Source organism: Pelobates fuscus, chromosome 7, assembly GCF_036172605.1.
Source record: "Pelobates fuscus isolate aPelFus1 chromosome 7, aPelFus1.pri, whole genome shotgun sequence".
Classification (NCBI taxonomy): domain Eukaryota; kingdom Metazoa; phylum Chordata; class Amphibia; order Anura; family Pelobatidae; genus Pelobates; species Pelobates fuscus.
Window position 1 is genome coordinate 32,310,676 of NC_086323.1, and position 139,520 is coordinate 32,450,195.

The following is a 139,520-nucleotide window of genomic DNA, read 5'->3' on the forward strand; positions in this document are numbered from 1 at the left end:
GTTGATTTGATCGGTGATGTCTTCTATGTCTTTTGCTTGAGCCTCAGTGGGGTGCAATATGTGGGCAGAGGTGGTGTCTCTTAGTTTTCGTAGGAGATCCAAGTGTTCCTTTTCACGTTTGCGTTTTAGATACGATGCTCGACTGATGAGATAGCCCCTTATGACCGTTTTATGGGCCTGCCATATGGAGAATATTGAGGTCTCCGAGTTGTCATTAGTCTCAAAGTAGTTTTCTAATTCAGACGCCATTGATGCTGTGAAGTCTTTGTCGAGGAGGAGGGACTCGTTGAGGCGCCATGGTGGTTTACCTCGGTGTAGGTAATTGGAGTTTAGTGTCATTGTCAGTGGGGCATGGTCAGACCACACTATGTTGCCTATAGAGCAGTCTTCTATACGGGGAAGCATGTTACCAGAGGTTAGTATATGATCTATTCTTGAGTATGTTTTGTGTACTTGTGAGAAGAATGTGTAGTTTCTGTCCGAGGGGTGTTTCGTTCTCCAGACGTCATACAAGCTATTTTCGTGGATGAGTTTTGCATATGCCTTATTGTTCGGGCCTAATTTAAGGTGTTTGTCTGAGGTGCTTGGGGTGGTTGAGTCCATACGGGTATCCATCGTATGATTATAGTCCCCACACAGGATTTTGGGATCGTTTGTGTTGTTTGGTAGTTTATTAAGGACCTTATGGAGAAAGTTGCGTTGGTGGTCGTTGGGGCTATACAAGCATGCTAGGATGTATGGGTGGTCATTGATTCTACAGTGTAAGATAATGTATCTTCCTTGAGTGTCCTTTTTGACTCGTAGGGTTTCTACCGTTAGGGAGTTGTGGAGTAGTATAGAAACTCCTCTGGATTTGGTGGTGTGAGTTGCATGGTATTGCGTAGGGTATTCTCTGCGGGCGAAGTTAGGGACCCTATTGGTTACGAAGTGCGTTTCTTGGACGCAGACCACGTCTGCTTTGATTCTTTTTATATCATCTAGTAGCATGCGTCGTTTATGTGGCGTGTTAAGGCCTTTGGTGTTATGTGAATAGATTATCATGTTCGGTGGTACTTGTTGTGGCGTGTGAGGGGTTTGTTTGTGAGTTCAGCAGTGTTGACTGGCTCTTTCGTGTGACTGTGGTGTCGGGGGAGTAGTGGTGGTAGTGTGAGTGGGGTTGGGGTGTTATAGTAACACGGGTGCTATGTACAGGGACCGTATGGTCTGGCGCGCTAGTCGCGCCGTGGGGTTGAGGAGCTAGAGCTTCCAAGTACGTGGCTAGCGGGCTCCAATTTGTGTTTTGATGCGGAGCTGAAACCATATGTCTTAAAGTGGTAAGATGAACCTAATAGTATAACATAACAACATTAGAATATAACAGTAAACAACTTTTGCAAAGAGGTAAGTGAGCAACAGAATGTTCTTCAACATTATAGATTAAGTTAAATCTTGTATGTCCTATTCTTTCGGGTATCCTGACCTCCCAAGCCTTAGTGTAAGCCTGCTGGCCCGCGACATCTCTGGTTATCATAGATTACAGTGGACTTATGGGACATTGATCTTCTCACGCCCAAGGGTTTAGCTTTGCAACTTAAGACGGGGTACGTGCCCTTAGCAGTGCATGGGCAGCCCCCATTTGGGATCACTTTACTGAGCTCCTGGCTCTCGTTATCGTTATTAAGCAACAATTACCTCGGGCCTAGGGAATGGTTTAGAGCGGGCGGCTCGATCTATCGCAGGTGTGTCGTCTAGTCAGCCCCCCTGCGGCAACAGTCCCAACCTAGGAGGGTCGGACGGGTTTAGGTGCTCGCAGGGGCGCTGGGGAGGCGGTAAATATATATTAGTAAGGAGGACATGCTATACACGTGGCATATAAACAGTATGCATATACATTTAAGTAGCAATCTATTTGCAGAGAACACATTTGTTTAGTCAATGATACTTGCGGTAAGCGCCTTCAGCGCTTCCAGAGAGGTATGTCAGTTCATGTTCGTTGGTCGGTGTAAACTGCGGTCGGTGGAGGAAGCATCTTCAGGGGGCTCCCTCAGTAGGCCCCATTTTTCCAGGCATTGCTGACCTTCCTCTGGGGATGATATAACAAACGTTTTCCCTTGTCTGGATAGAATCAGCTTCGTGGGGAAGCCCCACCTGTAACGTATGCCTTTGTTGCGGAGTGTAGTGGTGATAGGGTAGCCGATGAGATATCCGCCATGAGGCGCACCGATGGAAAGTCTTCGTGCGGGGCATCCCTACTGCGGTATGAGCGGAGGACCAGCTCCTTAATGTGGAAATAGTGAGCTCTGAGGAGGACGTCGCGTGGAATTGAGTCAGGTAGGTTTTTAGGCTTCGCCACCCTGTGGATCCTGTCTATCAGGAGCATGTCCGCAGGTATGTCCGGGGCATAGGCCTTCATGAGACCTCGTGCGTGCGCTTGCAGGTCGTCTTGGAGGATTGATTCCGGTACTCCTCGGAGTCGTAGATTGTTTCTTCGAGCTCTATCCTCGTGGTCCGCCATGCGTATTTCCATGATCTCCACTTTGCAGCTTAACGCCTGTAGGTGCTTTGAAACTGCGGATTGCGTGGAGGCTAGTTCTTGGCATTGATTTTCAACTGCAGAGGTTCTAGTTGTTAGGTCCCTCACCTCCTTCTTTATCTGGTCAGCCGTTGTCTGCCATGTGGAGATCAGTCTTGCTGCCATTGTTTCCATTGCCTGCTCGAAAGTGCTTTGAGTTAAATAGTCCATAGGTTTAGGAAACTCCTGCCTTGTTGGCGTCGGGCTTGGGGTGGTATCCTCCGCGCCCTCATGTTCCGCCGTCCGCATAGTCTCTGCTGTAGAGGAGTTTTTTTGGCCGAAAAAGTTCAATTTTTCTGCTTTGAGTGCAGCTTTCCTCGCTTTAGATGAAGCCATCAGGTTTTATGCAATATATAGGTTTCAGCTCATTGATTATCGCAATTCAGTGGAGCCCTCGTGCCGGAGCAGAGATTCAGACGTCCATCTTGCTCGGCGGTTAGCCACGCCCCTAAATTCCCTTAATTTAACCTCCAATATAATCAAAATATTCTATTTCAAACACAAGTTAAGAGAATCAATCCAACCTACACCCTCCAAAGAAATTGCCCTTACTTCAACATATAATTTTGTTTACTTACCCTGAGAGCATGTGATTGAAGATCTATGATGCGGCCTTGGGCTTGCTGACCATCCATGTGTTGTCTTGGTATGGTAAATATATTCAGTTATTGCTTTGAATCTTACAATAATAAATATGGAATTTTAAACCTACCAGAAAGACCTACCCATCGCGTTGTAGGGCTGTACTCCCTTTTTCTTTTTATACATTTGAAATTCCGCTGAGTCTATAAAAACACTCACCCAAAATGCCTGTCACCATTATTCACTAAATAGTGTCATAAACAACTCCAGACGTTGCTTTTTGGGTCCGTTTATTGGAGATATCCCAGTAATGGACTTTAGGTTTGGGTTCCTATCTTAGCTGGACCCAGAACAGCAAACATGCCAAAAACATCACTAAAGATACACTGGAGGATACAACATTTCATGCTAGCTCTTTTGTTTACAGCCATCACTGTAGGTGACAACTGCATAATGGTCTTTGGCCAAGCTAGCCATATAGTTTATTATTTAGACAAAAAAATAGCCACATATTCTGTAGCAGATGACTGAGAAATTTTACAGATAACTTTAAAGTTTCTCTGTCCTATGTTGGGAGCCAATTTGGGGGTAGTTGGTTCCATGGATAGAATGTTCACTTTGATCTAACAATCACTAACATAATTTAGTTTTGTCAATATGGGTATCGTCTGCAACTAATGACTCGCCTCAAGTCTGGACCCAGAACGTCTAAGAGACTGTTGGAAATGTAGATGCTGATATTCAGAACTGGTTGCTAGAAGATCTGGTGAACTAAAATGTATGTTTATTGAACATTGTTAGAGCAATGGCAATTCATAAAGAAAGGATAAGAAAAAATAAAAAGAGAGAAAAAATAACAACATATCTCCAAATGGATACAGCAGTCTCATGTTACTGTCATACCTCCAACCGTTACACTACATCTTTAGCCAACTGTTCTGATCTAGAACTTAGAAAACCCAGGACAGTGATTATAGTGGATATAGATAGTTGCATAGTTACATAGTTACGTAGCTGAAAAGAGACTTGCGTCCATCAAGTTCAGCCTTCCTCACATTTGTTTTTTGCTGTTGATCCAAAAGAAGGCAAACAACCCAGCTTAAAGCACAATTTTGCAACAAGCTAGGAAAAAATTCCATCTTGACCCCAGAATGGCAGTCAGATTTATCCTTGGATCAAGCAGTTATTACCCTACATTGAAAGATTATATCCTTAAATATTCTGTTTTTGCAAGTATGCATCTAGTAGCTGTTTGAACATCTGTATGGACTCTGATTAAACCACTTCTTCAGGCAGAGAATTCCACATCCTGATTGTTCTTACAGTAAAAAAAACCTTTCCTTTGCCTTAGACAAAATCTTCTTTCTTCCAGTCTAAATGCATGGCCTTGTGTCCTATGTGAAGTCTGGTTTGTGAATAGATTTCCACACAATGGTTTGTATTGGCCCCGAATAGATCCTCCATTGCTGGAAAAATAGTAAATACATCTGTGTAAACAAGGGTTACCCATATGTGAAAAGATTCCTGGCATAAAAGTCAATTCTGAGAATTTAGTGATACTTCTACAGGCAGTTCTCCTTTCCTCAATCACAGCAACTACATTGCACGCACTTTAAAACTAAGCACATTCATGTTTACTATAAACATGTAAGAACGGAGTGACTGATGGCCCTCCGTTCGGAAGCTGATGTGCCAAGAATAGTTTAGTAAGGAGGTGGGATCACAGGCAGGGACAGAGGGTAGGTATGTAATAACTACGTAAGTCGATCATGGTAACGTCATTATCGTCGTAGAGCAGATGAGTGTAAATTAATAAGCAATTAATATATGATTTATCACAGTGATAAATAATATACTGACTGTATCGGTAGATGTTACAACTTGCCATGACATTCAATTCAAGCCACTTCTTTGGTACAATTATAAAGAGACACGAATGAGCACATCAGATCAAACAGTACTCAAAGAATAAAAACATTTTGTTTAAGGGGGTTTAACAAGAGTGAATTTCATTATTTGATATTATTACCTGTTACGTGAAAAATAAAGGTCCCAAGAAAATGAGATACAAAACATTGACAGAATTGTATGTTTTTTAGTTAATATAGAGCATTTTCTTTTAAATCACAGCTCTATCAATTAAAATATTGACCCTCACACTGTCTTCCATTTAACTCACAGCATCTCTGCCATTGACAAAGAATACCAATATGAGGATCTGTTCTCTCCGATGGGAATTGGCATATCTCGTCTACACATTTATTATAGAACCCTGCGCAGGTAATGTGTTTCAGGATTAAATACAGTATATACGTTATAAACATTTCTTTCTCCGTCTTTGTGTGGAGGCTTCAGTTATGCTAGTATATTTACTTGTTTAGGTACCGAACATGTTAAATATATTTGGAAAACACTCAATAAAAACAATGTAAACCATATATGACACTGTTAAAATGTCGTGCTGTTGTTAGCATTTAAAAAACCATACTGGTAAATGTAATATATTTGCAGTAGCATAACTATTTTTTTGAGTTTGGGGGAAGAAAGTTACTGTAGCACACCTATTCCTGTAATGGAAAGTTGTCTGCCATCAGCTATGGGTATCGAGAGCACAGGGCAAGAGGAGAAGGTGCCCAATGTTTGGACTTTGCCTTTAATTTGATTTACCACGTTACAAAGGCTTATACATATTATGACTTTACCCTAAACGGACATTTCTTCTGTGGTCAGTGTATAGCTTATTTCATAATTGTCTCCCACATAGAACTATTAAATTAAATTTTTGTTATTAATAATAATATCACAACTTACACACATGGGTTTAGTGATTAATCCAAAATGTAGAGATAGGATTATATCCTAAGGTCTTTTTTATACATCCAAAACTGAACTGCCTAAGCAGGTAAAGATATAGTTGCATATCTACGAAAAGATGTATGGTATGTCTATTAATAAATATAAAATAATTACTACCGGGAAAAACAAACTGGGTCCATAACGTTATAAATGTAGATGTTTATTTGCTAAACTGTGACTTGTGATGAGCTGGAAACCAAATTTTAAATGTAGGACTGAATGACTAAAGGACCTTTGCCTATAGTTTTCTTGCTTGTTTGTTTTTATAGTACTTTGTCCTTTCTATATCCCTGTATTTCCTTTTGATATGTTCATGGTCAAAAAACAAAATATAAACAACTGTTTTTTTCTGTCTTCAATTATTCAGACTAGCAGCTCTTTGGCTGCTAGTCTGTCACGTCCTTTTGACATCTTTTTTTTTTTTTTTTTTAATTCTTTATTTTTGTAGTGCGTATAGTAGTCACAGGCATACATATGGTACCCCAATGGCATTCCATTTGCAGGTTTCAAGACATTAGTTACAGTAGGGGGTAATAGACAATGCACTTTTTTTTTTTGTTATTTGTAAAGACGAAATATGCATGAATAACAGGCGTATAAAACAGGCTTAGAAGACAGGCATATAAAACAGGCTTAGAAGACAGGCATATAAAACAGGCTTATAAATCAGGCATAGAAAACAGGCTTTTAAATCAGGCGTTTTTTAAATCAGGCGTTTTTTAAATCAGGCTTTTTTTAAATCAGGCTTTTTTTAAATCAGGCTTTTTTTTTAAATCAGGCTTTTTTTAAATCAGGCTTTTTTTAAATCAGGCTTTTTTTTTTAAATCAGGCTTTTTTTAAATCAGGCTTTTTTAAAATCAGGCTTTTTTAAATCAGGCATTTTTAAATCAGGCTTTTTAAAATCAGGTTTTTTAAATCAGGCATTTTTAAATCAGGCTTTTTTAAATCAGGTTTTTTAAATCAGGCTTTTTTTTTTTTTTTAAGTCAGGCTTTTATAGCAGGCTTATAGAATATCTGACTATGCTACATAACGATTTGTCACAGGTAAGACGTAGTTCAGCGCTACTTAAAGTGTAAAATAAAAGGGGGTGATGGTCCCATGGCACAGATTAGGTCAAAGTAGCTTAGCTAGAGTGTAAAGAACTTATAGAAACATAGAAACATAGAATGTGACGGCAGATAAGAACCATTCGGCCCATCCAGTTTTCTAAATACTTTCATTAGTCCCTGGCATTATCTTATAGTTAGGATAGCCTTATGCCTATCCCACGCATGCTTAAACTCCTTCACTGTGTTAACCTCTACCACTTCAGTTGGAAGGCTATTCCATGCATCCACTACCCTCTCAGTAAAGTAATACTTCCTGATATTATTTTTAAACCTTTGTCCCTCTAATTTAAGACTATGTCCTCTTGTTGTGGTAGTTTTTCTTCTTTTAAATATAGTCTCCTCCTTTACTGTGTTTATTCCCTTTATGTATTTAAATGTTTCTATCATATCCCCCCTGTCTCGTCTTTCCACCAAGCTATACATGTTAAGATCCTTTAACCTTTCCTGGTAAGTTTTATCCTGCAATCCATGGACCAGTTTAGCAGCCCTTCTTTGAACTCTCTCTAAGGTATCAATATCCTTCTGAAGATATGGTCTCCAGTACTGTGTACAGTACTCCAAGTGAGGTCTTACCAGTGTTCTGTACAATGGCATGAGCACTTCCCTCTTTCTACTGCTTATACCTCTCCCTATACAACCAAGCATTCTGCTAGCATTTCCTGCTGCTCTATTACATTGTCTGCCTACCTTTAAGTCCTCAGAAATAATCACCCCTAAATCCCTTTCCTCAGATGTTGAGGTTAGGACTCTATCAAATATTCTGTACTCTGCCCTTGGGTTTTTACGTCCAAGATGCATTATCTTGCACTTATCCACATTAAATGTCAGTTGCCACAACTCTGACCATTTTTCTAGTTTACCTAAATCATTTGCCATTTGGCTTATCCCTCCTGGAACATCAACCCTGTTACATATCTTAGTATCATCCGCAAAAAGACACACCTTACCATCAAGACCTTCTGCAATATCACTAATAAAAATATTAAAGAGAATGGGTCCAAGTACAGATCCCTGAGGTACCCCACTGGTGACAAGCCCAAGCTTCGAATATACTCCATTGACTACAACCCTCTGTTGCCTGTCACTCAGCCACTGCCTTACCCATTCAACAATATTGGAATCCAAACTCAAAGATTGCAGTTTATTGATAAGCCTTCTATGTGCAACAGTGTCAAAAGCCTTACTGAAATCTAGGTAAGCAATGTCTACTGCACCACCCTGATCTATAATTTTAGTTACCCAATCAGAAAAATCAATAAGATTAGTTTGGCATGATCTCCCTGAAGTAAACCCATGTTGTCTCTGATCTTGAAACCCATGTGTTTTTAGATGTTCAACAATCCTATCCTTTAACATGGTTTCCATCGCTTTCCCCACTACTGAAGTAAGGCTTACTGGCCTATAGTTGCCCGACTCCTCCCTATTACCTTTCTTGTGAATGGGCACAACATTCGCTAACTTCCAATCTTCTGGGACTACTCCTGTTAACAATGATTGGTTAAATAAATCTGTTAATGGTTTTGCTAGTACACCACTAAGCTCTATTAATAGCTTTGGGTGTATTCCATCAGGTCCCATTGACTTATTTGTCTTTACTTTTGACAGTTGAAATAGAACCTCTTCCTCTGTAAACTCCCAAGTTGGTGCCCCTTCTAGTTATAGGGTTTCAGTCCAGCATGGGCAGACTACCTGTAGTCCGGGCTTCAGCCGATACCCGTTGTCGGTCTACTCAGTGGGCCAGCGTATAGCATGCTGTGCTTCGTGGCGCCGTGTGTGGGAGGCAAACGACACCACCGTCTCCCGTGCTTGTCGATGCGTAGCTGAAACGAGCCATGAGCTCTGACGCTCCCTGGGGAGATCCCGCGGAGTCGTGGATGCAGGTCTATTCTTCTGCCCCGGAACTGTAGGAGAGCTGGTGCCCATTTACCACGAGCCCGGGTTCCTTTGTGGCCCAGGGTCGTCCCTCTTGGGATAGTGCGGCGGGTCTTAATCTTGAGTCATTGTGGCTTTCGTTTGACTGCCCTCCGTCAGTGTGGTCGGCACCTGTGGGGTGTTCCCCCTGTTGCTCTCTGCCCGGGAGGGCCAGTAGTGCTTGAATCCCGAGATCGGGTCAGTATTGTGCCCTGAAGAGAATTCTCCTGCCTCCTCTCACCACGGGCTTTGTCCCGTGCAGGTGGGGCTGAGATAGTTGTTGCTGGTTGTAGGTGCTCTAGCAGCCTTGCCCAGAAGTGGTCCAAAATATCGCCAATGGTGTCCTTGACGGCGGTGTTCATGTCTGCTAGGGCGGGCTGTTGCTGCCTTGAGCAGGGTCCAGTGCGTCCGGCATCTTGGAAGCTCCTGCGCCCACGTTTCTTGTGAGATTCGCTGGCCCCGTCGTGAGGTGTGGGGTATGAAGAACTTTGCCTGGCGGGGACCGGGATATCCCCCACCGGTCCAAAGGGGGGAGGGGAGGTGTTTTGTGCCCCCATGAGGTTGTCAGCGTTAGGCGGGAAAGCGGCCGTCTTTCCCCCTCGCCTCCTGCACCAGGCCTCAACTCGTTGCTGCGGTTTGCGGACATTCCGGGCTTCATGTGTGGTATCGCTGTGTTCATGCAGGCATCCCCCGTTCAGTCAGCTGGGTCTTGGGAGAGTTGTAGCTCTGTTGCCCGAGAAATCTGCTGATTTTGGGTCCAAGTAGCAGGAGCTCATGCAGGGCACGTCCTGTCTGCTCGCTAGTTAGGCTCCGCCCCCCTCCTTTTGAAATCTTAACTAGATTCTATTTTGGAATGTGGTGGAGATCCAGTCAGGGCAAAGCATTGATTCTCTACGAGAACTGTTACTCCTGTGCTAAGAGAAGCAATGTACAGAGCCAACGTCATCATTATTACCTACATTCTCTCTGAGTAGAAATAAGAGCCCAGTAAGAGTGGGACACATAAATAACTGCAGACACAGAGCTGTACGAAGTGTGGGTTCACTTTACTGAGGTGGACAGTTGATTACGGCTTTTGTCAAGAGGTACTCCCTAGGCAAAAATACAGGAGAGGTTTGGGAAGGCCAAGGTTTGTTGCGTAAAAGCGTGTTCACTGCACTGTGGGATTGGTAGCATCCATTGGTGGTATCCATAATGCCAATCAAAGAAAGAAATGACTGTCAATCAGTCTGTCATTTGTAATCACGCCTATCCTATTTTACAGGGATCCTCCGCATACACTACAGATTACACTGTGCTGTATACAGAGCAGACTACATTGCAGAGAGGCGAAAGGCGTTTTGCAGACTACTGTAGTGCACAGTCGGTACTAACCCTACTACCAACGGGAGCTGAAGTGCTGGGCATTATTATGAAAGGGGCACAGATCAGAGTTATGGGTATAATGTTGAAGGGTGCTCCTTTCATAATTATGACCAGCTTTTCGGTTTTCGGACGGTACTAGTGCAAACTGCAATCTATAGTAGCCAGTCACATTTGGATTGTAACTGAACAACTGGAGCCAGCATTTGTCCCCATCCGGACAAAAAAACTAGGGAAAAATGAAATAGTAATTTAGTCATCTAGGGTCTATGTAACTTGCCTGCAAAGCTAGCACTCCTCCCCAGCTGCTCAAAATGTCCACAATTTGTTTTCCCTGAGATCATTTTTCAAGAGTCTTTTTACTAAACAGGGATTTGCGCAACAAATAGGATGTCATCTATAACTTTGCTTTTATTCCTGTTTGGCTATTTTGGCTATTCTCCAATTCTCCAAAATATTTGGCTTATTTAATTTGATTCATCAATCAATGAGTCATTAGTGGCCTGAGGGTACGTCCTGCTTATATAAATCAATGGGTTTAGGGCTAGTACATATGCTTCTGTCAGCCTTTAGCTCTCTAGCGTTACATGACAAGGTATGAAAAGTGCAGACTATTTTATTTTTTTTGGAAATTCTTTATTTTTTCATCTTGGCGGACAAAATGACTCAATATTAGCGTGCGGGCTTATGCAGAAGCCACATGGTATATCAAGTGTATGTACATCGTTACCAGAAGACATGCGTGTTCTGTGACATGTCCTTTCAAACATTGGTGCCATCGTTGTCCCTGTCCGTCAAGGAGTTTTTTCCGTGTTCCTTTTTTTTTTTCTTCTTAAATTCAACAAGGTTAAACGTAACAGAACAGACAGGTTTAACATTCCATTTCATACATTATTTTAACCGTAACTTTGTGTCTGTGTGCCTGTCTTAACATCGTAACATAGTTTGCGTATTGTATATAGTCTGTGTGATCTTTGTATCTTACCCATATGTGCGTACTGTGTGTGTCGTGCCTATTTTGGGTGTATCCGTCGTCCTGGGCCCTATTGCCATTTAGGCACGTCACTGTGGCCTGGACAGGACCCTCTCTTGGTGTAGTTCTTTGGGTCAGCCAGGGTCCTTCTAGGCTTCTGGAGTGTATGGGTAGTATCCTCATGTCCCCCCGTCCCTGTGATCTAGGGGTGGAGGGCCTTAGAGGGAGAAGAAAGATGTACGCGTAGAAAGAGAGAAAGGATGGGATGGAGGAGGGGGGGGGGGGGGGGTATATGCGACGGTTCAGTGCAGCCTGTTGTTGTTCAGTGTGCTCATTGTTCTCATTTTGTTTTGTTTTTTCATTGTTCTCATTTTTCTCATGGGGGAGTAAATAGAGCGTAGTTGTGCCAGGGCTCCCACAGTTTATCAAATTTAGGTGTGGTCCCTCTCAATCTGGCCATTAGTCTATCCATTAGGGTGTACCTCTTTTATGTTACCTATCACTCTCTGAATGGAGGGTATGTCTGCCTGCAACCATGATTGTGCCAATGTTCTCCTTGCTGCTAGTGTGATTTTATGGATTACTTTTTTTTCCCCTCTAGTCCAGTTGTCTATGGGTCTGTTCAGGAGGTACGTCCATGGGTTCAGGTTGGGTGCCCTGTGGAAGATTCCGTTTACCACTTGGTGTATTTTTGTCCAGAATGCTTGGGCTTTGGGACATTCCCACCACATGTGGAGGTATGTTCCCCTATGTCCGCAACCTCTCCAACAGTCATCTGTGGGTGTTTGTCTCATGCGATGTAGTGTGACCGGTGTGGAGTACCACCTAAACATCGCTTTGTAGGATTGCTCCTGTAGTGTTACGCATATGGATACAGTATGATTTGCCTCCCAGATGTCCCTCCATTCTTCTCCCTCTAGTACCTCGCCCAGGTCTCTTTCCCATGCCTCTGTGTATGTCAGTGCTCCCCACTCCTTTGTTTCTGAGCATATGTGTGTGTACATCATGGTTATTAAGCCCTTCCGAGTGGATTCGTATAGACACATTCTTTCAAAAAATGTCAGGGGACCTGTCGCAGCTTGTCACACGTCTGTCTGCTGGACATAGTCTCTTATCTGCATATATCTGAAAAAGTGGGGGTGACGTGTGTTATCTGTTGGAGTTGGTCGAAGGGGACTAGTTTCTTATGCTCATACATATGACAAATTCTCTGTAGCCCCGCTGTTTCCAAGTTTGCAAATTCCCTGGCTGCTATACATGGTGGGAATGCCCTATTTCTCAGGAGAGGGATCAGTGGGGACAGCTTTGATGTCAGGTTATACCTGTGAGCGTATGCGTCCCAGAGGCTCAGGGAGTTTAGGATGGCCGGGGGTATGTCGTTCTCAGGATTGGCCTATCTTCTCTGCGTACCCATATGTGATACTGTGGCAGGTCAGCCCCTGTCATGAGAGATTCCAGGTCTACCCATCTTCTCACCTCTAGAGGCGCATGCCACATCGCGACCTGTGCCAGTTGCGCCGCTAAGTGGTATGAGAAGAGGTGCAGCAGGCCCAACCCCACCCCCCTTTGCTTCTGTCTATATAATATGTTCCTAGAAATTCTGTGTCGGCGGTTTTGCCATATAAAGTCGCCTATTGCTTTTTGTAGGTGAGCTAAGTCGGGTTTCAGCAATTTTACGGGTAGCGCCTGGAAGAGGAACAGAATCCTTGGTAATATATTCATTTTCACTGCGTGAATGCGCCCAATACAGGATATAGGTTTGTCTTGCCATTTTTCCATGTCTTGCATTAGTGTCCAGATCAGTGGGGCATAGTTCAGGTGGTTTATTTTGTTCGGGTCACCTGGTAAGCGTACCCCTAGGTATTTTAAGTGGTCTCTTACCACGGGGATGTTGTGGGTTTCCTGCAGAGTTGCTATATCCTATGCCGTCATGCCAATCGGGAGAGCACTTGATTTTTCTAGGTTCGCCTTGTATCCGGAGAAGGTACCGAATTGCGTTAGTAAGCCTTTAAGAGCTGCCATGGATTCTGTGGGCCTCGTGAGGGTCAGCAGTACGTCAGCCGCCTAAGCGGAAGCGAGGAACTCCTGCCCTGCCACTTTTATCCCCGTGATGTGCGGATGTTGTCGCATGGCCTGCATTAGCGGCTCGAGTGATAGCACGAAGAGGAGGGGGGAGAGGGGGCAGCCCTGTCTAGTTCTGTTCCCCAGTTTAAAGGGTTGAGGCCCAGATCCGGCTATCATGACTTGTGCGGAGGCGTGATCGTACATGGCTTTGATTGATGTTACGTATCGTTCTGGGAAGTTCAGATGTGTCCGGACACTGAATAGGTATGGCCTTCTTGGCTTCTAATGATACTAGTAGCGTCGGTGTGTTAGAGGTCTTTTGACGCCAGTTGAGGTCGATATTCCTCCGGGTGTTCTCAAAGAGTTGTCTGTCTGGCACAAATCCCACCTGGTCCGGGTGGATCAGTGTTTTCAGTGCGGGGTTCAGACATTCTGCCAGTATTTTCGCTAGTATCTTGACGTCATGATTGATCAGTGAGATTGGTCTGTAGTTATCGGAGAGTAAGGGGTCTCTGCCTGGTTTCTGGAGGAGTATTATGTTGGCTAAGGACATGCTGCTTTCTGTACTACCTCCATCCATGAGGTCGTTGAATAGGCGTTCCAAACGCGGAGAAAGTTCCTCTCGAAAGGTCTTGTAGTATGATCCGTCAAAGCCATCCGGTCCCGGTGCCCTGTTGCCCTTCAGGCCCGCTATAGCCCTGTCTACTTCCTCCCTAGTTATCGCCTCATTGAGTAGCTGTGCCGTTGCAGTTGGGAGTTTTGGTAGGTCTAGGTCTTTTAAGAAGTTCTGCATGTGTGTCATGGCCTCGTCCTGCGATGTTTGATTTCTCGGTGTGTGGTTGTAGAGCTGCGCATAATATTCAGTGACGACTTGGGCTATGTCTGCCGGGGAGTTTTTTATCGTTCCGTCTCTATGTTTGATCGTGGTGATTAGGGTACGGTTTTGTCGCGGTCGCAAGGTTCTGGAAAAGTGCAGACTATTGTTTGTTACCTTTAGCAAAATGTTATTGATTATTTGTTGCAATTTTAATTTAGTTTGCAATTTACATGCAATATATAACTGCACCAACAATACTGCATTGCCAGTGTAATGCGTACGGCTGTAATGTCTGTATCCTGTTTTTAGTTTTTTCTATAAATTAGTAATAATATTGCTGCTAAGAAAAAAATATATGATTTTATTTACTTTATTTTGCAGCTTTTGGACAATGCTCCGGATATGTAACCGTTAGACCCTCAACAGTCGTTCCCGTGGGATCAAATATTTCAATAATGTGCGTATCTACAGAAATACCCTGTCGGAGTTTGCAGACATTTTCCATGACATTAAATGATGATGATCCCATTAGACCACACTGGATGAATGAGACGATGGCTCGTCATGACTTGTATGAAGTCACCAAGATATATGATATTAATTGTTTCTTTAAATGTTTGGGCCGAACTCAGATAGTATGCTGGGAAACTGTTTATGTGGGATGTAAGTATTGCACCCTCCTTATATTATTATATAAAAGTAATAATAGTATAATACACAGGAATTGCTTAGTAAATCAACCAGTGCCTTATATCAGCACTTGGGATGTGTAACGGATCGCCTGGCACCCCGACTGGGTACCTCCGTTAAAGGATGCTCCTAGCGCTTCCTGAGGACTCCAAGCACTCTGGCAGACACCACAATCACCCAATCTGAGAAGTATAGGAATCCTCTCAAGCCTCTGAATGCTGTAGACCGTTGAATAGGAACCATACGAATAGGCTTACACTCCTAGCAGTCAACTGGAACAGCATGCAATAAATCCTTCCCCCAATAATGAGACGACACTTAACTTTGAGGGTAAAACAGGAACTGCCTGTACTGGCACATACAGCCTCTTTTATTCACAATCCACAAAACATAGTACTGCCCACAGGGTTTTGCAGAACAACCAATAAACACATTACAACACATACAATGCAAGTACAGCAGCCAATCAGACACAATGGGACAATAGAAACACACCCAGCATATTCCTCCCCTCTGCTTAGGAGATAATTGAGTCAATTACTGTATCTACTCAATTATCTCCAAGCTGAAAAGTTACACTTTTTATACATTTTTATAACTTTGTGAGTTAACATCGTACATACATAAAACTTATATTATTTTAACCAGTATAACTTGGGGACAAACATATCCAAAATTCACTTGAATAGGTTCAGGGGTTTAACGGTTAGGTCGAAGTCCTTTGTTTTCACTTGCAAGCATGGCTTTTCCTTGTCCCTGGGACAACACCCTGCTGGAGAACAATGGATCCGGGGAGGGGAAGAGGAAGTGTCCAAAAAGTTTCAGTATGTCCATACACTGTTTTTAAAAGGCCAGCACAGTACAATAAAAGTCCATTCACTGTGCTTAAAGGGCCAGTAGCCGCACAATAAAATACAATATGCCCAAATATTGCATTCAAAAGTACAACTTTACCAGGGGCCATAGTCAGCAGGTAGGAGGCGGGCAGCCAGGCCTCTCCAATGCCCAGTGGCGAGGCGGGTTCCGCCACATTTCTCCCCTTTCCCATTGAGACTATCCAGACTCCAGACCTTCAATCGGTCTGGGGCTCTGATAGTCAGTCGGTCTTTCTCACCCGGTGTAGCTGTCCCGGTGTTCTCCTGCCACATGTGTCCAGTTTGAAATCCATAGTCTGGTGGAAAGGTAACCAGGGAGCTCTCTCTCCTGGTTGGACAAAGCTGTTGCTGGGGAGAAGGGGTAACAGGCCCCTCTCCCTGTAACGACCTCTCTTGTAGTAGGGGAAAACAAACTACCTTCTCTTCCAATACATTGTCCTGTTGTTGGGGGCCAGGACAGACTGTCCATATCTCCAGTGGTGCAGGTGCAGAGACTACTGTCCCATCTGCACTGTTGTGGGGCTTACTGTCTCCCCTTGGTGGGCTAGGCTGCCACTGGGGAGGGGAAACGAGACTCTCCCCACCCGGTAAAATATTCTGCCGCTGGGGAGCAGGACTGACCATCCGTACTCCCTTTAGATTGGGCGCAGAGACCACGGTCCCATCTGCGCTGGTGAGGGGCTTAGTGTCTCCCTTTGATGGGTTACGCTGCTGCTGGGGAGAGGGGGTAACAGGCTCCTCTCCCTGCGACACCCTCTCTGGTTGTAGGGGAAAACAAACTGCCTCCCCAACCAATACATTGTCCTGTTGTTGGGGACCAGGACAGATTGTCCATATCCCCAGTGGTGCAGAGACTACGGTCCCATCTGCCCTGTTGTGGGGTTTACTGTCTCCCCTTGGTGGGCCAGGCTGCCGCTGGGGAGAGGGGGTAACAAACTCCTCTCCCTTACACACTTCCAGCCGCTGGGGAGCCGGGCTGACCATCCGTACTCCCTGTAGCTTGGGCGCAGAGACCACGGTCCCATCTGCGCTGGAGAGGGGCTTACTGTCTCCCCTTGGTGGGCCAGGCTGCCACTGGGGAGAGGGGGTAACAAACTCCTCTCCCTTACACACTTCCAGCCGCTGGGGAGCCGGGCTGACCATCCGTACTCCCTGTAGCCTGGGCGCAGAGATCACGGTCCCATCTGCGCTGGTGAGGGGCTTAGTGTCTCCCCTTTGTGGGTTATGCTTCTGCTGGGGAGAGGGGGTAACCAGTTCCTCTCCCTGAACTGTAGACTGCCACTGGGGAGGAAGGATGACACCTTCAGCTTTCTGTACCACACACTGCCGCTGGGGAGGAAGGATGGCACCTTCAGCTCCCTGTAACGCACACTGCCGCTGGGGATCTGGGCCGACTGCCCAGCATCCCTGTAGGGCCGGTAGAGAGACCGCAGTCCCATCTCCACCTGCCATCTGTAGGTCTTCCCAGGACCAATCCGTGAGGCCCCTCAACATTTGTGAGTAAGGGCCACCTGCTTCCCCACCTGGCAACTCTGGCTGCTGCTGGGGATCTGGGCCGGCTGCCCAGCATCCCGGTGGGCCTGGTGGAGAGACCTTGGACCCATCTCTACCTGCCTGTTGTGGTTCCTCACAGGACCAGTCTATGAGGACCCCCACTTCGGGTTCCTCCCGCCGCCTCAGGGAAAGGCGGCTAACCTCCTCGGATGCAACCTCTACTCGGCTGCTGTAATGCTCCTGCTGCTGAGCATACTTCCTCTCTTTCGCCAGCCGGAATTCTCGCCCCAGCCTTGTGTTTCGCTCGCCCATGACTTGGTTCCAGATCACCCGGCATGTCTCCATGGGTATATCATCCCCATACTCGGCCACTCGCTGCCTCACCTCGGCCAGCCAATCATCTCCAGAGCCAGAACCTTCCATACTTGTCTGCTCCCAGGGGCGCTGCACGACTGCTAGCATTGCCCTCAATTTGTAAATCCAAACAGTGTCTCTGAGCTGCTTTACCTCGCACTAGGACGCCATCCCACCGCTGCCAACCAATTGTAACGGACCGTTTCAGCAGACAAGGGGTTAAAATCCGTTTAGGCGATATGACCCTTTCTGAGAGACAGGCACAGCTACTGCAGAACACCAAATGTCTGACCTGGATACAAAATAGCACTCCAAACTGGAACCTCACGAATAGCTGCTAGCAGATGAACAGGAAAAGCAGACATCAGCTTATACTCCTAGCAATCAATCTCCAACAGCATACAGTGAATCCCCCCAAGAACGAGACCACTGCTTGACCCACAACACGGAGCCTTGTCTCGTTCTTGGGGGGATTCACTGTATGCTGTTGGAGATTGATTGCTAGGAGTGTAAGCTGATGTCTGCTTTTCCTGTTCATCTGCTAGCAGCTATTCGTGAGGTTCCAGTTTGGAGTGCTATTTTGTATCCAGTTCAGACATTTGGTGTTCTGCAGTAGCTGTGCCTGTCTCTCAGAAAGGGGCATATCGCCTAAACGGATTTTAACCCCTTGTCTGCTGAAACGGTCCGTTACAGGATGTAATACCTTCATGACTCCATAGGGGGCACACACTTATTATTAGAAAAACAAGTCTTTCCTACTTTGTGCCTTTTTTTGTGTTTGTTTGTTTTTTATATTATCTACTTTATCTTTGCAACAATTGGGTTTGCTACACCACAGTAGCTGTAAGAATCCCTTCAATAACAAGTAATGACATGGCATAGAGAATAATGTGCACAATTTTTAAATTAAAATTAAAGTAAACGTGTAAGGCAATTCAGAAATGTCCAGCTATGAGATGGGTAAGTCAATCAAATTGATGCTCCGCAGTTTTCACAAATTTGGTTAAAGAAGAGTAATATAAACAAGCTTTGTAATCAAGCTAGTATTATGATTAATGCCAGGAAAACAGGGAGTACTATTAGACCTGCAGGACACTCAACATCGCCAGGTGTGGGAAACAAGTGTAGGTTGTAAATAATCAGGGCTGGTGCAAGGATTTTTGCCGCCCTAGGCAAAAAAAAAAAAAATTGCCGCTTTTCATTAAGCTGCAGTGGTTCTGGGGACTATAGTGTCCCTTTAATGTGCGGATAATTAGAGATTAGTGTCACTAATAATATACTACATTGCCTACTTACAACCAGATGAAGATGGTGATGGGCTCTGGCTGCAGTTTGGCTCCACTGGTCTGGTATAGAACCGGCTCTCTGGAGGCTGTTTGTAACTGTGGTCACAAAATTCAATGTTCTGGGAGATAAGGAAGCAGCTCCATTTTTTGAGGCCCCTTACACAGCTCAAGGTCTGGGCCCCAGGGCCTGACGGTGAGTATGCCCATAAGGCCCACCCATAAGTCCACCTATATGTTCCACCCATTAAATTCGCTCACAGGGAGTGTAGTGTGTAGGGGATGTGTTATGTGTTATTGTAGGCATACCAGTTTGTGTAGGTGATGCAGTGTGTTTGTGTGTAGTGGAAGCAGTGTGTGTTTGTGCATAAGGGGTTTATTGTGTGTTTCTGGTTGTGTGTAAGGGATCCATTGTGTGAATCTGTGTTTGTATGCATAAGGGATGCAAGTTGTGTGTCTGTAAGTGTGTGCATTGAGTGTGTGTAAGAAATGCATTGTGTTTCTGTGTGTATGTAAGAGAAGCAGTGTGTGTGTGTTTGCATGTGTGTGTGTAAGGGATGCATTGTGTGTGTGCGCGTAGTGTGAAAGAGCTCTTCCTTCTGTCCCTTAGAGCTCTCCCCTGCCCCTTAGTGGTCTCTCCTCCTCCCCCACCCTCCCCTAGGGGTCTCTTCTCACACCCACCCACCCTCCCTGTGTTCTCCTCACTTCCCCTTCTCCTCATCTCCCCTTCTCCTCCCCCCTCTCCTGTGTTCTTCTCACCTCCCCCTCCTGTGTTCTTCTCACCTCCCCCTCCTGTGTCTTCTCACCTCCCCCCGTGTTCTCCTCACCTCCCCTTCTCCTCACCCCCCTCTCCCTGTGTTCTTCTCACTCCACCCTCCCTGTGTTCTTCTCACCTCCCCCTCTCCTCACCCCCCCTCCCTGTGTTCTTCTTACTCCCTTCTTCTTCTTACGCCCCCTCCCCCTTCTTCTTACTCCCCGTTCCCCCTTTCTTCTTACTCTTCCCTTTCTTCTTACTCCCCCACCCCTCTTCTTCTTACTCCCCCCACCCCTCTTCTTACATCCCCTCCCCTTCTTACTCCCCCCTACTTGTCTTCTTCTTACTCCCCCACCTTCCCTCTTCTTCTTACGCCCTCTCCCCCTTCTTCTTACTACCCCTCCCCCTTTCTTCTTACTCCCACTCCCCCCTTTCTTCTTACTCCCCCCTTCTTCTTCTTACTTCCCCCTCCCCTCTTCTTCTTACTCCCCCACCCCTCTTCTTACTCCCCCCTCCACTTGTTTTCTTCTTACTCCCCCACCTTCCCTCTTCGTCTTTCCCCACTCCCCTCGTTCTTCTTCCCCCCTCAGTTCTTCTTATCCCCCCTCCCCTCATTCTTCTTATCCCCCCTAGTTCTTCTTACTCCCCCCTCCCCTCTTCTTCTTACTCCCCCCACCCCTCTTCTTCTTACTCCCCCTCCCCTTGTTTTCTTCTTACTCCCCCACCTTCCCTCTTCATCTCCCCCCCCTCCCCCAGTTCGTCTTCCTCCCCCTCAGTTCTTCTTATCCCCCCCCACAGTTCTCCTCCTAACCTCCCCTTCCCTGTAGCGTGGCCGAGCTCCTCTGTGGTCCGCGGTACAGGAGTTTCTGTTTCCTGTACCCGGCCGGACTGACAGGAAGTGCACACTATGTGTGCACTTCCTGTCAGTCAAGCTGGGACCGCGGACCGCAGAGGAGCTCGGCCACGCTACAGGGAAGGGAGGTGAGGCAGTGCGGCAGCCACCTGAGCAATCTCTATAGAGGGCTCAGGCGACTGCAGCATTTAAAGCATGTAAATAATGGTAGAGAAACAGGCGAGTAAAGGTTAAAACACCTAAGAGGCCTATAGTCACCTGAACAACTTCAGCTTAATTTTTTTATTTTTTTTTAAATCTCTTTTTTTATTGAGGCATAAAGTTATGTGGGTACAGAATGTAGAAAAGGAGACAATAAAGTATCAAACAATTCGGGGGTAATACAATGCAAGGCATCAGGGCTGCCATCAGAAATTTTAGGGCCCCTGACACAGCTCAAGATCTGGGCCCCCGGGGCCAGCCCCGAGTCCGCCCACAAGGATGAAGTGTGTGTGTGTGTGTATAGTGGATGCGGTATGTGTGTCATGGATGCAGTGTGTATAGTGGATGCAGTATGTGTGTCATGGATGCAGTGTATATAGTGGATGCAGATTGTACGTTTTGTGTAATGTATGTAATGTTTGTATGCATGCATTAGATGCAGAGTGTGTGTGTAGTGAATGCAGGTGTGTGTGTATATAGTGAATGCAGAGTGTGTGTTTTTGTAGTGGATGTAGTGTGTTTGTAGTGAATGTAGTGTGTTTGTAGTGAGTGAAACGTGTGTATAGTGAATGTAGTGTGTGTGTGTGTGTCGTGCAAAGTGTGTTTAGTGAATGTAGTGTGTGTGTAGTACAAAGTGTGCTTAGTGAATGTAGTGCAGTGTGTTTAGTGAATGTAGTGAGTGCAGAGAGTGTATAGTGAATGTAGTGCAGAGTGTGTTTAGTGAATGTAGTGTGTGTGTGTAGTGCAAAATGTGTATAGTGAATGTAGTGTGTGTGTGTGTAGAGCAAAATGTGAATAGTGAATGTAGTGTGTGTCTGTAGCGCAGTGTGTTTAGTGAATGTAGTGTGTGTGTGTAGTGCAGAGTGTGTTAGTGAATGTAGTGTATGTGTAGTGCAGAGTGTGTTGAGTGAATGTAGTGCAGAGTGTGTTAGTGAATGTAGTGTGTGTGTAGTGCAGAGTGTGTTTAGTGAATGTAGTGTGTGTGTAGTGCAGATTGTGTTTAGTGAATGTAGTGTGTGTGTGTGTAGTGAAGAGTGTGTGCTTGTAAGGATTCAGTGTGTGTGTAAAATAGGGGGGAAGGGGAGTATTATTTTATTTATTTATTTGTGTATATTTCAATTTTATTCCCCCCTCCCTGGTTCTTACCGTGCCAGAGAGGGGGAGATCGCATTTCCTGTTGATCCAGTGGCATGGTGGAGGGAGCCAGCCGCGGTACATTGAAGAGGGGGCCCAGCAGCACACACTGTCTTCCTTTCCAGCTCCTCTCTGACTAAATCTCACGAGACAGGCCTGCGTGCTGTGCGGAGCGTTGCCATAGTAACCTGTGGCAACGCTCTGGCAGCCGCAGGGTGCAGGAAAGTTAGACAGAGAGCAGCTGGAAAGGAGGACAGAGTGTGCTTCTCTATGACAAGCGTTCAGCGTCGACATGCAGAGCATGGAGATGTTGAATGTCAGTGCTGCACATTTTGCAACACTGACACAGGAAGCGCCTAGGTGTTCCTAGGCAGCAATGTAAACACTGCATTTTCTCTGAAAAGGCAGTCTTTGCATCAAAAACCCTGCAGTGGTAGACTATACTCACCAGAACAACTACATTAAGCTGTATAATATAAATTAAGCTGTAGTTGTTCTGGTAACTATAGTGTCCCTTTATGTTTGTGCGTGCAAAGGGGTAGGGACTGCAGAGGGTGCCGAAAGGAAGGGGCTGTAAAGGGTGTGAGTGGAAGGGGTTGCAGAGGGTACAGGGGGGAATAGAGGCTGCAGTGGGTGCAGAGGAGGGACAGGATGTAGTGGGTGCAAAGGGTAATAGGAGCTGCAGTGGGAGCAGTTGGGTAGCCCACTAGCCACTACCAAAAGCGAAACCCTACCATTGCGCACAGTGCAGGGGGCAGGAGCTGCAGTGGGAGCAGGGGGGTAGGGGATGCAGTGGGAGCAGGGGATAGGGGATGCAGTGGGAGCATGGGGTAGGGGATGCAGTGGGAGCAAGGGGTAGGGGATGCAGTGGGAGCAAGGGGTAGGGGATGCAGTGGGAGCAGGTGGGAAGGGGATGCAGTGGGAGCATGGGGTAGGGGTGATAGGGGATGCAGTGGGAGCAGGGGGGGTAGGGGATGCAGTGGGAGCAAGGGGGGGTAGGGGATGCAGTGGGAGCAAGGGGGGTAGGGGATGCAGTGGGAGCAGGGGGTAGGGGATGCAGTGGGAGCAAGGGGTAGGGGATGCAGTGGGAGCAGGGGGGTAGGGGATGCAGTGGGAGCAGGGGGGAAGGGGATGCAGTGGGAGCATGGGGTAGGGGTGATAGGGGATGCAGTGGGAGCAGGGGGGTAGGGGATGCTGTGACGAAGTGCCCTTCGCCACTTTGTCCTGGAGAGGCCTGCTTGCCTGCCTCCTCCCCTGCGACTATGGTCCTGGACTATATTGCACTGTAAACCCTGTATTCAGGCATATGGACTTGTATTAGACTGTCTTTTTCCCTTTATCTATGCTGTAGGTTTGGACTACTAATATAACCTAACAGCCAGGAGATTTAGGCGAATAGATTGCATAAGAATCACATTACTGGAGAATACAGCCGTTCGCATGATTTCATGCGAATTCTTTGTGCTCTGAATAGGTGGCCGCCATTTCGGGACTTTTCCACGTGTTCGCGGCCATCTTGCGTGCGAACAGCGGTGTTTGCCTGTGAACGCATGGAACTGAAATCGGAAGCACAAACAGGCGAATACCGCTAAGACCTCCAGACATCCAGAAATACGCACGGAAACTACCGAACGACCGGCCGTTCGGTAGTTATACTTAACTTAGTATGGGGATTCTAGCGACCACAAAGATGCGAATGGATGGCAAGAATTTCGTCTATTTTACCGTGCGAACGGAGACCGACCGCAAGGCCAAAACTCATGGAACTATTTTCGGCTAGTTGGTCTGTGCGGTCGGTCAAAACTTTGCAGCCCTGTATCTCCCGAACCATCCATCCGAATGGGCTGATTTTTGGACAGACTGTTCCCCTGAACAAGGGCTATTTGGGGATACCAGATTTAAAGCTGTACCCCCTGTTTTTGGGGTACATCCAGAACTTGGGTAAAATAATGTATGTTTTAATTAGGTTATGTGTTTATCTGAGGGGAGGAGACGTGGGGGTGTTACCATGCATGTGATTGGTCAATTTCATCCTCCCCCTGGGAGTGTCCTGTATGTACCTGATCCTAATAAAAAGCAGGCTGGGTGTTCCAGTCCAGAGACCTCTTCTGACCCTCAATACGTAGCCTTGTCTCGTTATTGGAGGGAATTGCTATATCACACTGGGGATTGCTATGCTCTGCATATTCCCCTGAGCTCTTAATCACTTAGCTCTTTTAAGAGCTTGTTCCTGTTATGCTCTCCTGGAGGAGAGGTCTTCCCCACACGGTCCTGGAGGACAGAAGCCGATCCAGGGTGGACGGAAGACGGCGCGGCTCCAGTTAAGCTACGGCGGTTGTGGAGCCTGCGGTGGTTGTGGTGTCGTCTGCAGTGCTTGGAGTCCTCTGAGAGCGCTAGGAGCATCCATCAACGGAGGGTACTCGGTCGGGGTACACGGAGCTCCGTTACAGTGGTGGCAGCGGTGGGATGGCGTCCTAGTGCGAGGAGAAGCAGCTCAGAGACACGGGTAACGTTTGGAGTTACAATTGAGGGCAACGCTAGCCATTGGGCAGCGCCCCTGGCTACAACAGGATGGCTTCCCTAGGGCGAGGAACAGCATCCTGGGAACACCCAGCAAAACTGGACTATTGGTATAGTCACGTACAGTTTGACGCTATGCTGAAGCGGCGGTTGGCTATCTACGGGCCCCTTCTAACCGAGGAAATGATACCAAGAATGAGGAGAGAACTGGCGGAGTATCTGCAGATGGAAGCAGAATATCGGGCAGTGAGGGCAAAGTATTCCGTCCCTGCGCCCCAACAACAGCGTGAGTTACAGGGGGCCGAAGGGGCCGTCCTTCCCCCCCAGCAGCCGTGTGTCCTACAGAGAGCAGAGACAGTTGGTCCCTCTCTACAGCAACAGGACCATGGTAAGGGAGTGGAGACAGGCGGTCTCCCTCTCCAGCGGCAGTGTGTACCCCAGGGGGCCGAAGGTGCCGTTCTTCCCCCCCAGCAGCAGTATGTCCTACAGAGAGCAGAGACAGTTGGTCCCTCTCTACAGCAACCGGACCATGGTAAGGGAGTGGAGACAGGCGGTCTCCCTCTCCAGCGGCAGCCTGTGTTTCCAGGAAAGGAGCACAGCACCCCCTCTCCCCAGCGGCAGCTTTCCCCAACAAGGGGAGACACCAATCCTCCAGACGGCGCAGATGGGACCGTGGTCTCTGTGCCTGACCTACAGGGATGCTGGACAGCCTTTCCAGATCCCCAACTACCCTCACCGGGACACCCAGAGGAGGGGGTAAGTACAAATTCCCCTCCCCAGCTAACTCCTAGCGTGGCACCAGGTGTAACGGCTACCCAGATAGAGAGAGGGTTTCTGCCGTTGAAGACGTCCTTTTTCCCTGCAAGCTGCTGTGGAGAAGTAGGCTGCTGTAATCCCATCCACGATATCCAGAGTGAGGAGCAGGTTCAGCTGTAAACAGGAGCAGAATAATATTCCCAAATAATCCCCTTCCAAGAACGAGACGAGGCTACGTTTTGAAGGGTCAAGATGAACTGAGGACTGGAACACCCAGCCTGCTTTTTATTAGAAATAGATACACACAGAACACTCCCAGGGGGAGGATGAAAACAACCAATAATACAGATGGTAACACCCCCACGTCTCCTCCCCTCAGATAACTACATAACCCAATTAAAATGTCCACATTTTTCCACCAGTTCTGGATGTACCCCAAAAACAGGGGGTACAGCTTTAAATCCGGTAGCGCTGGACAATATATCCAAAAATCACCCCATTCGGATGTACAGTTCGGGAGATACAACGTTCCAAAGTTTTGACCGACCGCACAGACCAACTAGCCGAAATTAGTTCCATGAGTTTTGGCCTTGCGGTCGGTCTCCGTTCGCACGGTAAAAAGGTATGATAATCTGACCATCCATGCGAATCGCGGGGTTCGCTGGAATCCCCATAGATGATTGCATATAACTACCGAACGAGGGGACGTTCGGTAGTTTCCGTACGAACTTATGGAGGTCTGGAGGATTCAGCGGTGTTCGCCTGTTTGCGTATCCGTTTTCAGTTCCATGCGGTTACAGGCAAACACCGCTGTTCGCACACAAGATGGCCGCGAACACGTGGAAAGTCCCGAAATGGCGGCCACCTCTGCATTACACGTGAAATTCGCACGGAACCAGACGAACAGAGGAATGAAACGGATGGATGTGTAAATTGTAATTCCCTTGTTTGTTTCACATCCACCAGAGGTTGGTAGGGATCTGTTACACTGCTCCCCTTTTGTGGAACACTCCGGCAGACCCGGATTGATCCTTTTCGGGTCAACTTGGGGCTGTCCGGTCCTTTGTTAGGGCAATAGTTCTGTTTGTCTGGACAGACCGTCCGCGTTCCCATTAAACTTGCCAGGGCGGTATTGGATGGAGAAATTGTATGGCTGTAGTGCGAGACTCCATCTCAGTAAGCGTCCATTATCTCCAGCTACTCTGTTCAGCCATACAAGGGGGTTATGATCAGTAATTAAGGTGAATTCTTGACCATACAGATATGGGGTTAATTTCTTTAGGGCCCAGACCAGGGCTAAGCACTCTTTTTCCACTGCCGCGTAACTCACTTCTCTAGGTAACAGTTTTCTGCTGAGATACGCGACAGGGTGTTCGCCCCCGTCTTCGCCGACCTGGCTTAGCACTGCCCCCAGTCCGTACATGGACGCATCTGTGTGGACGACAAATCTTTTGTTAGGGACGGGGGCAGATAAAACAGGTGCATTGATCAAGGCTTGTTTCAAGGTTTGGAATGCTGTTTCACAGGCGGGAGACCACAGGACTACTCTAGGTAAATTCTTCTTTGTTAAATCTGTCAAGGGTTTGGCGATGGCGCTGTAGTCAGGGACAAATCTCCTGTAGTACCCTGCCGTCCCTAAAAATGCTAACACTTGTGTCTTAGTGTGGGGTGTGGGCCAATTGGCTACGGCCTCTACTTTAGCGGGTTCTGGTCGTTGTTTCCCACACCCCACCCGGTGTCCCAAATACTGGACTTCAGCCATGCCAAAGTTACACTTCTCCGGCTTTAGAGTTAGGCCGGCGGCCCTAATCTGATCCAACACAGTCTCTATGTGTTGTAGGTGTTCCCCCCAAGTCTCGCTATAGATCGCAATGTCATCCAGGTATGCGCAAGCGAAGTCCTGGAAGCCATCAAGGAGGCGGTCCACTAAGCGCTGAAAAGTAGCTGGGGCGTTTTTCATCCCGAAAGGCATGACCTTAAACTGGTACAGGCCAAACGGGGTGACAAACGCCGACTTAGGGATAGCGTCCTTGGCCAGGGGAATCTGCCAGTACCCCTTGCACAAGTCAATGGTGGTCAGATAGCGTCCCCTGGCAATGCGATCCAATAGCTCGTCTACTCGGGGCATGGGGTATGCGTCTGTCACAGTTCGGTCGTTGAGGCGTCGGTAATCGACACAGAACCGGGTCGTCCCGTCCTTTTTGGGGACTAGGACGACGGGAGATGCCCAGGGACTGTCGGATGGCTCTATAACCCCTAGTTTTAACATCTCCTGAATCTCCTTCCTCATCTCTTCTTTTACAGCCTCGGGGATTCTATAGGGAGTTTGTCGGAGCGGGGCTTGCCCTGGGGTTTCTACGTAATGGGTCGCTACAGGTGTGTAACCTGGCTCCTGGGAAAAGGTTAATCTCTTTTCAACTAGTAGTTGCTGGAGTTGTTCTCGTTCTGTGGGAGTTAATCGCTCCCCTAGCTGTACTGTATTAAGCAGCGTTTTGGACTCGGGGTTGGCTAATAGATCAGGGATGGGGAGACTGTCAGGGTCCTCAGTGGCGGGGATGCATATGGCGGCTATGTCTTCGGGCCGTTCTTGGTATTCCTTTAATAGGTTTATATGAAAGGACTTCTGTATCTTTTCGTCCTTGCTACTGGCAATGATATAGGTGGTGTCACAGACCTGGGCTACTACTTTGTAGGGGCCTTGCCAGGAGGTCTGCAATTTATTTCCTCGAACGGGTTTAAGTACTAGAACTTTCTGTCCTACCTGGAATGTTCTCAGCCTAGCGTTCCGATCGTACCAATGTTTCTGCCGACCCTGGGCCGCATGGAGATGATCCCGGGCCATCCGGGCTAACTGTTCCATACGGTCCCGCATTTCTAGCACATATGGTACGATGGGGACACCTTCGTGTTCCGTCTCTCCCTCCCAGTGCTCTCGGATGAGGTCGAGAGGGCCTCGCACCCTCCGTCCATAGAGCAGTTCAAAGGGAGAGAACCCAGTGGACTCCTGCGGTACCTCCCGGTAAGCAAACAGGAGGTGTGGCAAAAATCGCTCCCAGTCTCTGTATTCCGCCGTAAAGGTCCGTAGCAATTGCTTTAGGGTACCATTAAAGCGTTCACAGAGACCGTTAGTCTGGGGGTGGTACGGTGAACTAAGTAGGGGCTTAATACCACAGACCTTCCACAACTGCTGGGTTAAGTCTGCGGTAAACTGGGTCCCTCTGTCCGACAAGATTTCCTGGGGAAATCCTACTCTGGTGAATATCCCGACTAGCGCACTGGCGACAGTGTCAGCCTGGATATTCGTCAGAGCGACGGCTTCTGGGTAGCGGGTGGCATAGTCCACCACGGTAAGAATGTATTTCTTACCAGAGGGACTGGGGTTAGGTAGGGGTCCTACTAGATCGACTGCCACCCTGCTAAATGGTTCCTCGATCACAGGCATAGGGGACAATCGAGCTTTCGGATGATCCCCTCTCTTCCCCACCCTCTGGCATACATCACACGTGCTACAGTAACGGCGCACGTCCTTCGAGATTCCTGGCCAAAAGAAGGTCTGAGTGATTCTGTAGGTTGTGCGGTTACCCCCTAGATGTCCTGCTAACGGAATGTCGTGGCCAATTCGGAGAAGCTCCAATCGGTACTTTCTAGGTACCACTAATTGGCGCTTCTGCGAAGGAGCACAGCCTCTCTTCCTGCCTTCGGTTAATCTGTATAATCGGTCCCCCTCCCATATAAAACGTTCCCGCTCATCCCCTCTATTGTCAGCTAGTTCTCGGTACTTTCGGAGGGTGGGGTCCTGTCTAGTTTCCCTCCCAAACTCCTCTGGGGTGTCCCAAGCTAGCGGTCTATCTGTAGTGTCATTGCTAGGTGTCTGTCTGTGGCTTACCTGGGTCTCCCGACCTGTTGGCGGATCGTCCTCGATACGGGTCTGTGAGCGGGTGGTCACGGGGCAAGCCGCAGCAGTAGTGGGTAAAAAGGCCGAGGCTAGAGGGCCAATATCATTGCCCAACACGACCTCAGCGGGTAGGTTGTCCATAATGCCCACCGTGGTCTTTCCTGACCCGACTCCCCAATCCAAGTGTACCCGGGCGGTGGGTAAGCGAAAAACAGCCCCCCCTGCGACCCGAACAGCAACAGTACGGTTAGACACAAGCTCTGGTTTCACCAGATGTTTTTGTATTAAAGTGATGGTAGCGCCAGTGTCCCTTAGGCCTTGTGCTATCTGTCCATTTACACGCACCTCCTGACGGTGGTGCTGGCGATTATCTGGGGAAGCCGCTTGTATGGGGTTGGCCTCATATAATATTCCCAGGCATTCCTCAGGGCTCCCTTCAATTTCCAGGCAATGAGCAGCAGCGGGGCGTGAAGATGGGCTTTCGGTGTTAGATGTGCGCCTCCAATTATTATTGGCTGATCCCAACGGGCAAACACGGGCAATATGTCCCAGGTTGCCACAGCGATGACACGTCACTCTGTAGGATTCCCGGGGCTGGTTGTTAGACCCTTGAGGACGTGGAGGTCCTGGGGGTACCGGGGCCCGGAATTCTGTGCGTGCAGCGTAGGTTGGGGTGCGGGCCTCTGTTCTAGGTGCTGGTCGCGTAGTACCTTGGCTCACTTTTCTCGTTTCCACATATTCGTCTGCTAGTCGTGCTGCCTCATTTAAGTTGGCTGGGCGGCGATCTCTCACCCAATCCTGTGTATCTGCCGCCAAATCTTGGAAGAAATGTTCCATCAAGAACAATTGTAGCACTTCTTCTCCGGTGTTAGCATTGCACCCTTGCATCCAATGTGATGCCACCCTTTGTAGCTTGTTTGCCCATTCCATGTGGGAGTCCGCTGCCTTCTTTTTGGACTCCCGGAAGCGACGGCGATACGCCTCTGGGGTGACTGCGTATCGGGTGAGTAGTGCGGCTTTCACCCGCTGATATTGTGTGATATCTTCGGCCGTGAGTGCCCGAAAAGCCTCATTTGCTTTTCCTGAAAGTTTTCCAGCCAGAATAGTAACCCATTGGTCTGGGGGTATCTGGTGCAGTGAGCACTGCCGCTCAAAATCTGCCAAATACCCATCAATCTCTTCCTCATTTTCTGCAAACGCTTTAAATGCAGTAAATGGTATTTTCCTCCCTGCAGCAACGGGAGGAGGAGTAGGAACTATATGTGTACTAGCTTGTTGCGCCAATACATGTTCCGTGTCTTGCCTCCTCTTAGTCTCGATCTCCTCTTTTGCGTTCTTGAACAGTCTGTCTAATAGCTCCGTGGTCTTTTCCGGATATAATGCTAATCTTCGCTGTACAATAGCAGTGAGTACATCGTTCTCGCTGACCGGTGCAATAGGTTCAGTTACCTCCATGGATCTATCCATTTCGTCCAGCTCCAGTAGGTCAGCTATCAGCTCTCTCCTTGGTCTGTTACTAGCCCTCCTACCACGATTTTCCAATAGATCTTTCAGTGTGGGTCTTTTCAGCTTGGCATACTGAGACTCCATTCAGCACTTGCTCCTTGGGCAAAAGAACCATCCCACCGCTGCCAACCAATGTAACGGCTACCCAGATAGAGAGAGGGTTTCTGCCGTTGAAGACGTCCTTTTTCCCTGCAAGCTGCTGTGGAGAAGTAGGCTGCTGTAATCCCATCCACGATATCCAGAGTGAGGAGCAGGTTCAGCTGTAAACAGGAGCAGAATAATATTCCCAAATAATCCCCTTCCAAGAACGAGACGAGGCTACGTTTTGAAGGGTCAAGATGAACTGAGGACTGGAACACCCAGCCTGCTTTTTATTAGAAATAGATACACACAGAACACTCCCAGGGGGAGGATGAAAACAACCAATAATACAGATGGTAACACCCCCACGTCTCCTCCCCTCAGATAACTACATAACCCAATTAAAATGTCCACATTTTTCCACCAGTTCTGGATGTACCCCAAAAACAGGGGGTACAGCTTTAAATCCGGTAGCGCTGGATAGCTCTCCTTCAGGGGGACAATATATCCAAAAATCACCCCATTCGGATGTACAGTTCGGGAGATACAACGTTCCAAAGTTTTGACCGACCGCACAGACCAACTAGCCGAAATTAGTTCCATGAGTTTTGGCCTTGCGGTCGGTCTCCGTTCGCACGGTAAAAAGGTATGATAATCTGACCATCCATGCGAATCGCGGGGTTCGCTGGAATCCCCATAGATGATTGCATATAACTACCGAACGAGGGGACGTTCGGTAGTTTCCGTACGAACTTATGGAGGTCTGGAGGATTCAGCGGTGTTCGCCTGTTTGCGTATCCGTTTTCAGTTCCATGCGGTTACAGGCAAACACCGCTGTTCGCACACAAGATGGCCGCGAACACGTGGAAAGTCCCGAAATGGCGGCCACCTCTGCATTACACGTGAAATTCGCACGGAACCAGACGAACAGAGGAATGAAACGGATGGATGTGTAAATTGTAATTCCCTTGTTTGTTTCACATCCACCAGAGGTTGGTAGGGATCTGTTACACCAGGGTTAACGGAGGCGATGCTAACCCCTCCTGACGTCCAGGTTCCCTTAACTACTGAGCCGGATTATGGTCTCAGTACCCCAGCGGAAGAGCTGGCAGCTGGACAGAGCGCAGTCGGCCTCTGCCCTACCTTTGTCCCTGGTCCAGAGCCTGATGACCGGCAGGCTACCCCAGTAGAAGAGCTGGCAGCTGGGCAGAGTGCAGTCGGCCTCTGCCCTACCTTTTTCCCTGGTCCAGAGCCTGATGTCCTGCAGGCTACCCCAGCAGAAGAGCTGGCAGCTGGGCAGAGTGCAGTCGGCCTCTGCCCTACCTTTGTCCCTGGTCCAGAGCCTGATGTCCTGCAGGCTACCCCAGCAGAAGAGCTGGCATCTGGGCAGAGTGCAGTTGGCCTCTGCCCTTCAAGTACCCTCGGCATGTGGCCTCATTACCACAGCCAAATACCCAGGTGCAGTGACTGTGTGTTGTGGGTGGGCTGTTCCTGTACTTTGATGTTGTGGGGGGGCCACTCGGACATCTGTTTATTGTGGGTTGGTGGATCGACTAACGGAGGCACTGACCGACAGAAGGTCAGGTGCCTGGTTAGTCTTCCCCCCAAAGGGGAGATGTGTGACGAAGTGCCCTTCGCCACTTTGTCCTGGAGAGGCCTGCTTGCCTGCCTCCTCCCCTGCGACTATGGTCCTGGACTATATTGCACTGTAAACCCTGTATTCAGGCATATGGACTTGTATTAGACTGTCTTTTTCCCTTTATCTATGCTGTAGGTTTGGACTACTAATATAACCTAACAGCCAGGAGATTTAGGCGAATAGATTGCATAAGAATCACATTACTGGAGAATACAGCCGTTCGCATGATTTCATGCGAATTCTTTGTGCTCTGAATAGGTGGCCGCCATTTCGGGACTTTTCCACGTGTTCGCGGCCATCTTGCGTGCGAACAGCGGTGTTTGCCTGTGAACGCATGGAACTGAAATCGGAAGCACAAACAGGCGAATACCGCTAAGACCTCCAGACATCCAGAAATACGCACGGAAACTACCGAACGACCGGCCGTTCGGTAGTTATACTTAACTTAGTATGGGGATTCTAGCGACCACAAAGATGCGAATGGATGGCAAGAATTTCGTCTATTTTACCGTGCGAACGGAGACCGACCGCAAGGCCAAAACTCATGGAACTATTTTCGGCTAGTTGGTCTGTGCGGTCGGTCAAAACTTTGCAGCCCTGTATCTCCCGAACCATCCATCCGAATGGGCTGATTTTTGGACAGACTGTTCCCCTGAACAAGGGCTATTTGGGGATACCAGATTTAAAGCTGTACCACCTGTTTTTGGGGTACATCCAGAACTTGGGTAAAATAATGTATGTTTTAATTAGGTTATGTGTTTATCTGAGGGGAGGAGACGTGGGGGTGTTACCATGCATGTGATTGGTCAATTTCATCCTCCCCCTGGGAGTGTCCTGTATGTACCTGATCCTAATAAAAAGCAGGCTGGGTGTTCCAGTCCAGAGACCTCTTCTGACCCTCAATACGTAGCCTTGTCTCGTTATTGGAGGGAATTGCTATATCACACTGGGGATTGCTATGCTCTGCATATTCCCCTGAGCTCTTAATCACTTAGCTCTTTTAAGAGCTTGTTCCTGTTATGCTCTCCTGGAGGAGAGGTCTTCCCCACACGGTCCTGGAGGACAGAAGCCGATCCAGGGTGGACGGAAGACGGCGCGGCTCCAGTTAAGCTACGGCGGTTGTGGAGCCTGCGGTGGTTGTGGTGTCGTCTGCAGTGCTTGGAGTCCTCTGAGAGCGCTAGGAGCATCCATCAACGGAGGGTACTCGGTCGGGGTACACGGAGCTCCGTTACAGATGCAGTGGGAGCAAGGGGGGTAGGGGATGCAGTGGGAGCAAGGGGGGGTAGGGGATGCAGTGGGAGCAGGGGGGTAGGGAATGCTGTGGGAGCAGGGGGGTAGGGGATGCAGTGGGAGCAGGGGGGTAGGGGATGCAGTGGGAGCAGGGGGTAGGGGATGCAGTGAGAGCAGGGGGTAGGAGATGCAGGGGGTAGGGGGCATAGGGGATTCAGTGGGAGCAGGGGGTAGGGGATGCAGTGGGAGCAAGGGGGTAGGGGATGCAGTGGGAGCAAGGGGGGTAGGGGATGCAGTGGGAGCAAGGGGGGTAGGGGATGCAGTGGGAGCAGGGGGGTAGGGGATGCAGTGGGAGCAGGAGGGGTAGGGGATGCAGTGGGAGCAGGGGGGTAGGGGATGCAGTGGGAGCAAGAGGGGGTAGAGGATGCAGTGGGAGCAAGGGGGGTAGGGGATGCAGTGGGAGCAAGAGGGGGTAGAGGATGCAGTGGGAGCAAGGGGGGTAGGGGATGCAGTGGGAGGAAGGGGGGTAGGAGATGCAGGGGGTAGGGGGGATAGGGGATGGAGTGGGAGCAGAGGGTAGGGGATGCAGTGGGATCAGGGGGGTAGGGGATACAGTGGGAGCAAGGGGTGGTAGGGGATGCAGTGGGAGCAGGGGGGTAGGGGATGCAGTGGGAGCAGGGGGGTAGGGGATGCAGTGGGAGCAAGGGGGTAGGAGATGCAGTGGGAGCAGGGGGTAGGGGGATAGGGGATGCAGTGGGAGCAGGGGGGATAGGGGATGCAGTGGGAGCAGGGGGGGTAGGGGATGCAGTGGGAGCAAGGGGGGGTAGGGGATGCAGTGGGAGCAAGGGGGGGTAGGGGATGCAGTGGGAGCAAGGGGGTAGGGGATGCAGTGGGAGCAAGGGGGTAGGGGATGCAGTGGGAGCAGGGGATGCAGTGGGAGCAAGGGGGGGTAGGGGCTCCCAAAACCCTCCCAAACCTTACCTCTCTGGTGGTCCTCTTCTGAAGGAACCTCACAATGCTGACATGCTGTCTGTAACACTGCTCAGGGCAGCTCCGCACAGCTCACTCTGCACTGTGACTGGTGATGTCACTTCCTGCAGAACCAGCCGCAGGGAGCTGCCCTGAGCAGTTACAGGCAGCTCAGTGAGGCTGTGTTTGGAGACAGGCACACTGAGGGGCAGCCTAGTGGGGTCTTTGGAAGGCCCCTATAGCTGTCCCTCAGTGTGCCCTGCACGGAGGAGATGATTAGTAGCAGCAGGGGCCCGCGGACGGCTGTGCGGGCCCCTTGCTGAGTGCAGGCTGGCTGGGGAGTTTGTTTAACTCCCCAGCTCAGCCATTACTTACTGAAGCAGTATGTGGGGCTCGGGGCCCCCCAGGACCGCCGGGCCCATGACAACTGTTATGGTTGTCATGCTCTGATGGCGGCCCTGCAAGGCATATTATCTCTAAATGGTGCTAGCCTCATTTTATGTGTAAAATAATAAGGTTACGTCAGATGGTTATACAGTTGCAGGATATTGAAATACATGCTAAGATCAGGCTAAGGTATCTAAGAGTTGTGTAAAGTTGAAATATACAGGCTGCACAGTGACACGGTACAACGTCTCCTATGCAGGGCTGTCTCATTGAATACCATGTGAGCAAAACTAGACGGTTATTAAACAGGGCAGCTTAGTGATAGGAATTTCAGCGGCTTTGCAGGCTAGCCCAGATAGGGTGGCTGGGAGAGTAAGGCTAAACTGTGGCCAACATGGCGTGTGCGAGGATTTAATGTGCTCGTCATTAACACGTTATGTGTCGAGGGTCAGTTGCTGCGAGCAAAATAAGACAGTAAAGTAACATAACATACCAGGACATACCCCGATTATATCTGTGGCGCGAAGCCTATCTAACCCCATAGCAGCGTTAAAAATTATGTGGCACCAGAGGGTAGCTATATAAAGCCAATTAGTATGGCGGGAATATCCAGGTCATGCCCAGTGCCATGAACGTATAATATAACATGCATAATGATCATAAGTAGGCACGGTCCCACTGAAAATGCTAGCAATAGGGTTTTCAATGCCAAACAGATGCACAAGTGTTGCACAACAATTATATTTATGAGTCCGGCTAGATGTCATACTGGGACATGGGAGCGTCGCTGGGTCAGGGAATCCCGACAGAGACGGTGTCGTAGACCTTGTGGATCAGTCCTGTTGGGGTGCACAGCTCCTGGCATGGTCGCTGGTCGCGGCCCGTTTCCTCAGCCGATCCCTTCCCGTGGTTTTGTGGTGTTTGTAGCTGGAAGGATCCGCAGGGTGCAGGTGCGTTGCGTGGATGTGAGCACCTCCGCCTGGTCCCAGGCCTCATGTGGGGTCTGCATCTCGGTGCCACAAACTCGGGTGTACCTGTAGGCCGAGTTTTTCCCTGGAGGGGCGCCACGGAGAGCCCTGGTGGTTCTGCGCCGCCAGCGGCGGAGGGCCTCCGGCGTTGTGGTCGATGCCGTGGAGGTAATCTCCCGTTGACCCTCAGGCCGGGTGTTAGGCCGGTGGTCGTTGCCGGGATAGGAGGGTGAGCATTGCCCGGAGTAGGCCCGCTCTTCCTCTGCTTCACCGTTTCCCCTGTCGGACCTTCAGGTAATAGGAAGGGTCTCGCGAAGAGTTGCTCCCACCTGTCCCAGAATCGCTGAAATGCCAGGTCTAGGCTCGTGGGTTGCGGGTTTGTGAGCGCTGGTCTCGTGGGTTGGGTTGCCATGTTGCCGGGTCTGGAGTGTTCAGAACCCAGGCTTGAGTGGGCAGCTGCAGGTCGATAGATTGCGCGTGTCACCTTGGTCTGGACCGGGATAACCCCCGCCGGTCCATAGGGGGGGGAACGGGAGCCCAGACGGGAGCCCAGACTTAGCTTTGCTGTGGTTGTGGACGGCGGGAGAGCGGCCGTCTCCCCCACCGCCGCCATGCTTGTAGTCCGCAACATTAGGGGGCTCTGACCCGCTGTCAAGATCCATGTGTGTGGTGTCTATTTGTAGGTCTCGGGTTCCCCAGTCAAGTGGGATCCAACAGGAGTCTGATCGTGGCCTCCGTTTGTCGGAAATCAGCTTTAGATCGGATCAGCTACGGGAGCAGCAGCGACATGCGTCTGCTCCCTTCTGCAGTCAGGCCCCGCCCCAACAACTCCAGCTTAATGAGGTTGTTCAGGTGAGAACTATAGCTCCCTGCAGCCTTTCTCATGTAAACACTGTATTTTCTGAGAAAATACAGTGTTTACATTGAAAGCTAGGAACACCTCCAGTTGCAGTCACTCAGAGTGAACCAAAGGGACTTCAGAGTTGATGGAGGCATAATATGCCTCCATCCACTCAAATCTGCTGTCAGCAAAGCACAGGGCAGCACTGTGCACAGCATCCCGTGATTCAGTATCTCCCCCTCTGCATGCAGACACTGAACTTTCCTCATAGAGATTCATTGATTCAATTCATCTCTATAAGGAGATGCTGATTGGCCAGGGCTGTGTTTCAATCATGCTGGCTCTGCCCCTGATCTGCCTCTTTGTCAGTCTCAGCCAATCCTATGGTGAAGCATTGTGATTGGATCAGGATACCACTTCTGATGATGTCAGCAGACTGCTTTTTTTTTTTTTAGGCAAACAGCATGCAGATCTACAGCTTCAGACTTGAATACAGTAAGATTTTTACTATATTTATGGAGGCATGAGGGACCTAGGGGGGCTAGATGGTGGTTTTAACACTATAGGGTCAGGAATACATGTTTGTGTTCCTGACCCTATAGTGGTCCTTTAAATTGACGGATGTCACAAAATAAGAAGTCTTGCTAACGTTAGTCAGGAAGAGAGAAAAGACAGCAGAAATATATGTTAACATAAACAGTGTGTAGTGGCTGTAGGGGTGAGTTGGAGCCAGAGTTATATTGAGCATGAACCTTAGCCAGGGGTTTGGTGCCAGCCGGCAGGAGTTCCATGCCCGAGGTCAGCCAATGACACTTAGTGGTTTGACAGAGTGTAGGTACGGCCAAACAGTCCCTTGACACAAAGCTCCGTGTGAGGGCTGTGGTAGCATCACAATGAAGCTTGGAGGTAGGCTCAATTTCGGGCTCCAAGGCCTCTCCATCACGCCTGACTCTCTGTACAAATTAAGAAAAGTCCCATATTTGAGTCGTTGCGTTGGTGAGTTGTGTTTGGCTTCAGCCACTCTGCAGTAATCCAGGCGATTCCGACGCCATTTGGCTCAGCACAGACACGAACTTGAAATCCGTCGCAGAGAGTGCGGAGGGTATCTTTGAGATGGCTGCGTTCAGGTCTCAAGGATGGTACGCTGTTGCTGGTACTCACTGGCTCTTCGTTGCAACCGGCTCCAGAAGTTGGTGAGCATTACGTCCAGTTTTGCTTCGAGTGTGAGTGGTGCAGAGCTGGGTTGGTGGAGACATGTGGTCTCCACCATCTTGGATAACTGGAAGTGCGTAGCTCCTGCTTCTGTAGGTACACCCGTCAGTGCACTGTGTCCCAGTGGCCTCCAAGGTGGGGACAGGGTTCACCCCACCGGTCCAAGGGGGGGCGGGACAGAGCTGAAGGATGGCTTCAGCCAGTTGCGCTCGCCAGGTCTGGAAATCGGCTACTTCTCCCATACACCGGGCACACTAGGCTGTAGATTAGAGTCAAGGTGAGTACTTGTCAGACCGACCAAAAAACAGACAAAGTATGATACAGGCAAGTATAATCCGGGTTTGTAGTTGATTTTGTATGATTTTTGCATCGCTTATGTGCAATTTACCCGTAGTTCTATTGTTAGAGAGCCAGAGCTAGAAGAAAGCATGTCCGGCCATCTTGATGGTCAGGCCCTGCCCACCCATTTTTGTGTTTTAACCCCCTTTTTGCCTTTTACACCTTTGTGTTCTGATCCTCCTTTAGGGGGGTCTTTTGTCTCTCTTACCCCTCTCTTATGTCTTAAGCCAAGAGGAGTATTGACAATGTTGGGGAACCACCCGCCAGAACAAAGTCCTTGTCCACTCCAAGACATTGTGAAGCCACATGAGCAGGGAAGGGGTCACCTCAACTCAATACAACTCAAGGAGGAGAGATGATAAAAGCACACCCTGAAGAAGTACTAGCTTGACTCTAAACTAGCAAAGAAACATTCATGAACCGTCCAATTATACTTGTGTTGGGGAGCATTATGTGTTGGGCCATTACAGGGAAGCAGTGGGTCAGTTAGCTGTGTCATAGTTACCAGGAATGGTATGTAGTGCTTACATGTGTGTGCCTGCCATATCCACCATACAGTGATATAGGTGTGGTGAAGGGGACATTACAATATGTGGGGATGCTGTACTGGACCTCCTGCGTACAGGAAGGCACATGGTGTGTGTATACGTTATTGTACTTTCTTGTCTCTCTTATCTGTATTTACAAGTTACTTTTTCCCTTTACTTTTTTCACCCTATCCTCCCTTAAGTGGGAGGGCAGTCCTCAGTCGAAGGATCCAAGTTTGAGAGTCCCACACCATGCACCATCCCACCCAACTGCCCCGTACCCCCTTCCAGAGAAAGCACATGTAGCAGGGGCGTTAACCTGGAGCAATATTATTTATTTATTTATTTATAAAATATTTTACCAGGAAAGATACATTGAGATTTCTCTCGTTTTCAAGTATGTCCTGGGTCCACAAATCATTGCATTGTTACAGTTAGTGTACAATAAAATACAAAATATACAATATATACAACATTTAACATAGAACAGGTAGGAAATATATAATCAACCATGACAGGTACATTCTGTTTTGAGGTATGTAGAGAAGGATCTCTTAAAGGACTTTAAGCTTAGGGAAGATTTTAATTTGTGCGGGAGGTCGTTCCACAAATGCGGTGCTCTGTAGGAGAAGGAGGATCGGGCGGCTTTCTTTTTATATTGAGGTAGACTAAGTAAAGTGTTGGTACTGGATCGGAGGTTATAGGAAGTGGGAACAGCCGGGGAAAGCATTGCGTTCAGGTAGGGTGGGAGTTTTCCAGAAAAGCTCTTAAACACAAGGCTGGAAAGATGAAGGGTGCGTCTGGATTCCAGCGACAGCCAGTTTAGTTCTTTTAGCATGTCACAATGGTGGGTCCTGTAATTACATTGTAGCACAAATCGGCAGAACGAGTTATACAATGTGTTGAGTTTATTAATGTGGGATTGCGATGCAGTTGCATATACTACATCCCCATAATCTATGATTGGCATCAGCATTTGCTGTACAATCTTTTCCTTTTCTGTAGGGCTTAGGCAGGATTTGTATCTGTACAGGGCACCTAGTTTTGGGTAAAGTTTAGATGCAAGCTTTTCTATGTGCAGGCCAAAAGATAGATTGGGGTCTAACATCATACCCAAGTATTTATATCCTTTCATATTTCATACACTTACAAGCAAAGAAAATTTGACAAACAAAAAAGCAAAAACATGTTTAATCTTATAAAAATTGCCTCGTTCCACACTGAAACAAATTCTTCAGGCTTCGGTGGAATTCCGTTGCCTTTATTACAGTCACCTACAAAAGAGCTGTCAACATATTGACCCTTGCGTGTCTTTGTCAAACCAAATCACTCTTTGGTGACTGTAATAAAGGGATTTTAAATACTCGAAGGCAAAGCATTATTAGGTGAGGAATCTGACGGGGAGTTTCCGTCTTGCAGCTGTTGGTAGAAGTCTCTCCGCACATTGAATAGTCCTGATCGGAACACAACGGACAGAAAGTGATCTATCTTTTAAACAGTCTCCTATATCAATAAGAACAATAATAGTTACTCGTCACCGTGGTAATGTTTACTAACATTGCATATTGCCACCATGGCGATATTCAACAGAAAAAAGAGGCTATAATGCATGTAGCCTAACAACTTTCAGATTCTTTTTTATATTGTGTGAGTTATTCTCAAAGTCAGTAGCTGCTTAGCACGTATCAGTTAATATCCATTCTCAAGGCTTCGGAAACACAAGTTAATATTACTAAATAAGTATTACATTATTACTAAATAAGAGATTATTTCCTAGTACCAGGAAACATTTATTTCAACTATATATTCTAACAATATACAAAACATAGATTGATTGTTAAGGAAATACTTATATTAATGAATCGATTCAATTAGAACATTGTTTAACATGGTAACTGATATAGAGAATTTATTTTACTGTTCTTAAACTATAAAATGAGTCATTTCATGCTTCCACATACTGTCAAATATACACAGAAACATCTTGAAAGCATGACACTGCTGGATGGATTACCTTTTTCCCCCCCGAAAATATTTTTAATGAAAGAGCCCATATGGACCAAGCTGTATAAAAATTCAATATTGTGCAAATTTACAAACATGTAAACAAAGATAAACCAATAGACCACATAATAAAATGTACTACAAAACTATGACAAAGTGAGCATATTTTGATCTCAAATTATTTTAAATTAGCGAGATACGAATTCCACAGAATTATGTCTCCAATTTACTACTAAGCATATATTGTCCATAAGCAATACAGGGGGTTCAGCAGTGATAAGTATCTTGAGGAAGGGAGGTGGTGGACAGCAACTCGGCCTTGCCAGGCATGTCTATTATCTGAACACCTGAGGATACTTGATAGGGAGGTTGTGGTCACTCGTTCACAGTGTAATGTTCCTCAGATTTAATATACTACACTATACTGCTTCCTCTCTTCTCCTATCCTTTTTGTCTTACATATTATGTATTATCTGGAGTGTTAATAAGGAGAACCCTGACCATCTTTACATCCTAAGCGGGAATTGTACTGTACATATCAGAGCTAGATCATAGCTCTATAAAGTGCAAATCTTTCCCCTTGTTTGCTCCTTGGTCTGTTGGAAACAAATACTAGTATTGAATGTCTATCTCTTTTGATGAAAATTAGAGGAGCAGCAACCACCTTCGTATCAAATAAATTGTCTATGGCTAAGTACAAATACCCCATGCAAAACTTTGACTTGTCACATAAACATCGTGTTAAGAAAGAACATTACAAAGTTCAAAATCAACATTTAGATTTTAAAGTATTCAGGTTAAAAATCAATCTCAATTCCTTCTCGTCTAAACTTTTAATAATGTCCCCTTGCCAGTCCCTAAATATTTTCTGCATTGCAAAAAATTCTAGCCCTCATTGCTTTCCTTCATGTATATTTGTTAGAATGTTAGGATACAATGTTGTGATTAAAAACATACATGGATAAAGGCTAATACAGATGTCGATAAACTAAGAACTTTGAGGGTAATTTTTTAGCTTGTGTGAGTTATTGGGGAAAGTCAGTAGCGATTTAAGTACTAGTCAGTTAATTTGCATTGTCAAGCCTTTTGGAACACAGGGGAGTTATAAATGACTAAATGGGTGATTATTTCCCAGTACAAGGAAACATTGTCAAAGAGTAATTGTATCGCCTTAATTTTATTTATTGTCAAGGTTACCCAAATATTCCGCAATTACCAAACAGACCTATAATTTGTCCTATTTTCCAGACCCCCCAGATTCTCCGTTTAATATATCATGTTCTTCCGATGAACATTCTACAGTAATGATGTGCACTTGGGAAAAAGGTCGTAAGACCCTAATAGGCACCAATTATATTGTCCACGTCAAAAAGTAAGTTAATTTAATGACATTCTTTGTACAAGACAATTTAGATTATTTCTTTAAACCATCAATGTGTGTAGCCTGATCACTGTTACTTATGTCAAGTACATAACATAATTGTGACTAAATATTTACACAGCATGTGTCTTTTATTCATATTTATTTTTCTAAATAACCTATTGGGATCTAGATAACTGTATTATTGCCAACCTAAATGGCAATCATTTTATAGACTGAGATTACTTTGCTGAAAATTTAACCTTTAACTCTTAAAGGGACACTAGCAATAAACACAACATTTGACAGATTTTGGCTTCATTAATATGCTGTATTTATTTGCATGCTCAAATCTTTATCGTTTTTGTTTTGCAGAATTCTGCATCATAAGCCGGCCTCCTTAGCCACACCCCCTCGTGCCAGAAATACTTCCTTGTCAAACGTACATACACAGTCTCCGCTTTAACAGCACTGAGTGGACTTTTTCTGGAGTGAGGGGGCATGGCTAAAGAGGCAGGCTTGCGCTGCAGGATTCTGAAAAACATTTATACATTTTATGCAAAAACTATAAAGATTTAAAGATATGCAAAAAAAACACAGCATTTTAATGAGGCCAAAATCTGTCAAATGCGTTAAAATTGTATTCGTATATTATAAGTAATATTGCAGCCTGGTCTGTATCTGCAGAAGTATCATATCTGTAATGTTTTTTTTGTCTTTAATTTTACCATTGTTGATGGCTGGTTTGAGGAAGTTTGCCTCCTACTAATAGTTGCTTTGAGCTTCAATTAATTTGGCATAGATCTGGGTTATTTCTTGATATGGCGATCTGGGTATATGTTGAGTATGATATTAACTAGTATGACCTTTAGCTAAGCAACTATCTTTTCTTCTTCACGTATTACAGTATTTTGGATGTTTATTGAGAGTGACGCTTGAGTGCCTGTACCCCTTAATCACAACTACCCCAATACCCTAGTAGTTTCATTAGTAATGATGCCATTGTAAACTCTGTTAACCCGCCTCTTCAATCCTCTTGCCTTAAGAATGTACCTGAGTTTGGAAAGTCATGATTTATACTGACCACAAGCAAACAGATCTTATTCCAATTAAGCAATTAATTTTTTTTATCAGGTCCAAGTCATTACTTTCTTATCTAATTGATCATTATTAACACACCTTACCTTTGATGTAACCGTCTATGTCGTTGCTTGACACTATGTACATGATGATTCATTTTAGTTGTATTTTTTTTTTTAAAGCAAGCCTCCGCATGAACTCATGTATTGTAGGTGAATGAATGTGTAATTTATGCCAGGAAGCAGGATAAATGTTGATTTTACAATTTTGCAGTTAAAAATTGTGATACAGAGTTGTGATAAAAAGTGTTGCTTGTTGTGTTACTTTTGTGCATAATCCAGTGTGAAGAAAGCGACACCTTTTGTTTTGTTAACTTTGATTTTCCTCGTTTGGTGGATAAAACTACCGAACACCGACCACCTCCCTGGCTCATTAACTACAAAGAAAACCGCATATTAAGTGCTTTGTCTGTGTGGCTACCGTTTGTATGGCCGAACGCCACGTGCTGGAGAAAATGGCATCCATCTTGTCGCACAAAAAGAGGCAGCGGAACTTGGTCATCGAGTGTCTGGAACTAAAATCTGACACTCGACTTCCCGAACGCAGGTCAACTTCGCCAACACCTGCCTCTTTTCACCGACCAGCCAGGAGAGTGCTATTCGGAAGGGTTTTTCCCACGAATCAGGGGAACAAACGCTACCCATGAGCCAGGGGAACAGTTTGTGGATTTGTTCGGTTTAAAACCCCCATAAAATGGACCGACTGCTACTTGTGAAACTGTGGAATTGTTTTGGGCATAAGACTTTATGTGCGGTCGGTCAAATTTTGCCTTCCATGAAAATCCTGAATCCCTGAACCGATCTGGGTGATTTTTCCTGTTTTGTGTGGGAGTGTCCTGGACCTGAGAGCCAATGTAACTACAGTCAGTGGCGTACTAAGGGGAGGCGGAGGGGGCGGTCCGCCCCAGTGCCACTGGGTGGGGGGTGCCAAGACCCTGGTGTGGGGGCTGTATGAGCTGTGGCTGCACAGTAACCCCCATTGGTAGTTAGGGTGCCGTGCGGCCAGAACAGCTCACACACTAAGAGCAGCTGAACTGGCCGCACGGAAGGAAAGTGGGGGCAGAGCTATGCAGAATCACGGGCGGAGCCAAATCGGCAGCGGGGGCGGGGCTTAATATGGCCCTTACCCGCTGCTGTTATTGCTGCACATGGAGGTGCAGCAAGAAGACATCCCTGCCTCTCCACCCAACAGGTTTCAGGAGGACTCCGGTGAATCCACTCCTCCTCCAGCTCCTGTCTGTAAGTAATAGTGCGTGTGACTGTCTGTAAAACTGTCTTCATGTAACTGTGTCTGCATGCCTGTAACTGTGTGTGTGTGTGATTGCATGCCTGTAACTGTGTATGTGTGTGTGTGTCTGCATGCCTGTAACTGTGTGTGTGTGTGTGTGTGTGTGTGACTGCATGCCTGTAACTGTGTGTGTGTGTGTGTCTGTCTGCCTGTAACTGTGTATGTGTGTGTGTGAGTGACTGCATGCCTGTAACTGTGTGTGTGTGTGTCTGTCTGCCTGTAACTGTGTGTGTCTGTGTGTGTGACTGCATGCCTGTAACTGTGTGTGTGTGTGTGTGTGTGTGTGACTGCATGCCTTTAACTGTGTGTGTGTGACTGTCTGCCTGTGACTGTTTGATGTTGCCTGTAACCGTGTGTGACTGTCTGTGACTGTGTGCATGTGACTGTCTGCTGCTGCCTTTTACTGTGTGTGTGTGACTGCCTGCCTGTGAGCGTGTGTGTGTGTGTGTGTGAATGTATATGTGATTGTCTGCCTGTAACTGTGCGCATGACTGTCTCTGACTGTATGTGTGACTGTCTGCCTGTAAATGTGTGTGTGGGGCTGCAGGGATTTTGTAGAAGGGGGCAGGGGTTTTGTATTGGGACAGGAGTCTTTATAAGAGGATTTGTAGACAGGGGCAGTACAGGATTTGTAGACGGGGCGGGACAGGGGTTTTGTAGGAGGGCATGGGGCACACAAGGATTTTGTAGAAGGGGGCTGACAGCGGTTTTGCAAAGTTTCGAAATTTGTTCAACACATAAAAAAATAAAAAAAAGGAAAACATTGGAAATTGGAAATGTTACAGGTTTTCTTTTGTGGGGGTGGGGGGGGGTGGGGAGGGGGTGCCAACCCCAGGATCCGCCCCGGGTGCCAAATGCTCTAGGTACGCCCCTGACTACAGTGTATACTTTGCCATAGTGTATACTTTGCTCAAGTCCAGTTGGGAATGCCCCTGGAATATGTGATGGTAAACCCCTTGCATTGGGACTTGCATATAAACCGGCCAGTTAGCTTGAATAAATGAATTTCTGCTGTACCCTTCATCTAGTCTAGGCTGACGTTTGGGTAAAAGTCTGATTGCTTGTAGAATTTACTGGGATACCGCATTTTCTTCTGGAGAACGTTCAAATCAACACCTGAACTGCGAGCTATAATCACTCAGCCTTTAGCAGTTCTGGAAGAACCGAAAACGAACGGGTATCTAAAATACCAGCATTCGTAACATCCAGGAATAAATAATGGTTTACATGAGATGCTAAAGGACAGCCAAAGCATTTGTTAATCATTCCAAAATCAGGGTCTCTTGAAGATTTGTGGTCAAACAACAAGACAGAACAAGATAAGAAAAGCAGAAGTCAAAAGAGCAAAAAGAGAATAAAGAACGAGGATAAGAGCACAGTCAATGACATGTGAACAAACAGCGAGGACAGTCAATGACACCTGAACCAGAAAATACAAAACAGCGTGTTGGGTGATGCTTTTCTGTCTGTGCGGGACTGCAGGCATTGATAGATCTTGTACACACTAAATGCAATTGTAAAATGTGCTTTATGGCCCAGTAAATTAATGATGGCTTGTTCCTCAATAATGCAATTTTCCTGCCTAGGCCCAGCACATCCTCTTTAGAAGGCTCATGTTTGATTATGGTAGTAATAACACTCTTCTAACTTTTTAAAATGTACTCTCCCTTTAGTTTGCAGACATTACAAGAAAACACATTTTATACGGATGATGGCATAACTATGCAAGTGAACAGATCGCAGGACAAAGACTTCTCTATTTCTATTAATGCGAGTAATGTACTGGGAGAGTCTACATCTCAGCCAGCTCATGTCATCCTGGAAGATATAGGTAACCTAAAACTGACACTATGAACGGCCTACAAATTACCCATCGGTGATTACCAGGGTGCAAGGCAGGTCACAAAGCACAGCTGGGCCACCCAAGTCTACCATAGTGATACAAATAGAATTCCATTTTTTTTATTATCAGAAAACTTGTCAGAATTATGGCAGTCATATACATCATCACCCCAAAAGACGCCTCTTGCTCACTATCAACACATTTTGTTTACACATGTAGTAACATCTCTATTACATTCCAGTGGTCCCCACGAAACCAGAGATTACCACGATTGAAATCCAGAACATGACTTTCAAAATCGGTATCAGGTGGAGGAAAGCAATGGCGGGCACCGATTGTTACTGTGAACTAGCGTTCCAATCTGAGCATGACGCAGACTGGTCCTTGGTATGTATCAGAGTTTGAATGCTGATGTCGCTAGGCACACTGGGTTAAAGCTTCAGAAATAAGACATCAAGTTAGTCACTGATGTATCAGACACGACTTCATGTAATTTGCCTAAAAATGTCAGTGACTAGTATTGTGGTAAAGTCCCTGCTTGTAGGAGATTACAATCTCTCTACACAAAAAAAAACCTTAACAGGTTAGAGTCAAGGTATGAAAGTAGCAATGCATCCTGTGGTTTCGGTGTGATGTGTGTGCCAAAAGAACAGTGGAAAACGTTTATTCACTAAACCACTATGGCACACACGTTATGTTAGGTCTTGGGTTAAAATAAGAAATCAGAAACTTTGTCAAACAAGGAAACTTTTGTTGACCAAAGGACCAAATGTCATAATGTATCTACATTTTTTGGAATAAGACATGTAGCTTATTTGAGGTGAGCTTTGTATCCATGTCTGCTAACAGTGCCATCTTGTGGCAATTTATGAGAGCTACAGACACTTTTCTCAGTGAACGTGAGTTGAGATTTCAGAATTATTTTGTAACCAACCAATCTTTGAAAAGATATAAAAGATAATCCTGTTGGCTTTTACTAGACCTTTACATAACAAATCTTCTTGTAAGCTTATGGGATGTATTTTTTTCAGTTCCAAAAATTAGGTGAATGATTTCATTAAGAGAACATGCTTATTTATGTATCTATATGCATTTCAATAGTCATAAAATAATCAGGCCATTCCTTAAAGGAAACCTTTAGTGTCAGAAATACAAGCATGTATATGGCTATAGTCCTGAGGTGGCTGTTTAGGCGATCAGCCCCTTCCGATTGAGGTAAAAAGGTGATTTTACTAACTCTTTCTCCCATGCTGAGCCGGTCTCCATGGCTGAGATGATTATTCTTGATGATCTCAGCTAATCCAATTCTTTCCTACAGGGGGCTATTGCACATGCGTGGCAGAACTCTGCGCGGCTCCAATCACCATCTCCTCATAGAGATTCCTTGAATCAATGCATCTCTATTGGGAGTGTTCATAGTCTCCATTCAGAGCTTGGAGATGCTGAATGTCAGTACTGCACACTGTGCAGCACTGGACTAGGAAGCACCTCTAGTGGATGTCTGTATGACTGCCACTAGAGGTGTTAATACGCAGCAATGTAAACACTTCCTTTTCTCTGAAAAGTCAGTGTTTACAGTACTAACACTACCAGGAGAGGCTGTAGACACCTGAACCACTACATTAAGCTGTTGTTGTTCCTGGTGGCTATAGTGTCCCTTTAACCCCTTAAGGACCAAACTTCTGGAATAAAAGGGAATCTTGACATGTCACACATGTCATGTGTCCTTAAGGGGTTAATCATTATCCTCACTTAACCATCCCAATCTCTTTCTTACCTCCTAATGAGATTTAAAGTGCATGTGTTACTTTTTGGTATTTTATGGTCTGTAACTTGAACGATGAATGATGTGAGCCATCACTCTTACATGTAAAATTGACAAAAACGGAATACAATATATTTCTTACTCTAGCAATAATTTTGAAGCAGAACAAAAAATATTTTCTTTGCTCTACCAATGATTTTAAAACATACCATAAAAAGAAAGAAAATATATATATGTAGATTTTGATAAAGAATTAAAAATACGACAAATTCACTCTAACCATCCCAAGTAAAGGGGGGACGGGGACGCGATGTTGATCTTTACTGAATCTGTTTTTTAGCAGAATATTTTTATTATATCATTGCGTGGTAATATCTAGACCATTAATGTACCTTGCTATAAATTTTGCTATATCCTCCAAATTTTTGCTTGTAAAGTAACTAAATGGATTTTAATAAAAATATAACACATGTGAATGCAACTTTGTCTTTATGTTATTCAGTACTGAAGTCATTAGTTGTATTTTTAGACTGGGAAACATAAAATGAATGAAGAAAAAAGCAATATTTTCACAAAGATAATCTTGGAGTGCAAAGCATGGCGCGTCAGGTGCAAAGAAGAGAAAGGTTTGGGTTACTGGAGTAAATGGAGCGTTCCTCGATATATACCACAAACAGGTAATTTAAACTGTTTAAATGACATGCAGAAAAAAATTACAGTGTTTTAAAAAAAAAAAATGCTTATTCACACAGTATTTGATCTATGCATTTATTTCTTGCTGCAAACATATCCTAAATATTTCAGAAAAAACAAGTTTATGTGTACCTAATCTGTCTGTCTGTCTATCTATCGTCTATCTATCTATCTGTCTATCTATCTGTCTATCTATCTATCTATCGTCTATCTATTTATCTATCTTTATCTCTCTCTCTCTATTTATCTATCTGTATGTCTGTCTACGTATCTATCTATCTATCTATCTATCTATCTATCTATCTAGTATCTATCTATTTACGTTTCTATCTATCTATGTATCTATTTATCCAGTATCTATCTATCTATCTATCTATCTATCTATCTATCTGTCTATGTATGTATCTATCTATCTATCTATCTATCTAGCATCTATCTATTTACGTGTCTATCTATCTATGTATCTATTTATCCAGTATCTATCTATCTATCTATCTATCTATCTATGTATGTATCTATCTATCTATCTATCTATCTAGCATCTATCTATTTACGTGTCTATCTATCTATGTATCTATTTATCCAGTATCTATCTATCTATCTATCTGTCTGTCTATCTATCTATCTATCTATCTATCGTCTATCTATTTATCTATCTTTATCTCTCTCTATTTATCTATCTGTATGTCTGTCTACGTATCTATCTATCTATCTATGTATGTATGTATCTATCTATCTATCCAGGATCTATCTATTTACGTTTCTATCTATCTATGTATCTATTTATCCAGTATCTATCTATCTATCTATCTATCTGTCTGTCTGTCTGTCTATGTATCTATTTATCTATTTATCTATCTAGCATCTATCTATTTACGTGTCTATCTATCTATGTATCTATTTATCTAGTATCTAGCTATCTGTCTGTCTATGTATCTATCTATCTATCTATCTATCTAGTATCTATCTATTTACGTGTCTATCTATCTATGTATCTATTTATCCAGTATCTATCTATCTATCTATCTATTTATCTATCTGTCTGTCTGTCTATGTATCTATCTATCTACGTGTCTATCTATCTATCTATCCAGTGTCTATCTATCTATCTACGTATCATCTATCTAGTATCTATCTATCTACGTGTCTATCTATCTACGTATCTATCTATCTAACTATCTATCTATCTTGTATCTACGTATCTATCTATCTCTCTCCATAGCTATCTATCTGTCTGTCTGTCTGTCTGTCTATCTATCTATCTATCTATCTATCCAGTATCTATCTATCTATCTATCCAGTATCTATCTATCTGGTATCTATCTATCTAACTATCTGGTATCTATCTATCTATCTATCTATCTATCCAGTATCTAACTATCTGGTATCTATCTATCTAACTATCTGGTATCTATCTATCTATCTATCCAGTATCTATCTATCTATCTATCTATCGCTGTATCTATCTATCTAGCTATCTATCCAGTATCTATCTATCTCCGTATCTATCTATGTATCTATCTATCTATGTATCTATCTATCTATGTATCTATCATTCTATCTATCTATGTATTAATCTATCTATGTATCTATCTATCTACATATCTATCATTCTATGTATCATTCTATCTATCTATCTCCGTATCTATCTATCTATGTATCTATCTATCTACGCATCTATCATTCTATCTATCTATCTATCTATCTATCTCCGTATCTATCTATCTATCTATCTATCTCCGTATCTATCTATCTATCTATCTATCTATATATCTCCATATCTATCTATCTATCTATCTCCGTATCTATCTATCTATCTATCTATCTACGTATCTATCATTCTATCTATCTATCTATCTCCGTATCTATCATTCTATCCATCTATCTATCTATCTCATATCGATCTATCTATCTATCTATATATCTATCTATCTACGTATCTATCTATGAAAGTATTTAGAACATTGTGCAGACTAGATAGGCCGAATGGTTCTTATCTGCCGTCACATTCCATGTTTCTATGTGTTGAAAAGTATGAATAGATCGGGTGTGTTTATGGATCAAATCTGTTGGTTTATTTATTTTAAAAACTAAATCATTTCATGTTTAGAAGTTACAATAATCTGACCTCCCAAAGCTAACAGTGTTATTCACTAAAGCGATAATTGCGGGGAATTCAAACTCAGTTTTCAATTTAAGGCCACAATAGTCAAACAGGAAACATTCTCCAAGCCACCTATGCTTTCAGCTCGGCTTTTTTGGCCTTTCATTTAAAATTCACTTTGAATTCACACTTCAGTGACTAACCATACTAGCACAATATTTGTAGAGCCACATACTGACATCTACTGTTCATTTAGTGGTACTGCAATGTGGAAAAATACTGCATTTATAAAGTACATTTTAGATATTAACTTATTAGGACATTCAGTAAAATCTGTTTGGGTTATGTCATTATATATTTGTTGCATTTCTATTCACACATGTCTGATATCTAACTGGAAATAGTATTAACCCATACTAATTAAATCAGATAAAGAACACAATGTGTCTCTTTATTAACGGATCCATAATAATACCCACGCTAATCGCTAAATCTTACAGAAAGGGCACCATCAGAGATTAATAATGACAATTAGAGATGAATCAATCATATATTTCTTTTATTTGCAGAACCTCATGAAAAGTTTAAAGTCTGGAGGGTTCTTGGTCAAGTTAATGCAGATGGTAATCGAGAAGTTACGGTTCTTATAAAGGTAATGATATACAGAAATCACGGGTGTCACCGGAAAAGTATTGTTTTAAATGTAATATTTTAAAACTAAATTTCAAAATGTAATATTTCAAAACTAAATTTCAGGCATAGATATTTCAGGTGCAGCCATGTTTATGCCTTAGCTATTTAAAACAAACAAAAAAAAAAAAGAATTCCTTATTTATTGTCTGATTGCTACAGGAATACACCAAAGGTAAATTTTTCATCAATCGTTATATGGTCATACACCACCACCCAACATTTTACAAATATAAGGAGAACAACTCCTTATATTTGGATCAACAGCAAAAACAGGAAGGCTGAACTTGAGGGACGCAAGTCTCTTTTCAGCTATGTACCTATGTAACTATGTGACTCAATTTTAGCCTTGATTTGACAATTCATTGAAAATTCAATTCATAATAGTGATGTTGCATAAACGTTTCCAAAGCAGTAAATTAAAAATAGTAGTAAATAAATAAAGATAGGTTTAACCCCTTAAGGACCAAACTTCTGGAATAAAAGGGAATCATGACATGTAACACATGTCATGTGTCCTTAAGGGGTTAAAGTTCCTGAATTTGCTATAACTACCCATGTACAACTTTTGCAATAGGCTCTCACCAAACCAGGACGTGAATCACCCCAGCTCAACTAAGGATGTTCTAAGCTTCTTAATGGGAGAGAAATGCTGTAAACACTCACTGGCTAGATGTAATTTAACCCTTTCAGTGCTACACAGAGCATTTGTTGCTTTGGTACTAAAAGGTATTTATATAAATACAGCTGCAGCTAACTCAGCCCATTTAGGATAGCCATCCATGCTTGTTGATACAAAAGTCAGCCACTAGCATCTTTAATACCAACAAGTGGTAGATGTTTGCAGTTACAATATACCAGCAGATTTCCCTGGTCATTATTCACATCTGACTCCACTGGTACCGACCACCACTGCAGGTCCTGATGAAAGTCTTTATTCTAAACTGAAATGTTGAGAAATAAAGCATTTTTTTGGCATATCAGTTTACTCGGATCCTTAAGGTGCAAGCGCCCTCTGGATTATAAATGTAATATATCACTACAGAATTTCATGTATTTTACTCTTCACGATGTAGCAAGTAGTAACATCACTTCCTCTTTTAGTGATTTCTGTCTTGTCCCATAAATCATGGTTATAATATCAGTTACTAGCCATTGCTCGTTGTAATCTGTATCAGTTTTTGGCCATTATTCAGAATGGCCTGTGTGAGTCATTATCCATTTCTGAAAATAAAATTAAAAAGTCATTTAATTTTTCATCTGTTACTGTGAATGACTCAACTAAATTAGCTAAATTAATTGCTGAGAATCACATTTTAAAATTACACTAATGGTTTGCTGACTTCCTAAAATCCCTTTTGTCTTGCTACAGCCCAGTGACCCTGAGCCATCTTGGGCAAGAACTTTGGGATACAAGGTGTTTTATAAAGACAGAGATACTGAGATCCTTATCCAGACATGTAATAAGACTCAGCTTCAATGCGGAATGTTGGTGCCAAAGGGAATCGAAACTATCTCCTTCAAAGCCTACAATTCCTATGGATCATCCACCCCAAGTCACATCAGTCTGCGCCAAGACAATAACGGTGCATTATTAATCTATTTATGGAATTATAAATATATTTTCTATTAATATTTTAGCTTACAAATATAATCTTGCCTAAAACTGTACATTCTGTACCTGAAATGTAGCTCCTGGGCTGACAAATATCTGAAACAGTTCCTTTTATATTGCAGAATAAGGCAGACTCTGTTAACCAGAGGGATAGCACCATATTGCTTTAAATCTGCGCTAAAGAGCTTGCAATCTTTTTTTTTAGTCAATCTTTCTTTTATTGAGGCGTAAAGTTGCAAGGGTACAGAATAAAGAAGGGTAGACGATAAAGTTACATACAGGATGGGGAGAAAACAGTACAATATATATCATCTCTGAGAATTGTTGGCCTCTTTTTATATTTAGTAGGTTAATGGCATGCCCATAACTATAATGTAAAATTATTAAAACATCACTGAGGCAACGCTTGTAACAGTACGATTAAAGAAGAAACAATATGCTGATTGTTAGAACAAGAGAGTGCGGTTTGTTTGTTTAATTGCGGAGTATGTAGTAACATGCTAAGCTTCTGCGCCTTAACTGTATGTGTACATAGAGAGAGTTAAGCATGCTGGTTAAGCCTAGTGTAGTCATTGTCTTGTAGTCTACCTGATAGTTAACCGTTATGCAGCAGGCATATACTATCTTGCTAGAAGGTCTAGGCTTCTGTTACCAGAAGCAAAACGGAAACTTTAAAACAGTTGAATGGCACGCCTAGGCAAAGTAACTATTCCCTCTCGGACTTATATGCTAGTCTGAGTAAACATGTCTTGCAAACTGACAACAGGATTAAGCAATACGATACAGGTGTGCATGTGTAAGTATGTGTTCCATGTTTGATCTACGTACTTAACGACTTTAAACAGCTGTTGAGGTAAAAGTTAAATCTAAATCGAGTTGTATAGCCAATACAGTTAAAGACATGCTATATATGTGTATGGTAAATGTACACATGGCATAAACAGTAACGAATAGTCACAATTCCACTGCATTAGTTTAAGCGAACAGACTTATTACCACCTTAGAACCCACGTGCTGCGCTTTGTTTGGGGTATTAATGAGTCCTTTTTACGCAGGATTCAAACTGTACACTTAGGATTGAAACACAAACAAAACAAGAAAAAAGAGGAAAAACAGGAAAGAAACACTGGACGATTAGTCCCAAAAGTCCAGTGGCCTTTATGATGATGAGATTAATATGCGGGAGGGTTAAGAAGTGCCCTATGCCCAGCAGTGTCGGTCAAGCAGCGTGGGTCCCTGTGAGTCCTGCGGTTGCTGTAGTCAGGTCTGGGGGCTCGACATTGTCCTTTCGCGTGGGACGAACGGCTTGCTGGTGGCTGGGTCCCCTAACTCGTGCTGTGGTTCTGGCGGTAGGGTGGCAGGTAAGTCTGGTAGGCCAAGATTTTTCAGAAGTGCTGTCGCCTCTTCGTCCGATGTTATCGTGTGAGTGAGTTCATTGTGGGGGATTAGCAGGGATCTTCGTGGTCCCCATCTGTAGGGCACTCCCAGGTTGCGCAGATGGCTTGTCAAGTGTGATAGTGTCTTCCGCCACTGTAGCGTGGCCCTGGAAAGATCTTGGTAGAACGACAGCTGGGATGTTTCAAAGGTCAGGGGGGTTTTACCTCTGGTTGCCGCCAGGAGTTGTGCTTTATCGTGGGTGGAGGCGCATCGTAATATGACATCTCTGGCGGGCATGTTAGGCATCCTGGATGAGGTTGGGAGCCTGTATACGCCGTCTAGCCCGAATGTACGATTAACTGCCGGTGGCAAGATGGTGGTTAAGAGTCTACGGACGTAGTGCGGCAGTTCGGCGGCCTGGATCTCTGTAGGTATACCCCTTATTTTTACGTGATTTCGCCTGGCTCTGTCTTCCAGGGCGGACATTTGTAGCGTCAAGCTGTGTTGTGAGGTTTGCAGTTGATGCACGGCATCTTGAATGGTCGCCATGCCGGCTTTGAGGTGCGTGATGTCTTGCTCCGTGGTTTGGACGCGCTCCTTGACATTGTGCATGTCGGTTTTCAGGCGTCCCACATCAACAGCTAGCGTTTTTTGTATGTCCTTGACCCAGTTTTGTAGGTCCTGTTTAGTGGCAAAATCAGAGTCTCCCATTGTTGCGGCCTTTGCCGGCATTGTGAGTGCTGTGTCAGTTTGGATTGATGAGTGGGCCGGTGAGGTGGAAGGAGTGTGGATCGTGGTGGCGGCTTTGGGCAGTGCCGGCCTCTGGAGCAAGGTTCCGATGTCCTGTGCCATACCTGGGCCCATGTGTGCCTTCTGCGAGCGTTTCCCCATGGGTTCGGGGGTTTCCGGCCTGTATGGCTCGAAGTCACTTTCCGGATCGGAATCACCCTGCAGGTATGTCCCGCTGAGTAGCTGCTCGAGGCCGTGCAGGCTTGGCGCGTGGTAGGCCTTAGGCCTGCGTTTTGCACTCCCGGACTTCGGAGTGTACCGGAAAGGCATCTGCCGGTTCGGTATGTGGGCCTGGACTCTGTTCCGACGTGCTCTGGTTCGGATGGCCGTCAGGTTCCAAGATTTCGGCGGATTTTGGGTTACAAGGTGGGAGCCCGCGAGAATGGCGTCCGCTCCGTTTCAGGTCCTGGCCCCGCCTCCGCTTGCAATCTTTTATCCTTTTTTTTTTGGTGAAGAAAAGCATTAGCTTTGGTCTTCTGGAGAAGGTTTAACATTGCGATTAACACAGAGGATATGATAGCCGTGGCACAAGTAGTGAACATAGGACATACCATCCATTTATACCTAATATAAGATATAATAGGAGCATGGTGTCTCAATGTACTCTTCTTGGTAAAATATTTCCTAAATAAATAATATCCTATTGTTGAGACTTTTTTTTACTTGTATGTAGTTTTAATAAGGAATCAACCTTTGTGTACTAGGTTTCCCAGCACCTCGGAATGTGACGGTGACGTCCGGACTACTGAAGTACATTTTGGTCCAATGGGAGCCCCCTGAGAGGTTAGAGTCCGAGCTTCGATGGTTCATTATTCAATGGGATCCCAACGCATGTGGTGGAAACAAGCAAAATATTTCATGGGAGATTGTTCCAAAAAATACAACTCGATTCATCATTGAAGGTCATTTAATTTGATTTTCAACTTTACCTGTCTGTCCATGCAAGTATATGTATGTTTTGTAGGTGTTTATCTTTTGAATTTCCATCTTTCCGTAACTGTTTACATGACATACAAATTGTAAGCATTAACCAGACAATTTTAGATCAATGGAGCCAAGATGGGAAAATGGAGGATTGAAAAAAAAAAATCAATTTCAGATATTTTCATCTAAAAATGTTAAATTGCCTGCTGCGATTCTTGCAGTTACTGGTTTAATAAATAATCTGAGATGGCTATAGAGATCCATAGAGATAGGCATCTAATAAAATAATCTGAAGGTAGCGTTAAGGTAGGGGTAAATGTAATAACACATGTTAATGTATGTAGCAGTGCTGGAGGCATGGACACTTTGTTACTTTGTTCGATTGGTTTAAAGGGACACCCAGGACCTCTAATGCACTTTAGCTCGCTGAAAAGCTTTATGTGTGGCGAGCGTGTCCTCTTTTTTCCAATTTACAAATAGTGCAGATTTCAATAGAAATTCCCACTTTTATAAATAAATTTTGTTACACCCCCCTGGCTTTCAATCAGAAAATTGTCCCTGTTACTTCCTGGTTTGGTTAGCTCAGTTGAGATAAACTCAAGAGGCAGCAATTGTCCAGAGCACCTGACTTGAAAGACTTGCATTGCTAAGCCTGTGATTGGACAGCCACAGAATGTCTGGACGGGGTTAGAAGTGGAGGGCTTCTAAAGTCTGTAGAGAACTGTAGCTTTTGTAAACTGTTTTTAGATATAAACCAATGACAAAATGCATAATTAAATGCCTGAATGTTTTCGTTTGAAAACAGTAATTCTGAAATATATATATTTTATTTGGGCAGTGGAGAGTCCCTTTAAGTGTAAGGTTTAGTCTTTTCTTTGTATTTATGTCCCTGAAAAGTAATTATTTGACGCCCAAGTTGCATTTTGCGATTCCTGGTTGTTTTTCTTCAATAAACGTTGGAGAAAATGTCTTCAACAGCAGCATTTATTTATTGACTCGGTGTCTTAATATAGTCATTAATATTTCAGGAAAAATAGAGGCCGGACAGCTTGTCACCATTTTCCTATATGCGGTATATGATGCCGGAACAAGCCAGTCGTCAATAAATTATGGATTTATTCAAGAGTTAAGTGAGTATCTGTATTTTTGTGCTGGTTGTTCCTTTGAGAATAAACTGTTATTGCCTTTTGTTTTAAGTTTCTATTATTCAACAAAAAAAAAATATTTCTGGATACATTTCTAGCCTTATGAAGCAAATCTCTCTACAAAACTAATTTCTGTCTCCAGGGAGTCTGATGGTGTCTGCCTAGCTGTTATTAAACGATCACAATTATTTACTAAAATGTGAATTGTCAATAATCCAAACTAAATTCAATGTAAAATTGTACAATTTAAGAACAAAATATTCAAAGGAAAGCATTGCAGATTTGGGCATTGGCACTAAAATTTGAGATTCGCTTTGAATTCAGTTTAATTCCTAACAATTCACGTTTGTGAATAACCCTGGATGTGGATAGCATAGAACTGAGACATGAAAGCAGTCAGACAATGAGGGGTTATGGATTTAATAAATAAATAAGTAATGTACTTATGTAAAAGAATTTTTGAGTTCATGTAAACATTATTTCATCCAGTTTTGCTAGGGTATGTTATTGTGATACACACTGAAGCAATTGTAAATTATTGTCTATTTTGACCTTATAACCCGGTAAGTAGGAAATAACGAAAGTTTGATAAGGGTAACATTTATCATCTAACGGGCAATAGTTTAAAATGCCAATAGAAAATGGATACGTTGTTATAAGTTCAGGGAATTTGTTAAGGTAAAACAATATTTTGTTTACCATCACCAACCCTGTAAGTCTGAATAAGAGTTCTATGATGAAAGGTTCAAGTATCTTTTGACATTTAAATTAGGAGATGGTTTGTTAGTGGTCAAGCCTCTCCACTAGACTGGTGTCCCCTTAGTTCATGCAATTACTAGAAGCCAAAAGGTCACATGAATGCCCGTTGTCAGAACTGCTCTGTTCAGCTGTATTGCAGACACATCTTGCTATGATAACAACTTTGCTGTTAGCAGACAGAGCCATGCTGATATACAGTCAGGAATAGCTCATTGTTGCTGCAGCCTGGTTATCATAAACAGCTGTAACTTTCAGCAGTAAGCTGTAGGGTTCAGTAGATAGTGTATGAAGAACTGCAGGGTTTAGTTTTAGTAGACATGTGCAATTCGTTTCGGTTCGAATTCAGACACATTTCGGCAATTCGGACATTCGGGTACTTCCGAATGTCCGAATAGCTTAATTGCCGAATTTCCGAAGTGTCGAAGTGGTTAAGTTGCCAAAGTTGCCGAAGTTGCCGAAGCACAATATTGCCTAAGTACTAATATACTTACCCAGTGGAAGAATGAAGAATGTACCACTGTATACAATTTTAAATAAAAAAGTATACAAACATAGTCAGGATTCAGCTGTAAGCATTTGCAACACTTACAAGTTTCAACAATCAAGTAACACACATTTATATAAAATGTAAGTTACTTGGCCAGTCAGTGTAATGACAGGAATGAATAAGTAGATAACTCCCTAATTCCCACGGTATTAGGGAGCTATCTACTAAAAGGCTGAAAGACCTAAATTGGTCTTTCAGACAAATTTACTAATACTAAGTAAAGATTACTTAGTATTAATAAATAATGCCCCTACTCGCTATACACCGAGTAGGGGCATGTCTATTAAACAGTGAGCAGTCTGTGGCTGCTCACTGTAAAAAAAAAAAAAAAACTACAAAAAATAAATATATATATCCCCCCCGGCCCCCATCCCTAAATGGCGGGTGGGGGCCCTAAAGAAGAGTATGGGGGGGACCTATTGTCCTCCCCCCGTTCCCCACCCATGAGCGGCAGGTGGAGGCCCTAAAGAAGAATTAGGGGGGATCTATTGTCCTCCCCCCCGGCCGCCAACCCTGAGCGGCGGGTGGGGGCCCTAAGTTAGAATAAGGCGGTGTCCCCTTAGTTCATGCAATTACTAGAAGTCAAAGGGTCACTTGAATGCCCGTTCCCAGAATGCTGTGTTCAGCTATATTGCAGACACATCTTGCTATGATAACAACTCTGCTGTTAGCAGACAGAGCCATGCTGATATACAGTCAGGAATAGCTCATTGTTGCTGCGGCCTGGTTATCATAAACAGCTGTAACTTTCAGTATACACCCAGCAGTAAGCTGTAGAGTTCAGTAGATGGTGTATGAAGAACTGCAGGGTTTAGTTTTGAGTAGACATGTGCAATTCGTTTTGGTCCAAATTCGAATTCGGACAAATCTCGTGAAATTCAGACATTCGGGTACTTCCGAATGTCCGAATAGCTGAATTGCCGAATTCCTGAAATTTCTGAATTTCTGAAGTACTAATATACTTACCCAATGGAAGAATGAAGAATATAACACTGTATACAATTTTAAATAAAAAGTATACAAACATAGTCAGGATTCAGCTGTAAGCATTTGCAACACTTACAACAATCAAGTAACACACATTCATATAAAATGTAAGTTACTTTGCCAGTCAGTGTAATGACAGGAATGAATAAGTATATAACTCCCTAATTCCCACGGTTTTAGGGAGCTATCTACTAAAAGGCTGAAAGACCTAAACTGGTCTTTCAGACAAATTTACTAATACTAAGTAAAGATTACTTAGTATTAGTAAATTATGCCCCTACTCGCTATACCCAGAGTAGGGACATGTTTATTAAACAGTGAGCAGCCTATGGCTGCTCACTGTAAAAAATAAATAAATAAACATATATATTCCCCCCCCTCCGGCCCCCATCCCTGAGCGGCGGGTGGGGGCCCTAAAGAAGAATAAGCGGTGGGGACCTATTGTCCTCCCCCCGGCCCCCACCCATGAGTGGCGGGTGGGGGCCCTATAGAAGAATTAGGGGGGGACCTGTTGTCCTCCCCTCTCCCCCACCCCTGAGCGGTGGGTGGGGGCCCTAAGTTAGAATAAGGGAGGGACCTATTTTCCTCCCCTCTGGCCCCCACCCCTGAATGGCGGGTGGGGGCCCTAAATTTAGAATAAGGGGGGGGGACCTATTGTAAAAAAATAAATAATTAAACTTACCATTTGATGTCTTCTTTCTTCTAAACTCTTCTTTTTTCAGCCCCAAAAAAGGGCAAATAAAAATCCATAATAACCGACGCACTTTAAAAAAAAAAAAAAAAAAACGAGCGCAAAAATAAATAAATCAATCTTCACCCATGGAGGGCTCCGCGCAGACTGAGCTCTGCAAGGCAGGGGAAGGCTTATAAAGTCTTGCCCCGCCCTGCAATTAGGCTCAGAGTATTCTGATTGGTTGGTTTAAGCCATCCAATCAGAGTGCTCTGACAGATAAATGAAGTCTGACAGGTAAGTCTCTACATTTACATGTTACAGCACTCCACCTGTTGTAGAAATCCACCAATAAGAGTGTTCTGTGTCATTTTACACAGCGTGGGAAAATTCCAAAGTACTTTCCCACACTGTGTTAAATGACACAGAGCATTCTGATTGGTGGATTTCAAGCCAACCAATCAGAGTGCTGTGACATGTAAATGTAGAGACTTACCTTGGATGGCTTAAACCCACCAATTAGAGCGCTCTGAGCCTAATTGCAGGGCGGGGCAAGGCTTTATAAGCCTTCCCCCACCCTGCAGAGCTCAGTCTGTGCAGAGCCCTCCATGGGTGAAGATGGATTTATTTATTTTTGCGCTCGTTTTTTGGGGGTTTGTTTTTTTAAAGTGCGCCGGTTATTATGGATTTTTATTTGGCCTTTTTTTGGGCTGAAAAAAGAAGAGTTTAGAAGAAAGAAGACATCAAATGGTAAGGTTTTTTTTTTTGTTTTTTTTCAGGTATTTAGATAAGGGTCTCCCCTCATTATTTTTAGGATGAGGGGGGTAGGTAGGGATTATTTTTTTGGGGGGGGAGGGGGGTGACTAGGCATTTGGGGACCCCTAGTAACCTGGGGGGGTTACATTTCTATTTAGGGCCCCCACCCGCCGCTCAGGACAATAGGTCCCCCCCTTATTCTAACTTAGGGCCCCCACCCACCGCTCAGGGGTGGAGTTCGGTGGGGTGGATAATAGGTCCCCACCCTAATTCTAACTTAGGGCCCCCACTCGCTGCTCATGGGTGGGAGCTGGGGGGAGGACAATAGGTCCCCCCATTAGTTTAATTTAGAGCCCCCACCCGCTGCTCAGGGGTGGTGGTCAGGGGGGAGGACAATAAGCCCCCCTTATTGATATTTAGGGCCCCCACCCGCCGCTCAGGGGTGGGGGCCTGGGGGTGGACAATAAGACCCCCCTTATTCTTCTTTAGGGCCCCCACCCACCGCTCAGAAATGGGGGCTGGGGAGACGGGGGACAATAGGTCCCCCTCTTATTTTACTTTAGGGCCCCCACCCTCCGTTCAGGGGTGGGGGCCAGGGGAGGGAATGTGTTTTTTTTTGTTTGTTTTTTCACAGTGAGCAGCCACAGATAGCTCCCTAATACCGTGGGAATTAGGGAGTTACCTACTTAGCGGCTGCAAGAAAAGTCCCGAAATGCCGAAGCTGCCGAAGTGCCGAACCGAATCGAATTGCGAAGTCCCGAATTGCGAAGTCCCGAATTTCAGAATGCTGAACCGAAATTTTTCCCCATGCACATGCCTAGTTTTTAGTTTAAGAAGAGGGGCAGAGTTCAGAATTAGTCTATTGTAGAGCTAAAGTGTTCCTGGTTTAATCTGCGTAGAGAATCAGTGTTTAGTCTATATGTAGACCTACAGGGTTCTGTGTTCGGTTTATGAATAACTACATGATTTAGGGTTCGGTCTACCGAGAACTGTCCAAAAATGAGCAAATAGCTTAACTACTTACATGGGATGCGCTAAGGCACTCCTGGTACTATACCTACTACAGTGCAGTCTAATGGTTATATTGAGTGCAGTTTTCTACCTGAGTTAACTACATAGAGCTTTTCATGTCAAGTGCTGATAAACACGAATTATGTGAATTTAGAATGTTTAAAAATGAGACAACTTCACAATACAGAAAAGGGTGTATTGTCTGTTCTCTGAATGAGTCGCAGTCTTTTTAAGCCAGTAAAACACTAGTGAAACTGCCACTTTGTAGTTTCAGGAAGTTTTGTCCTTTTGATTTACCACAAACTGTTTGTAACCACTGTATGTAAAAATACAGATAAGGAGGGAAAGTGATCCCACCCCCCAGCATGCATTTACTAGATGTCTGTATTAACCCATCGAGTGCCAAAGTAAACATTTAGAATAAGGTGCAACAGCCTCTGCATTTAACTAATTTCCTTCTATATTTAAAATACAATTTTGCATTTTTTGTATTTTATTTTTTTTTATTTTGGAAGACTGTTTTATTTTGTTCAAAGATATTTTAGAATTGATTCAGGGCGATCTCCCAACAGTCTGTCATTCAAGGATCCTGTTAGTAAATAGATACAGCAATAATCCATTGTCTTGTTCCAGTTACAGTGTATTCCATTGCATGTATTGAATAATTCATGTATTAATAGTTTTTGTATATTTTCCTTTTTCCAATATTCAGAGCCTAATAAAGGGCCGAATGATATGCAAGTGTCATTTTATGGAGCCGAAACTCTGATCTGGTGGGATGAGGTTCCATTATGCAAGCGAAATGGAATTGTGACCCATTATACTCTGTATATGAAAGAGATTTCAAACGGTTCCGTCACCCAAATCGGTAAGTAACACAAAATACTCAAAAGAAAACCATCACAATGTACTGGAGGATATTTTATGGCTATCTCCAAGCATACACTGTAAATATACAGTTAATTACAGTATATAAATAAATAGACTATGGGTGGGGGATCCTTAAATTTAACACCAGTGTTTTGTTAACAGGGAATTGTTACTTGTGGGTTCTTTTTTGCAAGACGTCCCCCCCAAAGTGGTATGTACATTTACATGGTGGCACGGACAGGGAGACGGTAGTTATATCACCGACTTCTTCTTTGGCACAATCTTCTCCTCCTAGGAGGAGCCATGTCACTGATGAGAGTACAAAACAGTGATATGTGGAAGATTCCGCTGCACTGTAGGATCTTCCAAAAATGTTCTTTCATGTAAACAATGAGGTGCCATTAGTCTCAACTGGACATTGGACAAGAAGATGTATTTTTTCCATTAGCCATCATTTAATCAGTTGATGGGAAATGGCAAAATGTATTTCATAATTTATTTATTTTTGCCAAAAATTAGTAGTATTGTTTCAATATGTTCTGGTTGCATTGGAATTTCAGTTAAAGGAAGAATCAGGTCTGTCTTCGGCACCCGTAACAACTTCATCTTAATGTCCTTATGGTGGCTGATTCCCAGGGTGCTTTCGTACTTTATTGGAATTAATTATTTTTGCATGATTTAACACCAAAGTTGTCCCCCTGGGCTCCATTCCGCATTGCCTCCTGTCCTCTCCTCTGGCCAACGTAGTGGTCCGGAATATTCGCCTGGTTGGCCGTGATAGTCAGCTGATGTTCTTAGCCTCTCACTTGTAGCCCATTGCAACTAATGAAACATTTCCTTTTTTTAAACTTTAAAAAGGTTTCTCTAATCCCAAACAAGAGCTAAATAGTATTTTGTTGGTATTTTTGTATATATATAGGGAGTTAGAATATGTCATGTTTAGATTTTTTGGGATAATTGAGTTCTTTATTAAATCTTGTATAAATGGTGTGTAGTTTTGTATTTCCTGATTCAAACTTGTTTTGTAACTGACTGTGTCACTAACCTATTGTGTCACATTTGTGGCATTGGGACACCGGAAACATGGTTTATGTTTTTTAAAGAAACAAAATCACATTTTTATTTCGTTAATTAATATAGTATGCAATGTAAATGAACTAAGCCTCGTGTTGCTCAAGTAAACCCATAGTGATATGTTTATGGGCGCCATAAGTGGGCATTGGGAAAAATGCCTACGTGCCACGGTGTATTTAACTGCATATGCCTGAGTGTGCACTCCGAGCATCATGAGTGAGTGAAGTAGCCCAGGACACAGAAGTGCTGCAGAGATAAGTATGTTTTATAAATATCAGGGCCTTCGACTCGTTTCATGACATTTTCTGAAAAGCTTCCACCATCCAATTTACCCCCCACTTCTCTTTGATGTCCTGAACCTTTAGGAGCTTTATTACAACCATGCACAAATTACATGGTACCCTCCCCAGCTCATGTTATTATTCTGGCATTCTTATTCACTTTGTGTCAATTTGGTGTCCAATTCCAAAAATAGTACAGGGTTAGGCAACCTTCGGCCCTCCAGGTGTTTGGACTACATCTCTCCTGACGCTTTACCAGCACTATGGCTGTTAGAGCATTATGGGAGATGTAGTCCACAATAACTGGAGTGCCGAAGGCTACCCACCCATGGTATAGTGGTATAACGAAGAAAGTTTGGCACATAAAAATAAATGTAAATAAATAAATTAAGTAAAGTGGATGTGTGGCCAGTCATGTCACATTTTCCGCTGAGTAATAAAGGCTAAGGGAGGATTCGAAAGACTGTTATGACAATCGATTTGATACACCTGAGGTAACCTGAAGTCCAGGTAAGGGCTGTGCTCTAAGAGACATAATGTACCCACTGGCCCTATTTAATAGCATGTTTGTGTTTTCTTTATAGTATCACCAGTCAGGCATTATTCCAAATATAATCTGAATCCAAACCTACAATATGAAATTTGTGTCTCTGCTTCAACCAGAGCGGGAGACGGCCCCGCAGACCAGTGCCTAACCTTTCAGCCAGGTAAGGCAATATATTAATTTATTGTCATATTCGTAGCAGCAAAACACGTACTCAAGCACATCGTTTATATCACGTTTTGCAAAAAGGCTTTTAACAGTGATGAAAAGAATTTGAATATGGATCGAGTTTTACACAATTTTTTACTCCACACAGGAAACTCCTAAATAAATTGCTCCATTACGGTTAGCCCCGCCACAGATGTGGTTTTGGTCACGCTGGTATCTCTATAAAACAAGGCTGAGAGGCTTTACTGCAAAACAAGATGGAAAATTGAGGGAGACCTGGAGAAATAGATCACATACAGTATATTCATCCTCCTCACTAAGCAATAGAAACAATTTGAAACGAGTAACTTTATTACAATGTTACAGCTGGATCCATATAGTCAGATGTTTCAGTAGAGAGTCTGCTGGAGAGGACTTTTAGCATATATTGATGGAATGTTGGAGTGGCAACATCATTCCTCATTTATAATGAGAGTGTTTGGAAGACTAACCACCAGGTGGAGCTGTAGTCATGTTTTCTGATAGTGCTTTGTTACTATATTATTTTTATCTAATGTTTGTCTCTACTCGTTAAGTTATATGCCCCCTAATTATTTGAATCCTTATAAAGTTCTTCCACCAAGCATAACTAACCAGGAAATGGAGAACGTGGTAATAATCTGAGGGGTTCTATCCAGCAGTAGAGCAGAGGTTAGGGTGCTTCTGCCACCCACTAAAAATGTCCACACGGGAAAAGCCTTTATCTGTTATACATGTATGTCAAGTCAGGTTAATCCACAGTATCGACCGTCTGGTGTTAGTTTCACTGATTTACCTTGTTAAATCTTGCAAATGATAATTCTTCTAAGAAAACCCAAACTGTAAAATTGCCTGTAAAATTTTGATGAGACTGCATTTATGTCAAATGATTATATAGTGGGGAGCACAATTAGTTGTCTATAAGAATAGGGATACTCTTGCTTTACCCCACGGCTGTGCTTCTTTAATTAATTGATTAAAAACTGTACCCAACATTCCTGCCTATCTAAAGTGGAGCACATGCTGAGGTGCATCATGGTTACGATGATGGCAAAATATTAGTGATTAAAGCTAAAGTGTTTCTTATTGATATTCATGAATCGGTTGCAATGGCATTTAAAAAGAGCAGAATAATCCTTATTCAGAGGGAAAAGCCAATATAGATGAAAGCACCAATTTCCGGTAGGTATAAATGCTGGTAACATTTTCTGAAGCTGCAATTCTATGAGAAGTGATAAGGCCTCAGCTATTCTTCTTAACATTTAACCTTGCGCAGCGCTGTAACATCTTGAACCCACAATGCCTCAGAATCTCACCAAGCCAAGTTAAATTCACCAAGGTGTCCAATCCTTCAATCCTCTCAATAATGTTGTTGTCCAGCTGTAAATTTGTTAGAATTGGAAAGTGCCGTTGTTTTTTTTTTTTTTTTAATTCTTTATTTATTTATGTCGTGCATGGATTGACAAACAGAGTTGCACAGCCACAACAGCTGATGCAATCTTATCAATAAACAATAGTGAACAACAGTGTGGCTTTATGTGCAGTGCACATTTTCTTTTTTCTTTTTTTTTAAACAGTAGAGGATTATCTTATGAGCTGGAAATATATGTCTCGATTGCGCATATATTGCATATTTACCATAGGATGTACTGTCTAGACTGAAAGTAAATTATAGCAAAAGAAAATAAGAAATAGATTGAAATACACCGCAAGTAAAACATTATCTCGGCATTCGTGAGACATATTAGTAAATTAGTAATAACGATTAAGCCTAACAACATTTTTGTAGAAAAAACACGAGTTAGTGAAGATAAGGTAGTTTGTTTAAGTAGGGGCACATTGTTAATTTATATATCATGCAGGCTAAACAGGCTAGACAGTATAAGTCTGGAGTAACTAGTGAGGGGAAGTTGCTAGACTTGGTCGTAGACCTGATGACATGAGTGGCAATTTAAACAAGGCAGGAGTATTTACATTTTACATGCACATTTTACGTGTTAGGTTATGGTCTAAGCATCAATAGATGAGAGCGTGGGCAGACAAATCATGGACATAAATGGGAAAATTATAAAAATAAGAAAAAAAATATAAAATAAAAGATTGGTGAAAGATAAGCTGCAGCGAACAATATGTCGGCTGTGTAGCTTGATGTATGCTCAGTTTTTAATTATAAACCAGTATTGTTCATTGCCACCTGCGTGTGGAACGAGAGTCCAGGTATTGTGAGCTGGGTCTTCGGCCATGGGCCCCTCGTTGTGCTAATCCAGGCTGTGTCAACCGATCCCTGCTCTGGAGGCCCTGTCTGCATGCTCGGGGGAGTGATCGAAGCTTTCCTGTGGGCCCAGGCCGTGGAGGCGGGCAACCCCGGTGTGGTGTATATTGATGCTACGGTCCTTAGTTTGCACCGGAGTTGTTACTTCCCTGCCGTGTACATGGTGTCTGCCAGGCTTGGGACGTACGCCGGAATTCAAACCCAGCTGTGGAAATGCATGGTGTCTTGGTAGCGGGTCTCCTCTCCTGCCCCAGAGCCTTGCGAGAGCTGGTGCCCTCCTGCCCCGAGCCTGGGAACCGTCTTGGTCCAGGGTCGTCCCTTTCGGGATGGTGCGGTGAGTCTTGGTAGTCGAGCTGGGTCTTCGTTTTGCTGCTTTCCGCTTGTGTGGCCGGCACCTTTGGGTTTTGTGCCCTGTTGCTCTCGGCCCAGGAAGGCGTGTAATGTGGGATACGGTAGCGTGGGGCTTAGTGATGCCCTGAAGAGGAGTTCCAAACCTCCTTTCGCCTTCGGCCTCATCCCACTTGGGTAGTTCGCGGTGAGGTGCTACTGGCTGTAAGCTCGCCATCAGCTTGGCCCAAAAGCAGTCGAAGATTGCTGCCAGGGGGTCCCCTGTATGTCCACAGGTATATACTGTAGCATTTTGCTGTTGCCGCTTGTTTTGCATTGCCGCGTGTAAATCCGCCATCTTGGAGGCCTTCGGTTCCACATTGCTCAGTGCAGTTGCAGGGCCCGTCGTGTAGTGTGGTGTTTGGGGCACTCCGCCTTTCGGGGACCGGGATAACCCCCGCCGGACCATAGGGGGGGGAGGTGGTTTGCGTTCGCTTGAGACGTTCAGCCTTGGGTAGGAAGGCGTCCGTCCTTCCTCCCTGTCTCCTCTGGTAGGCCTCATTCTGCAGCTGCGGTTCCCGGTCATGCCGGTTGTCGAGTGAGGTGTCAGCAGGTTGTGCTTGCTTCCCCAGTCCAGTGAGTTGTCTAGTGGGCAACTTTCGTCGCTGTACCCCAGGATTTCAGCAGAATTCGAGCCCAAACAGCAGGAGCTCGTGCTGAGTGTGTCTTGTTAGTTTGCCAGTCAGGCCCCATCCCCAATATTAGTGATTAAATATCTTTTTCTCTGCCTTAATGAGGTGGCCACTGTCAGGCCATCTTCGTGATAGATGATAACTTATTGGCCTGCCATTCCCTCCCCTAATTGCAGAGCTGCTACATGTGACAAGTCTGTAGCAATTAAATAAATGCTTTGAATTTATAGGATTATGACCTTCCATGATTGATTCATTTTAAACCTATCTTCTTATCGGGTGAGGCCAACACAAACCATGACAGCCCAGAGCAGGGTGTATGTCCTGAGCTGCCCCTCTAACCTGTAATGAGAGTTACGCTTTATGCTTGGCTATCTAGTCTTGTTTTTATATTACGAAAATAGCAAGTTCATGTTTATGTCTGAGGCATTATCTACACACATGTTTGTGTTCAAGAGATTTAATAAGAAATATAAAGTACAAAAACATTTCTATCACGTTGACTCTACATGATGTTGTTAATAGACTGAATATACATTCAAATATTTTCTTTCAGATCACGTTCCACAAAACTACATGGGAATGTTAATCGGAGTGATATTCAGTGCTCTTATCGTCGTCTCCTTTGTATTTACCTTGATGTTTAAAAAGAAAATACGAGAACGGTAATCTTTTCGAATTTTAATGTTCATTATAATTACTTTCTATGTAAACAGTATCCATCACTACAGCCTTACACAAACATAGGGCAGAGCTAACTAATAGGACAGTCAATGTATAAAGTAAGGAAGACGTAGTTAAAGGACCACTCTAGTGCCAGGAAAGCATACTCGTTTTCCTGGCACTAGAGTGCCCTGAGGGTGCCCCCACCCTCAGGGACCCCCTCCCGCCCGGCTCTGGAAAGGGGAAAGGGGTAAAAACTTACCTTTTTCCAGCGCTGGGCGGAGAGATCTCCTCCTGCTCTCCTCCTCCGATCCGCCTCTTCTCCTCCCCGTCGGCTGAATGCGCACGCGCGGCAAGAGCTGCGCGCGCATTCAGCCGGTCACATAGGAAAGCATTCACAATGCTTTCCTATGGACGCTGGCGTGCTCTCACTGTGAAAATCACAGTGAGAAGCACGCAAGCGCCTCTAGCGGCTGTCAATGAGACAGCCACTAGAGGACATAGGGGGAAGGCTTAACCCATTCATAAACATAGCAGTTTCTCTGAAACTGCTATGTTTATGAAAAAATGGGTTAACCCTAGAAGGACCTGGCACCCAGACCACTTCATTAAGCTGAAGTGGTCTGGGTGCCTAGAGTGGTCCTTTAACGAATCATAGAGTGCTTAGAGTTAAAGAATATCTTTAAGGAGATGTTTGGCCGAATGCTGGAATTCCATATCTGAGATAATAGAGATCACAAAGTCGATGGTCAATGATAAGGCCAGGTAGCTGAATTGTAAAACAAAATCCCTTTCTAAGTTATTTTCACAGCTTGGCTATTTTTACCTTAAACTAATAGCTATATACTCAACATTGTCTTCTCTCTATTGTGAACAGTTACAATGTTACACAGGGGACACTGGGACATGATTTCCTATTCGGGTGCCCTCTGTGTAATTCAGAGTGGGATGATACAGTTGTATCTACTGTTGCATATGCACAACTGATCCCGTGTGGGGGTGATGAACATTACATGTAGACTGACTAACCATGTAAAACACAGGAGTAATGACTAGCCATCCTAAATGCTGGGCAGTGCAGAAAACGTGTAAACGTGAAAGGTTGCACAAGAAATAAAGACTGATTTGCATTATAGGCAGAAAGAACCAATAAACACACCGTGTACCGTGCGCAGACAAATTAACCCCAATCGCATAATATTTTAATATGTCTTACCTGGAGACGTATTGCACTAGATGAATATGTACCAAATTTTCTTTATTCGGCCTAGTCTGTGAGTGGGTGAGTGCATGTCTTCTCCTCATCCTTACCCAAGCTTCCCTCACTCTCCCAGTCCCTACTCCAGCATCATACCTCCCCTAAACCTAACCACGTTTTACGCTTTATGATCTACACTATCAATACTATCTAGTACCATTCCTATTATTCCCATAACTCATCCACAGTCTCATGCCTCGATACAGCAGGATTCATCCATTCACCAATTTTACCTACTTTTCCAATTTTCCACCATCCCGACTCTTCATTTTCTCTTCTCCAGTCTTGGAATATCTCTTCATCTTCAGCTCCCACCCTCAACTCGTTCTCATCACTTCATCCCTACCTTAATCCCTATAACCGTATGTTCCCTTCCGTGTTCCAAATTAATTTTCTCTCCCCATTTTATCTAAAATGTAGTTGTTATGGTACCATAAATCTTTCGGTCACATTTTCTGTCAAACCAGTTTTGAGTATTTTGGCATAACATGGGCTCTCCCCAGCAACCATCATATAACGTGTCACCTATAGACATGTAACAGCGATGTTACTCATTCCATCGGTCCCCCTCCTTATCACATCATCCCCATCTCATCTTATATTCTCCATAATCAGACTACACACAGAGAAACATTGTTTGTACTGTTTCCAAACACATTATTACCATTAGCTGGGTCCTAGCCACACAACACTTTTTACTCAGGTATTTATCTCCTAGTACATTTCAAATATTTTGTTGCTTTCATTTAAAAACATGTACTTCATGTACTTACACTAAATTGATAACGGATAAAGGCTGTTCATATATATCTATATATCTATATCTCTATATGTCTCTCTATATCTCTCTATATGTCTCTCTATATCTCTCTATATCTCTCTATATATCTCTATATGTCTCTCTATATCTCTCTATATGTCTCTCTATATCTCTCTATATATCTCTATATCTCTCTATATCTCTCTATATCTCTCTATATATCTCTCTATATCTCTCTATATCTCTCTATATCTCTCTATATCTCTCTATATATCTCTATATCTCTCTATATATCTCTATATCTCTCTATATCTCTCTATATCTCTCTATATGTCTCTCTATATCTCTCTATATCTCTCTATATATCTCTCTATATGTCTCTCTATATATCTCTACATCTCTCTATATATCGCTCTATATGTCTCTCTATATATCTCTATATCTCTCTATATATCTCTCTATATGTCTCTCTATATATCTCTATATCTCTCTATATATCTCTCTATATGTCTCTCTATATATCTCTATATCTCTCTATATATCTCTCTATATGTCTCTCTATATCTCTCTATATGTCTCTCTATATCTCTCTATATATCTCTATATCTCTCTATATGTCTCTCTATATCTCTCTATATATCTCTCTATATATCTCTATATCTCTCTATATCTCTCTATATCTCTCTATATATCTCTATATCTCTCTATATATCTCTCTATATCTCTCTATATATCTCTATATATCTCTACATCTCTCTATATATCTCTCTATATGTCTCTCTATATCTCTCTATATATCTCTATATCTCTCTATATATCTCTCTATATCTCTCTATATATCTCTATATATGTCTCTCTCTATATCTCTATATCTCTCTATATATCTCTCTATATATATCTCTATATCTCTCTATATATCTCTCTATATGTCTCTCTATATGTCTCTCTATATATCTCTCTATATCTCTCTATATCTCTATATATCTCTATATCTCTATATCTCTCTATATATCTCTCTATATATCTCTCTATATGTCTCTCTATATATCTCTCTATATCTCTCTATATGTCTCTCTATATCTCTCTATATATCTCTATATCTCTCTATGTCTCTCTATATATCTCTCTATATCTCTCTATATCTCTCTATATCTCTCTATATCTCTCTATATCTCTCTATATCTCTCTATATGTCTCTATATGTCTCTCTATATCTCTCTATATCTCTCTATATATCTCTCTATATGTCTCTCTATATATCTCTACATCTCTCTATATATCGCTCTATATGTCTCTCTATATATCTCTATATCTCTCTATATATCTCTCTATATGTCTCTCTATATATCTCTATATCTCTCTATATATCTCTCTATATGTCTCTCTATATATCTCTATATCTCTCTATATATCTCTCTATATGTCTCTCTATATCTCTCTATATGTCTCTCTATATCTCTCTATATATCTCTATATCTCTCTATATGTCTCTCTATATCTCTCTATATATCTCTCTATATATCTCTATATCTCTCTATATCTCTCTATATATCTCTATATCTCTCTATATATCTCTCTATATCTCTCTATATATCTCTATATATCTCTACATCTCTCTATATATCTCTCTATATGTCTCTCTATATCTCTCTATATATCTCTATATCTCTCTATATATCTCTCTATATGTCTCTCTATATATCTCTATATCTCTCTATATATCTCTATATATGTCTCTCTCTATATCTCTATATCTCTCTATATATCTCTCTATATATATCTCTATATCTCTCTATATATCTCTCTATATATCTCTCTATATGTCTCTCTATATGTCTCTCTCTATATCTCTCTATATCTCTCTATATCTCTATATATCTCTATATCTCTATATCTCTCTATATATCTCTCTATATATCTCTCTATATGTCTCTCTATATCTCTCTATATCTCTATATATCTCTCTATATCTCTCTATATGTCTCTCTATATATCTCTCTATATCTCTATATCTCTATATGTCTCTCTATATCTCTATATATCTCTCTATATCTCTATATATCTCTCTATATCTCTCTATATCTCTCTATCTCTCTATAAGTCTCTCTCTATATATCTCTCTATATGCCTCTATATATCTCTCTATATATCTCTCTATATGTCTCTCTATATATCTCTCTATATCTCTATATCTCTATATGTCTCTCTATATCTCTATATATCTCTCTATATCTCTATATATCTCTCTATCTCTCTATAAGTCTCTCTCTATATATCTCTCTATATGCCTCTATATATCTCTCTATATGTCTCTATATATCTCTCTATATCTCTATATCTCTCTATCTCTCTATATATCTCTCTCTCTGTCTCTATATATCTCTCTATATATCTCTCTATATCGCTATATATCTCTCTGTCTATATATATATATATATATATATATCAAGTTGTTGTTTCTTTGGAATATGACTCTCCCTCTTTCTCCTTGTAGGATTAAAATATATATTGTATCTATGATTCCGAAATGCCTCCATGAAACGTATCCACGCATAGAAAACAGTAGGATATTAAAATATTTGCAGGTAACTACTCCTTTGAATAATATATGTTTTAATGTATCATCTTTTATTGCTTTATACTCTACTTATTATCACTCTCCCAGGACCATAACCCATAGTGTCCTAAATCCACACTACTCTTAAAGATAAATTGCTTGTTTTGCGTATTTTAAAATCTAAAATGTTTTACTCTATGTAATCATTATTCTGGAAGTGGAACAGCTAAAAGTTTTTTTGTCTTGTTTTTGTCTTGTAAAAAATCAGAATCGTACAGATCCTATCGGGTTTTTTTTTCTGGTGCAAGTTAAATGAAGATTTGTTTATTTTTCAGGCAAGTGCAGAGATGCCTTGGTTTGATCTTATGACATTACACAGTGACCCTGAAATTATAGAGGTTGAAGAAGTTGCACCAACAAAACCAACCAACGACCAAGTCACAGCCAAAGAATATGACAAAGCCATGCAAAAGGATGATATTGACAATCCAGAACAGGCCTCAGGGTATCGTCCACAGATCGCAAGTCCAATGCCACGGAGGAACGATTCCTACTGTGCCCCTCCTCTTATGCTTGACATCCAAACATCTCAGCAGAGATGGGACAATGGAAATAACTGCGTGGATGAGAACATTCTACTTTGGAGTCCGGCATCTGTGACAAATGAATTTGTTTTCCAAGAAATGGAGCTGCTCATTTCAGACATCGAAGGTGATGACATTTCCCGTTTTTTCCGACCATCACCCAATGTTCCGGCAGATCATAAGCAGGAAGGTGAAGTACCTGAGAGCATTATGAGAGTGCAAAGTTTGCTGGGCGACCAACACACCCTTTGTTTAACTGGCGATTTTTCAAACTCAGATTCTTATTTTCCACAAATGATGGCAAAAGGAACATAAGGATCAACTTTTTAGTGACAGTCCCTCCAGTCAATGTAAGAATTCCTGAGGAATCCTTTCTCTTGCGTAAAAATTTGCAGTAGGTCTTTATCTTATGTATTCTAATATGTAGATTAGGCTGGTAGGTGTTCTGATGAATCCTGTTTAATTAAAGGGACACTATAGTTACCAAAATAACTTAAATGAAACTGTTTTGGTGTATAGACCATGCCTCTGAAGTCTCACTGCTAAATTATCTGCCATTTAGGAGTTAAATCACATTGCTTCTGTTTATGCAGCCCTAGTCACACTATAGCCTGCATGAAAGAAAAATGGTCTCATTTTCAATCAGATGTAGCTTACTTTAGAAGTTTTTATCTCTTGCTCAGTAAAGTGAACTTTAATTACATACAGGAGTTTGCTGCAGGGTTTAGAAAGATACTAACAGAGCAGGCGATAAGAAATTCTAAATTAAACAGAATATGCAATAAAGGAAGTGCAAACATTAGATGACTCTTTACAGGAAGTGTTAATGAAGGCTGTGCAAGTCACATGCAGGTAGGTGTGACTATGGTTCATAAACAAAGGGATTTAACTCCTAAATGGCAGAGAATTGAGCAGTGAGACTGCAGGGGCATGATCTATACATCAAAACTGCTTCATTAAGCTAAAGTTGTTTTGGTGACTATAGTGTCCCTTTAAGTAAAACCTATTGTATTGTGCCTACTAAATAGCATTTTTCGTTACAGCCAGTTAATACAATGAAAAGCAGTGCAATGAAAAACTCTCACTTCCTGCTTCCCATGGCAAAAATGAGTTAAATGCAGAAAAGCGCATTACCTGGTATGCAAGTATAAGCCAAAAAAAGTTCTCTTCTTCCGTATAATATAAGAGAATTATAGTAAACACTGGGAATATTTTTTTTGCAAAAAAAAAGGTTTCAAAATTTTGTTTTTCAGGTTAATCTAATGATTTTGTTTACATTCTACCTCAGAGATTATATGTTCAATAAATGCCATGCAGTGACCATTTGCACTCTAATGGTGGCATAAAATGGAAGTAGTCAGCATCTGTAGTGCCTAAGAAACAAGGTTACAATTAATATATTCATTTTTAAACTTTGGGTGCTCCCTTTTTTATTGATTGGGAGCCCTCCCTTAAAAAAAAATTAAAACAAAAACAGGCATTAAATTCACCTTTATTCCAGCACGGAGACCGTCTCCTCTTAGCAGTCGCTCCACCCTTGATGAGATTATTATGTTTGGAGATCTGAGTCAAGTACAATACTTCTAGTTGAGAAGCATAGGGCTCACCATATTCCGCCAATCCGATACTTCTCATAGAACATCACTAAATTCTTTATGAGATTCATTAACCGCATTCATTATTGTCATTCTGTGCCCGATGACACCAAAATTGAAGACCTGTTTTCGAAGGGCTTAAGTAAGGAAGTGCATCGAGTAAATGTCAGTCTAACAGCAACTAGATGTGTGTTCTCTGAGAAATGTAGATATTGCTGTTTCTCATATACATCAAAAGGAAAGGTCCATGCACCAAAACCACTTCATTGAGATGTAGTGGTTTTAGTGCTTAGAGTGTACCTTTAAACAGAAGTAGAGAACATGTCTTGCAAGTTCTTTAACATAGACATATAATATATATTTTCATTTTTTTATGTGACCTGCTTCATTTTAAGCAAGGGTTCCATATTCTCGTTAAATGCATTAAAAGGGAAACTGGGTGAATGGTTAGTCCATAGTAAACTCATTGCTCTCTGTAGAGCTGCTAAAATCAGGGATGTCCAAGAGATAATGGTGGCAAAGCATTATGGAATTACACTTCAACTACAGCTCATAATCTAGAGTTTGGCCATCCCCACACTTCATAGATAAAGAGAAAAATCAACATATTAATAAGCATTTAAATGCTGTCACAAATGGCAAAAGTATTGTCAAGAAAATCATTGGGAATAATTCTCGAGCTACAGAGCTCTAGAGATTATGGCATATCCGGGGTCGGTGCATTGTAGGTCCGTAAAAAGTGTGCTTATATCCTTCTCCATCTTAGCAGCTTGTCAGCCATTGTCATATGCTCTATCACTTGCACCTGGCAGACACCATAGAGAAGAGGAGAAATAAAACAATGTTTCTATTCCTCCTCCTCATTTGCATTGTGTGCCAATGCTGTGCCAGGACCAAACTGAAAAATATGATATTATTTTTCAACTCTTTAAAATTTAAGGAAATGGAGCGTTGCATAAAAAAAAAGCATTAGCACAAGTTATTGGTGATTTTCAAGGTATATTTTCCAGAGAAGTGACAATGGCACTTTAAAGAGTTTAGCTGATTTAGGAGGCGGGACAAATCCTGGAGATCAAATCAGCCTGCCACCATTCTATTTTTAATGAATGTATAAAGTAAAAGGAGTAAATATTGAACCTTTTAATTGGTAACATGTCACATGACTACGGGTTTGAATTAACAAGACCCCGACTAAATACAGATGTTGCACAATGTAACAAGGCTGAAGAATTTATATCTGTTTAAAATTCATGAATTTAAAAGTGATGATGTTTCTCGTATTGTGTTATGATTTTTTAAAGAAGTCACGCCTCTGACACAAAATAGAAAATACGTTGGTGAAAATGATTATGGTCAGTGGCGTACTAAGGGGGGGGCGGGGGGTGCGGTCCGCCCCGGGTGCCACCAGTTAGGGGGGTGCCACCAGGTAAGGGGGTGCCTCCAGGGCTTGTGACTCTGTGAGCTGTGTGGCTGCACAGGGCGCCGGGAGCCAAACAGCTCACACACGCAGGGGCTGGGAATTCAGCAGTACACTGTACTGCACGGAGAAATGGGGGCGGAGCCAAACCGGATGCGGGGGCGGAGCTACAGCCAGCCTCCATTTGCTGCCTTTCACTGCAGCACACTGAGGGGAAGCAGGAAGGAGGCCCTGCTTCCCCAACTCCAACACACCAGGGACTCACTGACTGGACTCCTCCACCAGTAAGTAAGAGAGAGAGAGAGAGAGAGTGTGTGTGTGTGTGTGTGTGTGTGTGTGTGTGTGCGAAACTGCTTGTGACTGTGTGAATCCCTGCCTTTGACTGTCTGTGACTGTGTGTGTGAAACTGCTTGTGACTGTCTGTGAGTGTGAATCCCTGCCTTTGACTGTCTGTGACTGTGTGTGAATGTCTGCCTGTGACTATCTGTGACTGTGTGTGACTGTCTGCCTGTGACCAGTGGCGAATCTGATCCGTGCCCCCCCCCCTCCCCTGACCCTCTCCCCCCTGACTGTGGGTCCTTCCCCCCCGACACATACATACAGACACAAACACATTCACACACCCCCGACAGACACATACATACACACATGCAGACACATACATACAGAGACACATACACACACACACATACAGAGACAAAGACACAGACAAACATACACACAGAGACACACACATACATACAAACACAGAGTCACAGACATACAGAGACACAGACACACACACACAGACATACATACGGATACACACACACAGAGAGACAGACACACATACATAGACACAGACACAGACACACATACACACATACAGAGACACAAAATGTTTCCTACCATGTGTGACTTCCCTGGGGTCCAGTGGTGGCTCAGCCTGATGGGAGTCAGAGTTCTCACTCTGACTCCCTCCTCCTTTCTGTTTCCTCCCGCGCGGGCTCTCAGTATGCTGGGAGGAGTGACGTGCGGTCACTTCCTCCCAGCGTGTGATGATCTCATCACAGGGGGTCCGGTCGCGCTCTTAAAGCGCTCAGCGCAGACCGGGCCCCCTTACAATCCATGTCCATCGGGTGGCCCTGACAGCATGGGCCACCCGATGGACCCCTTAACATGCGGCCCCGGCGGTTTGCAGCCGGGGCCGCAAAGCATGGCAGCTGCTACCCGGTCGCGGGGGGCCGCAGGGCGGCCGGGCCCCCTGGAGTGCCGGGCCCGGTCGCAGCTGCGACCCCTGCTACCGCGGTACGTACGTTACTGCCTGTGACTATCTGTGACTGTGTGTGAATGTCTGCCTGTGACTGTCTGTGACTGTGTGTGAATGTCTGCCTGTGTCTGTGAATGTGTGTGAATGTCTGCCTGCGACTGTGTCTGTGAATGTCTGCCTGTGACTATCTGTGACTGTGTGTGTGAATGTCTGCCTGTGACTATCTGTGACTGTGTGTGAATGCCTGCCTGTGACTATCTGTGACTGTGTGTGAATGTCTGCCTGTGGCTATCTGTGACTGTGTGTGAATGTCTGCCTGTGGCTGTCTACCTGTGACTGCGTCTGTGACTGTCTGCCTGTGCCTGTGTGTGTGAATGTCTGCCTGTGACAGTTTACCTGGGACTGAGTGTGACTGTCTGCCTGTGACTGTGCATGAGACTGACTTTTGGTGACTGTGTGTGTGACTGTCTGCCTGTGCCTGTATGTATGAATGTCTGCCTGTGATTGTCTACCTGGGACTGTCTGCATGTCACTGAGTGTGTGTGACTGTGTGCTGCCTGTAACTATGTTACAGTCTGCCTGTAATTGTGTGTGTGTGAGACTGTGTGTGTGTGACTGTCTGCCTGTAGCTGTGTGTGTGTGACTGTCGGTCTGTAACTGTGTGTGTTACTGTCTGCCTGCAGCTGTGCGTTTGACAGTGTGCAAGTGACTATGTGTTTGGTACGGTGTGCATGTGGCTGTATTTGACAGTATATGCGTATAACTGTGTACATCTGACTGTATCTGACTGTCTTCGCCCTGCAGTGGGTCGGCACATAACATCATCCAAGCATCGGCGTCATATTACAGGATGTGTGCATGAAGAGCACAGAGATCCCAGCAGCAACCACTGACTACCAGGGACTGAGGATCCACTCTAGCCCTCCCAGAGCAAGGTAGGGAGGCTGGGTGGACCTCTTAATTATTAAATGTGTGCATGTATGTGATGTTTGCGTGTGTATATCTAATTATGTGTGTTTGTAATTGTATGTGTGTGGGTCTGTGATTGTGTATGTATGTGTTTATGTGTGTGGTTGTGTGTGTATCTCTGTAGTTAAGTGTGTGTGTGTGTGTGTATATATATATATATATATATATATATATATATATATATATATACACACATATATATACACACACAACACACTTAACTACAGAGATACACACATAAACACAGACATACACAATCACAGACCCACACACATACAATTACAAACACACATAATTAGATATACACACGCAAACATCACATACATACACACGTGTATATATATATACATACACACACACAATCACAGATATACACACAGACATACACCTATTGTGTTATTGTGTGTGTATATAAATGTGTATGTGTTTGGTACATAGCTCCCTTATTTGGTGTCCTTAAATATTGCAATCCCACATAAGGATAACAAATAAGGGCGTTATCTACTAAACAACTGAAATTAGGAAAAGGTTTTTTTTTTTTTTTATTCATCTTTTAGCTGTTTAGTTGATAATTCTCCAAATTGGTGTCCTTATGTGAGATTTCCATATTTAAAGATACCAAATTAGGGTTCTGTTTAGCAGATAGCTCCCTTATCCTTATTTGGTGTCCCTAAATATGGCAATCCCACATAAGGATAGCAAATAAGGGAGTTATCTGATAAACAAAGATCAACGTTAAGAGGTGTCAGCTAGCCCACGAACAAGAAATCTGGGTGGCTAATGTGAATTATATGCAAATTTGTTGACTGATGCCAACGTGCCGGCATGCTGCCAATGGCAGCACATTACCCCATCCCTTAGTGAAAAGTTTTAGTGCCCCCCCAGTTTGGATTGTGGTATCTTACCCCCTATATATTGTTCCTATGTGTCTATGTATCTGCATGTGTGTCAGTGTGTATTTAGGTGTGTGTATGTGTATATGTGCATACATCTCAGAATCTCGCCAACACTACACACAAATACAACCCTGCATTTCAACGTCACCATTATATATAACCACACCACTGCCTTCAAAAACCACACTACATAAAAATGCATGCCTGCATTCAAACGCCAACACCACATACAGACACACATCCTACATTCACTCAAACATACTCCATACAAAAACATGCTTACATTTAAAAGCATAAACACTGCTTAGTGCTAAATACATAAAAAAAAATAAAAAAAAATTGTGGTTGCTTTTTACATTTTAAAGTTGGGGGGTGGAGAGGGGGTGCCAAAAATAGGACCCGCCCCGGGTGCCAAATGCTCTAGGTACGCCCCTGATTATGGTTGTAAATAATGAAGTACTTTCTGGTGTTTGACAGCACATTGTCTAAAATTAGTGACTTTTTTTCTCAGCAGGAAGGATGTGGGGACGTTTTGTAGATACACAAGTAACTAGACTATAGCATAGCATGCATTATTACATTTACTACCATGGTTCTCCAACAATGAAAGCTGCCATTGCTCTGGTAACTGGTGAAGTTGAAGTTACTTAGTGTCACTGCTAGAGTAAGGGTGAATTCTTACTTCCAACCTCTTCTAAACTGGGGAAGATCGGGAGTAGAATATGATAGCAGAAACAGGTTTAGATCCCCCTCTCAAGGCACATGCATATATTAAAGCGGCACTGTCATGCCGAATCCCGTTTTTTTTTAACCCCCCTCTCGCCTCCACTACATCCAATTGACCTCCTAGTCACCCCCAAATACCCCTAAGCCCCCAAGATTACCTCTTTTTTAATCTTTATTTTCTGCCCCGATCTTTATTCAGGGCGCCACCATCTTTGTGTGGGTAGATGAAGTCCTTGTGGGACACGTCATCTGCCCACACTAGATAGCACTGAGATTCCCGCACATGCCCAGTGAAACACCTGGACATGCGAACGGGAATTTCAATTTCACCCCTGAGCAGTGGGGGCCCTAAATAAAGAGAGGGGGGACCTACCGTCCTCCCCCCTGGTCCCCACCCCTGAGCGGTGGGTGGGGGCCCTAAAAAAACAATAAGGGAGGGACCTACCGTCCTTCCCCCCGGCCCCCACCCCTGAGCGGTGGGTGGGGGCCCTAAAAAAACAATAAGGGGGGGAGACCTACTGTCCCACCCGGCCCCCACCCCTGAGCGGCGGGTGGGGGCCCTAAATGAAAATCCACCCCCCCAATCAAGGTGACTAGGGGTCCCAAGCCCCTAGACACCCCCCCCTCCCAAATCAAACTATCCCCTACCTACCCCCCTCACTCTAAAAATAGTGAGGGGGAATAAAATAACTAACCTGTAAAAAAAAATTAAACTTACCATTTGACGTCTTCTTTTTTCGAAAATCTTAATTTTTCAGCCCCAAAAAAGGCCAAATAAAAAGCCATCATACCTGCCGAACTTAAAATAAAATGAAAAACCCGAGCGAAAAAAAAGAAAATGACGAAAAAGAAAAAACCGAGCGCGAAAAAATTATCCATCTTCACCCATGGAGGGCTCCACGCAGACTGTGTAAAATGACACAGAGCACTGTGATTGGATGGTTTGAAAACCATCCAATCACAGTACTATGTGTCATTTTACACAGCGTGGGAAAGTTCTTTGGAATTTTCCCACGCTGTGTAAAATGACACAGAGCACTGTGATTGGATGGATTTCAAGCCATCCAATCACAGTGCTCTGTGTCATTTTACACAGCGTGGGAGCTCAGGGGTGGGGGTCAGGGGGGGGCAGTAGGTCCCCCCCCATTATTCTTTTATTGAGCCCCCACCCACCGCGCAGGGGTGGGAGCCGGGGGGAGGACAGTAGGTCTCCCCCCCATTATTCTTTTATAGGGCCCCCACCCGCAGCTCAGGCAGACAGTAGTTCCCCCCCCCCAAGTGACAGGAAGCATCGCGGGAGCAGATAGGAAAGCAAAGGATTGTGGGAAAATTGCTGTGACCACCGGAAACGAAGCACACTTTGCTCCTCCGCTGGTCACTGCGTAGGAAACCTCCATAAGAGAAATAGTCCCTACTTTGTCTTATGTTTTAAAGAAAACTAGAGCAGATAGGAAGAAAAGAAGAACAGATCCTGAGAGAGGGAGAGAAGATGAATCTTTTGGGGAAAGGTAAGTTCGGCATGACAGTGCCGCTTTAAGGAGGTCTTAGCATTCTGGAAGGAAAGTAAATCTTTTTAAAAAGCAAGGAATGTGGGTGGTCTATAGTCACATTGCTCCAATGATGAAAAAATTAGAATTTTGGTCTGATGAGAAGATGGAAGAAGTGAAGCTCCTCTGGAACTCTCCTCAGAAATGTAATAAACGCTGGACATGACACTCAAATTAATTTCTGAGAAACAGAAGTCTTCGTGGTGGGTGGCCAACTGTGCTACATCAAGGTCATCAAATTTATCAGGCATGTGGAGGTTCAAACCTGCACCCGTCTGTATCACATAGACAACATGGGGTAATGCTGGACAGCAAACATTTCCTACAAATCTATCGTCAACCACAGTTTTTCTGGTCATTTTCAAAAAAGACTTGAGATCCACTTTGTTACTGAAACCTTTCAAGATCATTATTTCTCTTGTGGATACATATATAACTGTGTCTAAATCGCTTTGAGTGCTGCTAGGAGAACAGTTCTATATAAGTTTCTGACTTTTATTTCCTTCGTATTGATTGCAATATATCATTCATCTCACTGTATAATAGACAATTAATTGTGTCAATGTTAAATAAAGAATTATAAGAACAAAACAACCTGTCTAGCTCTATCAACCTTATACTCGGCTGGATTAAGTTTCTTGCTATGTTGCACTTTCTGGTTGCTGTGACACATAAGATTGTGATAATCATTCGAGTATCCAGTATTGTATAGGGAACTCTTAGAGCAGGACTTGGAAAATTTGTTTAGAATCTAGGAGCCAACTAAAAAAGTTAGGAGCCAGTTTTTAAAAAACAAATTTTACGTTTAATTTTCAACAAGAAAAATGCAATTCTTAGGGGACACTATAGACACCAGACCCATTACAGCTTAATGTAGTTGTTCTGGTGTCTATAGCCTGTACCTGCAGAACTTTCATTGTAAGCACTGCCTTTACAGAGAAAAGGCAGTGTTTGCATTGCTGCCCAGTAACAGTCACTCTGACACTGGCACATCGTTTTGCTGCGCATGCGCAATATTCTCCCTTAGCTGAGATCATTATGACTGACCAGCCACGGCCATGGCGAAATAGGCACAGTGTGGGGAAAAAGGTGAGTAAAACAACTTTCTTATGCGATTGGAGGGGGGCAGGTACCTAAACAGACACAAACACACACACCATCTGACAGACACACACCCTCTGACAGGCACACACCACAGAGACACACACACAGAGACAGACACACACACAGAGACATACACACACCCAGAGACACAGACACACACACACACGCATTTTCTCACACACACAAAATTAGATTTAAATTTTTCTTAAAATCCACTCAGCCTCCCTACCTTTGGGAGAGCTGAGTGGATCCTTCCCTGGGGTCCAGTGGGGCGCCTCTCCCTTCCTCTGTAGTGATGCTGGACCCTGAGTTACGTTATATTCTGGCCCCGGCATCATGAAATAGCGCGAGGAAGCAGAGAGGGGCTGCAGGTGTATTACTGCTCCCTCGCATGCCTGCTCCCATGCACCCGCGGGCGGCCGGCTCCCATGTTACTGCTGGCATCCCAGGTGCCAGGGCAAACTTTCTAGTCACCATGGCGACCTGGCGCCTGGGATTTGTCGAGCCCTGTCTTAGAGTATTGCCTAATATCTATTCGATGGGGCAAGCAGACAGAATGCCAGGTGATCACTGTAATTTCTGCTCCGTGCAGAACGTGCTTCAGGGTGGCACACGCAATACATTTGAAAGCTATTTAATTGGAAATTTTATTTGTAAATTAAAGGCCAGCCTGATTCATTTTAAAATGTTGGGTTGATATTTATCAAAGTGTCTCTGACAGTTTTATATCTATATTAAAACTGTTGGGTATTGTCATCTGCTTCTTTTTGTTTTTGCTCCCAAACCATAATTTTTCAATATACCCCAATTTGTTTATTAATCTTTTCAACAGACACGTGTTCTGTGTTCTTCTCTTATTTTTTTACACTACTCTAAAACGGCGGTCTGAGAAATGGAAAATATCAGACCAAAGTGCAGAATTTACTATGAAAAAACTTTCAAGTTTTTTAGATCATTTTAGAGCACTTTGATAAATAAAACATTGAGAGAATATGACTGTTACTTTTCAGAACACTTTGATAAAACTCCCCCGAAGATTTTAGGAAGTCGTCAGGGCCGCCACCGGGCCCCACTTTCTTTCTGTGCACACATAGATAGCGAATATCGCTATCTATGTGTGAAGCCGCGGGCCCCTGGCTCCCTGTTACCGCAGAGGGGGCCCAGGCAGCACACTGCTTCTCCTCTTCTCTCTTCTAATAACTCTCGCGAGACCTGGTTGCCATGGCAATGCTCCGCGGTTCTCGCAAGAGTTATTGGAAGAGAGGAGAAGAGAAGAGGCTGTGTGCTGCCTGGGCACCCTCTGCGGTAACAGGGAGCCGGGGGGCCCCACCATGCCACCGGACCACCAGGGATGGAATCTCCCCCCTCCCTGGACATTTTAAAAAGAATTAAAACATTTATGTGAAAATGCCCCTTCCTCCTCCTCCCCCTGCCCCTCCCCCCCGATTGCACATTTACACATTTACACACACACACTACATACACTGACACAACAAACACACACTGCATACACTAACACAACACACACACACACTGCATACACTAACACAACACACACTGCATACACTAACACAACACACACACTGCATACACTGACACAACACACACTTTGCATACACTGACACAACACACACACACTGCATACACTAACACAACACACACTGCATACACTAACACAACACACACTCTGCATACACTGACACAACACACACTGCATACACTAACACACACACTGCATACACTAATACTGTACTATACATTACACACCACATTCAGTCCTGCATCATTGTCAGCGGACTAGGTAGGGCGTGGGCGGGCCCGGGAAGGGGGGGTGGGGGGGCAAAATTTCTGATGGCAGCCCTGGAAGTCGTATTAAAAATTTTGTTCTTTAATAGGCAGCTTATGAATTATCTTGCATCCGTATGACTGAAGTGTCATTTTAAACACTAAAATATATTCCACTGAATAGCAATTACTGTACACAACCAAGTCCTCAAGTAAGTAAGTCATTTTTTAGATATATTAGATAGATAGATATAGCGATATTTAAAAAAATATATATATATTTTTTAAAATCTGAACTATTTCAACTTTTTAAAAGAACGCCTCTCCGTTTCTACATTGTTAATACAGAAATTGTATTTCCACCCTTTAAAGTCCATTTCATTCAATGTTTACAACAGTGATAAGCTGAGAGCATTGGACAAAAACACTCCAGAAGGTTTTTGAAGGAGGTTTGTCCACAGTACCAATTGTAGCTGTAATACAGGTTTTGAGTAAATACTTAAGGGGAACAATTGCAATAGAATAGGGTAAGGCAACATTTTATTTATTCATTGTGACTTTACATTAAATAAATACAATATATTGTTATCATAGCTTAAGCTCTTCTGCCAAAATATCCCCGAACATTGCAAAGACATGCTCTGTTTTATTGATTGCATACCTCCTAACCGTCCCTATTTAGGAGGGACAGTCCTTAATTTGGGACCAAATTTTAATGTCCCTCTTTTCTAGGAGCTCTGAGTGTATTATAGAACATCACAGCAATAATACTCCCAGTAATGTGTCTTTAAACTATAATAAATGAGTTTAGTAATCAGTCTGTGTAAATAAGATACATTGTTCTAATTCTAAATTACATTTTAGTTCCATAAATGATTAGTCACCTAAAATTTCTCAGAGCAGTCCTGCCCCTGGTTACACCCCACTCACACTCCTAAAATTAAAGTGTCTCTCTTTGTCCATGTGAAATGTTGGGAGGTATGTGATTGTCAGAGGGCTTCCTAAAGCCATTACTAGTTATTGGTAGTTTTTTTTTTTTTTAATATAATTCTATTTCATTATCAAAAAATATAGCAGACAAATGTGTCCACTGTTAAAATGTTAGCATCCGAATAAAAAAAAGAAAAAGAGAAGGTGTCTACCAACACGGGACGGGGCAAACATTTTTATTATCTTCCTCTGCCACAATGCTTCTAAAATGAAAAAGAAACAGCAATTGTTGTTTTCCTCCATATAACTTTTGTTTTAAGACATTAAGTGACCACACATACCTTGCGTGCTCAGTGTGTTCCTGTTCGTCCCCCACCCTTCAATTTCATTACCCTTTTTGCACATTTGCTTCCTTGCTTGACATGTTTCCTCTGTTTACAAAACACGCAATACCTAACCTAACTACCTTCACCACCCACACTCAACATTAACTACTTGCGTTCTGTATCCGTTTATCAATACCTGATTGTCTCAGGCCTGGTACCAGTGACAATATGTACAGAATGGCTGCGCTCACCTGAACATGTATATGTTATGCATACACCTTTTAAAGGAACACTCAAATGGGAAAATAAAATAAAAAATAAATATATATATATATATATATCTGTGTGTGTATTTATTTATTTTTGTGTGTAGTTGGTGTCTCCTCCCTTTGTAGCTATAACAGCTTCCATTCTTCTGGTAACGCATTTCACAAGATTTTGGAGTGTTTCTTTGGGAATGTTTAGCCATTCATCCAGTAGAGTATTTGTGAGGTCGGGCATTGATGTTGGATGAGAAGGCCTAGATCGCAATCTTTAGTTCAACCTAAAGATGCTCAATGTGGTTGAGCTCAGGGCTCTGTGCTGGCCAGTCATGGTGGTCTTCCACACCAAATACATCCACCCACGTCTTTATCTTGCTTTGTGCACTGGGGCACAGTTATGCTGGAATAGAAAATGGTCTCCCCCAAACTGTACCCTCAAGGTTGGAAGCACAGCGTTGATCAAAATGTCTTGCTTTGCTGAAACATTGAGATTTACCTTCACTGGTACTAAGGGGTCCATCACAACCCCTAAAAAACAGCCAATTTTTCCTCCCCCACCAAACTTTACAGTTAGCACAATGCAGTCAGGCAGGTAACTTTCTCCTGACATCTGCCAAACACAGACTCACCCATCAGACCACCAAACAGAGAAGTGTGATTCATCACTGCACAGAACACATTTCCACTATTCCACAGTCCAACGCTTGGTATTGCACTTAGTGTTGTGAAGCTTGCATGCATCTGTTCGGTCATCAACACCCATGCCATGAAGCTCCCACATATATCACACATGTTGATATTAACGTCAGTGAAAGTTTGGAACTCTTCAGCTATGGAATCAGCAGAGCATTGGCGACTTTTACGCACCGTGTGCCTCAGCACTTGGTGACATCGCTCTGTTACTTTACTCGGTGACACCGCTCTGTGACCTTACATGGTCTCCTACTTTCCAATAATACCACTTACAGTTGACCATAGAATATCTAGCAGGGATATAATTTCACAAACTGACTTATTGTAAATGGGGCATCCTATTACAGTACCACGCTTTAAGTCACTTAGCTCTTCAGAACGACCCATTTTTTCCGCAAATGTTCGTAAATGCAGACTGCATGGCGAGGTGTTTGATTTTATGTATCTGAAGCAATAGGTCTGATTGAAACACTTGAACTTAATAATTAAGCAGTGTATCCCAATACTTTTGGTCATATAGTGTGTGTAGATATATATAGATAAATAAACAATTTAGTAGATATGTCCCCAACGGAAGCATGCATGCATATATTTATGCATTTTTTTTCATAGGGTATATCATTTGCTGAAATGCTTCATGCTTGAGGAGTTTGTCCTCCTTTTTTTTTTCATTTTCCAAAATGTGCAGATTTCAATAGAAATTGGCTATTTTCTAAATTAACCTTGTTGCACCCCAATGGCTGTCAATCAGACAACAGGTCCTGTTACTTCCTGGTTTGGTTAGCTCAGTGGAGATAAATTTAAGAGGCAGCAATTACCCAAATCACCTGCCTTACAACAATTTCTCATTGAGCTGCAATGGGAAGTCTGTGATTGGACGGCCACAGAAAGTTTGGGCGGGGTTAGAAGGGGAGGGATATTGAGTGTAACATGTGAGTCAGCAGATTCAAGTACAATACAAAAATAAGGTATGACCGTAAAGAAATATATTGCTGATGTTTTCTGTGTTAAAAGCTAGAGTTATACAGAAATTCTATTATTGAGTTTCCTCAGTTGTTGTACTAAGGGAGAGGATAGTGGCCTACAATTGAGAGAGTAGTAGTAAGTCATTATTTGCACCTGGAAGTCAGCATAGATAAAGCATACAGAAAAAAGAAGAGTTGAAACAATGTTTTAATTCTCCTCCTCATTTGCAATGTGCGCCAAGATTGTGCCTTGGTTGATCGGGATTGTCATGCAATTTGCTAAATCTTTAATACAAATTTTTGAAGAATGCAAAATAATACTTAGTTTCTTAGATATATAATTGGTTTTGTAATTTTGCTACTCCAGATTAAAAAAGGCGTATTCATTTTTGCACTCTCCAAATAATAAAAACAAAACAATCCAAAATATAAGAAAGTGCTAATTTTTAAAGTTGCTTTTTTTGTGTGCAAATTCCCATATATCACATCCCCAGCTCTGAGATTTGCCCACTCCATTAAGTAACGTTGTAGTTTACAGAGATTGAACTGGAAGACATGCTTAACCTAGCACTGCAAGGGGAGGGGGGGCTGTTTAGCAGGTTTCAAAGTTCCTTGTGCACAGCCTTATTTCTAGCCAAAGCAGACGTTTCAGGGACTCAAGGTTCAGTTAGCAGCTTTCTACCTATCAAGGCTGTTAGCAAAAGTAAAACTCCAAGAGAGGGTTCTCATGCGTTCTAATGGTTAATCATAATAAACTAAACAATGTTTGGGAAAGTGTTATTTTAACGTTTAGCTGAAACAAAAACCCCAGTCTGTAGATTACTCTGCAAATAATAATATATAACTATATCCCAGGGAATATTATTTCCCAATATTTCAAAGGTGATCTGCGGTATTCAAATAGTCATTGTTCCTTTTAATAGCACCCTTAAAGGGACACTATAGTCACCTGAACAACTTCAGCTTAATGAGGTTGTTCAGGTGAGTGCTACAGCTCCCTGCAGCCTTTTTCTTGTAAGCACTGTATTTTCTGAGAAAATGCAGTGTTTACATTGGAAGCTTGGAACACCTCTTGTTGCAGTCAATCAGACGGCCACCAGAGGGACTTCCGAGTTCAGAGGCCCTAAAAAGGCCTCACGTCTGACGTATTCACGCATGGGTGAATACTTCAGACGGGCTATCAGCACACAAAGCACTGTGAATGCGCTTTGTGTGCTGAGGCTGTCAGCTCTGCTGTGGGAGTGGCTAGAGCCAGGGCCGGTGCTAGGATTTTTAGTTACACAGGCGAAGATGCATTTTGGCGCCCCCAACCCTCATTAAAAAATAAAAAAATGCATCTTCACCTGTGTGTCTTTCCTCCCAAGCCACAGGCACACAGGCATAATTTTTCAGTCACACAGTCAAAGTCATACAGGTACACTGGCATACAAAGACAGAAATAATCATACAGAGACATACAGTCAGAGACATACAAGCAGAGACATACATACAGAGACATGCAGGCATATAAAGACATACATGCATACAGAGGCATATGGTCATACAGACACATACATACAGACAGGCATACAGAAACATACATACAGAGACATACAGGCATGCAGACACATACATACATACATACAGGCATACAAAGACATACATACACACATACAGACACATGCATGCATACAGAGACATAACATCATACAGACACATACATATATACAGGCATACAGAGACATATAGGCATACAGACACATACATACATACAGAGGCATACAGACACATACATACATACATACATACATACATACAGAGGCATACCGTCATACAGACACATACATGCATACAGAAAAATGCATACAAAGACATACAGGCATACAGAGACACACAGACGCACACATACGTACATACAGAGACATAAAGGCATACAGTTACATACATGCATACAGAGACATATATACAGACATTCCGAGACAAACATACATCCAGTTACATACATGCATACAGAGACATACAGAAACATACGTACAAGACATACAGGCATGCAGACACATACATACATACAGAGGCATACCGTCATACAGATACATACATACAGACAGGCATACAGAAACATACATACAAAGACATTCAGGCACATACATACATACATACATACATACATACATACAGAAACATAAAGGCATACAGTTACATACATGAATACAGAGACATATATATAGACATTCAGAGACAAACATACAATCAAAATAGATGTGGTTTAGGACTGGAATATTATGATTTTTTAAGCAACAAAAAATCTTAATAATTTTTTCCACATTATACTATACTTCTAAACCTAACTTGAAGCACTTTCCTATGAGTTTCAATGGTATATATTGTGTTTATTATAAAGGTAATAGTTTAGCTTTATTCACAAATGTATATTGTACAGTAATGTACTTTTTTTTTTACTTTCCTTCAGCAGTATTCAACACATTATGTATCCATAATTTGTCATTCCGAAAATGTAAACCTCTTTTATTTCAACACCATGTTTACACAGTCTTCATTTCCTTTTTTTATTACAAAGCAATGTAAAAATACATTTAGCCATTTAAGCCCTAGTTTTCTTCCCCATTACTCTGTATTAGTTACATACAAACAAACATACATACATACATACAAAATTACATACTTACACTGACGAGGTATAGCAGAATGATAGAACACCGGCTCCTTGGAGTCCTGTCCTGCAGCGCAGCCTCATCACTGTGCACCAGCCACGCTGTGTGATCCACAGGGAGCAGGGATATGATGTCATATCCCCGCCCCCTCCACACAGCCTGCGGCAGACAGCAGGGTAGGAGGTGGGCGGGCGGAGGCTGGGATCCGCAGGCGGAACGGTAAGGGCTGCGCTCGGCCACGCTACAAGTAGTAGCCGGATAAAGGGGAGCGCAGTGCGCTTCCCTCCTTCCGGTCCGCCTGGTTTTGCGCCCCCAGGGCCGGTGCGCCCTAAGGCGGCCGCCTGGGCCGCCTTATGGTAGCGCCGGCCCTGGCTAGAGCTGACAGCTGAAGCCCGAAGAGGAGGACCCACAGGGACTCTTTCTGGCCACAATAGTGGTTGAAGGGGGGGGGAGAGGAGACGTACTCTCCTTCCCCCCCCGGCCCCCACCCCTGGGCGGCGGGTGGGGGCCATGAAGATAATGAGGCGGGGACCTACTGTCCTCCCCCTCTCCGGCCCCCACCCCTGTGCGGCGGGTGGGGGCCCTAAAAATAACAAAATTGGGGGGGACCTACTGCCCCCCCCGGCCCCCACCCCTGAGCGGTGGGTGGGGGCCCTAAAATTAAAAATAAGGGGGGGACCTACTGTTCCCCCTGGCCCCCACCCCTGAGCGGTGGGTGGGGGCCCTAAAATTAAAAATAAGGGGGGGATCTACTGTCCCCCCCGGCCCCCACCCCTGTGCGGCGGGTGGGGGCCCTAAAAATAACAATAGGGGGGGACCGACTTCCCCCCCGCCCCCACCCCTGAGCGGCGGGTGGGGGCCCTAAAAATAACAATAGGGGGGACCTACTTTTTTTTTTTTTAACAGGTTTTTAGTTAAAGGTCCCCCCCTCATTATTTTTAGGGTGAGGGGGGTAGGTAGGGAGATATTATTTTTTGTGGGGGTGGGGAAGGGGTGACTAGGGTCCCCCCCCCCTTTGTATTTAGGGCCCCCACCCACCGCTCAGGGGTGGGGGCCGGGGGGGACAGTAGGTCCCCCCCTATTGTTATTTTTAGGGCCCCCACCCACCGCTCAGGGGTGGGGGCCGGGGGGGACAGTAGGTCCCCCCCCCTATTGTTATTTTTAGGGCCCCCACCCACCGCTCAGGGGTGGGGGCCGGGGGGGACAATAGGTCCCCCCTTATTTTTAATTTTAGGGCCCTCACCCACCGCTCAGGGGTGGGGCCGGGGGGGGACAGTAGGTCCCCCCCCTATTGTTATTTTTAGGGACCCCACCCGCCACTCAGGGGTGGGGGCCGGGGGGGACAGTAGGTCCCCCCCTTATTGTTAATTTGTGTGTGTGTGTGTGTGTGTATGCAAACACTATATATAGAGAAATCTCTATACACTGCGTGCAGAATTATTAGGCAAATGAGTATTTTGACCACATCATCCTCTTTATGCATGTTGTCTTACTCCAAGCTGTATAGGCTCGAAAGCCTACTACCAATTAAGCATATTAGGTGATGTGCATCTCTGTAATGAGAAGGGGTGTGGTCTAATGACATCAACACCCTATATCAGGTGTGCATAATTATTAGGCAACCTCCTTTCCTTTGGCAAAATGGGTCAAAAGAAGGACTTGACAGGCTCAGAAAAGTTAAAAATAGTGAGATATCTTGCAGAGGGATGCAGCACTCTTAAAATTGCAAAGCTTCTGAAGCGTGATCATCGAACAATCAAGCGTTTCATTCAAAATAGTCAACAGGGTCGCAAGAAGCGTGTGGAGAAACCAAGGCGCAAAATAACTGCCCATGAACTGAGAAAAGTCAATCGTGCAGCTGCCAAGATGCCACTTGCCACCAGTTTGGCCATATTTCAGAGCTGCAACATCACTGGAGTGCTCGAAAGCACAAGGTGTGCAATACTCAGAGACATGGCCAAGTTAAGAAAGGCTGAAAGACTACCACCACTGAACAAGACACACAAGCTGAAACGTCAAGACTGGGCCAAGAAATATCTCAAGACTGATTTTTCTAAGGTTTTATGGACTGATGAAATGAGAGTGAGTCTTGATGGGCCAGATGGATGGATTGGTAAAGGGCAGAGAGCTCCAGTCCGACTCAGACGCCAGCAAGATGGAGGTGGAGTACTGGTTTGGGCTGGTATCATCAAAGATGAGCTTGTGGGGCCTTTTCGGGTTGAGGATGGAGTCAAGCTCAACTCCCAGTTTCTGGAAGACACCTTCTTCAAGCAGTGGTACAGGAAGAAGTCTGCATCCTTCAAGAAAAACATGATTTTCATGCAGGACAATGCTCCATCACATGCGTCCAAGTACTCCACAGCGTGGCTGGCAAGAAAGGGTATAAAAGAAGTAAATCTAATGACATGGCCTCCTTGTTCACCTGATCTGAACCCCATTGAGAACCTGTGGTCCATCATCAAATGTGAGATTTACAAGGAGGGAAAACAGTACACCTCTCTGAACAGTGTCTGGGAGGCTGTGGTTGCTGCTGCACGCAATGTTGATGGTGAACAGATCAAAACACTGACAGAATCCATGGATGGCAGGCGTTTGAGTGTCCTTGCAAAGAAAGGTGGCTATATTGGTCACTGATTTGTTTTTGTTATGTTTTTGAATGTCAGAAATGTATATTTGTGAATGTTGAGATGTTATATTGGTTTCACTGGTAAAAATAAATAATTGAAATGGGTATATATTTGTTTTTTGTTAAGTTGCCTAATAATTATGCACAGTAATAGTCACCTGCACACACAGATATCCCCCTAAAATAGCTATAACTAAAAACAAACTAAAAACTACTTCCAAAAATATTCAGCTTTGATATTAATGAGTTTTTTGGGTTCATTGAGAACATGGTTGTTGTTCAATAATAAAATTAATCCTCACAAATACAACTTGCCTAATAATTCTGCACTCCCTGTATATAGTGTTTGCATGCAAAGTTTGGAGTAGGAGGGGGGCGGGTATAGAAAGCGAGCTGAGCTGTCAGTCAGACAGCTCAGCTCGCGAACGCGCATTCCGCGCACATGCGCGGTAAAGCGCTGAGTATCTTCATAGGGCGGCTGTCAATGCCGCTCTATGAAGAACGCGATTGGTGCAGCGCAAAGCCGCGCATGCGCACCACATCGCGATGGCGCTTCTCTCAAAGAAGCGTCCTATTGGGCCCCGCGATTTCGTCAAAGGGGGCGCGGCATGGCTGGGAAAAGGGGGCGCGGCATGGCTGGGAGCTCGGCGCTGGAACGGAGGTAAGTTTTTAATATAAAAAAGCCTCGAAAATATTTTTTTTTTTTGCAGAAAGTACATATAAAAGCAAGAAGGAAGGCTGGGGGACCTGTCTTTCTTGCTTGTATATGTTGGCTGTAGAGTCCCTTTAATATAAATCTTCCAAGGATGACAATTTGTGTGTGTCTTACTGTGCTTACACCCTGTAACCCTGAGATTTGAACAAATACTAAGGTTGTTGCAGGTGTAGCTCTAACCACTGAGCTATCTCACCAGATATTTTTGTGGAGCACTGGTCGAAAATCTGCATTAGCAAAAATAAATAAATAAACAGCAAACAAGATAAACAACTGCTATTTGAGAAAAGACCGTGACTGAAAGGATGGCTATGATGTCTAAAGATATTTTCTGTATATCACAAGAAAACAAAAAATAAATAAAACTGCACTCAATTCACTTGAAGCAAAACTCCCGACCAAATACTAGCACCAACCCCAAATAGTGTAGATATCAATGCTACAGAAAATATCTTTACATACCAATTGAAAGAGGAAGGTCCAAGCACTCCATTACTATATAGGCACAATGTAACAAAGTAAACACCGCAAAGTTTCGACCCTACAATAGGTCAAGCTTGACAAAGACCCATTGTTGGGTGGAAAAGTTGCTTTGTTTGCCTTGTTACTAAAAGATGTGTCCATAGAGCATTGGAGTGCCGCCCTAGACCATCCTCTTTTAATTGGTATGTAAATATATGTTCTGTACTTTAGACAAGTTAAAAGCTGTGTTAGACTGTGTTTAGAATAGAATATGGCTGTAAAGGTATGGGAAGTCAACTTACATGTTAAAGGGACACATCAGGCACCCACACATATTAAATGCGATATGTAAGATATGTTATTGTTAATTACAGTAGTAGGATTTATTTATTTAACAAATATTTTTTTGGTATAATTTATTATTATTTTTTTTTTTTTAAAGGGTCTGCGTTACTTGAGAATATTTTTTTAAAACCAGGATGTAGATCAGGGCTATCCAACCTGTGCCCCCCCCCAGATGTTGCTGAACTACAACTCCCATGATTACCTGGCTATCTGTTTAATTGAAAGAATCATGGGAGTTATAATTCAGCAACATCTGGGGGGCCGCAGGTTGGACAGGCCTGATGTAGATGATCAAACTAAAATAAAAGAAGAAAAACTTTTAAAATGACGTAATAAATCTTTGTAAACTTACTATAAACTTGATCAGAGTGCATTGTTGGGCACACCTCTCTGCAAGGGGAGTTTCTTCAGCCTTCCTCCCTCTTACCAACCCAGCTTAGTTTCAGACCAGTCCACTAATGACAGAAACAGAGCATCATTGTTCAGCAGCAGGAGAGAAAAACCCAACACAAGAGCCTGCTCTGCATGATCCCACTGATCAGACTTCCTCTCGTCTCCACCTGTCAGAATGTTGCAAGGTGAATCGATCGTCAACCTGCACATGTGTGAGCCTGTCAGGCATGCCCAATGCACTTTTCCAACATTCCTAGGGATAGAACACTGATTGGTTACATCACTGCCACTCCTGGAGTGAGTGTGGAAACCATAAGTGTCAGGATCGGGACAGGGATCCAACACGCAGAGTACAAAGAGTAGCAGATACGTATACCGGACCTTAGAATGGCCGGACTTAACGTAATACTACGTATAGAATGGTCAGGGACAAGCCGAGGTCGAGGGAACGAGAAGACAGGTAAGCGAGAGACAAGCCGGGTCAAGGATAACAGAGAAGACAGGTAAGTAATAACAAGGCCGGGTCAGAACCAAAAGACAAGAGAAAACAAGAGCACTGTGTGACTAGGCTGGCTAGAACCACGACAGGGCAATGAGCAAATGCTGAGAGCTCCCTTAAATACCCTGGTTCTAGGGACTAATCACGCCTCCGCCGAGACCTGATTCGTGTCCGGGATTTGACTGACAGGTCGGGCTAGAATAGCGTCATGACGTCGACTATTGAGCGTCACGTTACAAAAAGGCATAGCTCGGCGTTACATGCGCGAGGGGACCGCGAGGAACGGGAGAATCTTGCCGTCTGGATGGAAAAACGTCTAAGTCTCTACCCCTCTCAGGGGTAGAGACTACAGGTACCCTGACAGTACCCCCCCTCTCAGAAACGCCCACCGGGCGGAAGAAACCGGGACGAGATGGAAAGCGGGAATGAAAAGCCCTGCGAAGACGAGGAGCATGGACATCCTCCTGTGGTACCCAGGTCCTCTCTTCTGGACCATGTCCCTTCCAGTCAACCAGGTATTGGATCTTCCCCCGGGAGATTCGAGAATTGATGATGGAGTTGATTTCGTACTCCTCCTGACCCTCAACCTGAACAGAGTGAGGAGAGGAGACCTTGGAGGAGAATCTGTTACAGATCAGGGGTTTCAGCAAGGAAACATGAAAGGAATTAGGAATACGTAAGGCAGAGGGGAGCGCTAGGCGATACGCAACAGTATTAATTCGATTCAGAATCCTATAGGGTCCAATGTAGCGAGGAGCGAATTTCATAGACGGTACTTTCAAACGAATGTTTCTAGTACTCAACCATACCCTATCACCAAGTACAAAACTAGGAGCCGGCCTTCTGCGTTTGTCAGCGTGTTTTTTATACAGTATAGAATTATGTAGGAGAATTTGTCGAGTCTGATCCCACAACTTCTTCAGATTGGCAACATGAGTATCAACCGACGGTACCCCCTGGGAAGAAGGAACCGAGGGAAGAATGGAAGGATGAAAACCATAATTCATGAAAAAGGGGCTAGAGCGAGTTGAATCGCAAACAAGATTATTGTGTGCGAACTCTGCCCAAGGAATCAGACCGACCCAATCGTCCTGGTGTTCAGAAACAAAACAACGCAGATATTGTTCAATCTTTTGATTGGTACGTTCAGCGGCTCCGTTAGACTGAGGGTGATAAGCAGAAGAAAAATTCAATTTAATGCCTAGTTGAGAACAGAATGATCTCCAGAAACGTGAAACGAACTGGGAACCTCTATCAGAAGTAATCTCGGAAGGTACCCCATGTAAGCGAAAGATCTCTTTAGCAAAAATCTCCGCTAATTCAGGTGAAGTCGGAAGTTTAGGTAAAGGCACGAAATGGGCCATCTTGGTAAACCTATCCACCACTGTGAGAATAACAGTGTGCTTTTTCGAAACAGGCAAATCTACAATAAAATCCATCGCTAAACAGGACCAAGGTTTCTCTGGAACTTCCAGGGGATGTAAGAGGCCACAAGGAAGCGAATGAGGTAGTTTAGTCTTAGTACAGACTTCACAGGCTCCGATAAAATCCTTAATATCCTTCCGTAAAGAAGGCCACCAGAAATCCTTAGAGATCAAGGAATATGTCTTGCGAACGCCCGGATGGCCAGCCACCTTACTCTCGTGAAGACACTGTAAGAGCTCCAGTTGGAGTTCAGGAGGAACAAAGTGTCTAGACGCAGGAGTCAGTCTAGGTGCCAGATGCTGCAACCTCCTGATCTGATCAAGAAGCGGAGAATGGATTTTGAGAGTTGTGTTAGCGATAATATTACACTTAGGTACTATAGAGGATAAAACCGGCTCAGATATGGCAGAAGGTTCATATTGGCGAGACAAGGCATCAGCTTTAGAATTCTTAGAACCAGGCCTATATGTGAGTATGTAATTGAAGTGAGTGAGGAATATAGACCAACGGGCCTGCCTCCCCAATATAGGATACGTTTTTATGATCCGTCAAAATGGTAACAGGATGCAAGGTCCCCTCCAATAGATGTCTCCACTCCTTTAAAGCCATGATAACCGCTAGGAGTTCCCTGTCACCAATGTCATATCTGCTCTCAGTACCCGATAATTTTTTGGAAAAATACCCACATGGATGTAATGGTTTATCCACACCCAACCTTTGGGACAGAATGGCACCTATACCCGTCTCAGAAGCGTCAACTTCGAGTAGGAAAGGCAGAGTAGTATCAGGGTGAACTAAAATTGGTGCGGAAGCAAACAGCTCCTTGAGAGTCTTAAAAGCCAGAAGTGCTTCAGTAGACCAATTCTTAGTGTCAGCCCCTTGTCTGGTCATATTGGTGATAGGAGCAATAATAGAGGAGTATCCCTTAATGAAACGTCTGTAATAATTAGAGAAACCAATAAACCTCTGAATGGCCTTGAGACCCTTAGGTAAAGGCCAATCTAAAATGGATTGGAGTTTCTCCGGATCCATTTCAAATCCCTCTCCAGAAATCACGTAACCAAGAAAGTTAGTCTGGGATTGGTCAAAGCTACATTTCTCTAATTTGCAGTACAAGCCATGTTGAAGAAGTTTGTGCAAAACCCTTCTGACCTGTCCGTGGTGAGTCTCAATATCCCTGGAATGTATAAGTATATCATCGAGGTATACAATAACACAGTCATGTTGAAACTCCCTAAGAACCTCATTAATTAGATCCTGAAATACCGCCGGGGCATTACAGAGACCAAAAGGCATTACTGTATACTCATAGTGCCCATATCGAGTATTGAACGCAGTCATCCACTCGTGTCCCTGCTGAATTCTCACCAAGTTATAAGCACCTCTGAGGTCTAACTTAGTGAAAATCTTGGAACCCTTTAATCGATCAAAAAGCTCGGTGATCAAGGGGATCGGATAGGCATTTCTAATGGTTATCTTGTTTAAACCTCGGTAGTCAATGCAAGGTCTTAAAGAACCATCCTTCTTTTTAACAAAAAAAAATCCAGCCCCAGCAGGGGAGGAGGATCTCCTAATGAACCCTTTGTCTAGGTTTTCACGAATATACTCCTCTAAGACTAAGTTTTCATTCGTAGACAAAGGGTATACATGGCCCCTGGGAGGCATAGTACCAGGAAGTAAATTAATTTTGCAATCAAAAGGCCTGTGTGGTGGTAAGGTATCAGCCTTTCTTTTGTCAAATACCGCCTTTAAATCTAGATACAAGGACGGTATCTGTACTTTAGTAGAGTCGGTAGAGTTATTAAGTGTGTTAACAATACAAAGGGGTGACACTCTCTTTAAACATCTCTCTTGACAATCCTGACCCCACGAGACTATTTCCCCTGATTTCCAATCTATAATGGGGTTATGTCTCTTCAGCCAGGAGTATCCCAGGACTATGGGAACAGAAGGAGATGAAATGAGTAGTAGAGATATCTCCTCCTTGTGTAAAATACCAGTAGTTAAGTTAAGAGGTGTGGTTTCCCGGAAAATCACAGGCTCAACTAAAGGTCTACCATCTATGGCCTCAACAGCCAAGGGGGTCTTCCTTAACTGTGATGGGATAGCGTGTTTGGTAAGACAAACTTGGTCGATAAAGCTCTCAGCAGCTCCAGAGTCTATTAATGCCATAGTCTCTAAAGTTCCCTTCTCCCAAGTTAAAGAGACGGGTAATAGAAGCCTGTGTTCTTTGTAGTTATGAGTAGAGGACAAAATAGAAACACCCAAGGCCTGTCCTCTAGAGAAACTTAGGTGCGAGCGTTTCCCGGGCGATTGGGACAATTCAAACGTAAGTGACCTCTGACTCCACAATACATACACAGTCCCTCCCTTCTCCTGTACTGTCTCTCCTCTTCTGAGAGGCGAGTAAGGCCTATCTGCATAGGTTCTGGAAACCGTGGAGTTTTGGTTTCAGGACTTTGAAATGATGGAGCTAGTCTAAAGGAAGGTCTACTGGTTCTATCTCGAGTGTTCTGCCTCTCTCTTAGACGTTCGTCAATGCGAGAGATAAAGGAAATTAAGTCCTCCAAATTCTCGGGAAGCTCTCTCGTCGCTACCTCGTCAAGTATTACATCGGATAATCCGTTTAAAAATACGTCTATATAAGCCTGTTCATTCCACTTAACCTCTGCCGCCAAAGACCTGAACTCTAGTGCGTAATCCACAAGTGTTCGGTTCTCTTGTCTAAGGCGCAAGAGTAATCTAGCTGCATTGACCTTTCTGCCAGGGGGGGCAAAAGTTCTTTTAAAAGCAGCTACAAAGGCATTATAGTTATAGACTAATGGATTATCATTCTCCCACAACGGATTAGCCCATCTCAGAGCCTTCTCAATGAGTAAGGTGATAATAAATCCCACCTTTGCCCTATCAGTAGGGTAGGAACGGGGTTGTAGCTCGAAATGGATACTGATCTGGTTCAAAAAGCCACGACACCTTTCAGGAGAACCAGCATAACGTACCGGTGGGGTAACTCGGGAAGAAGCACCTACAGTGGCTACCTCTAGCCCTGAACTCACAGGAGGAATAGAAGTATTACGCATCTCCTCAGGTGGATTATTAGGACGTGATAGTAACGCCTGTAGTGCTAGTGCCATCTGATCCATTCTATGCTCCATGGCGTCAAACCTAGGATCAGGAGAACCAAGCTGACAGTTTGTACCTGCAGGATCCATTGGCCCTGTCGTAATGTCAGGATCGGAACAGGGATCCAACACGCAGAGTACAAAGAGTAGCAGATACGTATACCGGACCTTAGAATGGCCGGACTTAACGTAATACTACGTATAGAATGGTCAGGGACAAGCCGAGGTCGAGGGAACGAGAAGACAGGTAAGCGAGAGACAAGCCGGGTCAAGGATAACAGAGAAGACAGGTAAGTAATAACAAAGCCGGGTCAGAACCAAAAGACAAGAGAAAACAAGAGCACTGTGTGACTAGGCTGGCTAGAACCACGACAGGGCAATGAGCAAATGCTGAGAGCTCCCTTAAATACCCTGGTTCTAGGGACTAATCACGCCTCCGCCGAGACCTGATTCGTGTCCGGGATTTGACTGACAGGTTGGGCTAGAATAGCGTCATGACGTCGACTATTGAGCGTCACGTTACAAAAAGGCATAGCTCTCTCGCGGCCGGCGTTACATGCGCGAGGGGACCGCGAGGAACGGGAGAATCTTGCCGTCTGGATGGAAAAATGTCTAAGTCTCTACCCCTCTCAGGGGTAGAGACTACAGGTACCCTGACAATAAGAAAGATTGAGCAAGTAAACAAAGGTCCGAAAATCATATTTACCTGCTTGTTTTTAGCCTGCAGAGTGAGGGAACGGTCTCAAATCTAAAGCTTTTGAATGAGACAGTTGTGTCAAAGTCATGTATGTCCCTTTAAATAGGAATACACTTTGTTATTAATTGGGCGCAAGAATATTTTGTATAATACAAAGTTTAGCAAGAATAATAGCACTGTACACAAACATTGATTTTCCCTTTGTAATGATGAATTCTGCAGCATAGTAACACCCCATTAGCCATTCCTCCCGGATTGGCGGGTACACAGTTCCACTCATACTGATCTATTATTGACAGAGCTGAGTAAGCACTCAAAGTATGTCTAATAAGGATATTCCTTTGTAGAAAGAATAGGCTAAGGAGTGGAGTTACACTGCAAAAACCTGCAGACCTTTTTTAAGTTGTGTTGGTGCCTCGAGACTGCCTGCAATGCTCTCCTAAATGATGGGAGACTATTTCTCCTTGGTTCTTCAGCAGTTGGTAATCTCTCTAAAAAGCTTAAAGGAAAACTCCAAGCACCATAACTACTACAGCTCTGCAGTACACGGCTAGCTTTTTTTCTGAGAATGTCCGCACTGCAGGACTTAGCTAAGACAGAACTCTCCATTGTTAGTAGTGGAGGCGTGTAGTGGCACCCAGCAGATTTAAGGTACAAATTTATACTGTTCTAAAATGTTTTGTCCACGTACAATGGGGAGGGTGGGGGGCTGATGGGGTTGGAGGGTACCAGGACAAACCTGGCACCATAACCACTACATCAAAATAACTAAAATGGGTATAATGCTTGGAGTGTTCTTTTAACTAAATAAACTAAAGATTTATTTATCCTTCTCATTTGCAATGTGTGCCAAGGTTGTGCCTTGGTTGATCTGAATTGTGATTTTATTTGCCAAATCTTTAATATAAATTTTTGAAGAACACAAACTAATAAACTTGGCTCCTGAATATATATATAATTTTGACACCCCAGACTAAAATAGACCCAATATTTTTTGCACTCTAACAATAATAAAAATAACCAATCTAGAGAAGACGTGTTTACACAGAGCTCTGTCCCAGACATCAGACAAAGTCGCTCTAAACACGGAAACCAAAACCCAGAACACGCTAAGTGACAACCGCCCCCGCACAGAAGACTCCATGGGGCGAAAGCACAAAAAAACTTGCCATCCAGAGGCTCCAAAAATGCAGGATATCAGACTATCCTTCGAGAGGCCTACACCTCAGGCCCGAGCCAAAATGGCGCCCGACCCGCCTAGCGAAGATGAGGCCTTGGAGAATTACCACGAGGAAGAGGAAACCCCGGCCTCACAGTCGGAGGGGACCCCCTCTAACGAGTCAGAGTCAGATAAGGATTCCTCCCAGCAACGAAGAGAGATATTAAAAATCTCCTGCTGGATATGCGGCGTGTGTGGAAGGCTGACCTCCTAGACACACGCACGGAAATAGGGACCCTCAAACAACGAGTCACGGAGATCGAGACAAAAGAAACAGCCAGAGAACAGAGTGTGCAGGACACCCACAACAAGCTGCAAGCATTAACAGAACAAGTAAACAAACTTACCAAGTCGCAGCTAGTGATGGAGTCCAGACACAGACGGAAGAACATCCACCTCTGCGGAATTCTGGAACACATTGATGGGGACACAGTACTGCCCTTCCTTCGACGCTTCATAGCCTCACTGGGTATAGGGGGCCACACAAATCCAGAGATACTAACGTCAGCGTTCCGGGTCCGCAAATCCGCGGCTGCCCCAGCAGATGCCCCAAGAGACGTAATTGCCACGACCAAAGACATCACAATCCGGTCTGCGATCATGGCCAAATCGAGGGAGCTGGGAACCATGCACTTCGAAGGATGTGATATTGCCATCTACGGAGACCTCCCATTTGCCGTCCTCAAGAGACGTCCTCAAGAGACAGCTAACACCAGTGGCCCGGCAGCTGAGAGAGGCGCGGATCAGATATCGGTGGGGGGTAGATTGCTCCCTCCTGGTAACGCACGGCAACGACATACTCACCCTCTCCTCTCCAGAGAACAAAGAGACTTTCCTCCAGAAGTTGACTTCGAGCAAGAATATCCCAGCGACAATCCAGAAGCCGAGAACAGACACACAGGGTCCCACCAGAGTTCGCCCATTAAACCCGCAGGCTAGACTCCTAGTCAAACCACGCCACCTGTAGAAATACCACACACATAGCGGCCCTTTGAAATTCCCAGTAACCAAACAGCGAGACACACAATAGTGGCTCAGCATTGTCCTTCTATAAACCCACTGGTTGCCTAGTAAGCGGCGCAGAATCATGCTAGATAGCGAGACACACAATAGCTGCCCAGCATTCCCAATTCTGCACACATTTGAAGACAGGTAAACAGTGGCTTAACCCTCTTACGGGCCTACGACAGAGTCACATTTACCAGTGGGCAATAGTGGGGCCACATAAAGAACGAACGAAGGATACCCCTATCTACATACATAAGGCTCAGTACATAAGGCTCAGTACGATCAAAACTATACAGGGCACCTTTTGACTGCCACTATTCCACATATCGCCTACTCACTGTTTATTGTACAAGAGTTAATATGTGAACTTTATCACTTCTTATACTATGTAAACGTTATCACTTCTTATACTATGTTCCAGATGTATTTTACATTTTACATTGTGAAAACACCAATAAAATACAAATTTAAAAAAATAAAAAAATAAAATAACCAATCTAAAATGTAAAAAAGTACTACTTTTTAAAATTGCTTTTTTGGGGGCAAATTCCCATATATTACATAACCAGCACTGAGATTTGCCCGCTCCATTAAGTCATTCGGAACCTCAGGAACCTCTCCTTCTGGTCTATGGAGTTTGAAAAATTGGACATGTTTAGCCCAGTTAAATGGTATCAATTTTGCTCAGAGCACAGGTTTCTGGGACTTGTAGTTCAGTTTAGCAGTTGAGATACAATTCCAGGAAATATTTATTTTGCTTTCTGACAGGTGGAGCATTTTGAAGCAAACACTGTTTATATCAACCTATTTAATGACAGTCACGCCAACATTTTTAGAAATACTGCTGTAGACAGATTAGCAGATTAGATATTTTTCTGATATGGGCAAAGCTTAATGCAGAAGCTGCTAGGACCTTTACAGCATATGCATCCAATTCAGATATCTATTTTATTATTTTTATTTTATTGTTTGTGCACACATTTGTTAACGCATATTACGTATAACGCATTACAAAAAGAAAAGTAATTATTTTTTCAGTTCGACTATAATTGCCTGATTTTATATGCAGCTTTGATTTTTGCTTTAATTCTTAAAATATAAACAGTGGGGGGCGGAGCCTGACAAGCAAGCGAGTAAGACGTGTTCTGCTTGAGCTCCTGCCGATCGGAACACTTACAGCCTAAAATCTGGGGGTGAAACGCAGAAGGACCCACATACTGCATCTATAAAGCTTGGGGAAACCAGCACATGCCTGCGGACACCCGACTTGCCACTCAGTATGCCTGGGAACCGAGACGGCGGATTGAGGCCTACGGGGTTGGACGGGCTGGGAAGGCGGCCGCTTCCTGCTCACCACTCCGGGCCACAGGCAAGCACCAAGCATCGCCCCCCCCTATGGACCGGGGGGGATATCCCGGTCCCCGCCACATGGAGCTGGCCCTGCTGCACGCCTGCAGTCGGAACCGACAGCCGAATCAAACAGACCGGAGGTGGGGGCCTCCAAAGTGGCGGACACAAGCGACTGCAAAACTCATGGCATGCAGCAGCAGCCTGCAACACCCATTCACATCTCTAAAGCGAACAAGATGGAGGTGAAGCAAAGCGGGGCAACAAACCCACACAGCCTGTCCACAATGGCCACCCAGCCTATGCCTGGAATGCAAAGCACAAGCCTCAAGACACACAGGTCCTCTCTGGAAACCTATGATTGGCTCTGCACAGGTCTCAGGGAGGCTTTACACAGCCGGGGAGTGACTCACTGCCAAGCTGAATTAAAGGTGGCCTCATGGATATGTCCCGCAGCGAGGCGCAGCTACTATATGCAGGTACCCCGAGCCTCCAAGATGGCCGTCCGGCACAACAGATACCGCCAGGCCTTGAGGCGGGATGGGGCACCAAACCCCCCGTGCACGCGAACCCAACAGCACACAAGGCACACTGGGGCTCCGAACCAAGCAACGCCCACACGTACCCAACCTCACCGAACCACCGGCGATAAGCGCAACACGCCACGCACCTCCCTATACGAGGCAACACTGCCAGCGACCATGCGACTGCACCACATGGGGGACACTACCAGAGCAGAACCCCGAAGCGGAGGCACCGGGCCCTGTGGCAGCAAAGGCGAGTCCAGCAGACACGAAGCACAGGACTTACCATCATTGGGTATAGGCTGAAAGGCCTACAACACTGCCTCACGAGGGTAATCTTAGCCTGGACTGTTTTGAAATTCTCATACCAGCGGAATACCCAGATGCAGAAATATAACACAGGCCACATGTGGACAATACCCCCATGATCACGCAGGACACACTGCACAATGCTCTTGAAGGTTATTTGCCCAGCTAATTAACGGCAACGCATAATTTTATGTCTAGTTACTTACGATTAATTTAGGAGGTCCCAGGACTTTATTGGGCTTAAAGCTGTTTATTCTTGTGCAATGTCTTATGAATATGTTTGAATGCTAGCAGTACACCACACTAAGATATGACCCTGCAGGCAATACACTATGTCTCAGCGTGCACACCTATAGATGCAACACTATTAACCTGCCTAGCACACTCTATGAACGTTGAACTAGCTTAGAGTGCTGATATATATATAAACGTTTACCTCATTTATCTAGCATGTATTATAACATAAAATGTCTTACCCTGGATAACAGTGGCCTTACAGATATATGTTGAACGTTCAAAGTTTACCACACACAAGTGGAAGTTCACCTGTTGGCTTATCGATGCTTACTAATATGGGCTATTGGAGCCCCCGTTAAAAATAATGCTCTATTTAGATTTTATAATGGTTACCATTTAGGCTTTTCTTTCGCGCTCTCTTTTCTATCTGGTATATTTGATCAAAATTATGTCTAACTTTTGATACACCTAATACCACTGACGTGTTGTGTTATGTTATATAAGTGATCTGTAGTAGCCTGGCCTAACTGAACCATACCACAGCAAACACGGTATGTCTTAACTCAGCCTGTTTTTAATTTAGCTTGTTTTATCAAAATTACATCTAATTTTTGACACGCCTAATTATGCCTAATTACACTGGCATGTTGTGTTATGTTATATAAGCAATCTATATTAGCCTGGTCTAGCCAAACCATACCACGACACACGCAGTATGTCTTAACTCAGCCTGTGGTTAGAATAGCATGTTAAATCAAACTCAAGTCTCACTCTCAACATAATTAAAATGCGCATTTTCCAAATAGCCCACACTAGAGCAACACACCCTGTATAAACCTCGCATACAGGCCAACTGTGACCACACAGCACAGCGCATTACCACACTACAACTGTTTTAGCATCACTAATATATCTAGCCTAGCATTGATAAGCGTTGAGTTTTGTTCCCTCTTTTCTTCTCTTCACTCTGTATTAATGATCTTATCATTTAGCCAAGCTGATTTAGCGGAGATTAACCTAGTAACTTTAACTGTAACGAGCAAGCAATGTCGACTCATGTTTTGTTTCTAGAACCACATACAAAAATGTGCGCTGCTCAAATGCCACTATTGTAATATCGTTGTGATATGTTTATGCTTACGAACGCTATTGTGGCAGAGTAAGCTGTCTTGTATATCCATGCACTCAAAAATAAAGAATTCAAAAAAATATATATAAACAGTGACATTTCATTTGCCTAATCTGTCGATTTCTTGATAACGGTGTCAGGTGCACAATGATACGAAACCAAACTAGCTTACATGACTGTAGAACAAACAGCCCTTTCTGTGAATTGAAGAAAGACAAACCATTATTTATAGTAAAATGGTTTCAGAGATGACACAGAGAGTAAAACTGTTGTCGTCTTATGAGTAGGTAACATCTCATTATGAATTAAATATAACCCCAAGCCATCTCATGGTCATGATTGGATGTGTGTGCATGTATGTGCATGTAAAAGACAGAATGGCAAGCAAACGATATTACAGAAACCCATTATTGGCCAACCAGTGACCAGTCAATAAAGGATAGAGACTTCTTAAAGGTTGACACAATGTTCCACGTTGTAACACTTGATGTGAGAAGCAGATATCGTAAACTCTGGATATATTAAATGTCCATGGGCTTGGCTACCAAATTGCTCTTCCATTTTGCCAAATTCTGCTAACTTTCTGTTACTATAGAGCGATGAAGAACATTAAGGAAACCATGGATGGTATTCCGGGAAACAGACAGGTATGTGTCCACATGTATATAACTGTGATAGACACTAAGTTATACCTTTAAGAATATCAATGCCTCTTTAATATCAGCTTCAGAAGGTCAATGGATTGGAGGTTGGTAGGAGTTGCAAACAATTTATAGTTCAGTGAATAAACTTCATTAACGGCTCTTTGCTAATGCAGGAATTGTAGATGATTTACAAGAGAAATATAAATAGAAATCAGGTAAAAATAACCACCTAGGCTGGACTTCTTTTTTAGATTTCACTATTTTGGCTCAAAATGTTCCATTCTCCAGTACTCCTTGCCGCATAAACTCATGGCTTCCTCCTATGGCTCGAGTATTCTTCATAAAGAATAAGACAATCCGGCTGCACTCACAGGGATTGTGATCTCTATCATTTCTAGCGATTAACCTATTCAGGAGCTAATACTGGTGGATGTTGGCACATTTTTATGGCATATCTGATGAAAAATGTGAAGCTTTCCGTGAGCCTTTCAGCTATAGAAGAGGCCACAAAAACCAACCTTAGTTCAGTCCAAAAATTCCTAATGATGAGATCATCAAATCTCTAACTAAACTGCGACCTTTATAAATACATATCCCGTACTATATCTGTATTCTATGGAGCCGAGACTGTACAGTAATACTAGCTTTCTATATGATAATGCTCCATAGAACCAGTGGGACACATGTAGGCACAATAATACAGGTGTTTATATACAGTCCAGAAAATCCGTATAAATTTTACTTTATACGTTCATGCAAACACACTATCAGATCACTTATTTATTTTTACTACTATTTTCATCTGAAGTTTTATTTCTAATTTCTATTCAATTTTTTGGGTTTCTGTTGACTTTTAATTCTTTGTCCATTAGTTGCGGTTTTAGTTCCGTTTTTAATATTATAAAGCACAGCAGTATAGGTCGGTGCTATATAAATGGTAATAATTATGATCATTAGATTAAAAAAGGGTTAGGGCGACAGTTAAAAAATAGGATGGAAAAGGAGTTGGACTTGGGAATGGAATTTAAAAGCACACTATAGGCTTTGCATGCTTTCACTGCAGGGTACATACTGACAGCCATTCGAGGCATTTCCACAAAACTGTCGAGTAAAACTCCACTGTTTCTATCAGATGATATCAGAGATATTGTTGCAGATCAGCGTTCTACACACTAGCCTCCAAAGCATTGGATTAGCTGAGATCATTGATCTCGATGATCTTAGCCAAAGAGATAATGCTTCACCTAAGAGTCTGGCACTGCGAGGGAGAAATGGTAATTAAACGATCTATTTACCTAAATAGAGACTAGGGCACTATAGCAGTAGGAATACATGTTTGAATTCCTAATACTATAGAGTTCCTATAATAAAGCTGATGTTTGGGGGGATATTGAGAAGAAATCACATGGGCTAATTTTTAGATTCAGTTCTAAAACAGCCTGATTGGGGGGTGGAAGGAAAAAATGCCAAACAGGAGAAGGGACAGAGTAGGGGTTCACAAGGTGAAATAGAGCAGGCACTGAGCCCAGCTACTTAATCAAAACAATATGGAATGTTGGCTATGTATCATTACTGTAAGCTCGTTTGAACAGGGTCCTCATCAGTCTATTGTCCCTGTAACATTTTGTAATTGTCTCATGTATTACATTTACCCCTTTTGTAATATGGTAAAGTGCTGCAGAATAATTTAGCGCTATATAAATACCAAAAATAATATTAATAATACTTAATGGTAGCTGTGATTGCTTTGTGGAGAGGAGATAGATTCTATCAGGGTTATATACTTAGGTGAGAATTCAAAGTGAATTACATTTACGGCCAGAGTATCTGAACGGAAAATACAGCTGGCTTAAAAATAATTTTTGGAGTTAGTTATTTTGACCTTAAATTTTAAGCTCACTTTTGAATTTACCTTCGAGTGAATAACGCTCTATATCTTGATATAATGTAGTCAAGTGACCCGTTTTGTCTATTTTTTTTTCCGATACTTATTATTGATGTAAAGGTGTCATTGACACTCTCTGCCCAGGATCCTGAGTAATCTCTGTATTTCACATTCACTTTTTATAGTCAATCTTTCTTTATTAAGAAGTTTTCAAGGGGTACAGAATAAAAAAAAAAGGGGGGGGGGGAATACATGTAATTTCACGTTTTAAATTATGCAGGTTCAAATTCGACCATATTGAACAAGTAATTATGCAATCTCAATATGCAACATGTCACACTGTATGCAACTATGTATAATAAAACTTTTGTACAGCAGTCGTTTGTGACCCTTTCCATTACCGCTCGACATTGCTATCTGGAATTGGGACGTCCCAACCGGACAAGTCATACATCATTCCCCTAAATTTCCAGCTTGCCGGGCCCACTTCCCGTGTCTGGTCTCTCTCTCTGGGATAAGGTGTACAGTCAGAGTATGCATCGTGATTCCCTGTCTCCGGTCAGCAGGCGTGTCTACCTTTTGTAAGCATGTCTCTTTGTCTTATGTGTGTGCTGGGATGAGCCCATTACCTCCCTAGTGATGTATGGAATCTGTATACCATTGCTAAGTTATGGTGTTTGCATGGGAAGTGAGCCCATTATCGTGGTGTGATGGAACATAACATACAGTCGGCAGCCATCTCCAGTCCGTATTGGTGTTAATACCTCAACACATATATATATTGAAAAAGTGGTTCCATTACTCATGGGTTTGGAGAATACCTTTTTTACAAACTGTGGGGTTGTTCTGGGCAAGTCAGGTCCTACTACCTCGCCTTCGGTCTCTGTCCTCTATCCACGGGGTGGGGATTTTGTTCCCGGGGTATGTGAGTCTATTTCAGTGCGTCACAAGGGGTCGTAATTGACAGGTGTTTGTATCCGTGGGTGTAGTCCTGCTTTAGATGGGTCACTGTCTATGTCTCGGGCGTCTAGTACCCTTGTGGTGCGGCACAAATATTGGTCTACCAAATATCTGCGGACCTAGGGGTCCAAGATCTCGACATGCCTCTCCGTTTCAGCCAGTGCGCCCTCGTCCAGCTGTGTGCGTTTGCCTTGCGCCTGAGTTATCTGCACAGCCGTAGTCATATGCATTGTGGAACATGTTGTGTGTGGAGCTAAGCTACGTGTATAATTGTTGGTTACCATAGTTCTGGTTAACCGTGGCGTATGTAGGTTTCTATGTACAAGAGTTGGGGTGGGAAAAAAAGGGGGGGTTGGGAAGGGGGGGGGGTTCTCCACTCGAGGTGATGGCGGGCGGGGTCACATCCCCAATTCTCCCCGTCCAGCCAGCCGAGCGCACCCGGGGTTCCCATTCCGTTCGGAGGAGCTTAATATCTCTTATTGTCGCTCGACCTATCTACACTGTACGCTGTAGGGTAACATTTACCTCGGCTACCTTCCAGATATGTACATTAACCAGGGTGTCCAGGTTTGAAGATAGCGTTCTGTGGTTCCATGTAGTGATGCTGTCAGCTGTTCCATCCCGCGGATCTCCTCCACTTTGGCCATCCATTCCTGTGCAGACGGTACCGTCACTGTCCTCCATTTCATAGGGATGAGAGATTTAGCGGCGTTCAGCAGATGTTTAGTCAGCGATTTTTTGTACTTCGATATGGATACCGGCGTGTGGTGCAGGAGTATCGGTAGCGGTTGGAACGGTAGATCCGGGTCTATGATGTCCGTGATCCGCTGGTGTACCTGTTGCCAGTACGGGACTACGAGTCTGCAGGACCACCAGATGTGTAGGTCCGTGCCGTCTTCTCCACCGCAGCGCCAGCAGGTCGCAGGGACCGATGGTATCATCCTGTGGATCCTTGCAGGGGTCCTGTACCAGTTGGTCAGTAGTTTAAAATTGAGCTCCTGCTGTTTGGAGCAGAGGGAGCTCTGGTGCGTTAAGACGTGAATTTTAGTCCATTGGGGGTCCGACAACAGCACACCCGTGCTCTCCTCCCAGCGCGTCACATGATTGAGGCGTATCGGTTGTTGTGATGACAGAAGCATTGCATAGAGGATCGAGATTCCTCTACAGAGATGTGCGCATTTCTTGCAGATTTGTTCAAATTCCGTGAGGGCTCTATGGAATAGTCGCCTCCCCTGTTGGGCTAGGTAGTATGTTTTGGTTTGGAAGTACCTGAACCTATCTAGTCCCGTAGGGGTGCGTTCCGGCATCAGATCCTGGAGTTGTTTCAGCTCGTCCTCTCCACACCATTGTCGCATATACGTCCACTCCGAGAGGCCGAAGGTCGCGATGTCCTGTGGTGATAGACCGCCCGCTAGTTCCGGATTATGCGTTATCGGCGTTAGTGGGCCTGGGGTGGTGGTAAGCGTGAGGGTGATCCTGATGCGATACCAGGTTCGTAGGGTCGCCCCAACGAGCGGGTGACCACGTAGGTGTACGCTCGCTAGGGGGTCCCCAAGCCAAACCGCAGCCGGTAGCGTTCCAGTCATCTGAGCCTTCTCCATTTGTATCCATCTCTTATCGGATTTGGGTACGTGCCAATCCACTATGCGTTGGAGGTGGGTTGCCCTGTAGTAGTCTAAGAGTGAGGGGAGCCCCACTCCCCCTCGGGCCTTGGGCAGGCGCAGGTGTTGCTTTTTCAGTCTGGGGGTCCTAGATTGCCACACAAACTTGGTAATGGCTGTGTCCATTGATTTGAAGAAAGTCTGAGGTATGCCTATGGGGATGGCGTTCATCCGGCCAAACCAGGAGACACATAGACCCGACCAGTGCATCATGTCCGACCGTAGTCTGTGGATCATAGGTTCGAAGTTGTGGGCATACATCTGAGTCAGGTCGGTGGACAGCCAGATCCCCAGATACTTGATTTTAACGGGGCACCACTTGAATGCATATTGGGTCTTGAGATGTGTTGTCATTTCCTCTCCAGTTGTAACGGGTAGGGCCTCCGATTTATCAGTGTTCAACTTCATATTGGAGACCTGCCCGTATTCGTCAAAGGCCCTCAGGAGATTCGGTAGGGTGGCCAGGGGTTCGCTGACGAAGAATAACATATCATCCGCATATGCGGCTACCTTATGCTCCTGGCCTCCCAGGGTAAACCCCCTGATACCCCCATCCCGTCTGACCGCCCCCAGAAACGGCTCCATGGAGAGGGCAAACAGGAGGGGGGACAGTGGGCACCCCTGTCTCGTACCGTTGTGGATCCGCACTGGGTCCGACAGAGCTCCATTAATCCGGATCCTAGCGGAAGGAATCGTATATAGCGACGCTATCCACGTTATGAGGTGGGGTCCAAAACCCATCGCTCGGAGAGTTGCCAACATGAAACGCCAATCCACCCGATCAAAGGCCTTCTCCGCGTCTGTGGAAAGGAGGAGGACCCTCAGCCTGGAGCGCCGTGCCGCATGGATGACATTTAGGGCCCGTGTGGTGTTGTCTCTCGCCTCCCGACCTGGAATGAACCCCACCTGGTCCGGGTGGACCAAAGCAGGCACCACTCCTTTCATTCGAGTCGCCAGGATTTTCGTGAATAGTTTTAAATCAGCATTCAGGAGCGAGATTGGCCGGTAACTTGCGCAATTAGTGTGGTCCTTACCCTCCTTATGGATTATCGCAATTGTTGCCGTAACGGCATCTCTGGGTAGGGTTGCGCCGTCTAGTATGGAATTGAGGCCAATGAGAAGCTTGGGTAAGAGCACTTCTCCAAATTCTTTGAAGTAACGGAGCGGTAGACCGTCCGGCCCAGGAGCCTTATTCAGTTTAGAGCCCTTCAATGCCGCCTGAAGTTCCTCGAGAGTGATCGGCGCTTCCAGACTGTCTGCCACCTCTTCGCTTAAGGTTTCCGTGACATGGCGTTGTAGGTAGCTACTTATGCGTTCCTCTTCCCGATGGTGGTCTCTATCCCTGTCCTTAGGTGGTAAGTTATACAGGTCACTGTAGAAGCTATGGAATGCGTCTGTGATCCTATCTGGGAGCTGAGTTATCCCATGGGTTCTATGCTGTATTTTCGTAATTTGGCACTTACGACGTTGCTTTTGTAGCATCCGGGCCAAGAGTCGATCGCATTTATTCGAGTATTCATAAAAGAAGCGCTGCGATTTGCGTATCGTAAATTGGAGTTTCTGTTGTAGGATGTCCCTCAGTGCTCCTCTGGCGTCTAGTAGTGCCTTGTAGTTCTCCTCTGATTGGGTGTTTTTATGTGCAGTTTCCAGGGCCGCGATCCGTGATGTCAGGTCCTCGATTCGCAGTCGCTGTTGCCTCTGTCTATGAGTGCATATTCTGATCAGCTCTCCTCGGATCACACATTTATGAGTTTCCCATATTGTCAATGCTGGGATTTCCGGGGTTTCATTCTCCTCGAAGAATCTTGTCAGTGTCGAACGGAGCTCGGCTGTAATCAGGTCATCAGTAAGGATGGACTCGTTCATCCGCCACTGTCGCTCCCTAGGTCGGAATAGAGGGGATTTGATTGTCGCCGTTATTGGGGAGTGGTCCGACCATCCCATGGGCCGGATCTCAGCCGTTAGCAGCAGAGGCAGTAGTTCTCTGGCAACGCAGATGTAGTCCAGTCTGCTATACGACTTATGGGCCGTTGAGTAGTAGGTGAAATCCTTCTCGTCCGGATGTAGGACCCTCCAGCTGTCCATGAGTCCCGAGTCCTGGAGCGCCCTACGGATCCCGTGGAGGTCCCGAGACGGGAGGGAGCTCGTACCCTTTGAGGTATCTATTCTCGGTTCCAGGGCGGCGTTCAAGTCGCCTGCTACAATAAGGAAACCTTCCCTGAACAGTTCAAGTTTGCGCAACGTTTTGCGGAGGAAACTAGACTGTCGGGCGTTTGGTGCATAGAGGCTAACGAAGGTGTAGGTGTTGTCCGCAATCTTGCCCTTTATGAATAGATATCTCCCCATTTCGTCCGCTTTGGTCGCTGTGCATTCAAACGGAATCGTACTAGCAAACAGGATCGCTACCCCAGCCTTCTTGGCAGTGTGGTGATTAGCGAAGAATCCTACCGGGTATCTCGCGTCCTTCAGGCTTGGTCCATCTGGGCCTCGAAAGTGGGTCTCTTGGAGGAACGCCACAGACACCCGTTCTGTCCAAAGGGAGCGTAGGAGATGAGACCTCCTTTCCGGGATGTTTAAGCCCCGGGTATTGCTCGACCAGACACGGAGGGGAGCGGGAGCGAACCCCGTCCCCACCATTCCCGGGGTGAGATTAGGGGAGAAGGGAGGTCCGGGAGGGGGAGAGAGGGAAGGAATGTGATCTGCTCGATGCAGGTTCACAATGACTTGGCACCTGTGGTGGTGGTGTCGTGCGGGGTCTCTATGTGGGTAGAGTCCTACTTGCACCCACCAGTGTTAGGGGGGTGCCCGTCAATGGGGTACGTAGCCCTTTAGGCTCTGGTACAGTGTTCAGTTTACGAGTATGGTATGTGTTTGCAGAGAACTCTTAGGTGTGTTTAAGATACCTGTCTACGGACTAAGAAATCCTACTACAAGGTATTAAGCCCTGTCTATCAGGGTGTAATTATCACTAGTGTCGTGTCCCTAGGGGTAGTGATCAATATCCCTCCCCCCTGGCCGAGGGAGCGTAAGTGACACGGGAGGCATGTGGTCCGTATAGGACATTTTATAGTCGGATTTGTCGGATGATGGTGGGCAACTAACAGTGTCCCAGGGGCCGGGTCCGCCCACCAGGTCGTCGTTTGGCTGGGGGGGGAGTACCCTCCGCCCGGGGTTGGTGAGGGGGACGGTCAGTGTATCTATTACTTGCTTTAGCAAACCCTGTCAGCCTGCCCTCATAGTGTGGCCCGTCTCCCTTATCAGTATGTCCCCTGGCGAGGGTGGGGTGCATTTCCAGGTTGTCGCCTGGGGGGGGGTGTCAGGGACAGCCATCGTCCGGGGATCCCACGGGGGCGACTTCCGGGTTATCCTAAGAGGTCAGGGCCTAGTTCGGTAACACATTCCCTCCTCCTACGTCACCTCCTCTCCCTAACCGTCCATGTGTGGTAGGGGGTCCTATAGACATCCAAAGACTGCTTAAGCGGGTGACTGGGCGGTTCTGCACGTTATACCAAAAACATTAAAACTAGCAACAACATTAGTAAACTTAGCTCCCCCCGCCCCCACCCCCTAGGACCCCGTGACCCTCTCTTTGCTCCCCCATAACATCCGATATAAGTAGAGGTCCTTATGCGGATAAATGACCCCAGTCAGCCAGGGAGGTGAGGGGACGCCCATCCTGTAATAAAGGTGGTCGGGGCAGCTGTCAGCTCTTCTCGTTCACACAGCCGTGTTTATCTATGTGAAGCCTGGGGGTCTATGCGTCTTACATGCCCCAATCCCTAGTCTCACAAAACATTGATTGTCCCCCCTCCCCCCTGCAGCCCCCCACCCAAAAGGCCTGCTCTGGGGATTGGAGCCACACAATACGGCTGCTGGCTTCGGCCAGGGTTGTGGGGTACCGCCTGCAGACAAGGTCGCACCAAACTCAGACCCTTCCCCTGCATGCTATGCCCCTGCTTTGAGTCTCAGGGTTCGGCCTCACAGATCCCATCCCCCTCCCCAAGAGTCCAGCAAAGAGTCCCCCAACCCCTCAATAATCCTCAGCATTCACCATTCACGGCAGGACCCCTTAATCCCCCAAATCACTGTAAGCACTCACCAGTCCCCATGTCCAGGTCAGGGTCCGACTACTTTACTCTTCAGGGCCCTCCGGGCCTCCTCTCCGTTGTGGTTGCTCTATGCGGCCGGGCGCGATGTCGGGTGGTCTAACAGGAGCCAGCGGGTCTCTCCTGGTGGCAGCGGCTTCGTCGAGGATCCAGTTTCGAACCCTTACTTGAGGGAGGCCCAGCGTCCGTTGGAGTCTCGGAACATCTTCCGGCCAGCGGGCCGTAAGCCAAGCGTTGCCATGCCTCGCCTGCAGGCTAAAGGGGAACCCCCAGCGATATTGGATTCTTTTTTCCCTTAGTGCGTTCGTCACAGGACGGAGGGCTCTCCTGGCATTGAGCGTCAGGCTAGATAAATCTTGGTATAGGGAAATTTCCGCTCCCTGGTAGTTAATGGCAGGGAGCGCTCTCGCGGCCGCCATTATGTTATCTCGGAGTCCCGGCGTGGCTATGCAGCAGACCACGTCTCGTGGGTTCCCATCTTGCCTTGCTGGACCCAGGGCTCTATGCGCCCGCTCAAAATGTATGGTGGCTGGGGCTTGTGTTCCCAAGATCTGCCGGAAGAGATCGGTCAGCGAGGTGTGAAGCGGTACATTACCCTCCCCAGGCAGGCCGCGGACCCTGATGTTATTGCGTCTGCTTCTGTTCTCTAGGTCCTCCACCTGCCTGCGGATGGCGAGGAGCATGTTACCTTGCCTTGTCACTGCTACTTCTGTGGCCCTGTGTTGGTCCTCGCTACCTTGTACCGCCGTCTCCATTTCGTCTACGCGGTGTTCTAGCATGGTAAGGTCCGTGCGGAGGCCAGCCAGTTCCTCTCGAAGCGCTGTGCGCAGTTCCTGAACTATGGCTCCCCTGTCAGCTTTGGAGAGCATGTTAGCAGAGATCCGGGTAAGTTCTGTTCTGATGAGGGCAAAATCACTTGCCTGGGTGTCTCCCGTCTGCATTTCTCCTGTGCTCACTGAGCTTGGTGATGTGGGCGCCATCTTGGCCGCATGCTGCGGCTCCCTGGGATCCGACGGTGTAGCTACAAAATCGTCCATCGGACCTGTGTATCTCCTCGGGGAGTTGGTCCCCGATGTCTCCGGGGCTAGGTGCTTCTTTGTTCGGACCATTAGTACCCGTGTTAATGCTGTTTTTAAGCTTAATTTCGGCCAGGGGTGCGGAGCTGATTCACTGAGCGTCCTGCACCATGCTCGTCCAGGCCACGCCCCCCACATTCACTTTTTAATCAGTTTAATGCGACGATTAACTGAATGACTGGTGACTTTTATATATGTAACAGAGCAGTTATTTTTACTATATGAAAGAAAATGTATGTAAACTTGTCACAGTTTAAAATATATTAGTTTTCAAGGGAATAAGAAAAAAAAAATTATAATACTAAAAAATCATAGTTACCACATAGTAGCTAATTGCAAAAAAAAACATTTTTTTTTTTATCTTTGTTATTTTTCACATTATTGCCATCAGTGTGAAGATGATCTTTTGTTGGTGTAGTCATCTGATACTATACAATCAATAAAAACTAAAGCACACAATATAAGCAAAGGGGAAAATGCAGCATGCTATACACAAAGAACTTGCATAGAGTTTAACTAGCTATTTATTAATTTTTTTTATTTCCTTTTCAGTTCTGGTGAAAGTGGTTTTAGGTAAACTGTTTAGGAAAATTTTCTCTAGTTTTATGGTAAAAAAAAGGTGCTCTCTCTTGCGATAGAAGTAATAAAACTTAAGGGGACCCCAGACTTTCCCAAAGCTTTAACTAAATGGGAAAAGGATTTAGAAATATCTATTCCATTCAATAATTGGTGTAAATCTTTTATGATGACTAAAAAAGCCATTCACTGTCTGAATATTCTAGAGACCTTTACCAAAATCCTGTATAGATGGTATCTGGTACCGACTAGACTTGCAGAAATATCCAACACTAACCCGTCAAATTTCTGGCGGTGTTTTCACCCAGACGGTTCTATGCTCCATATTTGGTGGGCCTGTCCCAGAATTAAGCCTCTTTGGAGTACTTCATTTAATCTTATATATAGGATTGGAGGTTTATGCCTGGAGCATAAATTGGAAATTGCCCTTCTCCATCTTATGGGTGCAGAAATAACAGATAATCTCGATATTGTGATTATACATTGTTTAATGGCAACTAAAATATGAATTGCTAGATTTTGGAAAAGTACTGAGATTCCTACTAGAGACCAAGTTAAAGCCCAATTATTATACCAATTTGAGATGGAAAAAGGGTTGATCTTCATGAATGATAATTTTAACGTTAATATTTTGATGCTATATTCCAACCTTATTGACAAGACTAGAGGGCTTTATTGAGGTGACCTTAATGGAAAAATGTATTATGACCTTCCTAGACCCAGTTGAAACCCAGTATTGGATAATACCTCATGGGCTCCTTGACCATATATCTGATATTAGCGGTATTTTTTATGGAATTTTTGACCTGCCATATTCCTATAATATCTTGGATCAGTTTTGTTCGTATTGTATGTCTTATTATTGTGGGTATTGGTTCTTGTTGGAGTGTGATGTTTCTATATTTCGATATTGCATATTAAATTTTTACGCACAGGAAGATTTATCTTCTACATACATACGATGTAATTGCCATACCTGTGTGTGTTTTACTCGAGAAAGGATGTATTTTTTGTAGTACCGTTCTCGGTTGCTGTACTGTATATTTATATTGTTATAAAACAATAAAAAAAAGATTTAAATAAAAAAGAAAGTGGTTTTGCAAAAACAATAAAAAAATTACAACTTTTATATATGTAAGCAAAAGTAACTAAAATGTAGATATTGTTTATAAAGTTTATTGTAAATCGATTTGCAACGTTTTGGCAGAATTAGCTGATATGAAAGAATGAAACACCGTAGACAACAAAATATACGTTGAGTAGAAACTTGGTGATGATAAGAACTGCAGGTAAAAATCGGTTTGAAGACAGAGCCACGGACATTAAAGGACCACTCTAGTGCCAGGAAAACATACTCGTTTTCCTGGCACTAGAGTGCCCTGAGGGTGCCCCCACCCTCAGGGTCCCCCTCCCGCCTGGCTCTGGAAAGGGGAAAGGGGTAAAAACTTACCATTTTCCAGCGCTGGGCGGGGAGATCTCTGCCTCCGATCCTCCTCTTCTCCTCCCCGTCGGCTGAATGCGCACGCGCGGCAAGAGCTGCGCGCGCATTCAGCCGGTCACATAGGAAAGCATTCATAATGCTTTTCTATGGACGCTTGCGTGCTCTCACTGTGATTTTCACAGTGTGAATCACGCAAGCGCCTCTAGCGGCTGTCAGTGAGACAGCCACTAGAGGAAATAGGGGAAGGCTTAACCCATTAATAAACATAGCAGTTTCTACAATCTACAATATAAGTACAAATTTGTTTTCTTGTATCCATGTCGTGTTCGTTAGTCTATTTATTATTTACACTGTTGCACAATTTGTTTGTTCGAAATTTTGTTGGTTTTAGCATTTAGCTTTTGTGAAATATTAACTACACCTTCCATGCAAATTGCATTTTGGTGAGGGATTTGTCTATAGGAAGGAGAAAAGATAACATTGGTCATGGTGTAGTTCTAACTGAGAGAGCCGCATTGGCTAGTTCCAGTGTCGGGCTAGTGCTCTTCTGGCCGCAAAGGCTATGGCAGCTATAAGCTTGTTTTCATTCCTTTGTAGGCCTTCCATCGCCCTGGATAGATGAAGTGTCCATGGATTTGGTTGACTATATTTAACTTTTTTTTAACATTGTATTCCAGGAGAACACCACACATCTGGCAGTCTCACATTTTTCACTTGAGGGTTTATTCAAAATGCCCAAAGGAGTCTGATTTGGAAGTAATGTTAGGGACAAACTTCAAGCCAGATCGCTGGCAATGGGGTCACTAAACACAGATTTAGAAAATTCTGAATGGCAAAATTCACAGGGTTGTTCAATAAATTCCAAGTTAATGGCCGGACTTTGCAGTTTAAGCACCAGATGGTTGAAACCTGGACTGGATGCTTCAAATCCAAAGCCCGGATTGAAAAATAAATCTGAACTATTTGCTTGTAGCCAGCATACAAATAGTTAAATAACGCACAACTGCATTAGGATTAACTAGGTGATGGCTGGCCAGCCACATCCAATAAGTAAATAAAATAAAGAAATGTTAAAAACAACATATGGGGGGGGGCGGAGCCAGCATCCGAGCGAGCTAGACGCGTCCTGCTGCAGCTCCTCCGGGAATCCCGCCTAAACTCTACATAACGACGAAAACGGCAATTCTACAAAGCCACAAAACGCCTCCAGTGTGCCCCTCAACATGGGCAAGAAAACGAAAAAGTATAAGGCTGATCCCGGCTCGGGCTCCCGAGATATCGGAGCTTTTCTGCGCCCGACCATGCGGCTGGACCCGAGCAAGATGGCGCCGGCCGGGGCCTATACCTCGCCCTCGTCGGACGACGAGAGCCAGACGGCTTCCCACTCACCTCCACCTAAGGTACAGGCGAAGCCCGTGACTCACACAGAGCTAGGCGACTCAGCCCCAGCCACGAAGGCCGACATTAAGGCTCTAGTAAGGGAGATACAAGCCCTGTTCCAGGCTGACATGGCCCTGATAAGGGAGGAAACCTCCAAGCTCACAGGGAGGGTGAAGATGGCGGAAGACGATGTTAAAAGTATTGGGGTGGCCCAGGCTGCAACAGATGCGGCCCTAAGCTCACTACAACAGTAATGCAGCACCCTGACTACACAATTAGCCACTCTGGAAGACAAGGCAAAGGCACGGAATGTGAGGATCCGAGGGGTGCCTGACGCAGTCACTGACTCTGACTCTGAATTACCCCACTACTGCCGGAGGCTGATAGCCACATTACTGCTACCTAAACAAGCTAAGCAAATAGGAGTGGATTCTTGTTTTCGGCTCCCTAAAGCGCCTAAAGCGCCCCTGGGGGCTCCCAGTGATGTTCTGATTAAACTTATCCGAGACTCTGATCGGGGGGCTCTCATGGGCGCCACGAAAAGCTCGCCCACTGTTCCCTTTGAAGGGGCTCAATTAACCTTCTTCAGAGACATTTCCAGGCATACCCTGACATGGAGAAGGTCTCTCAGACCAATTACACAACAACTTCGCGAACATACCATCACATATAGATGGGGGCAGAACCGACTGATTGCTGAGAAAGCAGGCAAACTACACCTCTTGACACACAACTCAGAAGCACCGGCTTTCCTTCAGGCCCTCGGCCTACCAAAAGAGGCGGCCCCAACGGACAGGAGCCATTCTTGGACTGTCGCTAATATCAATCCATTTGTACCCAGAGGATCGAGATCGGGCACACCTGACTCACCCACCTGACGATACCATGGACTGCAGCCCCAGCTGCCGTTTATAACCCTACCAAACAATGTTTGATACTGTTTTTAATAAGTTCGTAATTTTATAATTTTGTTTTACCATTGTATTATTTTTCTGTGTGTTCCCACACATGTTATGTACTCTCAATCTCAGTTGCTACATGACCGCTACCAATAACTGGCTCCGTAAGCTGACTACCAGTTACCAAGCCCTGCTATTTACTCCCCCCCTTGCCCCTTTTCCCGTCTACTTTAACGTGCTCCCTCCTGTAACAACGAGCTGATACCCGGGGGCACACCAATCAGCATGCCTAGCTGACATAACTACCTACTGATGACCACCATGTAAATACTAGGTCTGCACACGACCTATGTCGACCTTCACCATTCACTATGCACCCTAAACGGTTTTCCTTAGATGCTCAGCTTATACCCTAAAAACCTTGCGGGCGCATAAGCATCCTACCAACAACCTCCAGGCCATAATTAATTATCTAGACAGCGCAGATATGAGGAATGTAAGCGAAAAATCACAAAAAATGGGTCTATAATATGCATGTGTTGCTGTTGTTGTTTCACGATGTGATATGTTATGGAAACCTTTATTGCACACGCTGTAACCTGTTGATCTTGATTACCCGCAAAAATAAATAATTAAAAAAAAAAAAAAAAAACATATGGGGGTCAATAAGAGCACCTGATTAACAGAAGGGGTTTTACAACCTCTTTATACCCCCATATGTCATGCAGCAGGTGGAGGTGTATCTAATAAATGCCAAAAACTAGCAGCGCGGCAGCCATTGCCGCACAGTCGCTAGAAAGGTCTCATCACATGAGGGCATCAGGTGGGAGATGAAAAGTATAATTATTGTTGGACAGATCACCGAAGAAAAAAGACTATTATTAGGGCGAAGGGGGTAGGTATGGTTCGTTTTATTTTGTATTTAATTTTTTTAAATGTGTACTTCTTATTGGGTTTTAAGATGCATTTAGGATGGGGGTACAGAAAAAGAAGGGGGGTTACGGTGGTAAAAGCATATCATCACATTAGTAATATCAAAGTTAGGGTTCTTTATTTTTAATGGGGGTTGCTAGGGGTCCCCAATCCATGTGGGGGGAGGGGGTGGCACTATTTGGGACTCGTAATATTTCTTAGGTTTTTGGGCATTGTACTCAATATAGTTCTTAGATTTTTGGGCATCGTACTCAAAATAGTTCTTAGATTTTTGTTTACTTGCATAAAAGCAAGTAAATGATCATTTGCAAATGTGCATCCTGTTAGATACATTTGGTTCCAAATTTAGGTTAATTTGGTGCTTTGTGAATATTCTAAATCCTGTACTTTGGATGCAAAAGCACTGATTTTAATCTGGACATTGAATTTTCCCAGGCGGTTGCTGCAGGTTTGCTCAGACCAACAAAATTCCAACCAGAATTGGCTTTTGTAAATATGAAAATTGCCATTGCTGAATTCAGTGAATCATCAGGATAAAATAAGCTTTTTAAGCCTAATTATCACAATTTGAATTTTAATTTGCTACACCAGGGGGTTTAGTGAATAACCACCAATCCCATGACAGCAAATAAACGCTTAAAAAGTCAGTCTTTAAATTTGTCAATTAAAAATGGTACGAGGTGGATATTTTTTGGGGACAGAGAGAAGATGACAAAGTAAAAATGTAAGTATTTTGTTAGTGAACTGATATATTTGATCATAATTGAGCAGCAAACCACATTTTAGTTCTATACTCAGAATAGCACACAATGACCCTCTGAAGTCATTGAAGTCATCGTCATACACAGTCACCTCCGACACATGAAACACAGCCTCACCATAAACGCGACACACGAAGACCACAAGCAAGCTCCCTTACACACAACACAACTCAAGCAACAACCCCACGCACATACACTCCCAGACACAGACACACACATTCACTAACAAGGATGCTTAGGCACATACACAGGCACACAATACCAGAGACACATACACTCTCAAACACATACACAAGTACTTAATGCTAGACACACAGACACACTTGCCACCCCCCCCCCCCCACTTTCCAAATGTCTGTTTCACAAAGTCACATGATTGATAAGAACTTGCTGTTTTATTCTAGTCAATAGTATTACAGTACCAAGCCTTCTGCATTTTGCTCAATTATCAGCAACTCAGACTGAACTCTCATTGGCTGAACTGAGTATGTACTCAGAGTACATCAAATAAGGAAGTTGCTTTGTGAAAAGAGCTGGCTTGACTAAGAGGGCATGGTTACACTGCAGAAAGTTGCAACTCTTTTGTTTTGTTTTTTTTTGTTTTGTTTTGAGGCCTTGGGTGTCCTCTTAACACTTACAGGGATATCCACTTGCTTTGAATTGTCACAAATTAAATTCCAATAGAAATAATCTGAGGCAAAAATAGCCAAGCTTTGGCCATGGCTGATATTGAGATTTTTCCGAGCCAGCTATTTCTTCCTTATTTTTTCTATTTGGAATTAATCTGTGAAAATTGGGAGTAAATAAACTTTGTGAATATAGCAAATTCTTTTTATTTGACTACCGTATACTCTTTACAAACTTATCTCCCATGCATTTGCTTATACATATATAAAATAAACAAGAAACCCCATCAGTGTGACTTCTGCAAAAAATAAATGAATTATTATTCAGGATATGTATTCCAGAAAAGTGCAATTTTAACACGAATCCAGACACAACATTTTTGAAAAAAAAATAAAAATTTATTTAAAAGCCGCAATTTGAGAATAAAAAAAAATCACGATTGTACTTTTCCCACGTGTATAACGCTTGGAGATATACAGGCTGAACATGTAATGTCAGCTCAGAGGTACAAATAAAACTACATTTAAAAGGAACATGTATACTTTGTTTAAAACAATAATCTTTATTGTTTCTCTTCCAGGAAACGATTTAACAACCGTTGGGTTTATGTGACATTTGTCAGGAGGTGTTAATATACAGAAACTCAAAAGGTGCCCCACAATGAGTAGGCGGGTATCAGCAATAAAGAAATCATTTATTTGCAATACATCGTAAAATATTCGGATGCTGCTTGTATAAGTTAATGCTGCATCTTTTAGTTTATATAGAGGTATATTTAGCTGGGGGTTGGGTGACGTGGTTAGTGTGTTCCCATGGCTGTTGTAAGTATGTGTCATAGGGAACTTGAAAATGATAAATCAAGCATTTGAAAGTCACAAGCACCTGCTTCTTGTCTCTGGCCGGACATGATATTATAGCGGACGACGTGAAGCGAAGACTTTTGTTACAGCAGTTGGACAGCCTGGGGTTAAGGTAATTGTCTTTATTTATTTATTTATTTTTAATTCTTTATTTTTATTGTGCAAAAGTTTAACAGACAGGCTTGCTATGCCACGACAATAAACACGGGCATTTCAAGAAGCGCAAGACTTTTGAGGCATATGATAGTACTGCACATTTTTTTTTAAACGAGAAACAGGCTGAGACATGTAATGTCACTTAACAAGAGAACAGTTAGATTGTGTGAAACATCTTGTTTGGATTGACACTGATGTATACAAATCTATTAATTCAAAATAAGGTAACAGGCTAAACAGTAGTTAATTCCCTGGCATGGGAGCCGCTGGGCCCTATGGTCGGTGTAGGCGCTCGGAAGGCTAGCAGAGTATTAATGAATGGTTGCACTATCTCGACTATCACCGCCGGGATAGCTCTACAGCAATGGGGAGGGTGCCAGTAAGAGAGGCTAGTACTTTAGTTAATATGCAAGATTAAAGACATGCAAGCTAAGCCCTAGGATAAACAATACAGCAATGAAATGGGTGGAAATCAAAATTATAAAAATAACGTGGGCTGTGAAGAATAAGTGAGTGATGTCCAGAAGATGGTTACCACCTTAGTTCGTACAAAGTGGGAGTAGGAGTGAGCGATTAAAATTCTTGCCTTTCACAGCTAAGATAGACTTTGCCATGGATGGACCTGTGCCTAGGTCTGCTTAGCCGATGCCCGTTGTTGGCAGGCTGCTGTCAGTGGGAAACTTGAGTCCTCTTTTCAGTGTGTGAGGTCGTCGCCTGCCACGGATGCCTGCATGCTTCTGCCTCCCGCCGTTAGACAAGTAGCTGAGTCCCTTAATCTGTCCACTGCCTCTGGGTGTTCTTCGTGCTTGTGGCTGTTGTTGCCAGGAGTGTACCATCCCAGAGAGCGGCTTATGAGCATTGACTCGCCTTCCTCCAGAACGTCGCCCAGGGAAGCGGGGATGAGTTGATGAGGTGGGTTTTTCCACGCTGTACTTTGCCTCCCATCGTTTGCGTGCTTGGAGCCGTCTGTGTGCCGTGCTTGGTTGCGGTGGTTCCCTCCGCTTTGCTGCCATGTGTAAGGGTGAGAGGTGCTTGTCCCTCCGCCGCCATTTCACGGCTCTGTTCCCCGCAGGGGCTGCAAGCTGGTGCTGTGGATCGAGTGGCAGCTGTCGAGGTGAGTGGCTGTCCAGGAGTGTTGGGGCACTCTGTAGCAGTTTTTGCTCGAGTTGTAACCAGAAGTTACGGAATATTCGGTCCAGGTTGGACACGTAGTCGTGTTTCACCTCATGGCTGTTTGAGGTCTGCATGGTGTCCGCCATTTTAGGTGGGCCACTCGGTTCTCCGGCTAACTTCCCAGTTGTTGCCGCCATGCCAGGGAGGCTCCCCATAGGTGGACCGGGATCACCCCCACCGGTCCAGGGGGAGGGGTTGCGGCGTGCCCGCAAGCAGCAAACAGGTACCAGGCATCTCCAGGCTGGGAGATCGGCCGCCTCTCCCGCCCGGCGTGTGCTAGGCCGCATACTCTCACAGGCCTGACCGTCTTTCTGTTGTCCGCTCATGGGCCACTTCACCGGTTTCCCGTGAGGACTGAGGGCCAGTAAATCTCTTTGTTGTCTTGTTTTGGAGCCGTTTGTGGTCAGTAGAAGCCTTAATAGCCAAGATTAGCGAGGAGCTCCAGCAAGGCACGTCTACCCTCCATGACAGTCAGGCCCCGCCCCCCTAATTGTCTTTATTTTTAACCAAATGTATTTACAAAACACAAATATGTTTCAAACAACGTGGAGTCAGTAAAGTCGTGGCTTTCTGTGGCTCTCCACCATTTTTCTTAACAGGGATGATGAGACTTGTAGTCATTTACATGTTATCCATCTGTGAACTATAGAGGCTTTTCAATACTATTAGATGAAACTAATATCATTATGGCACTTTCTGTCAATGTTATATGTAGTGTGAAATTATGATAGATAGATAGATAGACAGACAGACAGACAGATAGATAGACAGAGAGAGAGAGATAGATAGACAGAGAGATAGAGATAGATAGACAGAGAGATAGACAGAGAGATAGACAGAGAGATAGACAGAGAGATAGATAGATAGATAGATAGATAGATAGATAGACAGAGAGATAGATAGATAGACAGCGAGATAGATAGATAGACAGCGAGATAGATAGATAGACAGACAGACAGAGATAGATAGATAGACATAGATAGATAGATAGACAGAGACAGTAGGGTCCTCTTCAACCTATTGTTCCTGTAAGTTTATTTGTAATTGTCCTATTTATATTTAAATCCCCCTCTCATAATATTGTAAAGCGCTACGGAATCTGTTGGCGCTATATAAATGGCAATAATAAATAAATAAATAAAAATAGATAGATAGATAGATAAACAGACTGAGATAGATAGATAGATAGATAGACAGACAGACAGACAGAGAGAGAGAGAGAGAGAGAGAGAGAGAGAGAGATAGATAGATAGTCAGACAGCAACTGTTGCATTTATTCAATCCTGATGGCCAAAAGGGTAAAATTTACCTTTCATCTGTCTGAGACGGGCAAAATTACTACCCTATATTGGATAGTAGTTATTTTTATTGATTTGGAGGAAGTCCTAGCACTTTTAAAAAATGAGATTCTCACAGAGCAGTGTGTTTGTAAACACAATAAATGCTAGTTTTCTTCAACTAGAAAACTGGATTTTGTAGTTATCTTCTACACCGAATAACAATAAAAAAAAAAAATTAAATTAATTTAGTAATTTATAAATATTTCCCAGATACGTTTTCCTCGTTGACCATTTACGTACTTTGCAATGGTAAATTTGCACGTATAGCAAATTAAAATCCCGATTGCAAAATTTGGGCTAAAATAAATGAGCTGTGAATATAGGTAAACAAAATATCCCAACATTTGCTATATGGATTTTAATTTGCTACAGTTTGGATCTTAGTGAATACACTGCTTTACGTTGTACCAAATTCAGGAAGGTGAACTAGAACAGCGGGTTTTACCAATCATTTACGTGTGCGATATATTTACCTTTTTATACATAAAAAAATAAATAAGAAAAATGCCCAAAAATATTGCTCGTTTTCTTGTCAAAATTAAAGACATTTCCTGCATGTAAACCTATTCAACTTTATTTGGTGAAATATGGCAATGATTCCTGAATTTTCCAAATGTCTGCTTCACAGAGTCACATGATTGATAAGAACTTGCCGTATTGTGCTAGTCGATAGTATTACAGTACCAAGCCTTCTGCATTTTGCTCAGCTGTCACTAAGCAATAGAAGTAAGATGTTATCTGATAACCACAACAGACAAGAATTGGAAATTCCGCAACAAAACTACAATAAAACCCCCGGCTGCTGACTGATATTGGAATCATTTGTCAATGTCATATAACAATAAGACCAGTTATTCTTCTATTGAATTCCCGATACATATAGTATATGGTATCAGAACTTAATAAACTTTATTTTTTCCATTAAACTAGGAATTGTGCCAATTGACAGGCAGGATTGATAAATTGCTAATCTGCAAAAAACGCTCTTATTCGTTTTGGCTGTTTTGGTATACACCTGGAAGCACCCGTGTCAATTTCCCACAATAGGAATAAATTCCAAATAAACTCCTTTTAATACAGTTCTAACCTCAACATCTGAGGAAAGGGATTTAGGGGCAGGGGCGGACTGAGAACCCTCAGGGCCCCCGGGCAAAATAAATCAAGGGCCCCCTTACAGGCCCCACCCATACTCCGCAGCAAGCGCCACCCATGTCCCGCCTCCAGCCACACCTTACACAATCTTTAGACACAAGGAACAAAGGTGCAATAATCCCTTCAAGGCCCCAGTAGAGACTACAATTGAGGGCTAATGGGCCATGGCCATGGGGTCTTTCTAGCAGAGGCTATCTCAGTGTCCTTTAGAGAGTGTGTTAGAAAGAATCCCCTCCAGGCCCTATTAGAGACTACAATGGAGTCTAATAAGCTTGGAAGGGGGTCTTTCTAACAGAGGCCATCTCAGTGTCCCTGCTGGAAACAGTCGCCTCTAGGCCCCAGTAGAGACTACAATTGAGGGCTAATGGGCCATGGGGGGGGAGCATTCTAGCAGAGGCTATCTCAGTGTCCTTTAGAGAGTGTGTTAGAAAGAATTTCCTCCAGGTGCCATTAGAGACTACAATGGAGTCTAATGGGGCCTGGAGGGGGGTCTCCAACACTCTGGTTCCTATTCACAATATAGCAACACAACATAGCTCGCTGATACCTAGGCCAAGTTGGCTCCTCTTACCTTAATTACTGTTGCTGGGTGGCAGTCTGTGGGCTTGCTGGAAGGCTGTGGGCTTACTGGCTGCGGCTGGCAGGCTGTGGGCTTGCTGGCTACTGCCGGCAGGCTGTGGGCTTGCTGGCTGCGACTGGCAGGCTGTGGGCTTGCTGGCTGCGACTGGCAGGCTGTGGGCTTGCTGGCTGCGGCTGGCAGGCTGTGGGTTTGCTGGCTGTGGCTTGCTGGCTGCGGTTGGCAGGCTGTGGGCTTGCTGGCTGTAAGCCTAACTGGTGGCCTGTGGGCTGGCTGGCTGGCTACTGGCCAGCCTGTGGGCTGGCTGGCTGGCCGGCCTGTGGGTTGGCTGGCTTGCTGGCTACTGGGGCACTTGTAGATTATTTAAAGAAATAATCCATGCACAATAACCACTACTGCTCTGTGTAGTCGTTATGGTGCCAGGAGGGCCGGGCCCCCCTCCCAGAGTAAGTAGTCAAACCGTTTAAGAACAGTTTGACAACTTACCTGGGGTCTGCTGGGATATGAGGCTGTAGTAGGGTATAGGAGCAGTGGTGCAATGTGTAAGGGGTGCAGTGTGTGTGAAAGGTTCAGTGTGTGTGAGTGGGTGTAGTGTGTGAATGTGTAGGGTGTGTGGGGCAATGTGTGTATGAGGGGGCTGTGTATGTGTGTGGCAATGTTAGTATGGGGGGCTGTGTGTGTATGGGTGGGCAGTGTATGTGTGTGTGTGTGAGGCAATGTGTGTAAATGTGTATGGTGTGTGTGGGGGCAGTGTGTGTGTGTATGGGGGGCAGTGTGTGAATGTGTATGGTGTGTGGGGGCAGTGTGTTTATGGGGCTAGAGTTCACTCTCACCACTGCGACCACCAGGAATCCCTGGTTGTCAGTGTTGAGAGTGAACTCTAGCCCGTAGCTCCAGGGCTAGAGTTTACTCTCGCAAGAGCCGCAACGTTGCCGTGGTAACCCCGGCAACGATCTGTGCTCGCGCAAGAAGGACCCAGAGGAGCTGCAGGCTGAGCTCCCGGGTCCTCTCTTCCTCCCTCCCCTGCCGGCTGCCCGCACGGTGCCTGCGGACAGGGGAGGGGGCAATTGCCCTCCTCTTACTGCCCCCTCCCCCTCTTCTTACCCCCCTTCTTACTCCCACCCTCTTCTTACTCCCCCCTCCCCCTCTTCTTACTCCCACCTCTTCTAACTCCTCCCTCTTCTTACCCCCTACCCCCTCTTCTTACCTCCCTCCCCCCTCTTCTTACTCCCCCTCCCCCTCTTCTTACCCCCCTCTTCTTACCCCGCTCCCCACTCTTCTTACTCCCCCCTTCCTCTTTTTACTCCCCCTCTTCTTACTCCCCCCTCCTCCTCTTCTTACCCCCTTCTTACTCCCCCACTCTCTTTTTAAACCCCCCCTCCCACTCTCTTTTTAGCCCTCCCTCTCTTTTTAACCCCCCCACTCTCTTTTTAACCCCCCTCCCACTCTCTTTTTAGCCCTCCCTCTCTTTTTACCCCCCCACTCTCCCCCCCACTCTCTTTTTAACCCCCCACTCTCTTTTTAACCCCCCCTCCCACTCTCTTTTTAGCCCTCCCTCTCTTTTTAACCCCCCACTCTCCCCCCCACTCTCTTTTTAACCCCCCCACTCTCTTTTTAACCCCCCCCACTCTCTTTTTAACCCCCCTCCCACTCTCTTTTTAACCCCCCATTCCCACTCTTTTTAACCCCCCATTCCCACTCTCTTTTTAACCCCCCCTCCCACTCTCTTTTTAACCCCCCACTCTCTTTTTAACCCCCCCACTCTCTTTTTAACCCCCCCTCCCACTCTCTTTTTAACCCCCCTCTCACTCTTTTTAACCCCCCACTCTCTTTTTAACCCCCTCACTCTCTTTTTAACCCCCCTCTCTTTTTAACCCCCCCACTCTCTTTTTAACCCCCCCTCCCACTCTCTTTTTACCCCCCCTCCCACTCTCTTTTTAACCCCCCCACTCTCTTTTTACCCCCCCCTCCCACTCTCTTTTTAACACCCCCCCCACCCACTCTCTTTTTAACACCCCCCCTCCCCCTCTCTTTTTACCCCCTCCCCTGTAGCGTGGCCGAGCTGCTCTCTGAGTGTGCACCTTCCTGTCAGTCCGGCCGGGTACAGGAAACAGAAACTCCTGTTCCGCGCGGAACAGGAGTTTCTGTTTCCTGTACCCGGTCGGACTGACAGGAAGGTGCACAGTGTGTGCACCTTCCTTTCACTCCGGCCGGGCACCGCGGACCGCACAACTACAGGGGAGGGGAGGTGAGAAGCTGCAGCCGCCTGAGGCTCTTAAGAGAGCGCTCAGGCGGCTGCAGCATTTAAAGGGGTGGGCGGGCCCCCTGATGGCGGGCCCCCCTCCCGGCCGGGCCCTCGGACCATGTCCGAAGTGCCCGACCGGTCAGTCCGCCCCTGTTTAGGGGTGATTATTTCTGATGACTTAAAGGTAGGCAGACAATGTAATAGAGCAGCAGGAAATGCTAGCAGAATGTTTGGTTGGATAGCAGTAGAAAGAGGGAAGTGCTCATGCCATTGTACAGAACACTGGTGAGACCTCACTTGGAGTATTGTACGCAGTACTGGAGACCGTATCTTCAGAAGGATATTGATACCTTAGAGAGAGTTCAGAGAAGGGCTACTAAACTGGTTCGTGGATTGCAGGATAAAACTTACCAGGAAAGGTTAAAGGAACTTAACATGTATAGCTTGGAGGAAAGACGAGACGGGGGGATATGATGGAATCCTTTAAATACATAAAGGGAATCAACACAGTAAAGGAGAAGACTATATTTAAAAGACAAAAACTTCCACAACAAGAGGACATAGTCTTAAATTAGAGGGGCAAAGGTTTAAAAATAATTTCAGGACGTATTACTTTACTGAGAGGGTAGTTGATGCATGGAATAGCCTTCCAGCTGAAGTTGGAGTTTAAGCATGTATGGGGTAGCCATAAGGCTATCCTAGACTTAAGATAAGGCCAGGTACTAGTTATTATTATTATTATTATTATTATTATTTCCATTTATATAGCGCCAACAGATTCTGTTTCACTTTACAATATTATAAGAGGGGGGGATTTAACTATAAATAGGACAATTACAAAACAAAACTTACAGGAACGATAGGTTGAAGAGGACCCTGATCAATTTAGCTTACAGTTTATAGAACTAATGAAAGTATTTAGAAAATTGGGCAGACTAAATGGGCTGAGTGGTTCTTATCTGATGTCACATTCTATGTTTCTATGTAACACTAAGTTACTCCTTAGTAAACATATATTTTTTATTCTTATAGCGACACTGTAGTCACCTAAACAACTTTAGCTTAATTAAGCAATTTTAGTGTATAGATCATGCCTCTCAGGTTTAACCGCTCAATTCACTGCCATTTAGGAGTTAAATCACTTTGTTTCTGTTTATGGCACCCCAGTCCCACCTCCCCTGACTATGATTGACACAACATGCATGAAAAAAAACTGGTTTCACTTTCAATTAGATGTAATTTACCTTAAACAATTTTATCTCTTGCTCTGTAAATTGAACTGTAATCACATACAAGAGGCTCTTGCAGGGTCTAGCAAGCTATTCACATAGCAGGGGATAAGAAAATCTAAATTAAATAGAACTTGCAGTAAAGGAAGGATAAACATTAGATGACTCTTTACAGGAAGTGTTTATGAAGGCTGTGCAAGTCACATGCAGGGAGGTGTGACTATGGTTCATAAACAAAGTGATTTAACTCCTAAATGGCAGAGAATTGAGCAGTGAATATGTAGGGGCAGGATATATACACCAAAACTGTTTCATTATGCTAAAGTTGTTTTGGTGACTATAGTGTCTCTTTAAAGTTTATTTGCATAACATAATCTAAGTTGGAAAAACTAAATTCCACTAAATTCAACCTTTCAGACCTGTTACTATTGTTAATCCAAAAGAAGGTGAAAAGGACAATTTTGGAAAAAAAAAAAAAAAGGTATAATTCTTCTTGGCTCTCTAATGTTCAATCAGATTTCTCCATGTTCCCAAGCATATTAACCTCTTTACTACCAAGCACTTTTTGTTTAAAACCAAGACATAGCTAGTATACATATGTATCATATAATGATAATAATGTGCATATATTACTTTCCAAACATAAAAAAAAATCATTAACTAAATTTGCACTATTTTTTTTTTTTTTTTTTTTTTATTCTTTATTTTTGCGTGCATGGTATTACAAGGAAACATTTGTGATGCGGCAACAATTGTCATCATTAAAGAGGTGAACAAGCTTAAACAAATAGTTGTCTAACATTCTGTATTATGCACTTTTTTATATGTTTTCAAGCAAGCTGTGTGCAGGTTGGGATTGCGTGTTTGGATTGTGGGTTCGTGCTGTGCGTTTCAAGCTTAGAGTAAGGTATGTTTAGGATTGTAGGTAGGTGCAGGTAGGTGAGGGCTGTCCCTTGGTTATCTCGTGTGTCGAGTGTCCCCGTCCTGGTCGTTGAGTCTGCGTATTTGGAGCGTGTTTCCCTAGTCCCTAGGGTGTGTAGGTGGGGATTTGATACCGGGCGAGCGTAGAGAACTCTGGCTATCTAGCATCTCTGAATGTGGCGGTGGTGGGTGTGCCCTGTACCTATGGTGTGCTTGCTCCTGACCAAGGGAGCTGTGGGGGGGGTAGGAGAGTGTGAGTGTCGCCATTTTTCATTGAGTGTGGGTATTCCGTGCCGTGTGTGTGATGTGCCTCATGTGCAGGCTGGTCGGGTTGTACCTATGCTGTGCGTGCATTAACATCTGAAGTTGCGTGGCTCTGCAAGCTAATAGTGGGAGAGCCAGAAGGGCTACGTAGGGTTATATATGTATAGGTGGATGAACAAAAGAACATATAGAATGAACAAGGGTGGTATAACAGTTCTGTATCTTATACGGGGGTCTTGCCCGTATCTCATATGTATGTCCTCGGGTGGGTTCAGGTGTCTTGCTGTGGACTGGTCCCTAGGAGTTGTTCAGTGTCCGTATTCCTTCTTGGAGAGTTTTTGGCCCTTGGTACAAATGGGGCAATTCGTTTCAGGTCCCAGTTGTCCGTCGTTGGTCTCTGTGCGTTAGTAGCTTTCAGGGTTGCCATTCCCAGTGCCTCCAGTAGCTTGGGTGCATCCTCCATCGAGGTGACTGTGTGCTGGGTTTCGTTTTGGTGTACTACTAGGGACCCACTGGTTCCCCACCTGTAAGTGATGCCCGCAGCTCTCAAGTCGCTGGTGAGCGGTTGGAAGGTTTTGCGCCAGGCGAGTGTGGCTTTTGTAAGGTCTTGGAAGAAAGTCAGGTTCGCGCCCTCGAACTCCAGGGGTGTTTTGCCTTTTAGTGCCGACAGTATTTGTATTTTGTCCTGCAGTGTTGGACATTTGAGGATGACGTCCCGGGACGTGTTTTGTGGGGCCCTTGCTGTGACAGGAAGGCGGTATATCTCCACCGCGGCAAGTTTCTTTGCTGTGGCCGGCGGCAGGATTGTGGCTAGTAAGCGCCTGGAATAGTGTGATAATTCTTCTTGCGGGGTCTCTGCGGGGATGCCCCTGATTTTAATATTAGTGCGTCTTTGCCTTTCTTCTAGTACTGTTAGCTGTGCAGCCATTGCCCTTTGCTGGTTCCACATTTGTTGTAGAGAGTCCTGAATCTCGGACTGGTGTTCTTGTAGGCTGACTATGTTTCTTTCAGACACCTGCACTCTTTCTGTGATTGCCTTGATGTCCTGTTTGATGGGGGCAAGTTCTGCTGCTAAAATTTTATGGAAGTCCGTCAGTAATACTTTTAAGTCATGTCTGGTGGTTGGGGCCATATCAGCAGAGTCGTCTGGGCTTACCGGTCGTTCTGACGGTTGTTCCCTGGATGTGGTCGGCCCTGTTTGTTCTTGGCGGTGAGTTTGTGCTACTGGGCGCTGGGAGTCGGCCGGGCCCGTTTTGGCTTGCAATGGCCGTTGGAGCATGGCCCCGATGTCCCTGTTGTCCGCCTGGTGTTGCGGTCGTTGGGAGCGGCGTCCCATAGCCGGCATGCAGTCGTCCTGAGCTGCTGCCGTGTCGGATGCCCTTTCCCAGGCCTGCCTAGCTGCAGCGATGTTTAAGATGGCCTCCAGGCCCGTGTGTGCTAGCGTGGAGTAGGCCCCCGTTTTTCGCCTCCGCTTGGGCTGGTGAGAAGCCGCGAGGAATGGCATCAATCACCTCCGGGTGGATTGAGGAGTATTGTTACCCACTTTATGCGTGTGGATGGGCTGTTATTTTCCGTTTTTCAGCGTTTTTGTTCAGTTTTGTGGAGGAGCTTACAGAGATGGCGTCTTGTCAGGATGAAGGTCAGGCTCCGCCCCCCAAATTTGCACTATTTTTATTTATTTGTTTATCCTTTCTAGAAATTTTGGGGGAATAAGAATCTTTAACATATTGCAGTATAAAAACAATACAAAAATTTTTCTTGCATTCTGTAGGAGTGGCAAAAACAAAAGATAAATAAAAACGGTCAAATATCCTGTTTATACATATTTGTAAGGACCAAGGTTAATAGGAATTCATTTGCTCTTTTCCTCTCCCTGACTGCAAGGAATGACATGACTCACTGAAACTTCTTTTAAAGTTTGGCAGAAGAGGGCCCGCTATATCTCTGAATATTTTGTTTTTGTTTTGTTTTTAAAAACACACTTAAATCTAAGCTTCAAGTTTTATTTAACACTGAATTATAGTGCATGAAAATAACGATTTGCAGCCAAGGAAAAAAATGCAAAATGTATGCTAAAATAGGAAATGTGTTAAAAAAACAACAACAAAAACTCAGCTATAATTATATCGTGACTGTTTTAGCCTACAGTATAAATTCAGTCTTCAATTCATTGTTGTCCAGTTTCTTTTTTCTATTTTTTGACAGTCTGAGTAATGTATGTAATATTGTGGTGCAAATAGATAATATAAATAAATGAATAATCAATGAACAATAGTCTGTGCAAATACTTTCTTATAATAATGTTATCGTTGTTATGTATAGTGTTCTGTGCTGCACTGAAGCTACATATGATGTCCTGGTAAAGTCGTGATGGCTCACCTTTAGATGACCAAGTTTTACGGCGAATATAGCTTACAAAAAATTTAGGATGACATCACTGATGTTTCCTGGGGTGATCAGATGTCAAATTATAATTCTTGGCAATAAGGTATAGAAACTGCAAGGGTTCAGTGATACCAGGGCAATGCTAAATAATGTATCTGTTATCAGAGTTTCTAATATTGAGGGCCTCCCAATAAAGGGGGCAAAAGTCATGCAGGGATCAGGCATGTTGAATGTTGTATTCAAATTTCCAGGATTGCACTAAACTGGCAATTACGGGATATTAACGAGGGAATTGCAAGTTTTAGGCTAAAGTAGCTGGAAAATTGGACAGAATTTTCTTTTTCCATTTTTGACTCAATCCACATGTAAAAAAATAAGTATATGATGACAAATAGGAATATACCAATATCGGAGTGTAGATAACTGTATACATCATAGCCATCAATTTGCAGTATACATGTGGATTGAGGGAATTAAAGGACCACTATAATGCCAGGAAAACAAACTAATTTTACTGGCAATATAGGGTCTTTAGGTCCACCCCACCCTCAGGGTCCCACTCCCGCCGGCCTGAAGGGGTTAAAACCCCTTCAGCCACTTACCTTACTCCAGCGCCGGGCTCCCTTGGCGCTGGTGACTTCTCCTCCTCCTGCCGACGTCAGCGGCGAATGTGCATGTGAGAGCCGTGCGTGCATTCAAACAGCCCATATGAAAGCATTACTCAATGCTTTCCTATGGTCGTCCAGCGTCTTCTCACTATGATTTTCACAGTGAGAAGCGTGGAAGCGTCTCTTGCGGCTGTCAGTGAGACAGCCACTAGAGGCTGGATTAACCCTCAGTGAAACATAGCAGTTTCTCTGAAACTGCTATGTTTACAGCTGCAGGGTTAAACTAGAGGGACCTGGCACCCAGACCACTTCATTGAGCTGAAGGGGTCTGGGTGCCTATAGTGATCCTTTAAGTAAGGGATGGGTGTAACATAGGAAACCTGCTTAACATGAAAGTCTTGAGGATACAGCAGCCTAGTGATACCTCGTAGTAACCTAAAATGAGAACTACGATAATAACAGAGAATTACATATGCTCAGCAAACTAAGAACTCGGACATGCAAAGGGTAGAGGTAAAACTTGCATTGCCGAGTAACATGCCTCAAATTCTAACTAAACTCATTACGGAGGCATAAACAACATATAATATAAAGACATAAATAAACTAAATACAGATACACAAAAATTAGTTCTGCGCTCAGACTCCCACTACTCCTGGGCAGCAGCAATGACCAAAGTACACATCAGCCCCAATACATACAATAAAAACATTATAAATAAACTCAAAAAGACAAAACCTCTATCTCACAAATAGCAGATTAAAATGTTTTTGGACCTGTCCACTATATGAGATGCAGGAACAAAAGGAGCTATCCCAGAACCGAGCTTAAGTAGGTTGGGTCATGGGTAACGGCAAAATGGCCTTGGGCACAAATGGGGACACAAAAGGAACATTGCACCAGTGCAGGAGGGCAGGAGGCAAATAGGAATACCCATGGACTGCAGAAAATTGGGCACAGTCGACCGATAACATTGAACTTTCCATTGGTTTCAGCTTGTAACTAGTGAGGGCGCCAGTCATGCACAACCTTATAGTCCTGTAGAATCTAGGTCAGGGGTGTAAAGACTGTCCCCACTGCACGATATGCCTTGATAAGTCACAAAAAATAGGAGCTGTGCACCCTCAAAAGTAATCGTGGTAGAAATATTTTAGAAACGCAACTATGCGGTCTTCTTAAAGTTCTTTGTTATTTATTTTTCTTCATTGTTTCTCTTTTATATCATATAGGATGAAACTTTGACAGATTGTAACTATGCCAAACACCATTGTATGACATGCCTTGCAATCCTTTCTGTACCAAAACATTGATCTCTGAAATGCAGTGGATATACCACAACTTCTGTCATTGCAAACATTTTAAAAAGTAATCGTGGTAGAACTTCTGATGTCCCTCCAAGAGTACTGTTCTTCTGAGACCTTCTGGAGTCAGAGCAGTACATCTTTGGAGGTCTTTGGTGGGCCCTAGTGCACTTGGTAAGACCAAGATGATTTGTTTCACCTGCATGGGTATTAGTAGTGTGTAGAAGAGTCGTTACATGTAATGCAGGAGTTCCTCTGCCACAATCTCTTCCAGCACCCCACAAATACAGAGGTTACAAGCCCTAGCCCCATCCTCAAAAATCACCTGCCTTGGCAAGGGCTGCATTGGTGGCCAGTTGTGCAACACAGACCCCTCTATCATCCTCCACCAACGCTTTGGAGCCTGTTAAAGTTGCCACCTCCTCCTGCGCAACCGCCACATTGGCCTAGATTAGAACAATGTCCGGATGTCCTTAAGGCTTTAATGTCGACCTTACTAGATGGAGCGTTCTTTCCCCTCTCAGAGGGTGTAGGCAAGGTCTCCCAACTCAGACAAGTGTCACTTATTATACCCCAATGCTGCGGTCCTTGGTGGAGGCCAATAAATAGTCCACAGTGTGCACCATATTGTGATGAGTAGGCTTCTGTGTCTACTGCAGTAGAGCACCAATATCCTGCGATGGTCATCCCGGCCCTGGATCGGTCCTGTGCTTTTTATACTGACACCACATAGTCTTCCCTCACAATGAGGAAGGCAATTATTTATATCATGATACGGCAAAAATTACACTTTGTTAAGATTAAACGCAGAGCTCCGGGTGTACATGTCTATCTCCTACAGGTGCTGTGTTTCCCCCACACCAAAGATTGTCTGTTTTGTTGTGAAATCTGCACTTTCCTTCTCAATTCTCCACAATTC

The 139,520-nt window shown here is 44.3% G+C and overlaps 1 protein-coding gene across 1 annotated transcript; it reads left to right on the forward strand.

Moving 5' to 3' along the window:
- Positions 1 to 5,321: 5,321 nt before the first annotated feature.
- LOC134568573 (interleukin-12 receptor subunit beta-2-like) lies at positions 5,322 to 74,655 on the forward strand. The gene is made up of 15 exons (XM_063427217.1): positions 5,322 to 5,413; positions 14,608 to 14,889; positions 41,987 to 42,110; positions 46,199 to 46,356; positions 46,610 to 46,755; positions 48,663 to 48,810; positions 51,500 to 51,582; positions 52,993 to 53,206; positions 56,106 to 56,303; positions 57,354 to 57,455; positions 62,913 to 63,068; positions 65,010 to 65,132; positions 69,003 to 69,111; positions 73,622 to 73,712; positions 74,020 to 74,655. Exons 1-15 carry the CDS (start codon positions 5,344 to 5,346, stop codon positions 74,581 to 74,583), a joined length of 2,568 nt encoding a protein of 855 aa, XP_063283287.1. The 5' UTR covers positions 5,322 to 5,343; the 3' UTR covers positions 74,584 to 74,655.
- The last annotated feature ends 64,865 nt before the right edge of the window (positions 74,656 to 139,520 follow it).

Excerpts from the sequence above, each read along its gene's own strand:
- LOC134568573 (XM_063427217.1), top strand. The coding sequence starts at position 5,344 with ATGAGGATCTGTTCTCTCCGATGGGAATTGGCATATCTCGTCTACACA. Across the intron at positions 46,357-46,609 it reads TGTCATCCTGGAAGATATAG|TGGTCCCCACGAAACCAGAG; the intron begins GTAACCTAAAAC and ends ATTACATTCCAG. Across the intron at positions 57,456-62,912 it reads TGGATTTATTCAAGAGTTAA|AGCCTAATAAAGGGCCGAAT; the intron begins GTGAGTATCTGT and ends TCCAATATTCAG.